Source organism: Pleurodeles waltl, chromosome 4_2 (assembly GCF_031143425.1).
Source record: "Pleurodeles waltl isolate 20211129_DDA chromosome 4_2, aPleWal1.hap1.20221129, whole genome shotgun sequence".
NCBI lineage: Eukaryota > Metazoa > Chordata > Amphibia > Caudata > Salamandridae > Pleurodeles > Pleurodeles waltl.
The window spans coordinates 1,039,796,322-1,039,939,568 of NC_090443.1; the positions used below are offsets into that span (position 1 = coordinate 1,039,796,322).

Consider the following 143,247-nt stretch of genomic DNA (forward strand, 5'->3'; position numbering starts at 1 on the left):
CCCCTAGCTGATTAGAACCCCGGGGACCCCATCCACTGGGACCAGGCCATGCCTCCTGGGTGCCCCCCCAGGGCACCCAGTGTGCAGTGGGACTGCGGGGAGCCTCAAGGCCCCGCGGTCCCAGCTTGCTCCCTGCCTCCTGCAGGAGCCAGCATTGCTATTGATCACAGGGAGCTGCTAAACATGCAGCTCCCTGTGTGCAAGAGCAATTGTTTCATCTCTTTCCCTGCCCGCATCACTGAGGGCAGGGAAAGAGATGAAACCTCTGCTTCCAGCGGGTGAAAGCACTTTGACAGCTCTCATCTGCTGGAAGAAGAGTGTTTGCTCTGGCTTGGTGGGAGCTGTCAAAGCTCCTGCCAAATGCCTGTTTTTTGTGTTTTTGTATTATTTTTGCTGCAAAATCGCAACTCACTGCAAAAATGTAAAAAAACAGGAAAAATATGTTTTGCTCTGCTGGGGTCCCTCTGGGACCCCAAGAACAAGACTTGGTGGTCAGGGTATTCCTACCATGCCCCCTTTTCTTTTTTTTCTCTTTTTTTTGTGGGACTCGGCTGCCAACACTTCCTGGTTGAAGTGTTGGCAGCCAATCAGAGCTCTGCATTTCCCTGCACAAGCTTGTTATCCTTTGCAAAGTCTTCGGGGAGGATCCGCGGTCCTAGATATGCAAATCTGGATTTCTTTAAAATGTCTCAACATCTACTGAACGAATTTACACCAAATAATAAAAAACAAAATCTAGTTGTCTGCCAAATTTAGTGTCATTCTGTCCAGCGGTTTGGGCTGTGGTCGTATTTAAAACAAAGATGCAGTGGTGTAACATAAGCCCCCACAGCACCCCACGGTGCGGAGGAGCCCCCGCTGACCTCCAGGGGGGTCCCTGAGCAAAAGTGGTAGGTGGCTGTGCTGGGGAGGGGTACCACCCCCTAAGTACGTTGCAGGGTGTGGGGAGGGCTCACGTTTCCTTATGCCACTGCAAAGATGCTTTGTACATCTAGCGAGTGCCCGGATCTAACTGCGCAGTGATGTCTCTATGTGTTGTGAAGGGCCCAAACTATGGCACAGACCCCCCTTCATCCTTTTGTAAGACAAAGCGATCTTAACATCAGCTCTCAAAGGATAACAACTGGAACATGCAAACATTGATTACCATAGTGAGCCAAGAAGGCAAAGTATTTTACAATTTGTACACTTTTAAAACAAACTAAAGATACCACAAAACGTCCTTTATGCAAATAACACTCAAGCCTAAAAAACTGTTTGCAGGAAAAATCTGACACAAAAAAAATTCAGCAGCAAGATTTGTACAAATGTGTTACATTTTACAAATGTTGTTAACTTTGTCACCAGTGCCAAACCTTGCTGGGTAATTTTACTTTCACACACGAGAACAAATCCCACTTTTCTAAAACAAGGAATTCAGAGTGATCAATAATTATACAATGCAGGGAGAATGGTGGGGGGGGGGGTGTCACTTAGACTTACACTGATTTGAGAAGTTCTGCATTCCTTTGGGGTGCTCCTGGTAAGCCGGTTCAACTCTCACCCCCAGGGAGGGAGCGCCGGGGGCCACTCCATGGGCCCCTGATCGGTGCAGTGGTCTGATGCCTGTGGAGACACTGAGCTCCAGGCAGCCCCCTCCCGGTGTGGGGGGCCCACCGGCCGCTTCTCCCCATCTCAGGACTCGGGGGTCACCCTTTCCTCTCCGTGACCTCTTGACCTCAGACATAGACCGTCACACGACAACAGAGATTACAAACGGAAGAGTCTATTGGTAGTTACAGAGCAGGTGCGACTGATGCACATATGAGTGAGATGTAGTTCCATCATTGACTCCAGAAGGATGAAAGGGCAAGTTAGCTTAGTTGGGATTTAACATGTTGCAGACTGTCTGAACACCCCCCTCCGGGCCTCCGGGGTTCAGGTTACCACCGATCACATTACAAATGTCCCCAGTGCGGCTGCTTGCCCTCTGACCCCTACCACCCTGTTCACAACAAACTTTACGTCCAAGTTCACACCAGGCGGCTGCGGGCCCCGCTCAACAAACACTTCTCTCGAGAAGGTGGGCAGGCCCCCTGCAGGAGTAGGCTCGTGATTGGAGTAAATGTCCGACCTCATAGGCAGGTACAACGCCCCCATGAATGTTCATGTGTGCAACCATTTCTGCATACAGGAATGCGCCTCGAAATCAAACAATCAGGGATTTGTAAAGCGCGACTCACCCATAGAGACTCAAGGCGCTGACATCAAATGTGACATTAAGGCGCATTCGGAAACGTATTTTGTGGTATTCCCTCCTAACTCCCACACTGAAAGTGCCTGGACTTTTGTTCTTGACAAAATTCATTTTGTAAAGTTCTTCAAGCAAGCAAACTTCCTGCCCCTGAGTGAGTGGGGAGAGCAGGGTGGGGTTACTACCGGCACTGCTCTCTGGGTGGGGGGGGGGTAAAGTTGCTTCTACTACTCCCTTTCTCAGTGGTGAAAGCAGTGTGGGGTGATTACCACCGCTCTTGTCTGGGTGGAGGGAGTAAGTTGGCTTTTCCTACTCCCTTTCTCAGTGGTGAAAGCAGTGTGGGGTCATTACCACCGCTCTTGTCTGGGTGGAGGGAGTAAGTTGGCTTTTCCTACTTCCTTTCACAGTGGTGAGAGCCGGGTGGGGTGACTACCACTGCTGTTGTCTGGGTGGAGGGAGTAAGTTGGCTTTTCCTACTTCCTTTCACAGTGGTGAGAGCCGGGTGGGGTGACTACCACTGCTGTTGTCTGGGTGGAGGGAGTAAGTTGGCTTTTCCTACTTCCTTTCTCAGTGGTGAGAGCAGGGTGGGGTGACTACCACTGCTGTTGTCTGGGTGGAGGGAGTAAGTTGGATTTTCCTACTTCCTTTCTCAGTGGTGAGAGCAGGGTGGGGTGACTACCACTGCTGTTGTCTGGGTGGAGGGAGTAAGTTGGCTTTTCCTACTTCCTTTCACAGTGGTGAGAGCCGGGTGGGGTGACTACCACTGCTGTTGTCTGGGTGGAGGGAGTAAGTTGGCTTTTCCTACTTCCTTTCACAGTGGTGAGAGCCGGGTGGGGTGACTACCACTGCTGTTGTCTGGGTGGAGGGAGTAAGTTGGCTTTTCCTACTTCCTTTCTCAGTGGTGAGAGCAGGGTGGGGTGACTACCACTGCTGTTGTCTGGGTGGAGGGAGTAAGTTGGCTTTTACTACTCCCTTTCTCAGTGGTGGGAGCAGGATGGTTTCATGGTGTCCGTTCCCCTTGTGTAAGTTAAGTATTACACCTGCATGTGTGTGAGGGACCAATGTCTCCTCTTTCATGACTCTTCCCCAAAAGGATGGAATTTGCTCCCTGAAAGTGTGTCCTTCTGTAAGTGCAGAGACAATGATTCCTCTGCTTTGCACACACTATGTGTGGACACTATGTGTGGACACGTCATAGGCCCAGAGTCTTTTTAAGCTATGGGCAAAGTGGGTTGTGGCCCAGGACCCCAGCTTTTCAGGGAGCCCCTAATAGAGCCAGCTCTGATGACCTTGAATAATTCTTAAACACATTTTTTTAAATACTGTTTTCCTTTCCTGTTTAATGTGTGTCCGTATGTCAATGCTGCTCAAACCTGTATTTATGTTTCATTAACACAAAGTCTTTATTATTAGGGTGAGCGCTTTTAAATACATGTTTTAAGCTCGGCCTGCTCTACTGACTGTGGTTCCAGTCATAAAATGTGTAGACACGTTTGCAAAGTTTAACAATATGAGACTAAATATAAAGCTCCCAGGATGTTCTCTGATAAGATGCAAATATTTGCAGAAGCTTGAAAGCAGGATTTGTGATTCTTTGCTTTCAAAATAAAATGTTCTCAAAAAGATGCAACAAGGAAATGTTTTTTTGCTAGATTACTGTGAAATGTAAGGTACCATTTCTGTGAAGCATCATTTACTAAAATGTTTTGATGCAAGCTATTATTTCCCAAGAATATTCATAATGTAAAATCAGTGTCACCAGTTTCAACGAAGTTAAGGGAAACATAAAAATAAACAAGCTTTGGCAAAGCCAATTGGTCCAACATTGGTGGTCAATCTTTTGTGTTTTTTCAATGTGCGTCTTGTTTTGATATGGGGTTTATTAACCGTTACTGTTGCTGGAGCTGCTTGGCCCTCACCATTGTAATAAACATTCGCAAAATGCAAACATATTTTTTGGTCTCAAAAAAGCACACATTGTCATTGTAGTTCCTGGCACTGAACACAACTACTTTGTATGCTGATATGTTGCGTGTGTAAGAGTAGACTGGTGTCACTCACAGTGAAGCCAGCGAACACATGGGTGGAGAGAGAAAAAGAGAGATAACATTTTAATAAAAAACAAAAGATATTGGTTAACGTGAGACCTAATTAGGGGCACAATTCTTAAAGAAAGTCACAAAAGTGCACCTGGGGTAGATGTCTTTGCATTAGTGTAGATTTACGTATTTCATGAATTCATAAGAATTTATACAAGTAGACCAGGAAATTGTACTCCTGCAAAATACTTGTGAACTGTATTTTAGCACGAGCAAATATACATGTGCAGATTTGCTCATGCGAAGATCTGTTAAGCGTTTAAAATTTCCATTCCCTCCAGCCACTTTTTTCCTAACCCTGGAAGAAGTTTTACTTCTGCTCTTGTCAGGAATACATTTCTATCCTTTCTCAGTATGGTAAAAGATTAGAGAAGAGATGGCGAAAACCTTTAAAACATGCGAGTTAGTGGGTTAGCACAGACTCAAAAGGGCATTCCACCCCTGTAACTATTGCTTACAGCTACTTCCAGTCCCAGTATGTGATCTGTGGAAAGGTGACAAAATAAGGGAATTGCTAGTATTCAAGCCCTACTATAGTATTCGACCCTGCCATAATCAGAGACTATTATCAGAGTCCTTACATAACGAGGTTGCTGCAATAATTTGTTGCAGTACTACATTGCACCAAAGGGACAGGTAGATTTTTTTTTTTACAGGACAAGTAGATTTATGAAGCAACTTGTCACATGGACTAGTAGATATTTTAAGTTCCACACCCCTGTTAGAACCTTTGTGAATGGATTTTTATGCTGCCCCAGATTTACAAAATCACGTAAACCTGGGATTTGTCAACAGCACTCCTTACTGTACAATAGTATCAACTGTCTTCTCCTTGCTTTTTCAGTACCTTGCGACTTTCACAGGTGATTTGCAGTTCTTTATAAATCCTTGATGGATTGCTTAAACTAGGTATGAATTGTCTCTTGGTCAGACTTGGACTTGAGCCTGGGTGCTTTTTTTAAACAGATGACTTGCTATCACACAGATAAGAATACAGTCCCAGACTCAGGAATGGCGGAATATTACTCTTGCAATGAAAAAAGCAAACAGGGAAATTGCTCCAAAAGTGTGGAATTTGAGTATTAACAGATTCAGGGGTGGGGGCAGGTTTGAGGGTGTTTTGGGTTCAGGGTGGTTTCACCTGAAAGAGCTGGTGCACTCCCATTAATGTGCACTGTTGTGGGTGTTCGAAAATTATCTGTAGGTGGTTTCAAACCTTGGATTGCACACAAACTTCCTCCTGAGCCATGCAGGGGTGTGTATGTTTCCCAGCCTGCAGGGGCATAGCTTCAGGGGGGGTGGGGGGGTGCGGTGGTACACCCCCCTAATAAATGAATTTTCTAATCAATAGTTGGGTACAGTTTCAGTCAGGTATGGTGAGATGTCTGCTGGATTTCACCTGGAATGTTTACATACATTCAGACAAAAAAACGCACACAGTCTCTCCCTCTCAGTTTTTAAAGTTGTCAAAACATATTGGTAATTTTACAAAATATTGTGCTGTCCCTCACTGAATACTGTACTAATCTGCATTCAGCCCCCTTTCCGCTGCCCCTTAGGCCCCTCCCATGCATCCTGCTTGTCTTATAATGTATTTAAACAAGTCATGCCAGCCTGGTTGTCGGAAAATCAGAAGCTCACCAGCCCCCAGCCCCTCCCTCCCCGCCCCCAACCAATCTTACTGACCGAGTGACGCCCCTGCCAGCCTGTCAGAAGGGGCAGGGGCAAATAAGGACACCAGTTCCCAAGCCCCATTCTTTTGCTAGTGAGGCAACCTCTATTTATAGCTAATGAAAGCAAAGCTGCACTATTTCTTCATGAAGAGACAACTAATACAGCTATTACCGCTAGATGGCGGCAGAGCACTGAGGAAAATTTGTAAAATAGCGGCAAAATGGTGCACTTTCCAATAGGATATTGAAAGAATGTGTCCAAAAAAGCTAAACATTTGCTAGCATTTACTTCTTTTTCTTTGATTCATGGGCCATTCTTTCCTTCCATTGTTCAATCCTTTTCTCAGCTAATCGTTCCTTTTTTTCTATCCCCCTTTCTTTTTCTTCGTAGTTTTCTTTTTATCATCTTCTTGTCATCCCTTCCCTTCTATTCCTTCTCTTCAATTCTGTCTTGTTCCTTTTACCATCCTTCTTCCATTCCTTGCTTCCTCCCCTTTTTACATCTTCCTTACCTTCTTTATAGGATTTAATTCTTTTCACCTATTTGTCTTTCTTCTATTTAACCTTTTTTAGGCCTTTGTTTGTTCTTTTCTTCTTTGCACCTTTCCTTTCATTATTCTTCATTATCTTTCTTTCCTTCTTATTTCTCTCTTTATTCCTTCTTTTGTTTCACCCTTCAGTGCTCACTCACTCTCTTTGACTCCCACTTATTTTTAATTTGCCATTGTCACCATTTCTCTTCCATTTATTTGGCCCCTTTGGTACTACTTGACACCTACCGCAAATTTGCATCATGGTATCTTCTTTTTTGCAGAATTTATTAGCTTCTGTTTCTGCCTTGTGACCTGCCAGTAATATATCAAAATTAGGAGACCTATAAGGATTAATTTCATCTGCCCCGGTGCACCCCTGCTGGAGTTGGTATTGAGTGTGCCACGCTACCACCTTGACATAGCCCCCAAAGCATGGGACTCCAGTTTACAATTGTGAATTAGTACATTTTACACAACTGTACTCTTGAAAATCTAGTAGCGACATAGATCCCTGGTGTACTCCAGGGAACCTTTAAACCCAGATTTTTCTAATTTTGCAGGACCCTGTATTGTTGTTGGCTTTAAAACACTGTGCACTTTATCCATGATACCCAGTAGTAAAGTGCATCTGCTCCCCCTTTAAACATGGCTGAATTGGTACACTCCTAATTGCTTATAAGCTGCAAGTATATGGTACAGAGTGTACTCAAGGCCTAGAGGTTAAATGCAATTAGCATGACTGCAACAATAACAACAAATTGAGGAGGGATTACTGCAATCAATCTCATCCACTGCCAATCACTCTGGGCCAGATTTCAGTCCATCATTTTTCACCCACCATGACACTCTAGGCGAAGGCCCCCTCAGAAGGGACCACAAGCAACCCAGACCGTTTTGACCTACTTAGGTCTCATCAGTATAGTACAACTGGAGTCCTCCTGTGACCATGTCTGGACATACCTGTCACACTTAGGCCCTGATATATACATTTTTAGCACCGCATTTGCGTTATTTTTTTACGCAAAAGCAGCACAAACTTACAAAATATAATTGTATTTGGTAAGTTTGCGCCACTTTTGCGTAAAAAAATGACGCAAATGTGTCACTACAAAAGTATAAATCAGGGCCTTAGAGCGTAAACTGCAACAACAACAAGGTGATGGATGGAATGCTTGGTTTAATCTCAACCCTTGGTAATGGCTCTGGGTTGCATTCTAGTGCATCATTCTTCACCCACCATGCCACTCTAAACAAAGGCCAAGCTTATGCAAACCAGTACTGACCTTGCTCCTCATGGGAACAGTCTGTCCGTAGCTGCCAGGCAAACCCCCTCCCCGGAGGGAATCGCAGTGATGGGTTGGAATGCTATCCCGAAGGATTGCCAGTGGTTATGTTTATTGCATGTGTTTCTCCCATCGATTTCTGTGTGCTTGATGTAAAGTTTTTTGAAGTACGTGGGTCCTGTGCACACTGTGCCATTGGAGCAAAGCTACACTTAACTGACGAGCCCCAATCTGGGCGAAAGAAGCCTTGGGTTGCTTGTGTTCTGGTTCAGGGAGGACCTGGACTTTGAACTGGACTGTTCTCATGTGGAGCAGGTTCACAACTGATTTGCATATGGGTGGGCCCAAACTGAGGGTGCATAGTGGGCACGAGAACATGGTCTGGAATCCTACACAGAGCGACTGCCAATAAGTAGACTTAATACAAGCATTCCTCCCATCACCTTTTGTGTGTTTGATGTACCGCTCTGATAAACAGGGGTTTCCCAGATGTGGCTCCCGTGCTCACTGGGCCACTGGATGCAAGCTACACCCAACTGAGGGGCCCCAATCATAGCAAAACCAGTCTTGGGTTGCTCATGTTCCAACCCAGTGAGGACTTGGCCTGGCAGTACAGTCTGGACTGTTCCTACTGGAGCTTGGTCAAGACTGATTTGCACATGGCTGGATCCAAACGGGGGTGGCATGGTGGATAAAAGAACAATGGATTGGAACGCAGCCCCAAGTGATTGACAGTGGTGAGACCTATTGCAAGCATTCCTCCCATCACCTTTTGTGTGTTTGATGTACTGCAACTAGTGGACTGACTGGCGCACCTATTATGGCATCCACTTCAGCAGCAAAGCAAACACTGCTTCGGGTCTACCGCTGTAGCCTACCTGCAGCAGTGTAAACATTGCAGTTCGACCTGTTAAAATTAAACTCTTTTGACAGGTTAAAAAAAACTCCTTTTAAGTGTTAATATGCCACCCTATGAAGCCCTTGTAGACCACAAGGCAGAGTGCATGGTATTTAAAAGCAGGACTTGTTGAAATTTAATATTTACCAGTTACTAGCATGTTAAAGCTATTTTCACTGTGGGAGGCCTAGCTGCCCTATGTAGAAAGCCAGAGTACAGACTGAAGTATTAATACTATATATCAGGAATGGAAACAGCTAGAAAAGTAATTAACCAACTAGTTAATAGTTATTAAAAATCCAACTCATTGGTGAAGTTTTCAGAAAAATTCCTTTTTCCTGCCTGAGGTTCCTGGAGGCTACTTTGCATTGGCTCTTTAGCTTCTCCCAGCAAGTAATTAGTCCTGAATAGGTGTCTCAGGTGCAAACAATTGGCTGACATAAATGGACAGAGAGGACTCATCTAAACTCCACAAAATATGGAGGCTGGGCCCTTTTTGAATCTACAGTGTCAAATCCTGCTGGACAGGTCTGCTATGTTTATACATAACCCTTGGGCGACACTTGGAAGGGGAGAGAACAGGATGCCAAAACAATTCTTGTGGATTCACTGTCTGTTTGCTGCAGGACTCTTTTGTGTGATTTCTGACTTTCATCAAACAATGTGCAGACTCTTCACAAAGAAGACCAGTCCACCTCATCCTTTGACACAAGTGATGAGGTGTCAGACAAAGTAGGAGTGATTTCATAGGAAGCGAAGGGTTTGAAATTATATGATTCCCATCCCATTTGCAAAGTGAAGGTTTGTGGGCTGAATGTAACAGCACTCATAGACATAGTTTTGCCCATCACCTCTACACTCAGAAAAACACTTAAGCAAGTTTGAGCAATACCACAGCTGCAGTCCACTCCAAAAGGAATCTATCACCCTGTTGAGGAGTCTTGGACACCGGACGAGTCTTGGACCCCAGATGTGTCACAGGGAGTCAGAAGTGACTAGAAAGTATTATTCATGAGGGTAGCAAAGCTATACTTCCGACATGCAGCACCAGTGAAATCTCAGAGTTCAAGAGTTCACACTGAACACAACATGCCGATGTCATACTGATACAACAGCCAGGGAGTTAGAGCCCTATGGCAGACACTAGCTTTTTTTTGCAGATCTGGAACAACAACCCTGCGTCCATCAGGACTAACCCAATGCTGATCCAATTTAGGAAAGAGGTGAACACGCACTTCTTTAAACAATACTGCATCACAATGCATTAACAGTCCACAAATAAGCTTTGTCTCCTCTCCTCGACTTTGTGTCTCTTTGTCCCCTGTGGAGAGCTCAGCTGCCTTTTAGCTGGGTTTACACTATACAAATAGATGGCATATGTACCGTTATACACTGGAGGCCTAATTCACAAGTCTAATGAATGACCTTCTACTGACCGACCAACCAGATACCTGCGATCTGATCTGCCTCCCTCTTCCTTGCAGCCACTCCACTGATCCAACAGCGGAGAGCGTTTCTTCTCTCACCTTCCGGCCAAAGCCTGGGAAGACCTTCACTTGCACTTCAGGAACACCACATCGTTCCAGGAATTCTCAAAAGGACTCAAGACATGTCTGTTCCAATGAACAGAGCACCGTGAAGCAGCTAGCAACTCCAGAGCCTTGAGACCCTCACAGGTGATTTGCTGCGCTTTATGAATTCTGATTGATTGAAGTCCAAGGGCTCAATTAAGAAAGGTAAACAAACCTGAAGTCTAAGTTTACCTTTGTGAACTGGGACCTCGGACTTCAGGTCTAAACTTCGACTTCAGGTCCAAGTTTACCTTTGTGAATCGGGCCCTCGGACTTCAGTTCTAAACTTTGACTTTAGGTCCAAGTTTACCTTTGGGTGTCTGTCATGGATTGTGCCATCTGAACCCCGGGTAATACTTCAAAGGCACTTCCATTCATCTATAGTTTTGTAAGCACAGAACTTGTGTTTGGTTGTTGCTCCATGCTGTATACCCCCTGGTTGTTGCTCCATGCTGTATACCCCCTGGTTGTTGCTCCATGCTGTATATCCACCGGTTGTTGCTCCATGCTGTATATCCACCGGTTGTTGCTCCATGCTGTATATTCACTGGTTGTTGTTCCACGCTGTATATCCACCGGTTGTTGCTCCATGCTGTATATCCACTGGTTATATTCTCTTGTTGTTGCTCCATGCTGTATATCCACTGGTTGTTGCTCCATGCCTCATATCCACTGGTTATATTCTCTGATTGTTGCTCCATGCTGCATATCAACTGATTGTTGCTCCATGCTGTATATCCACCGGTTGTTGCTCCATGCTGTACATCCACTGGATGTTGCTCCATGCTGTATATCCACTGAATGTTGCTCCATGCTGTATATCCACTGAATGTTGCTCCATGCTGTACATCCACTGAATGTTGCTCCATGCTGTACATCCACAGGTTGTTGCTCCATGCTGTACATCCACAGGTTATATTCTCTGGTTGTTGCTCCATGCTGTACATCCACCGGTTGTTGCTCCATGTTGTATATCCACTGGTTATATTCTCTGGTTGTCGCTCCATGTTGTACATCCACTGGTTGTCGCTCCATGTTGTACATCCACTGGTTGTCGCTCCATGCTGTACATCCACTGGTTGTCGCTCCATGCTGTACATCCACTGGTTGTCGCTCCATGCTGTACATCCACTGGTTGTCGCTCCATGCTGTACATCCACTGGTTGTCACTCCATGCTGTACATCCACTGGTTGTCACTCCATGCTGTACATCCACTGGTTATATTCTCTGGTTGTTGCTCCATGCTGTATATCCACTGGTTGTCGCACCATACTGTATATCCACTGGTTGTCGCTCCATGCTTTATATCCACTGGTTGTCGCTCCACGCTGTATATCCACCGGTTGTTGCTCCACGCTGTATATCCACCGGTTGTTGCTCCACGCTGTATATCCACCGGTTGTTGCTCCTCGCTCTATATCCACCAGTTGTTGCTCCTCGCTCTATATCCACCGGTTGTTGTTCCACGCTGTATATCTACCGGTTGTTGTTCCACGCTGTATATCTACCGGTTGTTGTTCCACGCTGTATATCTACTGGTTGTTGCTCCATGCTATATATTCACTGGTTGTTGCTCCATGCTGTATATCCACCGGTTGTTGATCCACACTGTATATCCACTGGTTGTTGCTCCACGCTGTTGTAGTGAAAATAATTATGTTTGACCACTGACTTTTTGTTTCACCACTGTGCATATTAAATGTTCAATGTTCACCAGTAGCACATTATTCAGTTTAGCTGCCTATTGGCTTTAACGTGGCATTAGACATTACATTTTGTATTCAGTTTAGCTGCCTATTGGCTTTAACGTGGCGTTAGACATTGCAGATGAGCTGTGTTTTTCCACATGGTAAACTAAGCTTGTGTTTTTGCTCTCACCGAACACTAGCATGATAAGAAAGCGCATATTTTGTGTTTTTCTCTAGTGCAGCCTTGGGAGAGACAGCCTTTAAAGCCTGGCCAACTTACGATGCTTTTTTCTTCCACCTCAGACCTACAGTAGCTAGGATGTTTTGACTATTAGAGGGAAGGGCCTGATTGCAGGCTTTTTCATTATAAAAGGTGTCCCTTGGCAGCAGCGTGGGGAAATTTTCCTAGACTTCAGTCAGGAGCGGACGTCAGCTGCCTGACCTGTCCGGTATAGGTGGAAAGTCTCTTTCTCGCAGTTGAACAGGAGTCATCAACTTGCCAGCATGAGAAAGATGATGAGCAGTGGTAGGCCCTACGGTGATGAATTTTGACTTTTATTCTTTGCTTTGAAGTTATGCCATAATATAATCACATATATTTGCTGTGTACATTGCAATTGAGAATCACTTTGATATATTTTCCTTTCATTGCTGTGACTATTTTTAAACGTGTGCCTCCAACCCACTAATCTCTTCTCTCAGGAACCTCGTGGTGAAGTAATAATAAATGTCTTCTTTAAACTAAGAAGTGCATTCCAGAGATTGCTTTCAGCTCGGTCATTAGTGAAAGCAAAACAGCTGTATATCCACCGGTTGTTGCTCCACGCTGTATATCCACCAGTTGTTGCTCCACGCTGTATACCCACCGGTTGTTGCTCCATGCTGTATATCCACCGGTTGTTGCTCCACGCTGTATATCCACCGGTTGTTGCTCCACGCTGTATATCCACCGGTTGTTGCTCCACGCTGTATACCCACCGGTTGTTGCTCCACGCTGTATATCCACCGGTTGTTGCTCCACGCTGTATACCCACCGGTTGTTGCTCCATGCTGTATATCCACCGGTTGTTGCTCCACGCTGTATACCCACCGGTTGTTGCTCCACGCTGTATACCCACCGGTTGTTGCTCCACGCTGTATACCCACCGGTTGTTGCTCCACGCTGTATATCCACCGGTTGTTGCTCCACGCTGTATACCCACCGGTTGTTGCTCCACGCTGTATACCCACCGGTTGTTGCTCCACGCTGTATATCCACCGGTTGTTGCTCCACGCTGTATACCCACCAGTTGTTGCTCCATGCTGTATATCCACCGGTTGTTGCTCCACGCTGTATACCCACCGGTTGTTGCTCCTCGCTCTATACCCACCAGTTGTTGCTCCATGCTGTATATCCACTCCGTCTCCAGCCACGCCCATGGTGATCCCCATTCTCTGCACTGCTCTCACACTTGCACTAGACTAGTTCCTGAGCTCCCGCTCTCCATCTAAGCAGTGGGACCCACTTTTGTACTGAAACAGCCAGTGCCCAGGTTGCTTTTCGAGTTTGTGTCAGGAATATGGGGTATGGTTTTCAGCACTTTTGGAAAAATACAATTTTAGGCGGAGGCATGGGTATTACAAGGTCCAGAAATTACCACGTCATTGTGTTACCACACCGATTCCTGCATGCAAACTGGGCATTTGACAAACGTGTGATATATGGCCCTAGAAAAAAATACAGGGTTAACACATCCAGGAACACGGGGTGCTGTAATATCTCCCCACTTCTTATCCCATTTTGGAAATGTTCAGAAAAAAAAAAAAGATAAGTGGGTCAGTCATAATAAGGACCTACGTTGTTTCCGTACTGTGATGTGAAATGACTACCCTATTCTAAATGAGTCACACGATACAGGTGCTCAAGCATCATAACATAATGCAGAGTTCACTTCCGGGTCACGGGAGTACTATACTCACGGTTCTGAGCAGCACATCACATGCTGAGTCTTGCTGGCTGGTCCATCGTGTGCCACCACCCGGCCGTCCTGTGAGTGTGGTACCCTGAATGAAGGAGGGGGATGCAGCAGCTGTTCTCACCTAGGGCGCGCCAAGTTCATCCCCAGACGCAGGGGCGCTCACAGCTTTTTTCCGTTTTACTGGTGTCGTCCCGTTAGAGCACTTATCGTAATTCACCTACAAAAAGTGTTGAGCTGTCAGGGCTTCCTTCAGCGGCTCCACTGCATGCTGCAGCCCAGGCCAGGCCTCTGGACTGGTGGGGGTGATGCTGTCAGGTCCTTCTGCTACAGCACCGCTGGCTGCTCTGTCCTGCATTGTTGCTGCTGAGTCACGCAGACCCTGGCTGCTGGAGGTGTGCAGCTCACAGCCAGATTCTCACAGCCCCTGCCCTGCTGGAAGTGGGGACCTCAGAGTCTGACTCACAGCTACTGCCCTGCAGGAGGTGGGCATCTCACAGCCTTCTTGCCCCATCCCCTGCTGGAGGTGGGCAGCTCAAAGCCTGATTCTCACAGCCCTGCCCTGCTGGAGGAGGGCATCTTAGAGCCTGATTCCCACAGCCCCTACCCTTCTAGAGGTGGGAATCTCAGAACCCGATTCCCACAGTCCTCACCCTGCTAGGGTGGGCATCTGAAAGCCTTATTGTCCCTGCCTCTGTTGGCAGTAGGCAGCACAAGCCTGATTCTCGCAGCCCCTGCCCTGCTGGAGGTGGGCATCTTAGAGCCTGATTCTCAGAGCCCAGCTTTGCTGGAGGTGGGCAACCACCAGATTCACTGGGAGAGCACACCAGAGTGAGCCCGGGGGTCAGATATGGCTTTCAGAGTCAAAGCATGAGAAGTCCATCTAAAGACACAGATGCCAGCATATACAATTAATATGTGTGTATCAGTTTAGTAAATTATACTCTATCAAACTTGAGATGAATGAAGAGTTTTGGATAGGGTCAACAACTTATCCTGCTCTACACCTGGTAGTTAAGGATAATGAAGTGCAGCAACATCAAGTCGCTTGCCCAGGATCACACAATTTAGCCTAATGCAGATGCCGGGGTTTCCGCCCTGGTTTTTAACTCACTTCACTTTAGAGTTTGCCAGAGAGGATACTCTCTTGCACAAGCAATGGAGTACTCCGTCTGCCAAAGTGAATGCACACACCTCATTTAGAGGTGGGCTGAACTTTAGTATGTGGGAAACAGGGACTGCTGCTAACATATTCCTCCAATGGCCTGACGGGGGTTTGGCCGGTTGACACTCCCTCCCCCCCCCCCCCCCCCCCCTCACGCTCCCAGATTTACAGTGGGCAGTTGAATGGCCAGTTTTTACCTATACATACTGCCATCCAACATGTGGAGCTGAGTAAAAGAAAAACTTTGATATTACCACCACACCACGTGAGAAAAGTTCTATGGTGAGGGGGGGAGGGGGGTCATCAGATTATTTCTTTAATATACTTTCAAAAAGAAAAATCCCGCTTTAGGATTTTATGAAAAAAAGAAGAAAAAAAAAAACTTATTGAAAGTGCTGGACAGCACCGTCATGTTGTAATTTACACTTTCAAAACATTGATAGGGACGGTCAGAGGTGTCAGCTGACCAGGTGGACATCTCTAAATTCAGAGTGCAGTTTCTCTGCCAGGGCGATGGGGTATTTTACTTCCTCACCCTCTGGAGTAAAATCTGTACTCTGGAATGTAAACCAGGCCCACAGTCTGGAATCAGACAAACGCGTCACTCCCTTCTGCACCTAGTGTGCAGTCAACACAAAGCTTTGTCCGTCGTTGCCTTATTAGAGCACTTGCTTCTGCATCTTCACTACAGCGGACTTGCAGAGTATGCAAATTATGTAAGTAATCTTTATTGCCGACTAGTTAAAATCATTGCAATGCACATCGGTGACATTTTATAAAACCAATTAATAAAATCCGTAACAAATGAGCTCAAGTCAGGTCAACCCTAAAGCCCCACTGTTGCCAAGGACTTGGCATTAGGATGAAAAGCCAGCAGCGCAGAGTGCTTGACAAATGGTGCAAACTGCACTTGCTAAATGTATAATTCTGATAAAGTGCACAAGCTTTAAACCACCTGCTGTAACAATGTTACCAACCTAATTATTAAAGGAATAAACTTAATGCTGTGACCCATCTCTCTCTTTCTCAGACTGGTTGTTACAATGCAGAAGTGCTCACTAGTGCACAATAACAGTGACTATTCTTTCAGCGAGGGGACCCCTGGTTCGGTCCCTTCTTGTTGTCCGGCTGGTCCATGCTCCAATGTGCAAACCGGGCCTCAGCCTCTGCGCCGGGCAGTCCGCGTCCCTGCGGATTCCGACGTCAGAACCTTCACGGCAATACAGAAGCTTATTTTGGCAGATAAGGCAAACCATGCAAGACATACAGCTGGCATTAAATGATAATTTGAGTTGATTAGATGGATATGATCCAATCACAAAAGGGTATCTTGGAAACAAGCACTGGGAAAGCCAAGAGGTCTGGAGTATGCAAGAGCTATTGGCTTTGGCAATGTTTTTAACCATGTTGTACGCCAGAGTGGCTGCTGCTCAGCGTGGTTAAAAGTTAGTGGAGTGGAGGAGAGTGGCGTGGACTGTCAGAGTGGAATGGCAAGGAGTAGAGTGGAGTGCTACAGAGTGTTATGTACTGGAGTGGCATAGAGTTGAGTGGCACAGAGCAGAATGGAGTGGTGTACAGTGCATTGGCATAGAGTTGCATAGAATAGTGGAATGGAGTGCAGCGACATAGATTAAAGTTTCATAGTAGAGCACAGTAGCATGGAATGCAGCGGTGCAGAGTAGAGTGGCATAGAGTACAGTGGCGTAGAGTGGTGCAGAGTATAATGCCATAGACTGCAGTGGCATAGTGTGCAGAGTACATTGGCAGAGAGTGCAGTGTTGCAGAATAGAGTATCATAAAGTGCAGTGGTGTAGAGTGGCATAGAGTGCAGTGGTGCAGAGTAAAGTGGCGTAGAGTGGTGCAGAGTATGATGCCATAGACAGCAGTGGCATAGTGTGCAGTGGTGCAAAGTCGACTGATGCAGAGTACATTGGTGTAGAGTAAGGTGGTGGAGTGCAGAGTAGAGGGCAGTGGTGTACAGTAGAGTGGTGCAGAGTAGAGTGCATTGGCGTAGAGTGTTGCAGAGTACAGTGGTGTAGAGTGCAGAAGCATAGAATTCAGGAGTGTACAATGCAGTGTCGAAGAATGCAGTGGTGTAGATGAGTGGTGCACGGTAGAGTGCATCAGTACAGGGTGGAGTAGTGCAAAGTAGGTTGGCTTACTGTACAGTGGTGTAGCGTGCAGAGTAGAGTTGAGTAGGGTGGCATAGTGCAATGGTGTAGAAAAGTGCAGAGTGGCGCAGAGTAGCAAAAGTAGAGTGGCGTAGAGCGCATTGGCACAGAGTGCTGTACTGCAGAGTAGAGTGGCGTATATTCAGTGGCAGAAGAGTGCAGTATTGCAGAATACAGTGTCAAAGTGCAGTGGAGTTGAGTGCCAGAGTGCAGTGCTGTAGAGTGGCACATAGTGCAGTGGTGTAGAGTGCCATACAGAGCAGTGGCACAAAGTACAATGGTACAGAGTGGAGTGAACTAGCGTGGAGTGTGTTGGCGTAGAGCGCACTGCATGGAGTGTACTGGCACAGAATGCAGCGTTGCAGAGTGGCGTGGAGTGGCTATTACCGCTCTTCGCTTGTGGTACAAACAACAATTTTCCATTTCATAACCTAGACTATCCAGACTTTTTAACCCCTTCTGTGCCGCGGACGTAGTGGTTACGTCCTGCGGCACAGTGCTGCTGTGCCGAGGACGTAACCACTACGTCCTCGGCACACAGCCCAGAGGGAGCGCTCTCGCTCCCTCTGTGGGGTTCCCCCCCCACCCCCCCAAGTCAGGGATGGAAGGGGAAGCCCTTCCCCTCCCACCCCCGACCCCCCCCAACCCCCCCTGTGACGTCAGCGCGCGCTGATTAGTCACAGGGTCTCCCCCATCGCGCTGGAAGCAGAGCTTCCAGCGCGATTGAAAAATAAATGCTTTTGCATTTCTTTTTCAATCCCATGGGGGAGGCCCCGAGAGGCTTCAAAGGGAAGGAAATGTATTTCCTTCCCTTTGAAGTCTCTCACAGGTTTCAAAAGCTGGATTGCTTGCAATCCGGCTTTTGAAACCCCACTAGACACCAGGGATTTTTTTTTTTCTTGAAATTGGCAAAAGGGAGCGACCCCTTGGGCAAGGGTCGCTCCCAGGGGGGCATTTTTTTAGGAAGGCCTTTTCTGCCCCCCCTGGGGGCAGATTGGCCTATTATTAGGCCGATCTGCCCCAGGGGGGGCAGAAACCTCTAGGCACCAGGGACCATTTTTTTTTTTTTTTTTTTTTTGTGATGAATTCTTTTTTTTTAGGTGGGGAGCGATCCCTTAGGCAAGGGTCGCTCCCCTACGGGGCAATATATATTTAGGCCATTTCTGCCCCCCTTGGGGGCAGATTGGCCTATTTTGATAAGGCCAATCTGCCCCCAAGGGGGGCAGAAACCATTAGACACCAGGGAGTTTGTTTTTGCGCGCGAATGTCACGCAACAAAGCGACCCCTTTGGCAAGGGTCGCTCCCAGGGGGGGCAATTTTTTGGGAAGGCCTTTTCTGCCCCCCCTGGGGGCAGATCGGCCTATTATTAGGCCGATCTGCCCCCAGGGGGGGAAGAAACCTCTAGGCGCCAGGGCAATTTTTTTTTTTGTGTTTTTTTTTTTTGTTCTTTTTTTTTTTTTTTAGAGATGGGGAGCGACCCATCAGGCAAGGGTCGCTCCCTGGGGGGCAAATTGTATTTAGACCATTTCTGCCCCCCTGGGGGCAGATTGGCCGATTTTAGGTCAATCTGCCCCCAAGGGGGCAGAAACCACTAGGCACCGGGGATTTGTTTTTTGGCGCCAATGTCACGCAGGGGGAGCGACCCCGTAGGCAAGGGTCGCTCCGGGGGGGGGGGGGGGGGTGGGGGGGCAAATTTATTTTAGGCCATTTCTGCCCCCCCGGGGGACAGATCGGCCTATTATTAGGCCGAACTGCCCCCGGGGGGGGGCAGAACACTCTAGGCGCCAGGGCAATTTTTTTTTTGTGTTTTTTTTTTTTTTTTGTTTCTTTTTTTAGAGATGGGGAGCGACCCATCAGGCAAGGGTCGCTCCCCTGGGGGGGCAAATTGTATTTAGACCATTTCTGCCCCCCTGGGGGCAGATTGGCCAATTTTAGGTCAATCTGCCCCCAAGGGGGCAGAAACCACAAGGCACCGGGGATTTGTTTTTTGGCGCCAATGTCACGCAGGGGGAGCGACCCCGTAGGCAAGGGTCGCTCCCGGGGGGGGGGTGTGGGGGTTGGGGGGGCAAATTTATTTTAGGCCATTTCTGCCCCCCCGGGGGACAGATCGGCCTATTTTTAGGCCGAACTGCCCCCAGGGGGGGGGGGGGGGGGGCAGAACACTCTAGGCGCCAGGGCAATTTTTTTTTTGTGTTTTTTTTTTGTTGTTTCTTTTTTTAGAGATGGGGAGCGACCCATCAGGCAAGGGTCGCTCCCCTGGGGGGGGCAAATTGTATTTAGACCATTTCTGCCCCCCTGGGGGCAGATTGGCCAATTTTAGGTCAATCTTCCCCCTAGGGGGCAGAAACCACTAGGCACCGGGGATTTGTTTTTTGGCGCCAATGTCACGCAGGGGGAGCGACCCCGTAGGCAAGGGTCGCTCCCGGGGGGGGGGTGGAGGTTGGGGGGGCAAATTTATTTTAGGCCATTTCTGCCCCCCCGGGGGACAGATCGGCCTATTATTAGGCCGAACTGCCCCCGGGGGGGGGGGCAGAACACTCTAGGCGCCAGGGCAATTTTTTTTTTGTGTTTTTTTTTTTTGTTTCTTTTTTTAGAGATGGGGAGCGACCCATCAGGCAAGGGTCGCTCCCCTGGGGGGGGCAAATTGTATTTAGACCATTTCTGCCCCCCTGGGGGCAGATTGGCCAATTTTAAGTCAATCTGCCCCCAAGGGGGCAGAAACCACTAGGCACCGGGGATTTGTTTTTTGGCGCCAATGTCACGCAGGGGGAGCGACCCCGTAGGCAAGGGTCGCTCCCGGGGGGGGGGGTGGAGGTTGGGGGGGCAAATTTATTTTAGGCCATTTCTGCCCCCCCGGGGGACAGATCGGCCTATTATTAGGCCGAACTGCCCCCGGGGGGGGGCAGAACACTCTAGGCGCCAGGGCAATTTTTTTTTTGTGTTTTTTTTTTTTGTTGTTTCTTTTTTTAGAGATGGGGAGCGACCCATCAGGCAAGGGTCGCTCCCCTGGGGGGGGGGCAAATTGTATTTAGACCATTTCTGCCCCCCTGGGGGCAGATTGGCCAATTTTAAGTCAATCTGCCCCCAAGGGGGCAGAAACCACTAGGCACCGGGGATTTGTTTTTTGGCGCCAATGTCACGCAGGGGGAGCGACCCCGTAGGCAAGGGTCGCTCCCGGGGGGGGGGGTGGGGGTTGGGGGGGCAAATTTATTTTAGGCCATTTCTGCCCCCCCGGGGGACAGATCGGCCTATTATTAGGCCGAACTGCCCCCGGGGGGGGGGGCAGAACACTCTAGGCGCCAGGGCAATTTATTTTTTGTGTTTTTTTTTTTTTGTTGTTTCTTTTTTTAGAGATGGGGAGCGACCCATCAGGCAAGGGTCACTCCCCTGGGGGGGGCAAATTGTATTTAGACCATTTCTGCCCCCCTGGGGGCAGATTGGCCAATTTTAGGTCAATCTGCCCCCAAGGGGGCAGAAACCACTAGGCACCGGGGATTTGTTTTTTAGCGCCAATGTCACGCAGGGGGAGCGACCCCGTAGGCAAGGGTCGCTCCCGGCGGGGGAAGGTGGGGGTTGGGGGGCAAATTTATTTTAGGGCATTTCTGCCCCCCCCCCCCCTGGGGCCGGCTGAGCTACAGGCCAAACACCACAGGTAGGCACCTTGCAAAAAACACCTCTGTTTTCTGTGAAAAAATATGTTGTGTCCACGTTGTGTTTTGGGCCATTTCCTTTTGTGGGCGCTAGGCCTACCCACAGAAGTGATGTACCATTTTTATCGAGAGACTTAGGGGAACGCTGGGTGGAAGGAAATTTGTGGCTCCTCTCAGATTCCAGAACTTTCTGTCACCGAAATGAGAGGAAAAAGTGTTTTTTGGGCCAAATTTTGATGTTTGCAAAGGATTCTGGGTAACATAACCTGGTCAGAGCCCCGCAAGTCACCCCATCTTGGATTCCCCTGGGTTTCTAGTTTTCAAAAATGCACTGGTTTGCTAGGTTTCCTCAGGTGTCGGCTGAGCTACAGGCCAAAATCCACAGGTAGGCACTGCTTTTTATAAAAAAATGTGATGTGTCCACGTTGTGTTTTGGGCCCTTTCCTTTCGTGGGCGCTAGTCCTACCCACACAAGTGAGGTATCATTTTTATCGGGAGACTTGGGGGAACGCTGGGTAGAAGGAAATTTGTGGCTCCTCTCAGATTCCAGAACTTTCTGCCACAGAAATGTGAGTAACATGTGTATTTTTAGCCAAATTTTGAGGTTTGCAAAGGATTCTGGGTAACAGAACCTGGTCCGAGCCACGCAAGTCACCCCTCCTTGGATTCCCCTAGGTCTCTAGTTTTCAGAAATGCACAGGTTTGGTAGGTTTCCCTAGGTGCCGGCTGAGCTAGAGGCCAAAATCTACAGGTAGGCACTTCGCAAAAAACACCTCTGTTTTTTCCAAAATTTAGGATGTGTCCACGTTGCGCTTTGGGGTGTTTCCTGTCGCCGGCGCTAGGCCTACCCACGCAAGTGAGGTATCATTTTTATCGGGAGACTTGGGGGAACGCTGGGTGGAAGGAAATTTGTAGCTCCTCTCAGATTCCAGAACTTTCTGCCACAGAAATGTGAGGGACATGTGTTTTTTTAGCCAAATTTTGAGGTTTGCAAAGGATTCTGGGTAACAGAACCTGGTCCGAGCCACACAAGTCACCCCTCCTTGGATTCCCCTAGGTCTCTAGTTTTCAGAAATGTACAGGTTTGGTAGGTTTCCCTAGGTGGCGGCTGAGCTAGAGGCCAAAATCTCCAGGTAGTCACTTTGCTAAAAACAGCTCTGTTTTCTGTGATGTGTCCACGTTGTGTTTTGGGGCATATCCTGTCGCGGGCGCTAGGCCTACCCACACAAGTGAGGTATCATTTTTATCGGGAGACGTGGGGGAACGCTGGGTGGAAGGAAATTTGTGGCTCCTCTCAGATTCCAGAACTTTCTGCCACAGAAATGTGAGGAACATGTGTTTTTTTAGCCAAATTTTGAGATTTGCAAAGGATTCTGGGTAACAGAACCTGGTCCGAGCCCCGCAAGTCACCCCTCCTTGGATTCCCCTAGGTCTCTAGTTTTCAGAAATGCACAGGTTTGGTAGGTTTCCCTAGGTGGCGGCTGAGCTAGAGGCCAAAATCTACAGGTAGTCACTTTGCTAAAAACAGCTCTGTTTTCTGTGATATGTCCACGTTGTGTTTTGGGGCATATCCTGTCGCGGGCGCTAGGCCTACCCACACAAGTGAGGTATCATTTTTATCGGGAGACTTGGGGGAACGCTGGGTAGAAGGAAATTTGTGGCTCCTCTCAGATTCCAGAACTTTCTGCCACAGAAATGTGAGTAACATGTGTATTTTTAGCCAAATTTTGAGGTTTGCAAAGGATTCTGGGTAACAGAACCTGGTCCGAGCCCCGCAAGTCACCCCTCCTTGGATTCCCCTAGGTCTCTAGTTTTCAGAAATGCACAGGTTTGGTAGGTTTCCCTAGGTGCCGGCTGAGCTAGAGGCCAAAATCTACAGGTAGGCACTTTGCAAAAAACACCTCTGTTTTCTGTGATATGTCCACGTTGTGTTTTGGGGCATATCCTGTCGCGGGCGCTAGGCCTACCCACACAAGTGAGGTATCATTTTTATCGGGAGACGTGGGGGAACGCTGGGTGGAAGGAAATTTGTGGCTCCTCTCAGATTCCAGAACTTTCTGCCACAGAAATGTGAGGAACATGTGTTTTTTTAGCCAAATTTTGAGGTTTGCAAAGGATTCTGGGTAACAGAACCTGGTCCGAGCCCCGCAAGTCACCCCTCCTTGGATTCCCCTAGGTCTCTAGTTTTCAGAAATGCACAGGTTTGGTAGGTTTCCCTAGGTGGCGGCTGAGCTAGAGGCCAAAATCTACAGGTAGTCACTTTGCTAAAAACAGCTCTGTTTTCTGTGATATGTCCACGTTGTGTTTTGGGGCATATCCTGTCGTGGGCGCTAGGCCTACCCACACAAGTGAGGTATCATTTTTATCGGGAGACATGGGGGAACGCTGGGTGGAAGGAAATTTGTGGCTCCTCTCAGATTCCAGAACTTTCTGCCACAGAAATGTGAGGAACATGTGTTTTTTTAGCCAAATTTTGAGGTTTGCAAAGGATTCTGGGTAACAGAACCTGGTCCGAGCCCCGCAAGTCACCCCTCCTTGGATTCCCCTAGGTCTCTAGTTTTCAGAAATGCACAGGTTTGGTAGGTTTCCCTAGGTGGCGGCTGAGCTAGAGGCCAAAATCTACAGGTAGTCACTTTGCTAAAAACAGCTCTGTTTTCTGTGATATGTCCACGTTGTGTTTTGGGGCATATCCTGTCGCGGGCGCTAGGCCTACCCACACAAGTGAGGTATCATTTTTATCGGGAGACGTGGGGGAACGCTGGGTGGAAGGAAATTTGTGGCTCCTCTCAGATTCCAGAACTTTCTGCCACAGAAATGTGAGGAACATGTGTTTTTTTAGCAAAATTTTGAGGTTTGCAAAGGATTCTGGGTAACAGAACCTGGTCCGAGCCCCGCAAGTCACCCCTCCTTGGATTCCCCTAGGTCTCTAGTTTTCAGAAATGCACAGGTTTGGTAGGTTTCCCTAGGTGGCGGCTGAGCTAGAGGCCAAAATCTACAGGTAGTCACTTTGCTAAAAACAGCTCTGTTTTCTGTGATATGTCCACGTTGTGTTTTGGGGTATATCCTGTCGCGGGCGCTAGGCCTACCCACACAAGTGAGGTATCATTTTTATCGGGAGACGTGGGGGAACGCTGGGTGGAAGGAAATTTGTGGCTCCTCTCAGATTCCATAACTTTCTGCCACAGAAATGTGAGGAACATGTGTTTTTTTAGCCAAATTTTGAGGTTTGCAAAGGATTCTGGGTAACAGAACCTGGTCCGAGCCACACAAGTCACCCCTCCTTGGATTCCCCTAGGTCTCTAGTTTTCAGAAATGCACAGGTTTGGTAGGTTTCCCTAGGTGGCGGCTGAGCTAGAGGCCAAAATCTACAGGTAGTCACTTTGCTAAAAACAGCTCTGTTTTCTGTGATGTGTCCATGTTGTGTTTTGGGGCATATCCTGTCGCGGGTGCTAGGCCTACCCACACAAGTGAGGTACCATTTTTAATCGGGAGACTTGGGGGAACATAGATTAGCAAAACAAGTACTATTGCCCCTTGTCTTTCTCTACATTTTTTCCTTCCAAATATAGGAGTGTGTGTAAAAAAGACATCTATTTGAGAAATTCCCTGTAATTCACGTGCTACTATGGTCACCCCGGAATTCAGAGATGTGCAAATAACCACTGCTCCTCAACACCTTATCTTGTGCCCTTTTTGGAAATGCAAAGGTTTTCTTGATAGCAATTTTTTACTCCTTATATTTCAGCAAATGAATTGCTGTATACCCGGTATAGAATGAAAACGCACTGCAGGGTGCAGCTCATTTATTGGCTCTGGGTTCCTCGGGTTCTTGATGAACCTACAAGCCCTATATATCCCCGCAACCAGAGGAGTCCAGCAGACGTAACGGTATATTGCTTTCGATAATCTGACATTGCAGGGAAAAGTTACAGAGTAAAACGTAGAGAAAAATTGATGTTTTTTTCACCTCAATTTCAATATTTTTCTTTTTCAGCTGTTATTTTCTGTAGGAAACCCTTGTAGGATCTACACAAATGACCCCTTGCTGAATTCAGAATTTTGTCTACTTTTCAGAAATGTTTAGGTTTCTGGGATCCAGCATTGGTTTCATGACCATTCCTGTCACTGACTGGAAGGAGGCTGAAAGCACAAAAAATTGCACAAATGGGGTATGCCCCAGTAAAATGCCAAAATTGTGTTGAAAAATTGGGTTTTCTGATTCAAGTCTGCCTGTTCCTGAAAGCTGGGAAGCTGCTGAGTTTAGCACCGCAAACCCTTTGTTGATGCCATTTTCAGGGGAAAAACCACAAGCCTTCTTCTGCAGCCACTTTTTCCAATTTTTTTGAAAAAAACGAAATTTTCACTGTATTTTGGCCAATTTCTTGGCCTCCTTCAAGGGAACCCACAAAGTCTGGGTACCTCTAGAATCCCTAGGATGTTGGAAAAAAAGGACGCAAATTTGGCTTGGTTAGCTTATGTGGACAAAAAGTTATGAGGGCCTAAGCGCGAACTGCCCCAAATAGGCAAAAAAAGGCCCGGCACAGGAGGGGGAAAAGGCCTGGCAGCGAAGGGGTTAAAGGTCACAGAGTTTGGCACGGAGTTGGCTCTCGGGTTACAGACTGGCAACTTGAAGAGATTTGCATTATTACAGTCTCAGGTGTGTTTTATTCCGCCTGCAAGAGCAGTGGAAGGAGAAAATGCAGATTTACAATCGTATTCATGCCAGTCTCTTATTTCGGCACCTCTCCTATGTTTTTAAGGATGTCTGTTGTTTTTTTTGCAGTGGAAAATGGAACGGCGGGGGAGAGGGCACTGGTCAGGCTGGTGTGGTCCTCACCCACCAGTAGAACCCCAGAGCAAGGCCTGTCCACCTGGATACCCTGCCCATAGTAAAGTGCAGAGATGGGTTCCCTGATTCGGGGTGGAGGGTGTCTAATTTTGTTAGCGAGGAACATCTGTTGGACTCTTTACGTTTTCTTGTCCACATGTTTAAATGGCCCCTAAAAAAACAAAATACAGCAAAAGTGGAAAGCTGGTGCTCCTCTTCAGAAAGTCTCTACAAATAGAGACAGACCTGCCTTCCTTACACCCCCACAGCAACGTTTTACTGTCCACATATTTACAAGAATAATGAAAAGAAACACAAAGATTCTGGAAAGCTCAACCTCGCCAGAAATTATCCAGGAAACTAGAGACAGGCCTGGCTTCCTTGCTCTCCTCATCCCCCAGGGATCCAATCCAATAACAGAGGAGGGGTGGGGCAGGGAGAGTCTATGCCTCCTGACATAATGGCTTCATGTCTCAAGATAGATGCTGCTTTGCAGCCATTACCTCGGCCCAATAGCCCTCAAATAATGTGCTTCATGCAGAGACACTGGACAGACTGCAGTAGAAGATAAACAAGCATTTGCAATGCACTAGGGCCTCGCATTTGTCGGAGTTACAGCGGTTCACAGTTTCAAACTCCCAACCAGATTTTTCTTGCATTAAAAAAAAATATATATATATATATATATCACGCTGCTCCAGTTCACACTATCGGCAAAAGTGCAATTAACCGAGTAACAAGGTCGATAGTATGCGAAGCGCTGGACTTCTGCCCAGCGAGATCGCGCTGCGAAAACAGAGAAAAAGTAGTCCACAAACCCAGCGAGCCTCGCATGTTTTCTGTACTTGGTCGCTGAGCTCGAGAAGGGCTCACCACCGGAAAAGGCATGAAGTATGCGTGCCTTCCACTAATCAAAAGAAGCGGATTCTAACAGGCAAGCCAATTTGCCAATGAAACACACTGACATGACGTCGACAGGGCTCCGAGCCCTTTTCTAATCCCTAAAGCGTCTCGCTAGCGATACGCATGCGACGCAGGCTCAACCCTAAAAAACCGGGAAGGTGTTCGGGTTTTCGCAGCACATGGGCTTAGAATTGTGGCCACTGCACTGCTCGGCTAATTTCGCTGAAAATACAGGATTCGTGAAATCGAGAAAAATCGGGGTGAGAGGGTATAAAAGCAATGCCAGACTGTTTTCCCCCCTACCTGCAATAGTTGTGCCAAGATGTGGTTCCTGCAATTAATGTGCAACAAGACTCAAGCTATTCCTTGCTGACGATGCCCAAGTAGGCCGAAACCTATCTGGGGCTGCTCCAGTTCCAGTCTCGGAGGGTCCTGGCCTAGCAGTTTGGGTTGCACTGTTAGTACTGGAGCAGGACCAAGACTGATTTGCATATAGCTGGTCTCTGTCTGAAGTGGCTGATGGACTAGAATGCAGTCTGAGTGATTTCCAGTGGCTTAGATTATTTCAATCATTCCTTCTATCACTAAATTGCTACAAATTAGGTTTAGACAAGTAGAAGCTAAACAGTGAAATCTGTGCATGTAGTGCATCGGAGTGAATGACTGCCTCGGGTTAGTTGAGGTTGTTCTAGGTTTAGTACCAGGTCTTCAATTTGGGTCTATAAAAGCCCTCTCCACTTAGGGAACACAATGAAGGCCAGACAGGTGAGGTAGGCAGATATTTCCTACTATGCTCAGTTGTGGGTAGGTAACCATCTACCTACAAGTCCAATCTATGGTGAGCAAGCTTCCTAAGGCTCTAACGAGTCTGCCATACTTCTTCCCCCACTCCCTGCTCCTTTGGGGCACCACAACACTGCCGGATGTGAAGTACCTCAGAGAGATTACGGAGTCATAACTTGTCTGGAAGACAGAGGAGACTCTTTTCAGTCTAACCTCTTATCTGGAGAGGGACGGAAGTGGTCTGCAACTTCTTGAAGCACCAGGCATGGCCTTTCCTGGAAATTCCCCAAGTGGTCCAAGAGGTAGGGCTGACTACATGTGGGCTGCAAATAATGCTTAACTTTGTACTCTCATGTATGCTTACTTTACTTAGTAAACTGTATTGTGTATCTTGTACTAGTTTTGGAGTTAGAAATATAAAGTATATTTTTCAAACAACCTATCTAAATGTTTATTTTCTCAGAGACCTGAACTTCCACCTGGAGGACCAGGCCGACCCAAACTCAAAAGCACTTATCGAAGAAGTTGGAAGCCTGGGCCTGTTTTTTGTTGCAGGCCTATGTATGTTTCCACCATGCGTTCTTATAGGTTTTACTCTTCATATACTGAAACATAAAACTTTTATAAATACACAGCGTTGAAACCAATTAAGGCTGATAACAGCTTCTAAGTAAACATACCCGTTCACCCTGGCCGTAAACGTACACTGTATAAGAGATAAACGTATTGTGTGCTCAGCCGCTGCGTAAAAACATATTTACTACAGATGACACTTTCAGGATGATGCAAGTATTCTGCACCATTGTTATTTGAAACAAGCAATAGTTGTATATAGTATGGAACTAGAGTAAAGAATACATGTGAACTTAGCACCTAACACACCAAACATACAGTCACTCAGCAGACAAACAATTGTTTAATGCGACAGGAACGTCCCTCAGTTGCTCAATGTATAGTACCAGTTAACTAAGCACCACCTAGTGGTAGTGGTGCATTAGCTTTTTCAAACAAGCTTTAGCAAAGTCAATAGATCTCACCTACAACATGCTGTCCAACATTGCTAAAACACTGATAAAGCCAATAGGTCATGTTGGTGAGACATACTGGCTTTGCCAATGCTAGTTTTTTTCTGGTGGGAGGTGGACGGAGCAACAACACTGCAGGAGGGGTGGGGTGGCAGTGAAAGGTATGGGACAAGCAACAATGCGGCAGGGGACTAGCAAAGCAGAGAAGGCTGTGGGGAGTGTCAGATGGCCTGCACACACATGCACTCCTTTGGAGTGTTGTAAATAAAAGAAAATATTAGCTCCAAAAGCACAAGCAGATGTAGGAGACGGGGCAAGGAAGCAATACTTGGGTCATGCTCCAGAGTAGGGACAAACGAAGAGTAAGTGAAGCTTGCACATGCTGATCAAAGAGAAGCAAGCAAATGGAATTGTGATGAAGCCGAACAATGGGAAGCTATGGGTCGGCTCTAAGTCCCCTGTAAGTAAACAAAATGTCTCACAAGCAGCAGCACTTGCACTGTCTCAGGCAAGACCTTAAAATGAACAGGTCAGACCGGATACGTACACGTTATAATTGTAATGCTGGGCCCCCAAAAAGCACAAGGCCTGTGGCAAAGAGCCCCCGCTGCCCTCCTTTTACATGTCGGCCCTACAAAAGCCTGAAGTAACCACATATTCTAAAAGTACTACACTAACATAGGAAACAGAAGCCAGCTGAGAAAGCAGACAAAACCCAGGTGCTCTTACAAGTCACAAAAAGTGTGTACTTATTCAAAAACTTTACTAAAAGACTACATAAACAAAAGGATATCAAGGCTTCCATAAACTAACACCTGCCCACATTCGAGCAGAGGTTTAACAGATAAGTTTCTCACAGCAATCTATGTAAGGAGTACAAAAAGCCTTGGGTAAGAAAAACACATTGTCATCAGCCAACCAGATCATACTAGTGTTTAAAGGAAAATACTCTCACAACCTTAATGAAACTAAAACTATCCAACATATTTACGGTTCAAAGCTGACAGACCAGGACTAACCACCCTCCAAACACCCCCAAACACATTCCAGCTAGATTTGAGGCCGAACCGGTTTTTAATTCATCGTCAACTTCACCAAGGGCAAAAGAAGGCTCCCCTGAAGCCCTTTTGATATGTTTCATCTTATTTTTCCAGAAAACAATATTTTATAATAAATAGCCTGGCAGACAGTGTAGGCTGTCCTAAGGCAAATACCAATAAAAAAAATTGAAGAGGGCAGGTGGTGAAACATACTTTTAGAAAGGGAGACTTACTATGAGGAAGTGATAAAGCAAACCAATCAATTTTTATAACAGTGGGCATGATTTATGGTTTATAAAATACTGCCACCCTGTGGTCAATTGGTACATGTCCTCGTTTTAAAACTTTTGGATCAAATTAGCACCTATATTCCTGAAACTTTGGGAGCCCTATTGGACTTCACTCTGGGCCACACACTTGTGTGATTATAGTGAACAAGGACTAGAAAGTAATGGTGAAATAAAGTCAAAACTGTGCTACCCTGACACTTTCATATTCGCGTAACCAATAGCCCATGCGTCCAATGAAAGTGCCCCCTAGTGTTTAATCAGTAATTTCTGATACACTAGCCTCAGAATGTGCATGGCCACCGTCGTGAAAACCACATTTTTATTCACATCTCTCATACTCTGCCTCCAGGCATTAAGGTTCCCATAAAAGAAACTCCATGCTAACACCAGTTCAAAGTCTGCAATTGTTTATTAACAAAAGACAAAAAATAATAATAATCTGTGAATTGCAGAACTGGGCAACAAGAGGGTCCGCTGCCAACACAGCGAGCAAAAAGCTATCTAAGCACAGAAAAGACACAAATTACTATGTTTTTATCCATATAGGTGTAGTGAAGATCATGAGGTGAGACAAACACGGGCGTTACACAGGTTCCGGGTTTGAAGCCATGGGAGAGTGTACAAACGGCCTTCAAGCAGACACAGAAATGTGAACTTTTACCACTGATCAAGTTACCCAAAAAAAAACTTGTGTACAATGCCAGATATGAGAGTGAGGGTTTACACATCAGAGACTGGCACACCATGAAAGCATCAATCAGCAGAAAGAAGGCAGCAGCAGTTACACTAAGACAATATTTAAATGTTGTAGTGGCCATCTACTTCAGAGCACCAATTATTTCTGCCTCAGTCAATGCTACAGAAAAAAATCCAAATCACACCTTTGCACACCTTGTCACTCAGCTCTGCCACCAGGTGAGACCAAAATGTTTCTGCATGTAACGCCTTATTTAGGTCGAGCGTAAGCGTTCAAACTTGTGTATTCTTTTAATATACTTCTTATGGCTTAAAGCAATTTCATTTGTTGGTTGCAGTGTCTAGTTATGAATCTACAATGCCAATAGCTCTAACTCAAGAAAATGCAAGACATATTGCATTGCAAATGCTCGTTTTAATGCTGGTATTGGCACCTTCCACCTGTATCCTTGCACCTGCTAGTTGCAGTATCTGTAGAACCGGCCCAAACTCTCGGGAGAAAGCTAATTACTATAAATGAGTTCTCTGGTAAACAAGGTTTAAACACCAGTTTTCCATGCCTGTCCCACCTCAGTCTACTCCAAAGCCCAGTGTCCTGAGCTACATGGGGAAAAAAAAAACACAGCTTGTGGAAGACTGGGTGAGCGGTAGGATAAGTAAAGAAAGGAGGAGAAAAAGGGAAAGACCTCTAGAAATAGAGAGCTTCTGACTAACCAATTAAAAGGGTAGGGAGAGAATGGAGGAGGTGAAAAGGAGAAAGGAGGCAGGAGAAGAAGGAAACTGGAGGGAGGCAAGAAGAAAGGGAAACCAGGACGATTAGTTGAGTCTGAAATATGGACAGAGGATGGCATTAGAAATGCTTCAAATGCAAATCAAGATAGTTGACTTTGCAAATGCTTTTTTCTGATCCTGTTCAACACCAGGAAAAGGAGAAAAAATGTTTGACGGTGGTGTGCAGCACCGAAAAAAACTAAAAAAATAAGCGTGTGTGTGTGTGTGAACGCTTATGTGTCATGACGGACCCGTGACGATGTACATACATGCACGCCAATATCATATGATGCGGCAGAAATTTTTTGGAAATGTATCAAGACACCAATCTTGGAGCAGTAAATAAAAAAAAAGTAAGTCAAAGGGACCATCCTGTGTAGACAAAACAAAAATGCTGTCTTTTCCGCACTCCTGCATCTCTAACAATCTCCAGCAATAGGCATTCTAGCATATTGGCTTGTTTAACGATGTCAGCTAGGTTTTGAGATCCATTTGAACATTATTCTACTCTATGCACCCTAAATGTGAGCAAGAGCGGGTTCTTCATAAAAAATAAAAAAGGAGCGGCCTGGAGGCTACAAATCCCTCCAAGTTGTTTTTTTTTTTTAAATATATTTTTAATGAACGCAAACACCACCCAATTCAGCCAGTAATGTCAATATGTATGTAGGAAGCAGACATGATAGGGAAAATAATATGTTACAAAAAAGAAATGCACAAAAGATATTATTGAAACTCTATGCAGCTTCTACATGCAGTTACTATTAACCTGTGCCTTTTAACTGGTGAAGCAGCTCTTCACAAGACACCCAAATAAATGAATGCATAATATGCAATAACGGCATCTACATGTTTCTACCACCCTACGCCTGCTTGGAAGGCTGGCAGATTAGCATGCCTCCATTCTACACCAACGTTTGACACGGACTGCAGTCAATGTTATTATAGTAAGATGTGTTTACTGTCTCTGCTGTTAATGGTTAACTCTCTAGTGGGGTGGGGATGAAGTGCCCTGGAGCCATGTTGAAGTCCTAAGAAGCTCCATTACAGCACAATTCAATCAGGTCAAGCTGAAGGACAGAGCTGAGAGCCATGCCACATCAGAGGGCAATGGGGCATTTTGCAGCACAGTGTACTGGAACATGTTAAAGTACATTACAGTGAAGCTGTGGCCAAGTAAAGTTCAATGGGCCCTGTACAAGAACAGTGCAGAGGAGCCATGTTGAAATATAGGGCTGCGAAACCATGCAAGGGCACAATGGAGTGAAGAGATTTTGGAGTGCAGTGGGCCATTTTGAAACGCAGTGCAATGAAATACAGTGAAGCACAACCATGTTCATGTAGCCAAATGAAGGTATTAGGAATTATTCAGAGGAGCAGCGATAAAGCGCGGCTTTCTGAAGCCATGTTAAAGGGCCTGGGACCAGGTTGAAAAGAGTGCAGCAGAACCCTGCTAGATACGGTACAGTGATGCTTTCGGAGGTATAGTGCAGCGAAGCCATGTTACATAGAGTACAGTGAGGCTCTCTGAGGTATAGTGCAGCGAAGCCACGCTGAAGGAAATATGAACGCACAGAAGGAGCAGCTAGTGGAGAATGATGCTCCTACGAAGACCACTGGATGGGAGCCAGTTTAAAGGAACTGTGATAAAAGATTGCCTAATGCAGCATGGCTGCCAAAATCAACTATCTTGTTTACTAAGCCCTAGTAGCAGTACGTATGCTGCACTTCCTGCTCTGTTCACAGCTGGATACGTGTCTGTTCTTGCTCTGATCACATGAGGGTATGAACCTGTTCCAGCTCTGGTCACAGCAGGTTACACGTAGTGCTTAATTTGAACCGGTGGTTGCAGATGGACATAGCTGCTAAGTTTGGTCATGCGTGACACCATCAGAGTTTAAGCGTGCTTATGTGTGACACTGCAAGTGAAACCTACTTAGGATTAAAAGCAAACAGTAAGAGAACTAGATCTATGCTTACATAGAGGTAATACTACTCAGAGCCATTAAATATAAAGTTACCCGTTTCTGCACACTGTAGAGAGCAGCAACCACCTGCCTAGTAAAGCATCTGCACCCCATGACAGCTGCCAACCTTTCTTCTACCCCTCATCACCCAGCCGGGATGCAGACACTGGCTGCAGGTAAATGCTCTTTGTGGGAACTTTTCTCATCCTACTGACATAACTTTATCACAGGGTGACTTACAAAGAACTGCTGGTAAGCTCACAGTAGCCCTCAATTGTTTGATATTGTTTGAGTGCAGGAATGTTTGAAAGATTAATGATTTGCATTCCTATGATGCGTGATGTGTGGCAATTGGCAGGGCTGTTATAATATACATGGAGCCGATCAGCTTACTGGCGCAAGTTAGCCCAACGCACGCATTTTACTGAAGAGTCCACACCAAGAACTATCATACGTTTTCAAGGCTCTCCATTCTTGAGATGCATTAATTTAACTATATACACCTATTTATATATTGTTACTGAACCTGTGTGTTTATCTATAACTTTGCAGCAGTGCTTAATTTGAGCCGGCACTTTGCTTCCAGTAAATGCCTGATGCAGAAAGCTAACAACACATAAGGGAAAGGCGGACAAAGAGAAAAACTGATAAGCGTTGCAAAGGGAGAAAGCTGCAAGAGTGAACTTAAGGGGCAGGGAGTGGCTGTAAATGGATTAAAGAGGCCCGAGATGGCTTTAGGATTATGCTGCCTCAATATTCTGTGCCCACACATTTAAACACAGTTGCTGGATTGGAGAGAGCAGGCACAGGTCCCCATTCACGCTGGGCGCTCCCCAACAATCCTAACGCTGCTTTGAGCAACGTCAGGATTGGTCGCAGGGCAGGCTGGGAGCCTGTGCCTGCAGTGCAGCCGAGGAGCAGTGCAGCGGCAGCAGAGACACAGGTGTTTTTATTTTTTATTAATTCGCCACCCCGCCCCAACAAAGCCCTGCGAACCGCTCCTGCAAACAAGTACTTCTTTAATCCTGTAGCAAAATGAATGAATCTTTTCATTTCTGAAATGTTTTGATGGCGGTGTGATATTGATAAACTAGGAAGGGGAGAAGGAGTTAGACTTTCGTACCTAAGGGCTTATAATATGGCCTCGTAGCTATAAAACAGGATGTACACTAAGAGCAATCAGTGCTCAGCTCTCCGTGGAGACTCAGATACACAGGGTCTTACTAGAGACATTGGCACATCCGGTGCTGGGCTGGGCTCTGCGTCTTGACAAATACTCATAAAGACTAATTAAAAGGGGGCCTATGGCCTTTCTATTTTTGAAAGTATCTGCTTGTTTTTTTCTTTACTAACATTACTTCCTTCCCATGTCTTGTTTTTTTACTCGTTGTTGAGTTTGTATGCCATCTTGCCTGGTCCTAGGGAAGTTGCAGCATGGTTACTTAGCAGGCAGAGGCTCTCTCAGGGCTCAGTGCTAAACGTCTGCTCATCTCCCGCTCTGGGGGGTCAATCAGACACTGCCTAGTCGCAGGAGCCAACCTATCCCTCCTTCCCCATCGGGCACTGCTGGGTCTAGAATTTATAATGTTTACCAACATGACCATGTGCTGTGCTCAGTGCTGAGCTTGGCTTAATTAGGAGTGATAATCACTCCTGCTGAGGTTGTCCCAATAGATATTGCATGAATAAAAGGAAACATGGTCGAGGCACGCCAGTGCATTCTGACACAGAGCGCTCACTGCCAGTACAGTTAACTATAGCTCCTTATAGAGTGCCAGTGTGCCTCAAGGGTGGTCCCGAAGCACTATAAGGTGTGTGTAATGCAGTGATGCGGACATCAGCACTAAAGTGTGTCTTATCCCTGATGCATGGTACTTGACAGATGGATGGGGCAGCTGGCGCTCATTTACATGCACTTATCTTTCTGCATCAATCATTTACGAGAGCAAAAGAGAAATAAACGCACAAAATGTAAAGAAAGAGGAAATTAAAGAAGGAAAAACTGTTACAAAGGGAGAAAGCAGGAACATGCAAATGAAATGGGCAGGGAGTACCTGGTAATGGATTAGAGAGTCGCGAGGCGGATTTAGGACTACAGCCTTGTTATTCAGTGCTCTGACATTCTTTTCCTTTGACTTTTGCTTCTGAGCAGAGCCCCGGGCACCAGCAGTCATTCTTTTACAAGCATTGGTTGAATGTATATTCCTGTTCCAAGAAGGAGACTGAAAAAAAAAAAAATAAGCCCGAAGTCCCAGCTGTTCAATTAGTAATGAACTGGGCAGTGGGAGGCAGGAGCAAACCAGAGTGCACTGGGATTAGTTAGCACTATTTAAAGGGGAAGCAGCGTATCAAATCAAATCATTAACATTTATAAAGCGCGCTACTCACCCGTGCGGGTCTCAAGGCGCTAGGGGAAAAAGGGGGGGTTATCGCTGCTCGAACAGCCAGGTCTTTAGGAGTCTCCGGAAAGCGGAGTGGTCCTGGGTGGTCCTGAGGCTGGTGGGGAGGGAGTTCCAGGTCTTGGCCGCCAGGAAGGAGAAAGATCTCCCACCCGCCGTGGAGCGGCGGATGCGAGGGACAGCAGCGAGTGCGAGGCCAGAGGAGTGGAGGAGGCGGGTGGGGACGTAGAAGCTGAGGCGTCTGTGGAGGTATTCCGGTCCCTTGTCGTGGAGGGCTTTGTGTGCGTGGGTGAGAAGTCTGAAGGTGATCCTTTTGCTGACTGGGAGCCAATGCAGGTGTCTCAGGTGTGCGGAGATGTGGCTGCTGCGGGGTATGTCGAGGATGAGGCGGGCCGAGGCGTTTTGAATGCGTTGCAGGCGATTTTGGAGTTTGGCTGTGGTCCCGGCGTAGAGGGTGTTGCCGTAGTCCAGGCGGCTCGTGACGAGGGCGTGGGTCACGGTTTTTCTGGTCTCGGTGGGGATCCAGCGGAAGATCTTGCGGAGGGTGAGGAAGCAGGCGGAGGACACGGCGTTGACTTGCTTGGTCATGGTGAGAAGAGTGTCCAAGATGAAGCCGAGGTTGCGGGCGTGGTCTGTGGGGGTCGGTGAGGTGCCGAGGGCCGTGGGCCACCAGGAGTCGTCCCAGGCAGACGGGGTGTTGCCGAGGATGAGGACTTCCGTTTTTTCAGAGTTCAGCTTTAGGCGGCTGAGCCTCATCCAATCTGCGACGTCCTTCATACCCTCTTGTAGGTTGGTCTTGGCGCTGGCGGGGTCCTTGGTGAGGGAGAGTATAAGTTGGGTGTCGTCGGCGTAGGAGGTGATGATGATGTCGTGCTTGAGTACGATGTTGGCGAGGGGGCTCATGTAGACATTGAAGAGTGTCGGGCTGAGTGATGAGCCTTGAGGTACGCCGCAGATGATCTCGGTGGGTTCTGAGCGAAACGGAGGGAGGTAAACTCTTTGGGAACGGTTTGCGAGGAAGGAGGCGATCCAGTCCAGGGCCTGGCCTTGGATCCCGGTGGAGCGGAGGCGGGTGATTAGGGTGCGGTGACAGACGGTGTCAAAGGCAGCCGAGAGGTCGAGCAGAATGAGGGCGACTGTTTCACCGTTGTCCATCAGGGTTCTGATGTCGTCAGTGACTGAGATGAGGGCGGTTTCAGTGCTGTGGTTGGTTCGGAATCCGGTTTGTGAGGGGTCGAGCAGGTTGTTGTCTTCCAGGAAGGTGGTCAGCTGTTTGTTGATGGTCTTCTCTATTACTTTGGCTGGGAAAGGCAGAAGAGAGATGGGGCGGAAGTTTTTCAGGTCGCTCGGGTCATCCGTAGGTTTCTTTAGTAGGGCGTTGACTTCGGCGTGTTTCCAGCATTCGGGGAAGGTAGCAGAAGAAAAAGAAGAGTTGATGACGGTCTGGAGGTGCGGGGCGATGATGTCGTCGGCTTTGTTAAAGATGAAGTGCGGGCAGGGGTCCGAAGGGGCGCCGGAGTGGATAGAGTTCATGATGGATTTGGTTTCTTCCGTGTTAATGTGGGTCCAGTTGTTGAGGGTGATGGCCGTGGATGCCGGTTCGGTGGTGTTTGGTTGGGTCTGGTGTCCGAAGCTGTAGTGGAGGTCGCTAATCTTGCGATGGAAGAAAGTGGCGAGGGATTCGCACAAATCCTGTGATGGCGTGACGGCGTTGGCGCTGGGGTTGGAGAACTCCTTGACGATGCTGAAGAGTTCTCTGCTGTTGTGGCTGTTTTTGTCCTGTCGGACGGTGAAAATGTTTCCTTTTGGCAGCGCGGATCAGGTGGTGGTGTTCGCGGGTAGCGTTCTTGAGGGCGGTCATGTTGTCAGCGGTGTGGTCCTTGCGCCAGGCTTTCTCAAGGGCACGACAAGTTTTCTTTGATTCTTTGAGGGTGTCAGAGAACCAGAGAGGTTTTTTGGTGTTGGTCTGTCGATGCGTGCGTTTGAGGGGAGCAAGGATGTCTGCGCAGTTGGAGATCCAGTTTGTGAGGTTGAGGGCTGCGTCGTTGGGGTCGGTGGTGAGGGTGGGTTGGTTGGCGGCGAGTGCGGAGAAGAGTTGCTCTTCGGGGATCTTGTTCCACTGTCGACGAGGGAAGGGTTGGGTGCGGAGGTGGCGGGTCTCGCGTCGGAATGTGAAGTGGACGCAGCTGTGGTCGGTCCAGTGTAGGGCGGAGGCGTGGCTAAAGAAGACGTGTTTGCTGGCGGAGAAGATAGGGTCGAGCGTGCGTGTGGCGGTGTTCACCAGTTGTTTGAGGCCGAGGTTGGCGAGGTTGTCGAGCAGGGTGGTGGTGTTGGGGTCGTTGTTCTGTTCCAGATGGAAGTTGAGGTCGCCTAGGAGGATGTAGTCCGGAGAGGCGAGGGCGTGCGGGGAGATGAAGTCGGCGATGGCGTCGCTGAAAGGGGCGCGTGGCCCGGGAGGACGGTAGACGAGGGATCCTCTGAGGGTGGTCCTCGGGTCGGTGCGAATCTGAAAATGCAGGTGTTCCGCGGCGAGAGGGGTGTCCTCGGTGGAGGTGGTGACGCTGATGGAGTCTTTGGAGACGATGGCGATACCTCCTCCTGCTTGGTTGGTGCGGTCTTTCCTGGAGATCTTGTAGCCTTCGGGGATGGCGGTGGCGATGTCTGGAGCAGAGGAGGTGTTCATCCAGGTCTCTGTGATGAAGGCGACGTCCGGTGCTATGGAGTCCAGGAGGTCCCAGAGTTTAACGGCGTGTTTGTGGACGGAGCGAGCGTTGACTAGGATGCACTTGAGGTGGTTGATGGCGCGTGGGCTTGTGGTCGTGGTTGTTGTGTGGTGGAAGATGCGTTTGCAGGAGTTGCAGGCGAAGGGTCCATGGGTGCGTTTGGGGTGAGCTTGGAAGCAGGTGTTGGAGCGCCCTGGGTTGAGGGCGTGGAGGGTGGTGGGGTCGTAGCGGATCAGCGGGCTTGGGAGAGCTGGGGACCAGGGGTCGTGGCGCTGGGCGCGGAACAGGCGTGGACGGGCGCAGACGGGCTTGCCTCTGGCGCGCCCGCTGCGCGCGCCCACTGCACAGTCGCGCAGCGGCCGCCATATGAGGTAGGAGGGGGGGGGGAGGGGTCAGCTGGGGGCGAATGGGAGCTGGGGGGCGGGGGCGTGCAGGAGGTCGCGGCGGGAAAGCGCGAGGGAGGGGGGACAGGTAGAGTGAGAAGAGCTGGGGGAGGGGGGTTTAAGGGTGGAGGGGGGTGAGTGTTAGGAGGTTTAGGAGATTAGGGAGAAAGATAGGAGTAGGGTTGTGAAGATAGGGGAGGGGGGTTGTAGAGGTGGGTGAGAGGTAGAGTGAGAGGATAGGAAGATAGGTAATAGAGGTGGTGGCGGGAGGGGGGGAGAGATAGAGAAAATAGATAGATAGGGAAATCGATAGATAGGGAAATCGATAGATAGGGAAATCGATAGATAGGGAAATCGATAGATAGGGAAATCGATAGAGAGATAGGAAGATAGGAGGAGGTGGAGAGTGAGGGAGTTAGATAGTGGGATAGAGAGATAGGTAGATAGGAGGAGTGAGGGAGGTAGATAGTGAACGGGTTAGATAGGGGAGATAGAGAGGGGGATGCGAGTGAGGGAGGGGGATGAGGCAGGAGCAGGAGGGCAGGCGCGGGGACAAGAGGACGGAGGAGGCAGAAGATAGAAGACCAGAAGAACACAGAAGAACACAGAAGAAGATACAGAAAACGAAGAACAGAGGGCAGAAGACCACAGAAGAAGATGAGGAAGAAGAGAAGAAGAGTGAAGACGGGGAAAAGAAGAGTACAGAAGAAGATTACAGACGAGGAGCGAGGAGGAAGAACAGAAGAACAGAGAAGAAGAAAAGAAGCAGGAGCAGGAGAGAGGGTGAGTAGCGCGGGGCAGAGCGAGGGGCTGGGAGGTGGGGGGTACTTACTGTAAGGTGGGTCTCAGGAACTCAGGAACCTGGAGGAGCTGCAGCGGCAGGGGGAGCGACCTACCCTTGGGTCAGGGTATGAGGGAGCCAGCAAGAAAACATGCACTACCGCGGTAGGGTGACCAGATGTTGATACGTTAAAAACTGGACAGGACAGACATAAAAGGAGGACAAAAGCATTTAGCCTTACTTTTATGTCTGGCCTGTATCAATTCCTGCGTGGGACAGGAGTGGGTGTGTGTGTACATATATATACACTATACCTAAGTAATGTCTTTCTTTCAGGTAGTGCCGGGGGAAGACGGCTGCAAACTGCCAGCAGAGGAGAGACAAAGTGGGGAGGGTGGTCTTAGGGCAGGGGTCCTGCCATAGCTAATGTAATGCCATTACCAGCCCTCCTCCACACCCTGTATCCCCTCTGCTGGGAGCATGCAGCAGACTTCTCCTTGGTTGCCTGAAAGAAATAGAGAACTACCTAATGACAGTGCACCTCTCAGTTGTCCTTTGCAGGCAGACTTGAAGTAAAGGAAAATGCCAGGACACAGGGACAGTCCTCAGAAAACAGGGACTGTCCAAGGAAATCTGGGACATCTGGTCACCCTAACTTGTAGCATGCGGAAAGAATATACAAGTAGTTCCCTGAATGTGAGAAATTAAAGAATATGCATCATCCAGTCAAAATGAGCTGTTAAGAAGCAAGAAAATGAAATGAGAACAAGAAAGTCAATCAGTGGAAAGCAATGTGTGGGCTCCAAAGCTCACTGCAAGTTTTGTTCACAATTGCTCATTGGACATTGGTCATTGACAATCTGTTGGGGGGGGACCTAAAAATGAGTGAGAACTAAGGGGGTCATTCTGACTCCCGCTGGGCGCGGTCACCACGCGCCCGGCGGGAGCCGCCAAAATACCGTACCGCGGTCGGAAGACCGCAGTGGGTATTTTGAGGTTTCCCCTGGGCTGGCGGGCGGCCTCCAAATGGCTGCCCGCCAGCCCAGGGGAAACCGTCCTTCCCACGATGAAGCCGGCTCGTAATCGAGCCGGCGGAGTGGGAAGGTGCGACGGGTGCTGTTGCACCCGTCGTGTATTTCACTGTCTGCCAAGCAGACAGTGAAATACTCGTAGGGGCCCTCTTACGGGGGCCCCTGCAGTGCCCATGCCAGTGGCATGGGCACTGCAGGGGCCCCCAGGGGCCCCGCGACCCCCCCTACCGCCATCCGGTTCCCGGCGGGCGGACCGCCGGGAACTGGATGGCGGTAGGGGGGGTCGGAATCCCCTCGGCGGCGCAGCGAGCTGCGCCGTCTTGGAGGATTCAAAGGGGCGGCGGTACACTGGCGGGAGACCGCCAGTGTTGCCGGTCTGACCGCGGCTTTACCGCCGCGGTCAGAATGCCCTGCGGGGCACCGCCGGTCTGTCGGCGGTGCTCCCGCCGACCCTGGCCCCGGCGGTCTAAGACCGCCGGGGTCAGAATCACCCCCTAAGACTGTGGTGGAGGATGAGGGAAGAGAGGGTGAGAATGAAAACTAGACTCAATAAGAATCAAAAGAAAGGGGAGGCAGAAAGAAAAAAACCTGCATTGGCAAAGCCAAAGGTTGAGTCTTTAAAAGGCTTCACAGAACCTTTTGGCTTTGACAATTATACCGATACGGAACAGCACTGGCAAAAAAAAAAAAAAAAAAAAAAAAACACACACCGTCACCAATCCTGAAGAGCATCAACAAAACAAAAACATCTGCCATGACGACACTGCATCATGATGTGTGCACACGCATGGTTCACCACACTAAGTGGGACAGTGGAGCTGGTGAAGCAAAGGATAACATGGGTGGGGAAGTGGGCAAGCAACATTGATTCGGCCGGTGTGAAGGGAAACTGCACTTTGGGAGAAAGCTAGAAAACACATGCTTTGTCATGAAGTGTCAAAAAAAAAACAAAAAAAAAAATGTTTCCTGAATGTCATCCATGGACGGATATAAGTCATTCAATAAAAAGAATGGTAAAGAAGCTATGCTTAAGATGAGGGACAAATGCACAAAAGTGAAGAAAAACCTCCAGGGGACTGACCTAAAGTGTTAATTTAAATCTTCCCTAGCCAGTTTTCGGTTATGTGTAACATTTTACTAGACGTTGGTTTGACCAAGTGTTTGTTCTACAGTGTAAGAAGATACTGCCCCTTAATAACGGAACAGTATATAGTGATTGCTCCTCTGAGAAGTATGTTTTCTCCGGTCTTTACTCACAAAAGATGACCTTATTAATTCCTCTTGTGGTCAACACAAACCTAATTTCCTGGTCCTTCAAAATACCCTATATGCCTACTCCATTTTTCCAGTTTTCTTCTCTCGGAAAGTCAGATAAAAAGTGGCATCATTTAGATAATACTGAATTTCGGAACTAAAAATGGCCCTTTATTTCCGTAAACCACCGCAGAGGAAAAAAAAACCTGACATATTACCGTTTAGTCTTCATTCTGAAACAGGAAACTATTTTCTGCTTACAAGAGTAGAAGGTGACAAATTGTTTTGAAGGAAAACAAGGCAGACAGATCCGAAATCTCCTCCTGTAAAGGAAATAAAAAGACCATTTTTAAATTTTGAAACCCAAGTGTGAAATACTTTGCCCGTCAGTCCTTTAAAAAGATGCATCTCCATCCATGAACAGCGAATCATTCAATGTGCAGTCAGCCACTAACGAAGCTGAGCAAAGCTTTCTGGTACGCTTGACCTAAAAGGGTTGCGTAGACAGGAAAGAAAACTAAAGCCAAGAACAAGCCAGCCAAAAAATGCACTCTCTAAACAGTGTTAAAGAGCAAGCAAATCAGTTAGATCAATTGCTTTATAATTATGGACTTAAGCTGAAATTATAGCTTTGCAAAACTATAACACAATCTGCCATGGAGGAGGCAGAATGCACAGGTGTTCGGATACTGTGCTGTCAAGACTACAAGCTGCCCCACTCTCTCACCAGTGTATCAAAGACTTAGCTGGGAACACTATTCTTACTCACTGAATTGCTTCCTCACACTCTCAGCTTAACACACTCCGTTTGTTCACTGCGTGCTTTTTGATACTAGTTTGGCCCACTCTGTGTGCCCTTAATGATCTACTTCCTGACACAGGCTGTGTCTGGAACACTCTACGACCATTCACTGAGTTTCTTCCTGACAGACTTGTCTTGGCATACTCTATCTAGGCCTGCTCACTAAAACGTGTGAGGTTTTAGCACCTGTGTGCATGCACAAGAGAGCAGTGAGCTGTGTGTAGTTCCTAGTGAGGCTATGTGCACTAGTCTTCTACATTCCGCCCTGAAAACAGAGTGGGGCATGCGTTGGCCCTGCTGAGGTCACATGATCCATGATGTTCCCTAGCCGGCTCCATTTTGTTGAGAGAACAGTGGTGTGCCCCTGGGTCCTGATGAGACAATGTGGCCTTCAAATGATGCTTTAGTCTTCCCTGTTTCCCAGACATAGCACTCTGGTTTATGCCTGGGTTCCAGTGTGTGGTGCACGCTAGTCTTCTCCATACCCCAGAGAAAGCACACTAATGTGCACAAAGACCCCGGGGAAATGAGGCATTCTCAGAAGCAGGACCTTCCCTCAGAAAGAGCCAAGGGCGTGACTAGATTTGGTGTTCCTTGTGAGATGACCTGCATGTGCGCCCCTCTAAATCTAGGAGCCACAGGCAGCTGGACCATACCAAATTAAGGCTTCACTCAGAAGATATTGGAGATTTCCTCATTTCTTGGTGTCTATCTGGCAAGGCAATGTGTTCCATGCTGTGCTCTAGCCTTCTCCATCTTCTGGTGCGTGATACATGCCTGCTTCCTTGTGAGGCAACATACTCACATATTATATGCTAGCTGTTTCCATCCTCCGGAGAGAGAGAGCAGTGTGGAGCATGCCTGGGTGCTGATGAGGCACTGTGCTCTCATGAGGTTCTAGCCTTCGCGTTCAACCTCCTCGCAATGAGCAATCTGCTCACATACGTACAAGGCCTCTAGTAGATTTATACAGCGTGATGCCACCAAACAGGGATTCTGGCGCTATACCACACGTTTTTTTTTTGGGGGGGGGGGGGGGAGCATATTATAGCTGAAAAGTGCAATAAGTACTAACAGAGGCTGAGCTTATTTAGGAAAAAGCCAGGGTTTTAAGGCCTTTCTAAACTGCAAACTCCATGATCATACCAACCTGAAAAACATTCTTCATACAATAGGCTGTCTCCTCCATCGTTATATGCCCTTTCCTTCACTTCTGTGCACCTTCAAATGCACACATGAACCAATCACTCTTGAGAAACTTACAAGAATCTTGAACTCCTTCCCTCCAAGGGATCCCATGTTGCACTACCTTCAAACAGTGGTGCAAAATGAGGAGCCTCCCATACAGAAGGCGAAGAGAGGCCCCCGAGTCGCTCATATCTCACAGATACTCATTGAAGTTGGGTGAATGGGGCTCCCCTAAATGGTTAGAGGGTCCCAGAGACTTTCATACCCCACAGATACTGAAGTTGAATGAATGGGGCTCCCTTAAACGTCTAGAGGGCCCCTGGAGAGGGCCCCTGGATATCTGTGGGGCCTCCTGCCCTGCAGGGGCCTCTGTTACACTCCACCCTTCTCTTTGTAAGCCACTTTGGCAAAGTCTGTGACCCCCCCGCACACTCTCCAAGGTCTGTTTAATGATTGCTGGGAACTGTACTCTTGGAAAAAACTCGGAAGTCCCTGGGCCATTTCTGTGCTACATAAAACTACAAAAATAAAATTAACTCTTCCCACTCCCAAAACCTCTGTGCCCTACCTATGACCCGTTGTGTGGACATTGCACCCCACCTACACCCCCAATTCTACGAAAAATCAACCCGTCTGGGGAAAGGGCCTACCCCCCACCCCTCAGTATTCAGTGACAGGTGCTCGCAAGCGGCCGTCGACTGAGCTGTCACCAGAAGCACGTGGAGAGCACGTGGGCTGACGTGTGAGTCACATGATCTGCGCCGTTGCTTGGAGCGTCGCCTGCGTCATTCCGCTACTGGGAACGCGATTGTATCACTAGATGACTCAGCTCCTAATAAACACCCTCGGGCGACCTTTTGGTACCCCTGGGGCACGCCTCTTCACCAATGTACCCCAGGGGGACCAATGACAGTAAATTACCTCCCATGTGGACCGCGGCCATCTTGAGAGCCGGCGTTCTGCGGGGCGGAAGCGGGTCCGTACTGAGTGCGGCGGAGAGCGCAGGCGGCGCCATGTCAGTGCGGGGCAGGATTAGCGCAGCACCCAGTTACGGTTAGAGGGCGGGTTACAGCGTCCCATTCGTGTCCCAAGGTGACCTGCTCCGGCGACAGCTGATCGTCTCGTGCTGAACGGCAGCCACCTCCGTGAGTCGTATAAAAAGGCGTAGGTGAGTAACGACAAAAATAACCACGCTTTTTAGGGGCAGCAGCCGTTGGAAAACGGACGGGCATTTTTTGGGTAGGGAGCGTCACGTGACTGTTAAGAAACGGATCCGGAGAACTGTCCCCTGAGCTCAACCCGTCTCCAATCTCATAGCTCAGAATTATTGCGTAAGCAGAGTCGTATCACAACCAATGGGGAGGCACGGGCAGTGTTTCGGTGTCTTACAGTCGATGCTTCGCCTGGACACTGGCCAATAGGAAGAGGAGTTGTATGTGACGCAACGTAGGCTGTTCCAATCGCCTGGTGTCACTGTGTAACCGCTACCAGATCTCAACCAATGGGAAGGGAGATAAACTGTTCTGTTGTCTAACCAGCTGCCCTTGCCTTGGACTGAGGCCAATAGGAAGGACCCTCCTCTACCACTGGATCGGATTGGAACGTCCCCGTGTTATTTCAAAAGTTTCAAAGTTTTTGTTCCCCCCCAAAAATGCTCAAAAATGGGTCATGCCACCTGATCACAGCAATCTTCCCCCAGAAGTTTCAAACAGTGGTGCAACCCATTATAACCCATTCCCCGTTTGATGGGACCCATTATAACCCATTCATATTTAGTAGATCTAATCAATTGCTATATAATGAATGACAACAAATTGTATTCAACCTGCATCTGACAAAACAGGTTAATCTCTGCTTTTCAAAGGGGCCTTAAAGAGCACTTCCTAGAAGGCCTGTCAGTCTACCCCACCTATTCATTTTAGTCTCTCAACCCCACACTCCAAACCTACTAATCTCTCTCTAAGGAAATAAAGCTTAAGTTGTTACATCATATTTTTTCCTTGGTTACTGCTCTGTGCCATCCTCCATAGTGTGCTCTGCCAACCCAGATAGATCAGTTGTTCCCAACCTGTGGTCCCGGGGCGCCTCCCGGGGTGACTGCTTGGAAAATTAAATAATATTAACATATTAGGTCCCCAGGTTTCAGTAATTACTTAATCGGAAGTCCCTGGATTCCAATAAAGATTCAGTGGGGATCCCCTGGCTCCAGTAATGATAAAGTGGGAGTCCACAGAAGTCAGAAGGTTGGGAACCACTGAAATAGATAATTTCAGATCATGAATGCATTTACAGAGATTCACTGTTTAAGCCTGGAAAGCTTTCTGAATGTGGGAGTGTCAGCTTGAACATAACTTGGTTTCTTAAAGTTCTGTTTAAGCCACAACTATAAAGTCTTTAAGATCCATATTCAGGTCCAACATCCTTTTATTATCCCACGTAGGGTGAGCCTGACTGCAGGGGTGTGGTGTCTATGTGACAGGACTTGATTATTGGCAGCACATTGGTAGGTAAAAGGCATGTTATGTTACTGGCGATTTTCACAACTGGGTAGACAACGGAAGATTGATGTTTGTCATATTTTGCACAGCACTAGACCTCATAATTTGTAAGATTTTTTTGTTTCTCCTGGTTTTTGAGGTGTTATCACCACTTCATCTTTTCTTTGCATATAACGGTACTTACAAGAGGCACGCCTCTGCCCTCTGATGCCCTTGTCTTTACACAAAGAAGCCACAGTTTTAGTTGTTTTAACCTCTGCGTTGATGGACTGTGTACTGGAAGAGCCACTCCTTCCCATTTGTTTTGATGCCTGTCTTCCAGGAAGATGCATGTTTAGGTATTTATTAAAGGCAAATGTAGTTGTGCATCAGTGACCTCATGATACTAGTACACTACTACATACGTGCAAAACACAGCTACAGTTCACAGAGAACGAGCTTTTGGTTAGCTCCCTCAGCAACTGTTTGTTGGCATTCTTAAAAGTTGTCATTGGTTGAGTGGCCTGCCCTTAAATCTACTGCATCTCTTGAAAGGTTACATGGCTATGTAATTATTTTCAATAGTCCCGTATGGACATTTCTTCCCTGTTCCTCCTGCCTCCCTTGTGGTTTCTGTAGGATGTGGCCCCACTACTGCCTACCACCACTTGTGTTTTGGCTTTGTCAGGGCTTGTTCAACTTTAAAGCCAGTAGTATCATCTGGTTACCTGGAACGAAGAAAAAACACCTCAAGATGGACGACATGCATGTGCACGCATTTTAGGGCTGTGGTGAGAGGTCTAGCGTAAATGAAGCATGAGAATCAGCCTGAGTCAAGGCTAGTGCCCATAATGTCTAACATAGCAAGGACTTTGCTGCTCTCAGTAAATATAAGAGAGGAACTTCTTTAATTTTCAAAGATAGAAGGTACACCTACAAACCACCAACAGGAATTGAGGGATGAGGGAAAATCTGCATCAAATTAAACTCTAAAATTATAAACAGTATTACCAGGGATAGGGCAGGGCCCCAGCTCAGAAGACCAGTAACAATGCAGCCAATGGTAGCATCTTTTACTTACAATTGTTACCTTAGGTTTATCTAAATTGAGATTGAGCCAGTAATCTCTCCATCGCGCACTGGTCTGCTTCATGCATTGTTGGAAGCAGCGCACAATGAGGCGCCCCATGTAAGTTAATGATGAGTTGAGTACCATCGGCATAAATGTAGATGTTAAGGCCATCGAAGGTGATGCATTTAGCTGATGGGCCATTGTAAATGTTGAAACAGTAAAGTAATAGTGAAGAACTTTGGGAACCACCACAGTCCGAAGGAGCGTGAATGCAAGGAAGAGAAGGCTACATACTCAGAAAGATTGTGGCGAGTTATAAATCCCAGTGATCTTTGGATGATCCAAAAGGGTAGAGAGATCAGTGGTGTCAATCACCCTTGATAGGTCCAAAGCATCAGCGTGCTGACACTATAATCTGCTTCCATCCCGAAGGCATCAAGACCCTCAAGGTTCACAAAGTCAGTGCCTTGACTTGGTCGAAACCCTGCTTAAGAAGGATTTAACAGATTGTTGGATTTCAAAAAGCCCTATGCATGCTTTGTCACTTAACTCTTCAAAATGTTTTCAGCCCCCTGGAGAAAAGAAATGTGCCTTAATTGCTTTTACTTTGAGTTCTTCTTCTGTTGTTTTTGAGATTGGGGTGACTTGAGCTGGTTTGAATTGGCCGGGCACCTGCCCTTCCTTGTAAGAGAGTTGAGAATGTGACTAAAAGGTTTCCGGACACTACATTGAAGAGTTTGTAATAATGAAGGTTCTTGGGTAAATCGGTGGGCCCAGAGTGAAGCTCAGATATTCTATGAAGTAAAGAATTGGGGGATAACAGAGGAAAGGAAGCAATATACACTAGAGAGAGATCGCCAGGCAAGGTGGGAGACAATACTATGTTTGCTAAATATTTTAGAATTTATCGGGAAAAAAAGGTACCAAGAGAGTCATACACTTAATGGCCTTACTAAGTCTGGCAAAACACTCCTTGTGTGTCTCCACTGAGCATTTTTATGTTCAGATTTGATACTTTTACAAGCCAGTGTGGTGACTGTCATTTTGCTAGCATGTCTCTTTGGTTTTGTTGATTGTGGCATCAGGTGACAAGTGTAGTTCCCAAACTCTACAGGAGTCTGGAACTTTATATACCCACTTGAGATGCTGCAGAAATCTTTGTTCCAGTATTAACATCCACTTGTCCTATTTAGTGTCATACATGGAAGTGAGAAATTATGGCAAAGTTGTCACTATGTCAGAGCTCTGATAATACCCTCTCTGATTATGCCAGGATTCATGATATGTCAGGTTTTGAATTCTAGCAAAGCTTTGATTATGCCACCTTAATGTTTCTGCTCTACTTTGAACCTACCAGAGCTCTATTTAAGTCAAGTATTTGAATAATTGCATGCTTCCCATGAAGAGTACCTGATTATGTATGAGTCGCTAAGAGCCCAGAACTTGAGAACTAAAGGGCTTCTCACCCAGTAGAGGTGAATGAGGTGAATGCATGTGAATAAAGGTCTCCACCACCAGTAGAGGTGAGTGTGTGAATAAAGGGCTCCTCCGCCGGTAGAGGTGAGTGTGTGAATAAAGGTCTCCACCACCAGTAGAGGTGAGTGTGTGAATAAAGGGCTCCACCACCAGTAGAGGTGAGTGTATGAATAAAGGGCTCCACCGCCAGTAGAGGTGAGTGTATGAATAAAGGGCTCCTCTGCCAGTAGAGGTGAGTGTATGAATAAAGGGCTCCTCTGCCAGTAGAGGTGAGTGTGTGAATAAAGGGCTCCTCCAGTAGAGGTGAGTGTATGACTAAAGGGCTCCTCCGCCAGTAGAGGTGAGTGTATGAATAAAGGGCTCCTCTGCCAGTAGAGGTGAGTGTATGAATAAAGGGCTCCTCTGCCAGTAGAGGTGAGTGTGTGAATAAAGGGCTCCTCCAGTAGAGGTGAGTGTATGAATAAAGGGCTCCTCCGCCAGTAGAGGTGAGTGTATGAATAAAGGGCTCCTCCGCCAGTAGAGGTGAGTGTATGAATATTGGACTCCTCCTCCAGTAGAGGTGAGTGTATGAATAAAGGACTCCTCCAGTAGAGGTGAGTGTATGAATAAAGGGCTCCTCCTCCAGTAGAGGTGAGTGTATGAATAAAGGACTCCTCCAGTAGAGGAGAGTGTATGAATAAAGGGCTCCTCGGCCAGTAGAGGTGAGTGTGTGAATAAAGGGCTCTTCCTCCAGTAGAGGTGAGTGTGTGAATAAAGGGCTCCTCCAGTAGAGGTGAGTGTATGAATAAAGGGCTCCTCCTCCAGTAGAGGTGAGTGTATGAATAAAGGGCTCCTCCGCCAGTAGAGGTGAGTGTATGAATAAAGGGCTCCTCCGCCAGTAGAGGTGAGTGTATGAATAAAGGGCTCCTCCGCCAGTAGAGGTGAGTGTATGAATAAAGGGCTCCTCCGCCGGTAGAGGTGAGTGTGTGAATAAAGGGCTCCACCGCCAGTAGAGGTGAGTGTGTGAATAAAGGGCTCCTCCTGTAGAGGTGAGTGTGTGAATAAAGGGCTCCTCCGCCAGTAGAGGTGAGTGTATGAATAAAGGGATCCTCCGCCAGTAGAGGTGAGTGTATGAATAAAGGGCTCCTCCTGTAGAGGTGAGTGTGTGAATAAAGGGCTCCTCCGCCAGTAGAGGTGAGTGTGTGAATAAAGGGCTCCTCCGCCAGTAGAGGTGAGTGTGTGAATAAAGGCCTCCTCCTCCAGTAGAGGTGAGTGTATGAATAAAGGGCTCCACCGCCAGTAGAGATCAGTGTGTGAATAAAGGGCTCCACCGCCAGTAGAGATGAGTGTGTGAATAAAGGGCTCCACCGCCAGTAGAGGTGAGTGTATGAATAAAGGTCTCCTCCTCCAGTAGAGGTGAGTGTATGAATAAAGGTCTCCTCCTCCAGTAGAGGTGAGTGTATGAATAAAGGGCTCCTTGGTCAGTAGAGGTGAGTGTATGAATAAAGGGCTCCTTGGTCAGTAGAGGTGAGCGTATGAATAAAGGACTCCACTGCCAGTAGCGGTGAGTGAGTATGAATAACACCTCCTCCACCAGTAGAGACTGAGTGCACGAACGAAGGGGTTCCTCGCCCAGCAGAATTTAATGTATGTGAATAAAGGGCTCCAGCAGTAAAGATTGCATGCAGTAATGAAGGGCATTTCTACCAGGAAACATGGTAGATGTTTGTCTCCAAATGTTCTGTTTCAGGTCTGCTTTCCTGTGAGTGCCCCATCACCCTCTTCTGTTGCTGTTTGCAGGATAGCCAGAGGGACATGCTGCCAGCCCTGTGCCGTGCCCACCAGAGACTTAAACCAGCTCTTCCTCGCTGGTGTGCCTCAGCAGCCTCCAGTCCAGTGACCACCGAGAGGACAGAAGGGACAAGACATGGGGACCCCACCTGGAGCTGCCTGTCCCCTGAGAATGAGAGGCGGTGCCGGGGTGTGCTCGAGGCGCCCACGAATCGTTATCGCGCCTCGAAGGCCACCGCGGCTGTGTTGGTGCCTCTGTGTACTGTGGCTGGCGAGCCGGCCTTCCTGTACACCCTTCGATCCACTGAGCTCCGTGGGAAGCACAAAGGAGATGTCAGGTATGCCTGGGCATTGCTGGCTCTGGGGTAGTCTTCCTTCCATGACTTACTTCTGTTTCCAGAAGGCGGGGTTGCAGGTAAGGCTCTTTCCTTCTGTATGTACTTGTATATTCTGCTCACAATCAAAGCAGCAAGAGACAGGACAGTGGGCAAACCAGTCGAAGGCTTCAGATGGTGCTGTTCTCTGAAACACCACCAGATGCTGCTACTTTGCCATTCTTTGCACCGCTGGAGAGCACAGACTGAGTTAAATAAGCCTGTGCATCAACACCCTTTTCCCAGTCTTAGAGACAGACATAAGTGAGCCTTTATTTCAGTGAGACACGCTGCAAGTCCTTTCCAGCACCACGGTCATTTTTGTCTTCTCATTAGGCATGTGGTGCCCCTGCTGCACCTTTGTCTGCTCCCTGATTTACTTGTTCTGCGGCCTCAAAGAGTTACAGTCACCGCTGCAGCCGTAATCCAGTGCCATCCTTAGTCCGCTAGGTGTCGCTGCGGGACCATTCTCTGCCCCTATTCTCTCTCCCCTTATTTACTGATCCTGTGGCCTCTTAAGTGTCACTGATGCAGCTGAGCCTACATGCTCCTGTCAGCCATCATCCAATACCATCCCTGCACCATTATCTGCTCCTTGGTTTACTGAACCTGTGGCCTCTAAGAGTCACCAATGTAGCTGAGTCTGTCTGCTCCTGCCTACTAAGATCCAATACCCCCCTTAGACCACTAGATGTCGCTGCTGCGCTATTGTCTACTCTTTGGTTTACTGAATCTGTGGCCTCTAGGAGTCACCAGTGCAGCTGAGCCCGCCTACTAACATCCAATGCCACCCGTAGACCACTAGATGTCGCTGCTGTGCTATTCCCTGCCCCCACGTTCACTGATCCTGGGCCTCCTAAGTGTCACTACTGCAGCTGAGCCTTCGTGCGTCTGCCGGCCAGCATCCAGTACCGCGTTTAGACCGCTAGATGTCGCTGCTGCACCATTCTCTGGCCCCTCACTCAGTATGTGCTCCAGGAGGCCTCTAGGTGGCACTGTTGCAGGTGACTCTGCTTGTGTCTGCCAGCCATTACCCGGTGCCATCCTTAGTCAGCTAGTGTCACTGCCGAATGACCCTCAAGACCTGGCTCTTAGAATAAGTCTCCGGGACCTGCAAGCGCCTGGACGCAGCCTAGAAACAGAAGATGTTCTTGTCTTGAACCACTAGGTGTCACTGTTACACTGTTACCTTCCCCTCTGGTTCTTAGCTGTTTACCATAGGGTCACCCCAACACCTGAGGTCTGCCACCCTGAACCTACCCCCATTCTGCCTCAACTCCAGTGAAGCCATCCCACGCGAGGGTCAAGGAAATCTTCAAATCTCACCCTGTGTGGTCTTCAATGGCCTCTGCCTGTGTCACCTTGACAGATTCTTGCATCTCTGCCTGATGGCTCGGACTCAACTACCCTGATTTCTGCCCACCAGTGCTAACACTGGCACCTTCTCTTCTTATCCTGGAGTAGTCAGTGTTTACTGGGCAGTGGGCGTGAAGCATTTTCTCTGTATCCTGGGGTAGTCAGAGTTTATTGGGCAGTATCCGTGTGTCCTTTTCTTGGTATCTTAGAATAGTCAAAGTTTATTGGACAGTATCTGTGTGAGTCCTTTTCTTGGTATCTTAGAATAGTCAAAGTTTATTGGACAGTATCTGTGTGAGTGCTTTTCTTGGTACCTTAGATAGTCAGTGTTTATTGGGCAGCATCCGTGTGGGTGTGAGGCCTTTTTAGTATTGTAGAATAGTCTGTGTTTATTGGGCAGTATCCGTGTAGGTGTGAGCACTTTTCTCTGCATCTTGGGGTAGTCAGTGTTTATTCCATAGTGTCCGTGTGGGCGTGAGGCCTTTTCTCTGTATCCTGGGCTAGTCAGTGTTTATTGGGCAGTATCCATGTGGGTGGGAGCACTTTTCTCTGTATCCTGGCGTAGTCCGTGTTTATTGGACAGTATCCGTGAGGGCGTGAGGCTTTTTCTCTCTATCTTGGTGTAATCGGTGTTTATTGAGCAGTATCCGTGTGGGTGTGAGTTCTCTTCTTGGTATCGTAGAATACTCGGTGTTTGTTGGGCAGTATCCGTGTGGGTGTGAGCACTTTTCTCTGTTTCCTGGGGTAGTCAGTGTTTATTCGGCAGTATCCATGTGGGTGGGAGCACTTTTCTCTGTATCCTGGGGTAGTCAGTGTTTATTGGGCAGTATCCATGTGGGTGGGAGCACTTTTCTATGTATCCTGGTGTAGTCACTGTTTATTGGGCAGTATCCGTGTGGGCGTGAGGCTTTTTCTCTCTATCTTGGGGAAATCAGTGTTTACTCAGAATTATCCGTGTGGGTGTGAGTTCTCTTCTTGGTATCGTAGAATAGTCGGTGTTTGTTGGGCAGTATCTGGGTGGGAGTTTCACCCTTTTTTGATATCCTGGAGTAGTCAGTGTTTATTGGGCAGTATTTGTGTAGACGTAAGTCCGTTTCTTAGTATGTTGGAGTGGTCAGTGTTTATTGGGCAGTATTTGTGTGGATGTGACACCTTTTCTTGATATCCTGGAGTAGTCAGTGTTTGTTTGGCAGTATCCGTGTGGGCGTGAGCCCTCTTCTTGGTATCGTAGAGTAGTCGGTGTTTGTTGGGCAGTATCTGGGTGGGACTTTCACCCTTTCTTGATATCCTGGAGTAGTCAGTGTTTATTGGGCAGTATTTGTGTGGATGTGACACCCTTTCTTGATATACTGCAGTAGCCAGTGTTCATTGGGCAGTATCCGTGTGGGCGTGAGGCCTTTTCTCTGTATCCTTGAGTAATCGGTGTTTATTGGGCAGTATTTGTGTGGATGTGACACCTTTTCTTTATCTCCTGGAGTAGTCCGAGTTTATTGGGCAGTATCAGTGTGGGCGTGAGGCCTTTTCTTGATATCCTGGAATAGCCCGTGATTACTGGGCAGTATCTGTGTGGGAGTGACACCCTTTCTTGATACTGCCCGTGATTACTGGGCAGTATCCGTGTGGGTGTGACACCCTTTCTTGCTATCCTGGAATAGTCTGTGTTTATTGGGCAGTATACTTACCTGTGAATGTAAGTCAGTTTCTTGGATTTCCTGGAATAGTCAGTGGTTATTGGGCAGTATCTGTGTGGGTCTGAAGCCTTTTCTTGATATCCTGGAGTAGCCAGTGTTCATTGGGCAGTATCCGTGTGGGCGTGAGGCCTTTTCTCTGTATCCTGGAGTAATCGGTGTTTATTGTGCAGTATTTGTGTGGATGTGACACCCTTTCTTGATATCCTGGGGTAGTCAGTGTTTACTTTGCAGTATCCGTGTGGGTGTGAATTCACTTCTTAGTATCGTAGACTAGTCGGTGTTTGTTGGGCAGTATCTGGGTGGGACTTTCACCCTTTCTTGATATCCTGGAGTAGTCAGTGTTTATTGGGCAGTATTTGTGTGGATGTGACACCCTTTCTTGATATCCTGGAGTAGCCAGTGTTTATTGGGCAGTATTTGTGTGGATGTGACACCTTTTCTTGATATCCTGGAGTAGTCCGTGTTTATTTGGCAGTATCCGTGTGGGCGTGAGCCCTCTTCTTGGTATCGTAGAGTAGTCGGTGTTTGTTGGGCAGTATCTGGGTGGGACTTTCACCCTTTCTTGATATCCTGGAGTAGTCAGTGTTTATTGGGCAGTATTTGTGTAGACGTAAGTCCGTTTCTTAGTATGTTGGAGTAGGCAGTGTTTATTGGGCAGTATTTGTGTGGATGTGACACCCTTTCTTGATATCCTGAAGTAGTCAGTGTTTATTGGGCAGTATTTGTGTGGATGTGACACCCTTTCTTGATATCCTGGAGTAGTCAGTGTTTATTGGGCGGTATTTGTGTGGATGTGACACCTTTTCTTGATATCCTGGAGTAGTCAGTGTTTATTTGGCAGTATCCGTGTGGGTGTGAGCCCTCTTCTTGGTATCGTAGAATAGTCGGTGTTTGTTGGGCAGTATCTGGGTGTGGGTTCACCCTTTCTTGATATCCTGGAGTAGTCAGTGTTTATTGGGCAGTATTTGTGTGGATGTGACACCCTTTCTTGATATACTGGAGTAGCCAGTGTTCATTGGGCAGTATCCGTGTGGGCGTGAGGCCTTTTCTCTGTATCCTTGAGTAATCAGTGTTTATTGGGCAGTGTTTGTGTGGATGTGACACCTTTTCTTGATCTCCTGGAGTAGTCAGAGTTTATTGTGCAGTATCAATGTGGGCGTGAGGCCTTTTCTTGATATCCTGGAATAGCCCGTGATTACTGGGCAGTATCTGTGTGAGAGTGACACCCTTTCTTGATACTGCCCGTGATTACTGGGCAGTATCCGTGTGGGTGTGACACCCTTTCTTGATATCCTGGAATAGTCTGTGTTTATTGGGCAGTATCTATGTGGGTCTGAAGCCTTTTCTTGATATCCTGGAGTAGCCAGTGTTCATTGGGCAGTATCCGTGTGGGCGTGAGGCGTTTTCTTGTTATCCTGGAATAGTCCGATATTACTCGGCAGTATCTGTGTGGGAGTGACACCCTTTCTTGATACTGCCCGTGATTACTGGGCAGTATCCGTGTGGGTGTGAGTCCTTTTCTTGGTATCGTAGAATAGTCGGTGTTTATTGGGCAGTATCTGTGTGGATGTGACACCGTTTCTTGATATCCTGGAGTAGTCAGTGTTTATTGGGCAGTATCCGTGTGAGGCCTTAACTTGACGTCGGAGCAGTCAGTCCCTCATTCCCTCTGGATAATCAGGACAGCGACGTCGAAGAATAAAGACCTTCTGCTGGCCTTGAAATAATTTACAAATTCAAATACATGACGATCGCATTTATTCAGAGGCAAATAAACATGTCAGTTTGAATGATGCTTCAATAAAAAGACCAGAGCATTCTACCAACTCCTGGGTACAAATGTTTTGATAGGGTTTCATTTCTAGGCGCTACATTTTCCATAACGCTTTCGCGTTGGTTGCTGTTCTTGCATCTGACGACTTCAGTGCTTTTCGGTGTTGAAATGATATTGAGAAATATTGCCCTAGTCGGTGGTGCTGAGGTACCAGGCAAAGGATGCGCAATGAGCGACCTGGCTTTGAGGCACCCGCCTCTCTGGTTCGCTGTTCTGTAGCTCTGGCTGTAAACCGCGGACCTCTGGGGTGCCTCAAGGCGCTTGCAGAGATCCTGTTTACGTCACGCATAAAGCCGGTGACCTCGTTTACTGTCCGAGGTCTCTGGAACTCTTCCAGAGGTCTGGTTTTTATGACTGACTTAAAATGAAGAAAAAGGAATCTCTTCATTATTATAAAATATAAGGACCAAATAAGGGTAACTTTTTATTTTTAATGAAACCCTGTAAAAGTATTTTAAAACTGACAAAAATTTCGAAAATTCGATTAAAATTGAATTTATCAAATTACTGCTCAGACCCTTTTCATTCTTCCCTTTAAAAGATAAAAAGTAAAGACACGATTTGTGCAGCCAAGCGGCGTACTTTGTACAGACTCAATACACCCAAAGAGCTTCCCGGTCTATAATGCAGCGCAGAGAAGCCAGTCCCTCCTCTCATGTTAGGGTGCTGCTGAGGAGTCCTTTTTTTTTTCTCAGTTGGCATAAATAAATCTGTAAAAAATGCATCGGTGTGCATGACGTCACAGACGTGAGGCTTGGATGCTGGGCCGAGAGCTCACCAGACCGCCATGATGCTGGGGGGGGGGGGGGGGGGGGGGGTGAGTGTGGTTGGCCATGACACCAAAAGGTACTTGGAGCATAGAACTCAGAGGGCCATGCCACCAGACTGCAATACCACCAGCAAGCCTGGCTGTATGAGAGCCATACTGCAGATGCCTAGGGCACTAGAGGGCCATGCCACCAGACTGTTATGCCACCAGCGAGCCTGCTGCTTGAGAGCCATAGCACAGATCTCCAGGGCACAAAAGGGCCATGCCACCACACTGTAATGCCACCAGCAAGCCTGGCTGTTTAAGAGCCATACTGCAGATGCCCAGGGCACACCAGGACCATGCCTGAATGCCTGCCAGACTGTAATGCCACCAGCAAGCCTGGCTGTTTAAGATCCACACTACAGATGCCAAGGGCGCTCGAGGACGATGCTGCCAGACTGTAATGCCACCAGCAACCCTGGCTGTATGAGATCCACGCTGTAGATCCCCAAGGCACTTGAAGGCCATGCCCCAGGTGGCCATGACACCGGATGTCCCCGACAGGGTGCTGCCATAATATCCAAGATTACATATCGACCTGCCCTTAAGTGTACTCCGCGGTATCGACCCCCAACATATTGTGTAGATGAGTAGATGTAAAGTTTAGGATAGCAAAACTACCCATACCCATGTGGTTACTTTGATGATATGTTGGTAACCAATATTGTGGAGGTGGTATCGGGACAGGTTGGTATTCGTGATCTCAGTATTGTGACATACTGTGGCATGCACCTGTTTATGATGCCAGACGAGCTCTACCAGCCACGGGCAGTGAAATCATGAGGCCTTTAAAGTTAGGATGGCGTAAGGCCTATGGGGTCCCTTCAGATTATAAATGCTCTCAAGGTCATGAGAAACCATGATGTCATGAGATGTCGCGATGTGCCAGGTTTCCAGGAGGGATCCTAGCAGGATAAGCAAGGGTCATGACTTCAAGCAGTACATGACATAGGGGAATATGTTGTGTTGTGACATTTCTCGACATTGAGAAAGTGATGACATAGGGACCTGTGGGTGGATGTGTGTGTGTGCCCTGACAGAATGCCATGTAGGGGTGATAATGAGGTAAAATGTTGGGGTGTCTTGGGATTCATCATGTGTTGCGACAAGGATATACCTTTCAAGAGCCTCTAAAACACATTAAAGACCATTTCACCCGTTGGTTGACTATAGTACCCGCCCTCTGAGGAACAGAGTGAGGTATCATACACGTGCATTACCAGGGGAAAATATCTGACCCCCTTTGCCGTACCTAGCGGTGACTGCTGTACTTGGGTGAACAGTATCCGCTCACATTGTGACAGCCTGTGTGGCAGGCTTTACCTGGGCAGAGGAGGATGTACCCGGTGGTGACTGCTGTACTTGGGTGAACGGTATCCGCTCACCTTGTGACAGTGCCTGTGTGCCAGGCTTTACCTGGGTATAGACGGATGTACCAGCAGTGACTGCTGTACTTGGGAGAATGGTACCTGCTCACATTGTGGCAACGCTTGTGTGCCAGGCTTTACCTGGGTATAGACGGATGTACCCGGCGGTGATTACTGTACTTGGGAGCATGGTAGCTGCTCACCTTGTAGTACCACCTGTGTGCCAGGCGTTACCTGGGCATATGAATGCTGCGATTGGGCAGTGCATGTGCATCTTTACATAAAGTTAGCCCTCTGCCCCCATTATCTCTTGCTTCCCCTCTCTTTCCTCGCCTCCCTCCCTGGCTGTCTCCAGCCCCCCCCCACCCTGGTGTGTCTCAGTTTAGCACACCTGTCCAGGAAGGGCGCCTCGCGCAGGTCTTGCACGAGGCACGCGCAGGGTGTTCACACTACGTCTTGTTTTACTGCAGCTCGTGACATGCTGCGGCTGATGAAGTTTCCTTTTTAGACCTAACCTGGTGACAGGAGGTGACAAATTCTTCAGCCAGTTGTGTGATTTCCCTGGGGAGGAGGGAGCAAGGTAGGGCGGGAAGAGAACGGAGGGAGGGAAAGAGGAAGCAGGGGGAGCTCTATTGAGAGGTTGGTGGGGCACATTGTCGAGAGTTAGGCTGGGGAGACAGAGGAGGCAGGAACGGTGAGATAAAAGGGCGAACAGAAAGCAAAAGGGAGACACAAGACAGAGAAAAAGAAGCAACAGAAAAGAACAAAAGGGGAGGGCGGGAGGAAGAAAGGTTAAAGAGAAATCAGAAGGCAGACACAGTGTAATACAGGGAGAGGTAGAAAGCAAAAGGGGAGACACAGGAGGGTTCAAGCAGAGGGATGGAAACACAGAACAGCAAATAAGCATTGGCAAAGCCAATAGGTCTCGCCTATAAAGAGCTGTTGGTTTGTCCATGTTTTACATCCTCTCTGCTGCTGTGCAGCATGGCTGAAAGTAAAAAAAGAAATGCGCTATGACGAGGCCAGGGCAAGTAACAACACGGACGACTTGAAAGGAGGGACAGTGGGTAGTGGCGAGTATCAGGGTCCCACTCACCTCAAGACCAGGTACCGCAGAAACAGAGCTCATCCATCCTCTCACCTCAGGACTCTCTTTGTTGAGGACCCTGCCCACCTTTGTGGGTGTCCCCCCAGATACATTTTTAGAAACTCTGGTGCTAGCTCAGAGGTCCGCCTCCTCGGCAAGCTTCCTGGGATCAGACAGCTTACTGTCAACTAGGTGCTGGTGTAACTCTATAAAACAAATGCTGAGCATACGCTCTCTCTGGCAATTAAAATGGCCTTTATAGAGGTATACTTGGTATGGTCCCCAACCTCTAATGTGAGAAGTATGTCCCTCCCAAGTATTGGCATGTGTTTCCACAAGCCCACCCCATTGCTATTCCGGCACCCCATGAGCCCTTAGTGCAACTTCATATGCAGAAAACCACTTATCAATGTCATCTCCACACCACATCCTTGGGTATATGAACCTTTTTGTCTCCAGCAGATCCTGCCACCATCACTGCTGGACTCAGGCTGCCTAGCCTTGATGTCCAGCTCTTTAATACTCAGTTTATGAGCTAGCAATAGTTTCTTTTCTGCCTAGACCCCCTCAGCCTTACTTTCCTCTGCCTCCATTTGCAATCTGGCCAACTGTAGCCTGAATTCTCTCTCCTCTCTCCTTTCTTCTGCGGTCATGCCGTGATTTGAGACACTGCTCCCTGCTTTCTCAGGGGGCACAAATTCAAGGGTGTCACCCCCCACTACTGTTGGCAAATCCTCTGGAGAGCCATCCACCTGCTCTCCCAATTCAACATGCTCTTGTGAATGGGCTTCAGCCCGGGCCCTCAGTGCCTCTTGGTACTCCTCCTTCGTGGAGACCCCCTGGGTAGGTACTCCCATCCCCTTGCAGAACCCTTTCAGCTGTCTGACAGTGTATGCCTCCAGCTTGGCTAGGTCAAACTCTCCAGCTCCACCTGTTGACCCAGCCAGAGACATGTATAGAATTAGATAAAAAAATGTCCAGTAGAAAAATTTGCAGAAAAAGAAACAATTCAGAAAATGATCTTTGACTGTGGGTGGGTAGTGTTCATGTAGCTATTGTATGGCATTGCACAAAAACAAGTCATATCCCACCGCTGCCACCAATGTTAGAAATGGGGTCTCTAGTTGGCAGAGGGATACACCCTTGTCCAGGTAAGGACCACAGTCCTAGTCAGGGTAAGTCACAGCACAATCCACAGTCTCTCACAGTTTGTCTTACTTTGAGTTAGTCTCTGGCACAGGGAGGGGTTCCATCTCACAGTTTCTTTTCTTCTTTTACATTTATAAAGTTGATCACTAACACAGGTATGGGTCTCTTACAGTTTATTTTATTAACTTTTATTATTGAAATGCTTAGGTTTATTGTATTCTTTGCCATACCCAAAGTTAGTCTCTCGCACATGTAAGGCTTTGTTCTCTCTCTTATTTTTTTTTTAATTCTCTCCCTTGCATAGAGTTAATCTCTGGCACATGTAAGGGTTTCGTCTCTGACATTATCTTTTCTTCTTTTCTAATCTTAGAGTTAGTCTGTGGCACAGGTAGGGGTTTATTCTATCTCTTAGTTTACTTTTTTGTCCCTCTTGTTTACAGTTAGTTTCTGGCACAGCTGAGGGTTTAGTCTCTTGCAGTTTATTTCATTCTTTGTCTTACTTAGAGTTTGTCTCTGGCACACAAAGGTGGTTTAGACTCACACACTGGGCCCGTTTCACAAAGGTAAAGTTAGGTCAAAAGTCTAACTTTACTGCTTTTTAGTATTCACAAAGGTAAAGTAAGACCACAAGTCTACCTTTACTAGTAGTAAAGTTGCTAGTAGTAACTTATGTTTGTGAAAAACAAAAAGTAGTGAAGTTAGACTTTTGGTCTAACTTTAACTTTGTGAAGGCCGAAGAGTAGTAAAGTTAGGCTTTTGGTCTAATTTACCCTTTTTGGATCGGGCCCACAGTTTTATATTCTCTGTTATACTGGCACAGGTAAGGTTCGTGTCCCTCTCACAATACCATTGAATCTTTTCAATAGGTAGGAATAATCTCTTGAACAGTTGTCCTTTACACTCACTTTTTAGTGCAGTTAAACATGTTTTGTATTTTTCTCACATCCTCAATAGATATCAGTGCACAGGGGTCTTTGTAGACACAGTGCCTTACTGCTCACCTTCCCAAACACAGGACTAGTCGAAGGCATGGCTGCATGGTCTTTAGGGCACAGTGTGTTAATCTGACAGTGCCTGGTTTTTTCAACATGTGTTCTCTTCTGTTTCAGTTTCCCCGGTGGAAAGTGTGACCCGTCCGACCGTGACCTCGTCCACACAGCTTTGAGGGAGGCCCATGAAGAACTGGGGGTCCAAGTAAAGGAGGCAACTGTCTGGGGTGTCATGAAGCCGTTCACTGCTTTGGTAATTCCGATGTGACTTCTGACACTGCATCTACATGCGTAAGCGAGATCTGGGCGCCTAGAGGCCAGCTTGGGCCCTATTTTGTGGGCTATGACCTTGCATAAGATTCTTTCGTGAGACCATTCTACTCATTAGTTTTGGATTTTGGGTTGGTAAACAGTGATGTTAGGCCGCTCAAAATACATCTTCTTCAATTTGAGCATTCTTGTTGTAACACATAGGGCCTGATTTCAAGTTTGGCGGAGGGGTATCTCCATCACAACGGTGACCGATATCCCGTCTGCCGAAATATAAATTCCATTGAATTTAGATTTCGGCAGACGAGATATCTGTCAAGGGTGTGACGGAGTAACCCCTCTGCTAAACTCTAAATCAGGTGCGTAGTTGCATAATACGTAATTTTCCAATGTTGTTTGCCAATACTGTGGGGAAAAAGGTGCAATGACACGACCCCACTTACCAGGTCACGTCATTCTGCAAGTGCAAACATGCGTCACCATGCATGCGTGCACCTGCATCATGACGTGGATGCTGTTTTTCTGTTTTTTTTTATTTCAAATCCAAGGTGGTAGATGGCACTTGAATCAGTAAATTAAAAAAATAGATTTTATTAATGCAAAAGGACAAAATAAAAATAAAAAATGTATGAAGGGTTGTGAGGACAACAGAAGAGCAGGTGGGAAGAGAAGGGGAAAAGCAGCACATGAGAGAGTCACTTACGGGCGGGGAGAAGCACATGATGAACGTAATGGCACAGAGCAGAGTGGTGAGTATTTTTGGGGGGAACCTTGCAATGTCATACTGTGGCGTAGGTTCTCATTATCCCAATGAGGCTTCTGGATTTGGGTGGCAGAATCACCTGAATTGTGGGGTACTGAGTACAATTCCACACCACATGACTCTTGTCGGCCTAATCCGGGTTTTCCAGCTAACTAGCAGCGCCTCATCTCCGCCCAAGAGCAGGGATGATTGAGGCAACCGGGCCATGACAAGAAAGACTCCTCAGGGGAATCGTGGTCGATCAGATCCCACACCTTTCCCTTGGGTGCATTAGTCTCACACAGGCAAAGACAAACAGAGGCAGAATATAGTTCAATAAGGATTTATTGAAGGAACTGCATCTTACATAAAATGGCATATATTGGAATAACTAGGATGCTAAAACACAATAGAAGCAAAATTGTGACAAGGAGAGTGAAACACAAAAACAGTCCCACCATATTGTCACTAGGAGTGATATCGTTGTTTCCTACCTAAGCTATGTTAGAGCACAGCTTGATAAACCCTAATCCACCCTTCAGATTTCCCCTCTGGGAAGACATCATCCCCCTTACCTGAGCAAGGAAGGCTGTTGTCTAAAAAGACGCCATCCCCATATGGGCCAGGGGTTTGGTAGTCTAAGCAAGCGGCTGTAGCGAAGGCAATCAGCAATCAGAATGCAGTCGTGGTCATCTGGCTGGAGTCTCTCTCTAATGTGTATGGGACAGAGAAGTGTTTTTATAATAAAACAATGGATGTTCTTGGAAAAATGTCCCCACGTAAGGATGTGTGTATTTCTGTGAATGTTGGAGACACAATTTACCACTTTTGCCGGCAATCCTATCTGATTGCAGCCTTTAGGAAAGCACAAAGTGAAATGAATGCAGTACTAAGAACGTGATGCTTTCCTAGGCAAAAGTACAATTAGATAAGGTAAATAAAACAACTCCGCAAATGTGGCTATTGCTAGAAAAATAAAGCAATGTTAAATAAAATGTAACTGGGCTAAAGTGCACAGCGGCAGGCCTAGTTTGCTAATATAACATGTCTAAAATATGGCTAAAATAGCCATACAACAATGCAGGCCTCCCAGCCAGGCTGGCAGGGCTCTCTGGGAGCCTGTCAGTGCAGCTCTGCTTGTCTGCTTTGGCTGAAAGCAAAACACAGAGGTGCAGGAGGGGTAAGGAAGGCAGGGGATGTTTGGGGTGATTTAATGGTGGCAGGTAAGGTATTTTTTAACCTTGAGACAGGGTTGGTGTTCTGAGTGACACCATAGACAACCCAAGCTTCGCTCTGTAATTGTATTTAGATAGCGCTTACTACTCCTGATGATGCGTCAAAGCGCTTTTTGGCAAGTAACACGCTACTCTGGAATCCAAAAGGATTAGTGGTGGATTAGTATAGGAAAATATGAGTTAATTTGAGCTGTGGACATGTGAGTCCGTTAGTTGGATTGAATAGAATAATGGAAGGATAGAAGAGGGAAGCATCTAGAAAGTGTTCATTGGGAGATCAAAGTAGTAAGATCAGGTTTGGGATGAGTAAAAGGAGTAATGGAGGAAGGAACAGTCTGTAGAAAGGGATTAGGGAGATCATAGTAGTGAAATGATGTTCGGGATGAGTTGTCTATCCAGTGTCACTCAGAACCCCTCAGTGAAAAATATCCCCGTAATTCACCCATCTATAATTCTATATTGAATCTTCATAAGTATTCTGGGGGGGCAAAAGGGCTCAGTGTTCAGTGTGCAGCATTGTAAGGTGTGTGCTGCAGCCCTTAATAAAGAGGAGGGCCAGACTGGGCTATGCTGCCTTTTACCCACACATTGATTACTGTACTTTGTAATGCAAATGCCACCAAAGTTCCGTCTCATCAATGACCGAGGCCCGACTATCCGGCCTGCACACCATTGCACTGCCATTGTGCCCCACAGCAGGCTGCGGGCTGGACGCCCAACCTATCAATTTTTTGCCTTATAGTAGCAAATATTAATTTTAATGGATTTATAAAGTACAAACATTATTTCTGACATGGGGGCTCCTGCGACAAGCTACTGTTCCAGCTGCCACCCAAGGGCTTTCTGTGGTGTGCTGTGAAACGTCTCTGTAGTCCGTGCTCTTTTCTGCCTCCTGCGTCTGTGTCCTGCAGTGGCAGAATGAACAGCAGTCAAGTCAGGCAGCCAAGAGTAGGGAAGGAGGTTTCTCATTGGTGCTGTGCTTGGGAGTTTGCATGACACACCAGAGTCACCCCCCACCAGCCCAGCCCTGTGTCACCTTGGCTAGACCCTGAGGTGCTTCCCTCCAGATCCAGAACACCAGGCACAAATCTAGTGGCACCCCACCTCTAAGGGCTGTAACATAAAACCATCTGTCATGGTTGAGAAATGTGGTCAACACCTTCCTTGCAGGGTCTTGTCCATGAATTCCTGGCACAGAAAACCATCTGTCAAGGTTAGGAAATGTGGTCTGCCACCTTCCTTGTGGGGTCTTTCCCATGAATCCCTGGGAAGGAATCAAACATTCAGAGATGGCTGTGAAGCTCCAGGAATTCCCACTCACACTACTGTGTTGGTGCAGACACTGGTCAGTGACCGGTCTGCCCCCATTTACTTGTTTCCCCAGAATCTATCCTAGGTTTTCAGGCTTTGAAGCAAATTTCAGAAATCCACCTCTGTAGCTTGTTTCAGACAGTTCCTGACAATTTATTAGTCCCATACAGTTGGGGAGAGATGTTGTGACTCAAACATGCTAAGACGAGGGGTGGAGGTGGGTGTGCCATCTACAGAGGGACCTGAGACAAATGCACAAAGAGAAAGAGACATTCCCATGCAGCTATTACACACAACTGTCTGCAGTAACACCTCTGGGGAAGAGTGAAGCAGGAAGGGGTAGAAACTGTCTCTACCCTTCAAAAGGGCCCCTCACCTAGCTTCGTTCCTTCCCAGGAACTGTTCTCTCAAAATGACCTCAGGAGTGTTCCTATGATGTACCTCACTCTCTCTTTACCCTCCATGTTGTCTACCATCCATGTCACGGAGGATCTAAATGGCATTCCTCTCCACATAGACACACCGCAGACACACTCCTTGCTCACTCTGACCAACAAATGCAACTTTAAGATGATTCTGCAGTACACATGCACTCTTACATCATGCCCCCTGAAGTCTCTAGAGAGCCCCTTACCCTAACTGGCCATGGGTAGCCCACCCTTATACTAGTGAGCGGCCTCTATAAGTTGTATCTCATTATCCAGTTTCATGAGAGATTACAGTGAGTGAGACTCCATTGAGGAGGCTCAACCACAGGACAAGTCAAAATATCAGACCAAAAAGTGCAAAACAAGACATTTTCATGGGCTAGAACCATTTTCTTCTTAACAAATTCATTTTCAGAGCAGTGCCTCATTGAGTAAGGTGTGTGTGTCCGTGTTACAACAAATCATGCTCTAATAATAGTGAAATCTCTGCAGGTGAGGCAGTGCTCCATTGGTCGGCTGGTATGTTTTTAGGGTGGTTCTGGGATAGATTGAACATCATGCAGAAGAGGCAGGCCTCAAAAGCATGTTGTTGAGCCCCAGGATAATTCAGTTTGTTGCGCTATATGTTTTCACTGCTTTTGTTTCTCCTTTCTCCCCAGGGAGGGATGGTCGTTGTTCCAGTGGTAGCAAACATTGGGCCTCTCGAGTCACTTTCTCTTACGCCAAACTCCAATGAGGTAAGACGGGTCGGACTAAAATCCAATCCAATCAAATCAAGACATTTGCAAAGCGCACAGCTACTCATTTGAGTGTCTTGGCGCTAGAGGTCAGTGAAAACGACTATACAATATATGCAGTAGTGCCATCCTTTGAGATGGTTCTCCTCGCTCATCTGTGGTGTAACATTCTGTACTGCTGAAGGTCTTACCTGTCTCACCATGCAGTGCCTCTGTCTCCTGCCTCTCAGCACCCCTTGCTGTTAGGTTTTGTGCTCCAAGAGTTCGAGCCATGTACATTTTGCACCAAGTGTGGTGTTCTTGGGTTCTGTACTGCTGTCTGTGCTTTGAATAGAGTGTTTCTTTGCTGTTGTTTGTGTAATGAGCACTGTGCTGCTGGAGGGGCTGTACATGGAGCTAAGGCCTGTTGTGCTTCTTGGGGTGCTAGGAGACACTGTGCTGCTGGAGGTTCTGTCCATTCTGCTAGGAGAGGCTGGGCTGCTGAAGGTTCTGTCCATGGTGCTACGCTGTGCTGCTGAAGGTTCTGTCCATGGTGCTACGCTGTGCTGCTGGAGGTTCTGTCCATGGTGCTAGGAGACGCAGTGCTGCTGGAGGTTCTGTCCATGGTGCTAGGAGGTGCTGTGCTCCTGGAGGTTCTGTTAATGGTGTTAGGACGCGCTGTGCTGCTGGAGGTTCTGTCCATGGGGCTAGGAGACATTGTGTTGCTGTAGGTTCTGATCATTGTGCTAGGAGGCGCCGTGCTGCTGTAGGTTCTGTACCTGGTGCTAGGAGGCGCTGTGCTGCTGTAGGTTCTGTCCATGGTGCTAGGAGATGCTGTGCTGCTGTAGGTTCTGTCCATGGTGCTAAGAGACGCTGTGCTGCTGGAGGTTCTGTACCTGGTGCTAGGAGAAGCTGTGCTGCTGGAGGTTCTGTACCTGGTTGTAAGGAAATGCCTCCTTGGCATGGTTGCCCCCTGACTTTTTGCCTTTGCTGATGCTATGTTTACAATTGAAAGTGTGCTGAGGCCTGCTAACCAGGCCCCAGCACCAGTGTTCTTTCCCTAACCTGTACTTTTGTATCCACAATTGGCAGACCCTGGCATCCAGATAAGTCCCTTGTAACTGGTACTTCTAGTACCAAGGGCCCTGATGCCAAGGAAGGTCTCTAAGGGCTGCAGCATGTCTTATGCCACCCTGGAGACCTCTCACTCAGCACAGACACACTGCTTGCCAGCTTGTGTGTGCTAGTGAGGACAAAACGAGTAAGTCGACATGGCACTCCCCTCAGGGTGCCATGCCAGCCTCTCACTGCCTATGCAGTATAGGTAAGACACCCCTCTAGCAGGCCTTACAGCCCTAAGGCAGGGTGCACTATACCATAGGTGAGGGTACCAGTGCATGAGCATGGTACCCCTACAGTGTCTAAACAAAACCTTAGACATTGTAAGTGCAGGGTAGCCATAAGAGTATATGGTCTGGGAGTTTGTCAAACACGAACTCCACAGCACCATAATGGCTACACTGAAAACTGGGAAGTTTGGTATCAAACTTCTCAGCACAATAAATGCACACTGATGCCAGTGTACATTTTATTGTAAAATACACCACAGAGGGCACCTTAGAGGTGCCCCCTGAAACTTAACCGACTATCTGTGTAGGCTGACTAGTTTTAGCAGCCTGCCACAAACCGAGACATGTTGCTGGCCCCATGGGGAGAGTGCCTTTGTCACTCTGAGGCCAGTAACAAAGCCTGCACTGGGTGGAGATGCTAACACCTCTCCCAGGCAGGAATTGTCACACCTGGCGGTGAGCCTCAAAGGCTCACCTCCTTTGTGCCAACCCAGCAGGACACTCCAGCTAGTGGAGTTGCCCGCCCCCTCCGGCCAGGCCCCACTTTTGGCGGCAAGGCCGGAGAAGATAATGAGAAAAACAAGGAGGAGTCACTGGCCAGTCAGGACAGCCCCTAAGGTGTCCTGAGCTGAAGTGACTCTAACTTTTAGAAATCCTCCATCTTGCAGATGGAGGATTCCCCCAATAGGGTTAGGATTGTGACCCCCTCCCCTTGGGAGGAGGCACAAAGAGGGTGTACCCACCCTCAGGGCTAGTAGCCATTGGCTACTAACCCCCCAGACCTAAACACGCCCTTAAACTTAGTATTTAAGGGCTACCCTGAACCCTAGAAAGTTAGATTCCTGCAACTACAAGAAGAAGGACTGCCCAGCTGAAAACCCCTGCAGCGGAAGACCAGAAGACGACAACTGCCTTGGCTCCAGAAACTCACCGGCCTGTCTCCTGCCTTCCAAAGATCCTGCTCCAGCGACGCCTTCCAAAGGGACCAGCGACCTCGACATCCTCTGAGGACTGCCCCTGCTTCGAAAAGACAAGAAACTCCCGAGGGCAGCGGACCTGCTCCAAGAAAAGCTGCAACTTTGTTTCCAGCAGCTTTAAAGAACCCTGCAAGCTCCCCGCAAGAAGCGTGAGACTTGCCACACTGCACCCGGCGACCCCGACTCGGCTGGTGGCGATCCAACACCTCAGGAGGGACCCCAGGACTACTCTGATACTGTGAGTACCAAAACCTGTCCCCCCTGAGCCCCCACAGCGCCGCCTGCAGAGGGAATCCCGAGGCTTCCCCTGACCGCGACTCTTTGAACCTAAAGTCCCGACGCCTGGGAGAGACCCTGCACCCGCAGCCCCCAGGACCTGAAGGACCGGACTTTCACTGGAGGAGTGACCCCCAGGAGTCCCTCTCCCTCGCCCAAGTGGAGGTTTCCCCGAGGAATCCCCCCCTTGCCTGCCTGCAGCGCTGAAGAGATCCCGAGATCTCTCATAGACTAACACTGAAAACCCGACGCTTGTTTCTACACGGCACCCGGCCGCCCCCGCGCTGCTGAGGGTGAAATCTCTGTGTGGACTTGTGTCCCCCCCGGTGCCCTACAAAACCCCCCTGGTCTGCCCTCCGAAGACGCGGGTACTTACCTGCAAGCAGACCGGAACCGGGGCACCCCCTTCTCTCCATTCTAGCCTATGTGTTTTGGGCACCACTTTGAACTCTGCACCTGACCGGCCCTGAGCTGCTGGTGTGGTGACTTTGGGGTTGCTCTGAACCCCCAACGGTGGGCTACCTTGGACCAAGAACTAAGCCCTGTAAGTGTCTTACTTACCTGGTTAACCTAACAAATACTTACCTCCCCTAGGAACTGTGAAAATTGCACTAAGTGTCCACTTTTAAAACAGCTATTTGTCAATAACTTGAAAAGTATACATGCAATTTTGATGATTTGAAGTTCCTAAAGTACTTACCTGCAATACCTTTCGAATGAGATATTACATGTAGAATTTGAACCTGTGGTTCTTAAAATAAACTAAGAAAAGATATTTTTCTATATAAAAACCTATTGGCTGGATTTGTCTCTGAGTGTGTGTACCTCATTTATTGTCTATGTGTAGGTACAACAAATGCTTAACACTACTCCTTGGATAAGTCTACTGCTCGACCACACTACCACAAAATAGAGCATTAGTATTATCTATTTTTTACCACTATTTTACCTCTAAGGGGAACCCTTGGACTCTGTGCATGCTATTCCTTACTTTGAAATAGCACATACAGAGCCAACTTCCTACATTGGTGGATCAGCGGTGGGGTACAAGACTTTGCATTTGCTGGACTACTCAGCCAATACCTGATCACACGACAAATTCCAAAATTGTCATTAGAAATTGATTTTTGCAATTTGAAAAGTTTTCTAAATTCTTAAAAGACCTGCTAGGGCCTTGTGTTAGATCCTGTTTAGCATTTCTTTTAGAGTTTAAAAGTTTGTAAAAGTTTGAATTAGATTCTAGAACCAGTTGTAGATTCTTAAAAAGTATTCCAACTTTTAGAAGCAAAATGTCTAGCACAGATGTGACTGTGGTGGAACTCGACACCACACCTTACCTCCATCTTAAGATGAGGGAGCTAAGGTCACTCTGTAAAATAAAGAAAATAACAATGGGCCCCAAACCTACCAAAATACAGCTCCAGGAGCTTTTGGCAGAGTTTGAAAAGGCCAACCCCTCTGAGGGTGGCAACTCAGAGGAAGAGGATAGTGACTTGGAGGAAAATTCCCCCCTACCAGTCCTATCTAGGGAGAACAGGGTCCCTCAAACCCTGACTCCAAAAATAATAGTCAGAGATGCTGGTTCCCTCACAGGAGAGACCAACACCTCTGAAATCACTGAGGATAGCCCCAGTGAAGAGGACATCCAGTTAGCCAGGATGGCCAAAAGATTGGCTTTGGAAAGACAGATCCTAGCCATAGAGAGGGAAAGACAAGAGATGGGCCTAGGACCCATCAATGGTGGCAGCAACATAAATAGGGTCAGAGATTCTCCTGACATGTTGAAAATCCCCAAAGGGATTGTAACTAAATATGAAGATGGTGATGACATCACCAAATGGTTCACAGCTTTTGAGAGGGCTTGTGTAACCAGAAAAGTGAACAGATCTTACTGGGGTGCTCTCCTTTGGGAAATGTTCACAGGAAAGTGTAGGGATAGACTCCTCACACTCTCTGGACAAGATGCAGAATCTTATGACCTCATGAAGGGTACCCTGATTGAGGGCTTTGGATTCTCCACTGAGGAGTACAGGATTAGGTTCAGGGGGGCTCAAAAATCCTCGAGCCAGACCTGGGTTGACTTTGTTGACTACTCAGTGAAAACACTAGATGGTTGGATTCAAGGCAGTGGTGTAAGTAATTATGATGGGCTGTACAATTTATTTGTGAAAGAACACCTGTTAAGTAATTGTTTCAATGATAAACTGCATCAGCATCTGGTAGACCTAGGACCAATTTCTCCCCAAGAATTGGGAAAGAAGGCGGACCATTGGGTCAAGACAAGGGTGTCCAAGACTTCAACAGGGGGTGACCAAAAGAAAGGGGTCACAAAGACTCCCCAGGGGAAGGATGATGAGACAACCAAAACTAAAAATAGTAAAGAGTCTTCTACAGGCCCCCAAAAACCTGCACAGGAGGGTGGGCCCAGAGCCTCTTCACAAAACAATGGGTACAAGGGTAAAAACTTTGATCCCAAAAAGGCCTGGTGTCATAGCTGTAAACAGCATGGACACCAAACTGGAGACAAGGCCTGTCCCAAGAAAGGTTCCACTCCAAACTCCCATCCAGGTAACACTGGTATGGCTAGTCTCCAAGTGGGATCAACAGTGTGCCCAGAGCAAATCAGGGTCCACACTGAAGCTACTCTAGTTTCTGAGGGTGGGGTGGATTTAGCCACACTAGCTGTCTGGCCGCCTAACATGCAAAAATACAGACAGCAACTCTTAATTAATGGGACTAGAATAGAGGGCCTGAGGGATACGGGTGCCAGTGTCACCATGGTGACAGAGAAACTGGTTTCCCCTGGCCAATACCTGACTGGAAAAACTTACACAGTCACCAACGCTGACAATCAGAGAAAAGTACATCCCATGGCAATGGTTACTTTAGAATGGGGAGGGGTCAATGGCCTGAAACAGGTGGTGGTCTCCTCAAATATCCCAGTGGACTGTCTGCTTGGAAATGACCTGGAGTCCTCAGCATGGGCTGAGGTAGAACTAAAAACCCATGCAGCAATGCTGGGTATCCCTGAACTGGTGTGTGTGAAAACAAGAGCACAGTGCAAGGCACAGGGTGAACAAGTAGAGCTGGAGTCTGGAAGAAGGGCCCAGCCTACCAAGAGAACAGGAAAGTCAGTTGGGAAACCAACTACAACACAGCAAAAGAAAGGGAACCTCTCTTCTCAGGAAGAAGTTCTGCCCTCTGAGGGAACTGAGCCTTTGGAGCTTGAACCTTATCAGGTTGAGCTCTTAGGCCCAGGGGGACCCTCAAGGGAGGAGCTGTGTAAGGGACAAGAAACCTGTCCCTCTCTTGAAGGCCTTAGGCAGCAAGCTGCTGAAGAGTCCAAAGGCAAGAAAAATGGAACGCATAGGGTCTATTGGGAAGATGGACTCCTGTACACTGAGGCCAGAGACCCCAAACCTGGTGCCACTAGGAGAGTGGTAGTGCCTCAGCTGTTCAGGAAGTTCATCCTAACATTGGCCCATGACATTCCCCTTGCTGGACATTTGGGACAAACCAAGACGTGGGAGAGGTTAGTCAACCACTTCTACTGGCCCAATATGTCCAACATGGTTAAGGAGTTTTGCCTCTCCTGCCCCACCTGTCAAGCCAGTGGTAAGACAGGTGGGCATCCAAAGGCCCCCCTCATTCCACTTCCAGTGGTGGGGGTTCCCTTTGAAAGAGTGGGTGTGGACATAGTTGGTCCACTAGAACCTCCCACAGCCTCAGGAAATATGTATATCCTGGTAGTAGTGGATCATGCTACCAGGTATCCTGAAGCTATTCCCCTTAGGTCGACTACTGCCCCTGCAGTAGCCAAGGCCCTCATTGGTATCTTTACCAGAGTGGGTTTCCCTAAGGAGGTGGTGTCTGACAGAGGTACCAACTTCATGTCAGCATACCTAAAGCACATGTGGAATGAGTGTGGAGTGACTTATAAATTCACTACCCCATACCATCCACAAACTAATGGCTTGGTTGAGAGATTCAACAAGACATTAAAAGGCATGATCATGGGGCTCCCAGAAAAACTCAAAAGGAGATGGGATGTCCTCTTGCCATGTCTGCTTTTCGCTTACAGAGAGGTGCCACAGAAGGGAGTAGGATTCTCACCCTTTGAACTTCTGTTTGGTCATCCTGTAAGGGGACCACTTGCCCTTGTTAAAGAAGGCTGGGAGAGACCTCTCCATGAGCCTAAACAGGACATAGTGGACTATGTACTTGGCCTTCGCTCTAGAATGGCAGAGTACATGGAAAAGGCAACCAAAAACCTTGAGGCCAGCCAACAGCTCCAGAAGTTTTGGTATGACCAAAAGGCTGCACTGGTTGAGTTCCAACCAGGGCAGAAAGTCTGGGTTCTGGAGCCTGTGGCTCCCAGGGCACTCCAGGACAAATGGAGTGGCCCTTACCCAGTACTAGAAAGGAAGAGTCAGGTCACCTACCTGGTGGACCTGGGCACAAGCAGGAGCCCCAAGAGGGTGATCCATGTGAACCGCCTTAAGCTCTTCCATGACAGGGCTGATGTGAATCTGTTGATGGTAACAGATGAGGATCAGGAGGCAGAGAGTGAGCCTCTCCCTGATCTTCTGTCATCAGACCCAAAAGATGGCACAGTAGATGGAGTGATCTACTCAGACACCCTCTCTGGCCAACAGCAAGCTGATTGTAGGAGAGTCCTACAACAGTTCCCTGAACTCTTCTCCTTAACCCCTGGTCAGACACACCTGTGTACCCATGATGTGGACACAGGAGACAGCATGCCTGTCAAGAACAAAATCTTTAGACAGTCTGACCATGTTAAGGAGAGCATCAAGGTGGAAGTCCACAAGATGCTGGAATTGGGAGTGATTGAGCGCTCTGACAGCCCCTGGGCTAGCCCAGTGGTCTTGGTCCCCAAACCTCACACCAAAGATGGAAAGAAAGAGATGAGGTTTTGTGTGGACTACAGAGGGCTCAATTCTGTCACCAAGACAGATGCTCATCCAATTCCAAGAGCTGATGAGCTCATAGACAAATTAGGTGCTGCCAAATTCCTAAGTACCTTTGACTTGACAGCAGGGTACTGGCAAATAAAAATGGCACCTGGAGCAAAAGAGAAAACAGCATTCTCCACACCTGATGGGCATTATCAGTTTACTGTTATGCCCTTTGGTTTAAAGAATGCCCCTGCCACCTTCCAAAGGTTGGTGAATCAAGTCCTTGCTGGCTTGGAGTCCTTTAGCACAGCTTATCTTGATGATATTGCTGTCTTTAGCTCCACCTGGCAGGATCACCTGGTCCACCTGAGGAAGGTTTTGAAGGCTCTGCAATCTGCAGGCCTCTCTATCAAGGCATCCAAATGCCAGATAGGGCAGGGAACTGTGGTTTACTTGGGACACCTTGTAGGTGGAGGCCAAGTTCAGCCACTCCAACCCAAGATCCAGACTATTCTGGACTGGGTAGCTCCAAAAACCCAGACTCAAGTCAGGGCATTCCTTGGCTTGACTGGGTATTACAGGAGGTTTGTGAAGGGATATGGATCCATTGTGACAGCCCTCACTGAACTCACCTCCAAGAAAATGCCCAAGAAAGTAAACTGGACTGTGGAATGCCAACAGGCCTTTGACACCCTGAAACAGGCAATGTGCTCAGCACCAGTTCTCAAAGCTCCAGATTATTCTAGGCAGTTCATTGTGCAGACTGATGCCTCTGAACATGGGATAGGGGCAGTTTTGTCCCAAACAAATGATGATGGCCTTGACCAGCCTGTTGCTTTCATTAGCAGGAGGTTACTCCCCAGGGAGCAGCGTTGGAGTGCCATTGAGAGGGAGGCCTTTGCTGTGGTTTGGTCCCTGAAGAAGCTGAGACCATACCTCTTTGGGACTCACTTCCTAGTTCAAACTGACCACAGACCTCTCAAATGGCTGATGCAAATGAAAGGTGAAAATCCTAAACTGTTGAGGTGGTCCATCTCCCTACAGGGAATGGACTTTATAGTGGAACACAGACCTGGGACTGCCCATGCCAATGCAGATGGCCTTTCCAGGTTCTTCCACTTAGAAAATGAAGACTCTCTTGGGAAAGGTTAGTCTCATCCTCTTTCGTTTGGGGGGGGGTTGTGTAAGGAAATGCCTCCTTGGCATGGTTGCCCCCTGACTTTTTGCCTTTGCTGATGCTATGTTTACAATTGAAAGTGTGCTGAGGCCTGCTAACCAGGCCCCAGCACCAGTGTTCTTTCCCTAACCTGTACTTTTGTATCCACAATTGGCAGACCCTGGCATCCAGATAAGTCCCTTGTAACTGGTACTTCTAGTACCAAGGGCCCTGATGCCAAGGAAGGTCTCTAAGGGCTGCAGCATGTCTTATGCCACCCTGGAGACCTCTCACTCAGCACAGACACACTGCTTGCCAGCTTGTGTGTGCTAGTGAGGACAAAACGAGTAAGTCGACATGGCACTCCCCTCAGGGTGCCATGCCAGCCTCTCACTGCCTATGCAGTATAGGTAAGACACCCCTCTAGCAGGCCTTACAGCCCTAAGGCAGGGTGCACTATACCATAGGTGAGGGTACCAGTGCATGAGCATGGTACCCCTACAGTGTCTAAACAAAACCTTAGACATTGTAAGTGCAGGGTAGCCATAAGAGTATATGGTCTGGGAGTTTGTCAAACACGAACTCCACAGCACCATAATGGCTACACTGAAAACTGGGAAGTTTGGTATCAAACTTCTCAGCACAATAAATGCACACTGATGCCAGTGTACATTTTATTGTAAAATACACCACAGAGGGCACCTTAGAGGTGCCCCCTGAAACTTAACCGACTATCTGTGTAGGCTGACTAGTTTTAGCAGCCTGCCACAAACCGAGACATGTTGCTGGCCCCATGGGGAGAGTGCCTTTGTCACTCTGAGGCCAGTAACAAAGCCTGCACTGGGTGGAGATGCTAACACCTCTCCCAGGCAGGAATTGTCACACCTGGCGGTGAGCCTCAAAGGCTCACCTCCTTTGTGCCAACCCAGCAGGACACTCCAGCTAGTGGAGTTGCCCGCCCCCTCCGGCCAGGCCCCACTTTTGGCGGCAAGGCCGGAGAAGATAATGAGAAAAACAAGGAGGAGTCACTGGCCAGTCAGGACAGCCCCTAAGGTGTCCTGAGCTGAAGTGACTCTAACTTTTAGAAATCCTCCATCTTGCAGATGGAGGATTCCCCCAATAGGGTTAGGATTGTGACCCCCTCCCCTTGGGAGGAGGCACAAAGAGGGTGTACCCACCCTCAGGGCTAGTAGCCATTGGCTACTAACCCCCCAGACCTAAACACGCCCTTAAACTTAGTATTTAAGGGCTACCCTGAACCCTAGAAAGTTAGATTCCTGCAACTACAAGAAGAAGGACTGCCCAGCTGAAAACCCCTGCAGCGGAAGACCAGAAGACGACAACTGCCTTGGCTCCAGAAACTCACCGGCCTGTCTCCTGCCTTCCAAAGATCCTGCTCCAGCGACGCCTTCCAAAGGGACCAGCGACCTCGACATCCTCTGAGGACTGCCCCTGCTTCGAAAAGACAAGAAACTCCCGAGGGCAGCGGACCTGCTCCAAGAAAAGCTGCAACTTTGTTTCCAGCAGCTTTAAAGAACCCTGCAAGCTCCCCGCAAGAAGCGTGAGACTTGCCACACTGCACCCGGCGACCCCGACTCGGCTGGTGGCGATCCAACACCTCAGGAGGGACCCCAGGACTACTCTGATACTGTGAGTACCAAAACCTGTCCCCCCTGAGCCCCCACAGCGCCGCCTGCAGAGGGAATCCCGAGGCTTCCCCTGACCGCGACTCTTTGAACCTAAAGTCCCGACGCCTGGGAGAGACCCTGCACCCGCAGCCCCCAGGACCTGAAGGACCGGACTTTCACTGGAGGAGTGACCCCCAGGAGTCCCTCTCCCTCGCCCAAGTGGAGGTTTCCCCGAGGAATCCCCCCCTTGCCTGCCTGCAGCGCTGAAGAGATCCCGAGATCTCTCATAGACTAACACTGAAAACCCGACGCTTGTTTCTACACGGCACCCGGCCGCCCCCGCGCTGCTGAGGGTGAAATCTCTGTGTGGACTTGTGTCCCCCCCGGTGCCCTACAAAACCCCCCTGGTCTGCCCTCCGAAGACGAGGGTACTTACCTGCAAGCAGACCGGAACCGGGGCACCCCCTTCTCTCCATTCTAGCCTATGTGTTTTGGGCACCACTTTGAACTCTGCACCTGACCGGCCCTGAGCTGCTGGTGTGGTGACTTTGGGGTTGCTCTGAACCCCCAACGGTGGGCTACCTTGGACCAAGAACTAAGCCCTGTAAGTGTCTTACTTACCTGGTTAACCTAACAAATACTTACCTCCCCTAGGAACTGTGAAAATTGCACTAAGTGTCCACTTTTAAAACAGCTATTTGTCAATAACTTGAAAAGTATACATGCAATTTTGATGATTTGAAGTTCCTAAAGTACTTACCTGCAATACCTTTCGAATGAGATATTACATGTAGAATTTGAACCTGTGGTTCTTAAAATAAACTAAGAAAAGATATTTTTCTATATAAAAACCTATTGGCTGGATTTGTCTCTGAGTGTGTGTACCTCATTTATTGTCTATGTGTAGGTACAACAAATGCTTAACACTACTCCTTGGATAAGTCTACTGCTCGACCACACTACCACAAAATAGAGCATTAGTATTATCTATTTTTTACCACTATTTTACCTCTAAGGGGAACCCTTGGACTCTGTACATGCTATTCCTTACTTTGAAATAGCACATACAGAGCCAACTTCCTACACTGGTGCTAGGAGATGCTGTGCTGCTGTAGGTTCTGTCCATGCTGCTACGAGACACAGTGCTGGTGGAGGTTCTGTACCTGGTGCTAGGAGGTGCTGTGCTGCTGGAGGTTCTGTACCTGGTGCTAGGAGAAGCTGTGCTGCTGTAGGTTCTGTCCATGGTGCTAGGAGACCTGTGCTGCTGGAGGTTCTGTCCATTCTGCTAGGAGACGCTGTGCTACTGGAGGTTGTTTACCTGGTGCTAGGAGACGCTGTGCTGCTGAAGGTTCTGTCCATGGTGCTACGCTGTGCTGCTGGAGGTTCTGTCCATGGTGCTAGGAGACGCAGTGCTGCTGGAGGTTCTGTCCATGGTGCTAGGAGGTGCTGTGCTCCTGGAGGTTCTGTTAATGGTGTTAGGACGCGCTGTGCTGCTGGAGGTTCTGTCCATGGGGCTAGGAGACATTGTGCTGCTGTAGGTTCTGATCATTGTGCTAGGAGGCGCGGTGCTGCTGTAGGTTCTGTACCTGGTGCTAGGAGGCGCTGTGCTGCTGTAGGTTCTGTCCATGGTGCTAGGAGGTGCTATGCAGCTGTAGTTTCTGTCCATGGTGCTAGGAGATGCTGTGCTGCTGTAGGTTCTGTCCATGGTGCTAAGAGACGCTGTGCTGCTGGTGGTTCTGTACCTGGTGCTAGGAGAAGCTGTGCTGCTGGAGGTTCTGTACCTGGTGCTAGGAGATGCTGTGCTGCTGTAGGTTCTGTCCATGCTGCTACGAGACACAGTGCTGGTGGAGGTTCTGTACCTGGTGCTAGGAGGTGCTGTGCTGCTGGAGGTTCCGTGCCTGGTACTAGGAGAAGCTGTGCTGCTGTAGGTTCTGTTCATGGTGTTACGAGGCGCTGTGCTGCTGGAGGTTCTGTACATGGGGCTAGGAGACATTGTGCTGCTGTAGGTTCTGTCCATGGTGCTAGGAGGTGCTGTGCTGCTGGAGGTTCTGTTCATCGTGCTAGGAGACGCTGTACTGCTTTAGGCTCTGTCCATGGCACTAGGACATGCTGTGCTGCTGGTGGTTCTGTCCATGGTGCTAGGAGGTGCTGTGCTGCTGGTGGTTCTCTTCATCGTGCTAGGAGACGCTGTACTGCTTTAGGCTCTGTCCATGGGACTAGGACATGCTGTGCTGCTGGTGGTTCTGTCCTGCTGGTGGTTCTGTTCATCGTGCTTGGAGACGCTGTACTGCTTTAGGCTCTGTCCATGGCACTAGGACATGCTGTGCTGCTGTAGGTTCTGTCCATGGTGCTAGGAGGTGCTGTGCTGCTATAGGTTCTGTTCATGGTGCTAGGAGGTGCTGTGCTGCTAGAGGTGCTGTCCATGGTGCTAGGAGAAGCTGTGCTGCTGTAGGTTCTGTACCTGGTGCTTGGAGGGGCTGTGCTTCTGAAGGTTCTGTTTATGTTTCTAGGAGGTGCTGTGCTGTAGGTTCTGGCCATGGTGCTATGAGGCGCCGTGCTGCTGTAGGTTCTGTCCATGGTGCTAGGAGGTGCTGTGCTGCTGTAGGTTCTGTCCATGGTGCTAGGAGGCGCTGTGCTGCTGTAGGTTCTGTCCATGGTGCTAGGAGGTGCTGTGCTGCTGTAGGTGCTGTCCATGGTGCTAGGAGGTGCTGTGCTGCTGTAGGTGCTGTCCATGGTGCTAGGAGGTGCTGTACTGCTTTAGGCTCTGTCCATGGCACTAGGACATGCTGTGCTGCTGGAGGTTATGTCCATGGTGATAGGAGGTGCTGTGCTGCTGTAGGTGCTGTCCATGGTGCTAGGAGGTGCTGTGCTACTAGAGGTGCTGTCCATGGTGCTAAGGGATGCTGTGCTGCTGCTGGTTCTGTACCTGGTGCTAGGAGGTGCTGTGCTGCTGTAGGTTCTCTCCATTGTGCTAGGAGATGCTGTGCTGCTCGAGGTTCTGTTTATTGTGCTAGGGGGTGCTGTAGGTCCTGGTCATGCTGGTAGGCGACGCTGTGCTGCTGGAGGTTCTTGCCATGGTGCTAGGAGACGCTCTGCTGCTAGAGGTGCTGTCCATGGTGCTAGGAGGTGCTGTGCTGGTGTAGGTGCTGTCCATGGTGCTAGGAGGTGCTGTGCTGCTGTAGGTGCTGTCCATGGTGCTAGGAGGTGCTGTGCAGCTAGAGGTGCTGTCCATGCTGCTAAGAGATGCTGTGCTGCTGCTGGTTCTGTACCTGGTGCTAGGAGGTGCTGTGCTGCTGTAGGTTCTCTCCATTGTGCTAGGAGATGCTGTGCTGCTCGAGGTTCTGTTTATTGTGCTAGGGGGTGCTGTAGGTCCTGGTCATGCGGGTAGGGGACGCTGCGCTGCTGGAGGTTCTTGCCATGGTGCTAGGAGACGCTCTGCTGCTAGAGGTGCTGTCCATGGTGCTAGGAGGTGCTGTGCAGCTAGAAGTGCTGTTCATGGTGCTAAGAGATGCTGTGCTGATGAAGGGTGTGTACATGGTGCTAAGGCGTGCTATGCTGCTAGTGGTGCTTTCCGTGCTGCTAGGAGGTTCTGTGCTGCTAGTGGTGCTGTCGATGGTGCTAGGAGGTGCTGTCCTGATGGAGACCCTCCATGGTGCTAGAAGGTGCTGTGCTGCTGTAGGTTCTCTCCATGGTGCTAGGAGATGCTGTGCTGATGATGGGTGTGTACATGGTGCTAAGGCGTGCTGTGCTGCTAGTGGTGCTGTCCGTGCTGCTAGGAGGTTCTGTGCTGCTAGTGGTGCTGTCGATGGTGCTAGAAGGTGCTGTCCTGATGGTGGCCCTCCATGGTGCTAGAAGGTGCTGTGCTGTTGTAGGTTCTCTCCATGGTGCTTGGAGGTTCTGTGCTTCTGGAGGTTCTTTCATGGTATTAGGAGGTGCTGTGTTGATGGAGGGGTTGTCCACAGTGATGAGGATATCTGTGATTCACCCGGTGCTGCCCATGTTTGTAGGATGTGCGGTGCTGCTAGAGGTTCTATCTATGGTGTTTGAATGTGCTGTGCTGCTTTCCATACTGTTTAGATTCTTGCTGCTATGTTGTCCAGGGTGCCAGGGGTGCTGTGGATGCTGCTGCTTGTGGTGTTAGTTCTGCTGTGTTGCTCAGTGTGCTGTCCACATTGCTGGGGTTGCTGAGCTGCTCTCCTTGTTACTAGGCAATGCTTTTATGCTGGAGAGGCTTCCCATACCTTTAGGCATGCTGTGCTATCAAAAGGTGCTGTTTGACATGGTACATGCTAGTGCTGTACTGCTAGAGAGGCTGCTTGGTGTTAAAAGTACTTTATTGCCTGAGTTGCCATCCCTCATGTTTGGTACTCCAGGGTCACTGTTGTGCCGGAGATGCTGTTTGTTGTATTAACAGGCGCTGTCCTGCGTGAGTTGCTTCCTTGATCTGTGAGTGATCCTGTGCTACGTCAGATGGGTGCTGGAACTGCTGTCCATGGCTTTGATGGTCCTCTTGGTGGTGCTCTGCAAGTGCTGCTGGAGGTGCTCTCCTTGTCAGGTGTTATTGTCCAAAGAGGTGGGTAGCTCAGGCCTCAGCATGGGACATCTGCTGTAGTCAGACCTGCCTTGGACACCTCTGCCTCTGGCCAGAAGCATTATCTGAGATTGCCCCTTCCTTTACGTCTGCGCTGGTGTGATCTATGCTCATGGGATCACAGCCACCACCAGGCCCCAGCTATAGCGTTGTTCACCAGCAAGCACTCCATGCTGAAGTACTCCTGTGACATATGGGTAAAGTGGGGGGAAGAAGGAGATTTTGGATGGTGCAAGGTACACTCTCCCACTGTGATACTAATGATATACAAGTACACTGTTCCGAAGGAACGAGTCCTCAGTGCCAGTGCCGAAGAGGAGTAGGGGTCACCCAAAGCATTTGTGCATTAAGAGGAAGAGCCTCACCCACCATTAGGTGGCATACTTCATCATCGGACCTGCTGCTCGTCGGGGTGGCGCTGCAGTGCCCAACAGGCCCCGCAAGATGGCTCTTAGCCGGAGGTCCTTTTGATGGAAGGTGCAGGAAAAGGTGCCAGGGGTGCTGAGTAATGCCTGTTCTGTGATTGGTGAAGCACTGGGAATTGGGCAGTTGGGTATTGCGGGCCAGCGCGACGAGGAGCTGGCCCGATGATGAGGCATGCCACCTAATGGTGGGTGAGGGCTCTTGCTCCTAATGCGCCAATGCTTTGGGTGGCCCTAATCCCCTTCTGAATTGGCAGTGAGGAGTCGTTTCTTTGTTACCGTGTGCCTGTTGTATGTCATTCCTGTGACGTAGCCAGGATCTCTCGGATTTCTCCGGCCTACCTGTGGCTTGTGGAGGTGCTACCCTTGTTATGGGCTATTGTGCCTCAGGGGGTGTGGTCTGGTCCTGTGTGTTACAGTGGTTTTTGAGGTATTCTCCTTGTCATGCTGTCCTTGTTATGGGCTATTGTGCCTCAGGGGGTGTGGTCTGGTCCTTCTCCTTGTCATGCTGTCCTTGTTATGGGCTATTGTGCCTCAGGGGGTGTGGTCTGGTCCTGTGTGTTACAGTGGTTTTTGAGGTATTCTCCTTGTCATGCTGTCCTTGTTATGGGCTATTGTGCCTCAGGGGGTGTGGTCTGGTCCTGTGTGTTACAGTGGTTTTTGAGGTATTCTCCTTGTCATGCTGTCCTTGTTATGGGCTATTGTGCCTCAGGGGGTGTGGTCTGGTCCTGTGTGTTACAGTTGTTTTTGAGGTATTCTCCTTGTCATGCTGTCCTTGTTATGGGCTATTGTGCCTCAGGGGGTGTGGTCTGGTCCTGTGTGTTACAGTGGTTTTTGAGGTATTCTCCTTGTCATGCTGTCCTTGTTATGGGCTATTGTGCCTCAGGGGGTGTGGTCTGGTCCTGTGTGTTACAGTGGTTTTTGAGGTATTCTCCTTGTCATGCTGTCCTTGTTATGGGCTATTGTGCCTCAGGGGGTGTGGTCTGGTCCTGCTGTGTTACAGTGGTTTTTGAGGTATTCTCCTTGTCATGCTGTCCTTGTTATGGGCTATTGTGCCTCAGGGGTGTGGTCTGGTCATGGTGTTACCAGGGTGCTGTGTTGCAGTGGTTTATGAGGTATTGTTCTCCTTGTCATGCTGTCCTTGTTATGGGTTATTGTGCTTCAGGATGTGTGGTCTGGTCCTGCTGTGTTACAGTGGTTTTTGAGGTATTCTCCTTGTCATGCTGTCCTTGTTATGGGCTATTGTGCCTCAGGGGGTGTGGTCTGGTCCTGTGTGTTACAGTGGTTTTTGAGGTATTCTCCTTGTCATGCTGTCCTTGTTATGGGCTATTGTGCCTCAGGGGGTGTGGTCTGGTCCTGTGTGTTACAGTGGTTTTTGAGGTATTCTCCTTGTCATGCTGTCCTTGTTATGGGCTATTGTGCCTCAGGGGGTGTGGTCTGGTCCTGCTGTGTTACAGTGTTTTTTGAGGTATTCTCCTTGTCATGCTGTCCTTGTTACGGGCTATTGTGCTTCAGGGTGTGTGGCCATGGTGTTACCAGAGTGCTGTGTTGCAGTGTTTTCTTCAGGTATTGTTCTCCTTGTCATGCTGTCCTTGTTATGGATCATTGTGCTTCAGGGTGTGTGGCCATGGTGTTACCAGAGAGCTGTGTTGCAGTGTTTTCTTCAGGTATTGTTCTCCTTGTCATGCTGTCCTTGTTATGGGTTATTGTGCTTCAGGGTGTGTGGCCATGGTTTTACCAGGGTGCTGTGTTGCAGTGGTTTTTGAGTGACTGTTGTCCTTGACATGCTGCTGTTGACACAGATACCCCATTTCCCCTCCCCAAATATTGGTGTTGGGACAGGTGTGCTGCATGGTTTGTAGGAGTTGCTGCCCATGTTGTATTGCGGTTACATTTAAAGACCTGCAAGCGTATGGCTTTCACTGGAACACTGTGAGAACGTTACTGTAGTAAACAGGAATGGCTTTAAAATGTGTCACTGTGTGTTGTAAAACTATGGATGATCTTAAGACATTCAAATAAGTCAAACTGCAGCCCTGATTTATAGATGGCTGTTAGTGTGTGAAACACTTCATTTCTGTCATAGCAGAACTGCGTGGGACCCATGCGATGAGTTTGCACAATTTTCCTGATTTGTGCTGTAATACATCACATGCACTGAGGTTGTGTGTATGTGTTGGAAGAGAGTATGTGTGAAACTCATCCCTCAGGTCCAGGAGGGAATGGAGAGTGTGGAAGTCAACTAGCTGCCCACCCTAGGTGTCCCATGTGGCCACAATACTGCCACATGTCCTGTACTCCCAGGAACTGCTCAATCACTGTATTCCAGAGGCAATGCAGAGATGACATGATTCAGCCTCACGCACCTCCCCTCGCACTGCCACGCAGGCATGCATGGCAGTACAAGCTGTACCTCGCGAAGGCTCTCGTGCCATTAATACGTCCTGCCATTCAGTGGCAGTAAAATAAGACATCCACTGAGCGTGAGCTCCAGTTGTTGTGTCGTGTGGTTGTGCAGAATTGGCTTGCTTTGTGCCGGTAGCCCATCTCAGGCACATGCAGATCTCAGGGAAGCACATGCTAACAATCTAATCCAGTTAATCTGACCAAGCAGCTTGCAAACAACCACAAAACAGGTGGATATGCCACATAAGGCATGAGAGGGGACTCATGGGCAAGACCAATATATGCCGCATAAGGCTTGAGATGAGACTCATGGGCAAGACCAATATATGCCGCATAAGGCATGAGAAGAGACTCATGGGCAAGACCAGTGTAAACACATTGCTGTCCACCCTGCTGTACTGTGCAGACATGCAAGTGAGGTGAAGTAGTGAGCAGATGTTTTGTGTATTCGCCTTTATCTTGCACAGTGCACATGCAATGGTGGTACACTCCAGGGCATGTCTGGTGCATTAAATGTACATCAAGAGTCAGTGCCATTGTTATCTCCTCATGTGGTCAGGATGGGAGATGTTATCAGTTCCATTGAGTTGTGTGATGGTCTGGGAGTACTTGGCACTGACACAGGTGAAGATCAGTTTTTACACATCTACAAATTCATAGACAGTTGGCTCTCCTTGTTGTCAAAGACTCACTCTCTTGCCTTTAGTGGCACTAGCTGGATGTGAATGCATGTGCGTACAGTCAATTACAAGCACAACACCCGGGGAAGGGGTGTGGAGTAGATGTACCCCCTAAAGGTGAATCAATAGTCTTCCTGTCAGTGGGGCGTTTCATTCAGTATCCCACTTGCCCTAACCATGGATTCACAAGACGGCGTGAAAGCCAATGCATGTGCGAATCCCACGCTATATTTACTGCTACAAGTAGCACGGTCGGGCAGCGCTCTCCGCAGCTTCTGGAGAGAAGGTGTTTCAGTTCTGAACCTCATGTTCAGCTGCGGCTCATCCTTCCTGAGCTCCATGGTGGACAGTATATTGTCTTTGTTGGGCTAGTGTGTTTTTAGGAAATGATGGGCCTCATAATTATTCATATGAGTCAATCATAGCCTTCTCCATAAATATCCTCCATAGCTGCTTCCTCTCCTCAAAGTCTTCCGGAGAGTAGGTAACGGCATCAGGTGTGTCCCGGTGACCACAAGCATGCTGCATCCATGGTCATCCGCGTGAGGGTATTTGCTACGCTTTCATACGGCTGAGAATCAGGTTAAGGTATTCCTTCAGGTGGCGTCCAGCAGGTTTCCTCTTGCTGTCAGTTGTAATACCAGTGCAGTTCCCTCTGATCTCACTCTGTTGTGTTGTATTTGAACGTGTTTCTGCTGCATTATCTGAGCTATGGTGGCCTCTAGGGGGAATATAGATCTCTGCATTTCCGCCTCACTGGAGGAAGTTTTAGTTGCTTCAGATGTTGTTGATAAGCTACTAAATATAGACCGCTGTTGGGGCTGTGGTCATTTCAACCTTGTTTATTACTTCTTGGAATTCAAGGTATTCAGTGGAGTATTTGTGATTCCATAATTCTCCATAACATTATAGTGTGAACCAGTAAGCCTGGATATTCTCCTATTTGGGTCTGAGCGTTGAGAACCTTCCAGGTTATCACAGTTTAGACACTGGACCCTAAAGTTGGATCTTACGCCATCACGTTGATGCCCAGGGTAAACCATCCGGTCCAGGTTGATATACTTCTTGCTTACTTTCATAGTCGTCTTCGCCCTCCGCTGGGCCTGAGGATCTTCCTCAGGTGGTTTAGATGATCCTTTAAGCTGGATCTGAGGGCTACTATGTTGTCCACAGAAACAACAGAGAAAACCTCCAACACAGGGAGGACGTCATTCACCAACCTCTACAATGTGGAAGGGGCGTTTGTCATGGCTGCGGCCACGTGTCCCTTCCTGTTTCGAACAACAGAGCCTGTGCTGGCTTTCTTAGAAAAATGTGCGACCAACAGCTAGCTAACATTGGGCTGTCAGTCGGATCGCCCACCCAGCTGATGGCAGACATTCTGCTATCGTTCTTGTCCCTCCGCGAGACTGCCAGTGACAGCCTGGTGGTCCCAGGCAGGAAAAAGGATTACCACCCCACTCCCAGGGAAAAATACTCTCAGTGCACTAGGGCCAGTTTTGTTTTCAGTTTTCAACAACAAACTCCTACTTTGGAAGTTTGTTGTTAAAAAGCAAACAAAACTTTGTTGTGTGGGTGCAGTGAAGATGGTGCCTGTACAGCAAAGTTCAGTGTTTTCAGGGGAGCCACCATTGTAAGGTGAGCTTCACTGCGCCAGGGCAGCGGAGTACATCCTTCTCCTCACCTGGCAGAACAGAGTACACCCTGCACTGCTTAAAATAAGGCAGTATCTCCCTTCACTGAGTCATTTGTATCATCTGTGCACAGGAAGCCCAAGAGAGACTTTCCTCCTTTTACACCACCAGAATCCCTGCCTTCTCCACACAATGTTGGTATAGCTTGAAACTATTCATGTAAATTCCCCAGTGCAGTTGAGATATTTCTGAGATCGTTTTGAGAACAGTGAAGGGTCAGGTCTATGTGTGCTTAAGTACCATGGGAGAAGTACGCTTCATTAGCAGAACCTCTTGCTCCGGCTTGTGTTCAGGGATCATGGTTTTATAATCAGACCATTCTTTTGGGAGTTCTTGACTAGTTGGAAGATGCCGGACCCAAGTTTAGCGCTGTTCAGCAATAGCTAATTTTCTGCACCCACACTGATGGTGTGAGGATGCGGGGATATGCTCTAGGACATCCGGCAGTAGAGAAATCCACCCTCCCTAAGGAGCCAACTCTAAGCTTTGCAAACGATCTGAGGCTCCGACTGCAGACATCCAGTACTGAGTTGTGCAGCCACCTCCACAACTGTGCAGTTGCAGTTCTATTTCACTGGCACTCCGGGTACAGGTTGGTTGGGTCCTACAGGCAGCGCTACAACTGAAAGGAAAGTACAGAACGTTTTGGCAGCGCATATCACAAATGTGATACCCTGTGGAGATGCCGGTGCTTGGGATGTGCTGTTCAGCCCTCAGGGTCTCTGTGCGGCGGACGTGAAGGCCAGGAGAACCACAACAGTGCCTGCAATGAGGCATGCATCATAGCTAAAGTATGCCAAAAACAGACCGAGAGTGAAACTGTGCTTTACCCGGCACATCAGTCCCTCGCTGAAGGCCCTCAAATGATCCACTGCTGTCTACGAGGGGAGCACCACACCTATTATGGTGGTATTGCCTGATCTTTGATCATTTTGTCTATTGTGGGAAATGTTCATGGTTCAGAAAAGCCACAAAGAGTGGTAAGGTGGACTTTTTCAGGTCCTGCTCTTCGGCACAGTATAAGGGACCCCGGCAGGAAGAGGGGCGCACAGAAGGTGGGGCGGGGAGAGAAGTACTGATGAAGTCCACGAAGGAAATTGAAGCACTGTCTTAGCTAAGTTAAAGTCTCTCCATGAACTAGTGAAAGGGGTGCAACATTCACTAGTCACCAGTGTGCCATCTGCTCACCTCCACCTGACACTCCAACTAGGTCAGGAGAGGTCTCCATGTTCTAACTAAAAGCAGAAGCACTTAAAGCTGCAGAGAGGAATAATTATCTTGCAATACACAAGCCACCATCCCAGGCACTGTACAAAGGTCCTACTCTTGGGCCATTTGGTTCATGGGTGGAGCTGGTAACCGGGCACAATTACTTGAGTTTGTTTAGTGGGTCAGCAATACCAGTCCAGCTTTAAAATTTCATTACAGCCATAGTAATAAAATAATGTACTATCTTGATTTGTCTGTAAATGTTAATGATGGTTCTGTATCTACCTCTATTTTCTGAAAACCTGCTGGTGGAACATTCTACTGCAGTACACAAGGTGCCATTCCTAAGCACTTAGGGATGTTTTATCCTTTGGCTGGCTTTTATGTATACACGTAATCAAAAGTTCAAAAACTATCAATGAAATTTTGAGTGCCAGATTCTGATTAAGAACCTAGCCCAAATAATACGCCAATCCATAAAACGGACATGATTCTGCCTTCGGATAACGCTTGTCACCACTAAACCAAAGAACAGAAGATGCCAAGATTGTTTCATGATATTCAGCCCTGTCTGTAACAAGGTAACTATAACTACATGTAGTAGACCCCATTGGAATGTTTGTAAGCAGAGCTCCTCACTTTGATCTCACATTATTCTCTTAGATAACCCGAAAGATTACTTTGCCTGCACTCGTAAGAAGAGACTGACATAATCTTCATTACTTGTAATTTGTTTACAGTACTTCCTTTTGGCTTGACATGGCCAACTGTCTCACACAATGGCTGAGAGTCTCAGACAGTGTCATTTTGCCGACTGCGAGTGGCGTTTCCAAGAGGTCCATGTGAGGTGTGCCCAAAGGGGCCAGAACTCGTTGCCCTTTGTGTCACACCTCACATGGACCCCTTTGTCTCTCAGGAAGTTCAGAACCCTCCAGCATCCGTTGCAGGGAGCCTTGGGGGATGTGTTTCAGTTGGAGTGAAAGTTTCCACTCCTCAGTGCATTCCCTCCCACCCCGTGGCATTGAGTCCTCGGGTTCTGAAGAAGATTTGCCATGATTGGACACAAGTCATTCTTATTGCCCTGGATTAACCACAAATGGTGTGCTAATTGTGTCCCCTCTTCATCTTTCACTCAGAGTGGACCTGCTGTCCCAGGCAGGGAGAGTGGTCCTGTACCCTGATCTTCACAGTTCTTACTTACAAGTGTGGAGATTAAACAGGCACATATGAGAGTTCTCAACTACCACCTGAAGTGGAGGACATGGGCATTTTGGTGTCACCCTTCTAAAAATCTGTTTCCTCTGGACACAGATGTGCAGAGAGGAGGACTGCTCCTTTAAAAGCATCTCTTGTCAGCATAGGAAATCTGCCTTTTTCTTCGTCCCCACCCTATTTTCTTTACTTTTTTCTGAACCCTAATTTTCCCGGACATAGAACTCTTTGCACTTTATCTGTGCTGTGCTGTACCCCAAGTATCTTCCATCCATTCTTCAATTGTGTTACTTTGTTGTGCACTGAGTTGTATTGCTCTATTGCCAAAGCAGCTGAATGGATTTATTGTGAGGCCTGTTTGTGCAGCATGAAGTAGACAGTCTACTCCACAGCCCACCCCCCTCTTAAGGAGTGAGCCTTGACGCTTCAGTTCCAAAGGAGGCCATGGGTATTTCAGTGATCCTGCACCAAACTGCAAATCGAACCATAAGTAGTAGCTTTAGGAATATGTATTGACCTTATGGCCACATCTCTGAATCCCAGATGTTCCACCCAGCCTTGCATCTTTCTGAGGTTGATAAATAAGTACTGTTGCTTTGGGTAACCTTAACAATCTGTTGCCCAACACCAAGAAGCCCAGTGTGTCGTGCATTACTAATACATATGTCTATGTTATGCTATGCTAAGCTATGCTATGCTATGTTAGGGTCACTGAGGCTGGAAGGGCCACAAGAAACCTCACAGTTCAGAGGAAAGAATCAGGCGTCGCCTGTCACACCCACTCTGACAGAACGGTGTTGAACCATTCAATATTAGGGTCTAAAGCAAGCGTCCCAGTGCAGGGCGTGATGGATAATTGTGCAGATAGGTTGAGAAGGACCCAAGTGTTTTAGGGTGTAATAGTCTCCAGTTGCCAGCAAGTGTCTTGACTGAAAGGCTGAGTTTTTGTACTTATATTTAATATATTTATATCTTTAATTGAATATGTACAATATATTGAATGCTTCTGTCCTTTGAGTTGGGACTTTGGACGTGGTGTAGAGGTTGGCAGAACAATTACTCCATCACAGGTATGATGGATGTCCCGCCCGTATTATAACAACTACAGTAGAACACAATATGCTGAAATACAGGAAATAGACATCCACCACATTTGTGAAGGAGTAAGCTGTCCTCCAAAGTCTAATTCATGCCTTTTATCAACCTATTTCTAAACGTGATTAAATGTGCACTGAAAATGCCCACGTTCCTGCTATTCATGTCGTATCTTCTCTTCTCCCCAGGTGGAAGACGTCTTTACTCTTTCTATCCCACAACTTTGCTCAGAGCGTAACCAGGGCTACACCCATTTCCGCATGCAGGGGCGCTACGCCTACACCGTACCTGTCTTCTTTGGAGGGACGCACAAAGTCTGGGGGCTGACTGCTGTTCTCACTGACTTGGCCCTCAAGCTGCTGGTTCCCAACGCCTATCGGAGCAGGTTGAGTGGACCTCAGAAGCCATAGTCACAAATACTGTATGGTTCCCAAAACCTGTTAAGCGGATGTCGGAAGCTATATCACTCACCCCATCTGGTGATCCAGGCATAATGGTAGATTGATGTCTAGTCTTCCCCAAGGCCAAGGGAACGACTGAGAATCTAATGCTCTCAGAATCTTCAAATTAGGAATCCTTGGAGGTGATGAGCATTCGGGTCACAGAGTGTCTTTCCTTTGCTCCGCTGGCTGCATATGTAGCACATGTCATACGCCTGTTCTCAGAAGCAGGGGGAAGGAGATGGGAGACGAATCTGTTTAACCTCATCATCAGGGGCTGTGCCCTCCTGTCCATCCACACCAATCGTGGAGGCGAGACTTATCTGACCAAAGAGCACATTCTAAACACACTTCACTGAATTGCTCTCCATGACTACCAGACGTCAAAAGAAAATGGGTTTAAGGCAAATAAAGGGAGCAGATTGATCTTCAGTCAGCCTCCTCTCTCTGTTTGTTCCACTGGATCTTTCTCAGAATTTAGGGAGATACTTAAAGCCTGGGTGTTCTAATTAACTTAGTTCTGAACCTCTAGGCAATAAGTTTCTAGTCCACGTCAGGACCCCCTTGCGCGCGAGATGCATGTGCTACAAATACAAATATATACCATAATGTGTAAGTGCAGGTGATGTGGGTAGTTCTTTCCTGGGCGGAGCTTTGGTTGGTTCCTTCGTTACATTAGACTTAGCACAAATTACCACCACACAAAGCTTCAAACCATATGTTTCTTTGGTGTAGTGTTTTGACTGAACCACTCCCTTAGCTGTGAATACACAAGGATTTGATTGAATATCGATTTCATGCAGTGACTGATTGGGCAGACGAGTAAAGCGAGACACATTGGACATGAGCGCCTATCATCAGGAGCTTAAGAAGAGGAGAACGTAGGGAGGAACGGGTCTTTCAAGCAGGAAAGCGAATGGAGAAGCGCACTGGTGTCTGTTTACCAAAACAGTAACTGGCCCTTTGGTCACTTTTAAAGCAGCAACTGCTACTATGTGGCTGATTTGTGGGATGCAGGGCTTCTAGGAGCTGGGTTTGCTATATTGATTATGGTGTGAGCCCTAAAGCAAATGCTAGGCTGGTACTACTTAAATGCTCCGTAATCTGTTAATCTAGAAAGGCCTGACCCAGGCATGTAAACTGCATCTTTTAGGATTTACACTCTGTAAGGTTACTCTTTTTGGGTATTTCCAAACATTCCCTTAAGACTTGTGCATAAAGTGTGAACGTCAAAATGTGCGAATGTATATGAATGGTATTCATATGTATTGATGACATGCACCTGTTCACTTTACCCTGGGGTTGTGTCCTCCAGTTTTGCTCCACTTATCACACAGGCTTTTCACACACTGCTGTACTTTTTGGGACCAGTCTTTGCAATGCATACTGGTGTGTGCAGCGAAACAAAAACATTTCACTCACTATTTGAACGTTTTTGTAGTCCATTATTTGCACAGCCAGTAATGGAATAGCTCTTTACGCATGTTTTGCAGTATCTGCCTCTTGGAAATTTGTTGTTTGTGCTGGGTCACCCCAATTTTTGTGTTTCCTTGCTGAACCCTTTTTCCTAAACTTGTTTTTTGCTGGCTTTATAACTTTGTACACTTTACTCCTGCTAATCAGTGGTAGCGTGTCTGTGGTCTCTCTTCCATTATGATGAACTTTGCATACCCCAATTGGCATATTTAACTTACCTAGAAGTCCATATTATATGGTATCCTAAGTGTTCCCAGAGCCTGTAAGTTAAATGTCACCAGTGGGCTGCAGCACCCATCATGCCACCTACTGCAGTGACAGGGCAAACATGACTGCAGGCCTGCTATGTGTAGCATAGTGGTGCAGGGTGTTTTAACTGCAAATTTGATCTGTCAAGATAACCCCTTTTGAGAGGTCTAAACCCTCCTTTTAAATATTAATAAGACATCTGTGTTAGCCCTATTCCACGAGGCAGGGTGCATGGTATTTAAAAGTAAGACACACACAAATTTAATGTTAAATGAGTCCTTACAGTGAAAATACCCAAATGGCTATTTTCATTGAAACAAAGGAAATTATCGGGAAACAATATCACATTTACAAATTGCTGTCTCTGCTCAGGAAACAGCAACAGAGTTAATTTTTCAACTTTTTAAAATATTTATTACAGACCAAGTTCATTGGTAAAGTTGGATTTCCAATAAGTATTTTTAGAACTGGTACTTTTAGAAAGTGTCTGGTTACTTGCCTAAAGCGTCTACAGCAGGGATCTCAACCTTGTTTCTAATAAGATCTACTTATGATCAATGAAATCCTGCTGAGTTACTGATATTATTAGAAATTGAATGGTGACTACATAAGACAGGATTACAATATTGCTTGCCATATGCAAGATTACCAGCAGAGATCACCTCAGTGCATCTGGCATGGTTGTCAACATTAATGTTAACAATGTTTTGTCAATGTGGAATGCCTCTACAAGAATAACAAATAACAGTCACAGCTGCAATGCCCTGAGCACCAAGCTAATGATATTAGTAATAAATCTCTCCGGCATCATTTGACTGTTTTTTCACTCAAATATCAGCTTTAAATATATTTTGGAAAGTCAACTATTTTCCCCAGACATAAACTTATGAGTTCTGAAAATACACACATTTCAGTCTCATATAATATGCTTTTCAGTTTTGGAATGCATTCAGCCAAACAAAAGCTTCTAATTTAGTCCATTGAGCTGCACACAAGAGAACTATTTACAGGTAGCTGGAGAGCTATCAGTAGCTTATGAGCTACCCATTAGAGAGGTCTACTCTGGAGGCCCTTTTGCACAAGCTTCCAGCCGTCACGCATGAGCTGAATTGTCCCTTTGATGATGTGTGAACTTGCTCCCAGATCTGATAAAAGACCATTGTTGTGTGGATGTGTTCTGTTTCTCTGGCATGTTCAGCATCTGGGCAATTTCCAGGAACCTAAATAACTGCAAAAAGGCCTACCCTGTCACAGTTAGATGTAGCTAGCACCTGGGCCTGCCCCCTTTCTTTGTCCCCCTACCTAGTCAGGCACTGTTAGAAATTGGGTCTCTAGTTGACAAAAGTATGCACCCTGTCCAAGTAGGGACCACAGTCCTAGTCAGCGTAAGTCAGTTACACTTCCTAAGTTAACCCATGCTCACCTTCTAGTAGTGTGTCACAGAGCGGTCAGGCTTCACCTGTGAGGTAATGTATAAAGTTTTTCTGCAATGCTTGGATTACAGTAACACAGTAAAAACACCACAGAAATACTCCACACCAGTTTAGAAAACAGGGAATATGTATCTGATTAAACTTAGACCCAAACTACAAAAATCCAATTACATTTGCATAGGTTATCACGGTTCAAGCGTATTATTGAAAACCACAGTGCTTCAAAAGATGTGGTGCTCCCTTTCAGGTATTTATGGTAAGTTCTCTTTAGAGTACTACTAGGAAAGCACTTGCAATTATAGTTCCAATGCAGTCTCCTTACTGGGATGGTTTGCAGGGTATCTCGGCTCCCCCAACCTCTCAAGATTAGAAATGAGTGCGGGGCAGAAACACAAAACAGGCAGCCCAGAGCTGCGGCATGGGGACTCGATCGGTATTCACGCACGGAGACTGAGCAGTTAGCCCGCTCCCCTTCATCAGTGTACATTGTCGTGTCTGGACTGCCGTGTGGAGATATCCTCAGTCGCGGCAGCTGGCCCAGCCACAAAGCGACATTGTAGAATGCTGGGAAGTGCTCGACAAACACTGGGCTGGTAAACGAAGAAGCGCTAGACACGCGCTGACTTGGTACACGTAGGTGTCCTTTGAGGTTGTAGAGCAGGAGTAGTCCTTCTCCCTGCAAGAGACAGCAAGCCAACACAGTAGATCAAGCAGCGAAGTGGCAGTCCCTTCCAACACCACAGCAATCTGTAGGCCAACACAACAGAGCAGTTAGCAAAGTGACAGTCCCTTTTGGCAGCACAGCTCCTCTTCTTGGCAGAGCCTCCTCAGGCCCCAAAAATGAACTGATTTGGTGGGATTTGGGGTCCAATTCTTATACCAAAAAGTGTCTGTGAAGTGGGGAAGCCTTGAAAAGAGGCCTTTGAAGATCACAAGGTCCCTTCCCTTCCTTCACTGAATCCAGACTCTCTACAGGGTGGTATGCAGCCCTGTGTGCGAGGACATGGAAAGCTCTATTCAGGTGTAGGTGTCAGCCCCTTTCTCCCACCTTAGCCCAGGAGGGCCCATTAGCCAGGTGATGGGACATCAGATGCAAATGTCACACCAAAGCTTCCTTTGTGCATGACTGTCTAGAGGGAATGCACAATGTCCAGGTTTCAACTATCCCTGACGTGTATTCAGGGACAGGCAGAGGCACAGAGGCCCTCATTCTGATTCTGGCGGGCGGCGGAGGCCGCCCGCCAGAATTCAGCCCTCCATAATACCGCTCCGCGGTCAAAAGACCGCGGAGGGTATTATGAGTTTTTCCCTGGGCTGGCGGGCGGTCTCCAAAAGACCGCCCGCCAGCCCAGGGAAAAACTCCCTTCCCACGAGGATGCCGGCTCGTAATCGAGCCGGCGGAGTGGGAAGGTGCGACGGGTGCTGTTGCACCCGTCGCGTATTTCACTGTCTGCAAGGCAGACAGTGAAATACATTTTGGGGCCCTCTTACGGGGGACCCGCGACTCCCCCTCCCGCCATCCGGTTCCCGGCGGGAGAACCGCCAGGAACTGGATGGCGGGAGGGGGAGTCGGAATCCCCAAGCCGGTGCAGCAAGCTGCGCCGGCTTGGAGGATTCCTTGGGGGCATCGGGAAACCGGCGGGAGACCGCCGGTTTCCCTTCTCTGACCGCGGCTAAGCCGCCGCGGTCAGAATGCCCCGCGGGGCACCGCCGGCCTGTCGGCGGTGCTCCCGCGTGCCGCGGCCCTGGCGGTTCTATACCGCCAGGGTCGTAATGAGGGCCAGAATGTTTAAAGTAAGAAAATGGCAACATTATAAAAGTGCCATATTCAGATTTACAATTTAAAATCTGACTTCACCATCAATTGTGATTTTAAATTGTGAGTCCAGAGACACCAAACTCCATATTTCTATCTTTTCCCAATTGGAAATTACACCTAAAATATATTTTTAGATAATCCCAATGTTATCCTATGGGAGAGGTAGGCATTGCCATAGTGAAAAATGAATTTAAGAGTTTTTCACCACCTGGATATTCCAAACTTAAAAGTACTTCTCCAACTCTTTAAATACACTGCAGCATGCCCTTGGGGCTAATTACAACCTACCTTAGGGATGACGTACAAGTAATAAAAAGGACGGTTTGGGCCAGGGAAGCGGGTACACTTGCCAGGTCGAAATGGCAGTTTAAAACTATACACGCAGGCTCTGAGGTAGAAAGATCTCCAGGTAGAAAAGGTAGGAGAGGCTGGGGCTTGTGAATAGCATCTTGTAGTACATGACTCCGACACACTGAGATGAAAAGAGCTGGTCTGTAGTGGTGGAGTTTGAATATCTTAGTCAAGAGTAGATAAGCTGTGGCGGTTTATCACTCAGAGCCATGGAGTTTGTTACTTATTTGTTTTTGTATCTGAAAAGAAGTGTTCCAGGTCATTGCATCATAAAACGTACATAGAATGACATTAGTTAAGTTGTCCAAATTACTCAAAGTGGCCGTAAGTGTTTATTTATTATGTAGGTAATTAAAACCCATTACAGTTTTAACAGAGGCACAAGCATAATAAAAACTTCAAGTCAAAGCAAAAAACACACACGGTTTTTAAGGCAAGGCGTAAAACAGTTTGGGGCATATTTAAGAGCCCCTAGCGTCACCTTAGCACTGCCATTGTATCATTTTTTTCTACACTAAGGTGGCACTAAAGTGGGCTTTGTCCCGCGCCATATTTACAAAGTGGCGCAACACATTAATTGCGCCACTTTGTAAACCATTGCGCCCCATTATGCCTGTGCCAGGCATAATGTATGGAAGTGGAGGCGTTTCCCCGTTAGCGGGGCTGAAAAAATGACGCAACAAAATCTAAGAGATTTTCTTGTGCTTTTTTTTTAGCACTTTTAACGCCTCTCAGAGCAGGCGTTAAAAGGGGGATACCATTATTTGTAATAGGCCCCTAGGTACTCTGCAGGAGTAGCACCAAAAGTTTGGGTGCTGAGTACATCAATAGCATCAAAATAAATGATGCAATTGCCCCTACCCTGCACCATGGTGCGTCGTATTATAAATATGATGCACACCTGGTGGCAGAAGGGGGGCGCTAAGGGGTGCAAGGAAAGTGGCGCTGCACTAGGTGCGGCGCCACTTTCCTTAAATCTGCCCCTATACATTTTTTAAAGAGTACTCCTATGTGTTTTGTTCTCTTACGACAGTAGGGTAAGCTGCGAGCCTATCCATAGTTGCAAGTTGCAGCAAATATTACCACTTTTGCCAACAACTAAAAAGCACAGAGAGACTATTATACACTTCTAGGGGGAAGAACATTGTTACTAGTTGCAAAAGGAGTTAAAACGCTCATCAAGATAGAAAAAAGCCTTATTGATTCCAACAAATTGGAAAGTGCAAAGAATGAGCACTTTTGTCAACAGCGAGAAGGCAGAAGAGAGGCAAAGTACGTACCTAGCAGCAAAGGCGTTGTTACAAGTAACAAGCATGTTAAAACGAACTTCAAGGTAAAGACGAAAATGGAAAAAGCTTATTGGTTCATTTAAAGTGCAATACCAGAATATTAGCAGCAGCTCTTCATGGATTGAGTCTGCGAGCACTTAGCCCTAGAGGACGCCCTAGAATATGCACCCAAGTTCGATGTTTGAGCTAGAGTCAATCAGAAAGGAAGGAGTCCACGATAAGGTGTAAAGCGCCAGGTACGGGGGATCCAGGGAGCACCAGCTGAACTTGGCAAGAGGCAGTAAGGGCTGAGTGCAAAGACCAGTGGCTAAAGTGTCATGAAGGATGCAGTAAGGTTTCTTAGATGGGTTCAAGAAGTGATCAGATGAGAGGCTAAGCCTCGCAGCACCCCAGTGACAAATCTCATGAGTACACACAGTGGAAGTTGACGATCACTCCACTCAAGCCGTAGTGGTCTTCAAACCTTATACTGCTGCACCCACCCCAGTGGGGAAAAAAGTCATTGAGGCCCCCCTCCGAATGTTTCACAATTATTCTAATAAATTGGCAATCTTTAAATATGCCTACACTTATTTAAACATTGCAGTTAAGTTCTGTTTCTGTTTAAAAATGCAATCAAATACATGATGCCAAACATACTATTCTGGTCAGGCAGGGGTGGCATAACAAGGGCCCCCTCAGCACAGTATAGTGGCCTGAGACCTCCTGCGTGAGTCTGGAGAGGGGGCTCATCCATGTACTGGGCAGGGGAACCCCACTGAGGCACGCCTTACTAACATGTAAACGTATCCATAGCGTGATTCTTGGAAGCGGGGGTGGGCCATTGAAGAGTGTTTGGAGTCCCTTCCCTTTTGACACATACTCTCAGCTTGATGGTAATGGCCCATTACAGAGCTGTTTACTGCTGCTCACTTTTGTTTTACTTTAAAACATGTTATCAGCATGTCACTTGAGGCGCCCCAAGACCCGCTACCTCAAGGGCCTTGCACTGCGCTTCCTTGAACCATCCCATGATTTGAAAGTATGAGTGGGTTTTGACAGAATAAAAATCAGCCTGGGGGCAAGTGATGTAGGGCTTTGAGAGGGACTAGTAAGGCTGGTTAGCTGGTTGCCCTCCTCTGTGCATGACCTTATCAGGGGCTATGTGTCAGACTTCAAGGCCTGTTTGAGGGGCGAGGGGTCTGATGTTACAGAGCAGGTTCTGTTCAGGACTTGGACACCTTGTGCTTTCCTTAATCTGAAAGCCCAGATTAAGGGATTTGTATTATCTGAAGGTTTGGGATCTAAGGCAGTATAGTCCTTGGGTAAGAGTGTCAGTGCTTCCAGAGCTGTCACTCATGGGGTCAGAGATGTTGTAAGTCTCCGACCTAGGGCCCCAGCCTTTCAGGGGGCCCTGACAGAGCCAGCTGTGTTGTGTAGAGTCTTGCCCTGATGACCTTAAATCATTCTTAAACAAATTGTTTTAAATACCAATTTCCTTTAAATGTATTTTTAATGTGGGTGATGTGTGAGATTCTATTACAGACATTTTGAGGGAAAATGTTGTGTTTATGTTTCATACAACATCCCTATAAACAGTTCTTTTAGATCAAAACAGGACCTCACATATGAGAAATAAGAGGGTGTCACAGAGATTATTTGCAGTAACATTACTGAGCTGCTGCTGCTGTTACAATATTGAAACCACAGACACCATCCCTGAATATTAGATGTAAACACGTTTAGAATTGGGACCAGTGACCTGGGCACAGAGGGCATGAAAGAGCTGAAACTGGGTCATGAATTCAAAGCTGTTCAGAACAGGGCCCCCCAAAATATTTTTCGACGAGGGCCCCCATAATCCCTAAGATGTCCTTGCAGGGGCTGTAGCCGTGACTCTTCTACATACTGGCGGAGGGCTGCACCTGCTTGGAGAAGTTCTCACTCAGGGGCTCAGCTTGAAGTTTGAGGAGTAGCAGGCACAGAGGGATTCTAGTGATACTCCAAAAGTTACAGAAGTGAAAGTTGCAAGGAAGATACCAGGTTTATGCATTTGGTTCTGTGAGAAAAGTACGCTGTTGTCAAAAGCCAGCTGAAATAGAGTTATCTTAAAATAGTGCAAAAATCTGGGGAAACCGAGAACAAAACAAGGGTAAATATGAAGGCAAACTCTGAAGCAGGACAGGAGATGTTGTTACTGGAGCAGTTAAGGGAACTGAGCAGTGTTCTAACTTAAGATAGCTCTTATCACCCAATGATGGAGATCACCCTCAGCATAAGAGCAGAAGCCTGGCACTGGAAGATGGAGACCAGGGGTGGCTCATTTGCTATGGCGAAGGAGCGTCGCCCCACTGGCTGTGCCAGAAGCAAAAAAATAAAATAGTTTTTTATTGTTTTATTTTTCTGCTTCTGACACAGCCAGCAGTGCAGGGAGGGGTGGGGCTGGGCCTCGTGAGGTGGGAGGGGAGAGGAGGAGAGAGTGCACCTTAGTGTGCCTGTGCATTTGGCCGGCCAAACACACATGTGCACTTAGGTTTCTCCAGCCCGGCCGTGTCTAACAGCCGGCTGGAGAAACTGCACAGACCCCAGAGCTGTGTCTGAGCATCAGTCACTGCTGCTCAGACCAATCCTCGCGCTGCTTTCTTGCTAGGTTTTGCATGAAAGCAGTGCCAGGGTTGCTGGGGAACCTGTGCTGGTGTCCCAGCAGTGAATGCTGGGAAACCAGAAGAAGAGGAGCGTGAGGAGGCACAAGGCGGAAGGGACGGAGGCGAGGTAAGTGTTTTTTATTTTTTGCTCATCGCTGTCCCAACCTTCCACCCCCCTCCCCGTTCCCTTTCTCTTGAGTTATGCGGCAGCCACCACTGATGGAGACGCAGTTCATAAAGATCTAAGCCGTAACAATAATGAACCAACCAGGGAGGGGAAGAGCACAGAAACAACTGCAGAAGGTCACCCGGAAGAAGGGAGCTGAGGAAGTGAACATAGCAAAAGTATATTACAAAGGGAGGTCGCCTGGCAAACTGTGCGAAAAGTGAAGAACCCACTAACTCGCGGTTGTTCTAGGAGATTTAAATACTGATGCCCCTCACAATGCCCAAGAAGTGAAACAAGCAACAAAAAGTGCTCATGCCCCAAACCATGATGGCTGGCACCTTAGCACTGAACAAAACCCCTACTGAAGGAAGAAAGGCCTCTTTCAATATGTCAAGCTGGCCCCAAACCCATGTATGATGACATTGTTAATATCTACCAGGCGCAGGACACATTTCCATATTACACAAGGTGCCATATTTGCCAGCAACCTGACCATCTTTGTGTCAGGTTTCAGATCTGTAGACCTGCGGAAAGCCCCTGCTCTCCCTGAATACCTGTGTTGTTGGGTGAAATGTAATACACAGCAGACATAAGACCGAGGAAAAATCAGGGAAAGGTGAGAGCGAAATCCTGGCCTAACTAGGGAAACCGAGGGAAATAAAAACGATTGAAAAACAACCCATGTGAAGGATGCACTAACAGGCGTGAACTAGTATGTGAGAGAAAGACTAATATAACAAACTAGCACTGTGCCTTCCTGCTTGGAAGAAGCCCCTCTTAAGCCCCACACTGGTAAGTTGGAGATTGCCAACAGATGCAAGTTGAAGACTAGGCCCAGGTGGAGTTATAACTCCGCTTGCGGAATTGGTGGAATTTGGGTAACTTCGTAATGCTTGTTATGTGGAGTTATCATCAAAGTCTGTCAGTCGGCTCGGGTGGAATTATTCTGCCATTCGCACCTCGCAGGAACGAGGTTCCACAATGCATGCTTGTGAGCGCTGACAAGATTTCCTGACCCCTTGCGTGATTTCCAGTCATCACGGAGCTTTCCGGGGTCACTTTATAATGCCGGTGAATGCGACCGGTCAGAGAGGGCTGCCACTCGAGTAGATTTGCTGCCGCTGAAGTAGATTTTATTCTCGAGCAGCAGCAAAATCAATTCAGTTGGCTGCACGGTCTTGCGGTCATTTTCAGTGCTGCTTGCACTGCTGGTGCTAAATTGCAGTGCAAGCAGCATATTTTCTGCCCGCTGGTGGAATTCCGCAGAACCTTGCAGAATTTTTCCATAACTCAACAGAGTGAAGCTCCAGGAATTCCGCCCACCCCTATTGGAGAGTGAACCGTAATAGCGACCCGCCTTATTTTGCTTTTCCTGAGTCACAGCTGTAAACAGTTTCAGTTTAGGCCACATAAAGTATGCAAAAATATGTTGTTTGATGGTTCTAAAGGAGCATGAGTAGGAAGTATGGTCCCTCAACAAAAACCTCTGCGTTGTCATCTACACTCTTGAGCTTGGAGGCTTCTGTGCCGTGGCAACTCTGAACCCTGATCGATGCAATCCCAAAAGGTGATTCTCTCCGGTCAAGTGTCTAGCTTAATGGCCAGTAATAGACCCGGAGCTTTTTGTTTGTCGCAGTTAGATGCTCAGTTTACACCGGAAAGGTACAAAGTTTAGAGGCAGAGGAAGGACTGAGTTAACAGCTTCTATTTTGGATAGTCGCCACCTCGTTTAGCCAAGCTGAGGCAATGAGAGATCCTTGGATTCTGAAAACACAGTAAGGAAGGCCCAGGATGATGAAATTGATGACCTTCGCTCGTGGCTAAACTGAAAGACATGGATAAATGATAGAGCATTAGATGGGTGACCTATGTGCTAAGAAGGCAAGCACTGGAATGCCTTTCTCTGTGAAATGTGAGGGCTCACTAGCAATTTGCCCCGCTCGGCTGTGACACTCATGTCCATGCAGCAGACAAAGCAGAGCAAGCTCCACAAGGAAGCAGCTACCTCTCTGGCAGTGGAAGAGGTGGTGGTGACAGTAATATGGCCAATAAAGGAGGCATCTCACTGACAGAAGAAGACCTGCAGTCTTAAAACAAGCATTTTCAAAGCCAATAGGTCTTGCTACTGATATTGTAGTTCAAACCTACTAGCTTTGCCAATGCTTTTTTATGCTTTAATTGATTTAAGCAAAATCTATCGCAAGAAGGCCACACGTGCATGCAAATAAGAGCCATTGTGGAATGTGTTCTCTTGTAGTAAAAGACCGAGCATTCCAAGATGGTGCTCGTGCACGCACAATGTATACACACATGATCATCTAGTAATACTTCTTTTTTTTTTTTTGCTTTATGAAAAACTATTCCAAGATGGCTGCCATGTGCGCACATATGGTGGCCATCTTCAAATGCTCTTTCTTTTGGGTTAGGAAATACATTCTAAGATCCTGAAATAGTATTTCATAAAGCAAAAGAATACAATTCCAAGATAGCTGTCATGCTTGCTTGCATACATGCAGGCAGGGGCATGTATGGGTGGCCATCTTTCAATGGTTTAAGAACTATTCAAAGATGTCTCTATCAATACAGTAGCTGGTCTCTGGCAGAGCAGGATACAATGTATCCCATCAAAGCAGGGAAACCATAAGGCACCTTATGGCCTAAACATACAAATACGAGGGAAGCCATTAAATCAGTGGTTCCCAACCTGTGGTCCGGGGCCCCCTGGGGATCTGCAAAGCCTTCTCAGGGGCTCCGCGACTGCTTAGAAAATTTAAATAATATTAGCAGATTAGGTCCCCAACTTTCGGTAATGACTCAGTGAGGGGTCCCCGCTTTCCAATATTGACTCAGTGGGGGTCCCTGAGTTCTAATAATGATAAAGTGGGGGTCCACAGAAGGCAAAAGGTTGGGAACCACTGCATTAAATCATGAACTAGGAACGGAGTTAAAAAAGAAAGGCAATGAACCATCAGCAAAGGCCTGACCCAAAGCTCACTCTGTGGCTATATTGGATATAAGAGCTCTGTAGACCGCACATGGGAGACCTAACATTGGATTTGTCAATACTTCTGAGCTATGCTAGCCTTCCTGTGGCATTTCAAAGATGTTTGGCTGCCCACTAAAACAGTCTGAGGCTCTTACACCGGGATAGTTTTGCACGTGAACGTGTTCTAACACTTCAGAGGGGACTGGGAGGCAGGTGAGTGTGGTCTGATCACTTTTTAATCCCTATTGAATTAGCCACAGGCACAGTGGTGAGTGGGAGTTAGCCTGTTGTTCAGGTCAGGAGATCGTGGAGTAAATTGAATAAAGAAAATTTCTTAGTTACTCTGGAATCTCTTAAGTCCAGTGTCATGAGCAAGAGGGGATTTGAAGTTTAGACTTTCAGTGACTGGATCACTGAAAGTCTGGACATAGTTCTCCCCCTGAGGAAAAAGTCTGGTCCGGGTAGGACAACTAGTGCCCCTTGGTTTACCCCCCTATTACTTATCCTAAAAAAGGAATGTAAAAAGTTAGAAAGAACTTGGAGAAAGTCGTAGGGTCCAGCAGATAGGGAAGCTTACAAAGGGGCTATTAGAAGGTATCACGCTGAAATTAAGGAGGCACAGAGGGGTTTTAACCAGCAGAAAATTGAGGGAGCGGCAGGTTCCCCTAAAGTAGTTTGGGTCTAGTAGTGCTTGGCAACCCGAGGGTAGCCACACGCTCTATAAATTGTGTAACATTCTTGTGGGTATAAATACGGGGAGAGTATGGAGGGGATGCTGGACCCTTTAGAATACCAGCTTGACCCCCAAATGGACTGGGTGCAGGATTTGGGTGATGCCAGTAGTCTAGACACCTCCCGTGACACTGGTATTCTCTCTGCTCCTAGCGTGGCTACGGAGAAGACTGCTTCTTATTCTATCGTGGTGAGAAGAGCGGCTGAGGTCCTGGACCTCGAGCTACCTTCTGTGGAGGTTAGGCCTAACATCCTAACTGACGTGCTTCAGCGTGGGTCTTCCTCTTATGAGCCCCTTCTACCCTTTAATGAAGCACTGACAGGCGTCCTTTTGGGTACTTGGTCCAAACCCAGCACCGGGGCTCCTGTGAATAGGACGATTGCCCGCCGTCATCAGCCTGCTCCATCAGACCTGAAATTCCTCACCCAACACCCCACACCTGAGAGCCTTGTCATCCAGGCTTCTTCTTCATCTGGAGCATTCCCTGCCGCACCCCCATATAGGGAATCAAAAAGACTGGATAGTTTGGGGAAGAAGTTGTTTTCTTCCAACAGTCTAGCGCTGCGGTCTGTGAACACTGCATGCCTTTTGGGCCGCTATTCCCATACTCTCTGGGATACGGTCACGCAAGTGCTGCATGCAGTTCCGGAGGATGCCCGGACTGTCCTTTCCCAAGCCATAACAGATGGAAGGGATGCAGTGAAGTTCATGATTCATTGTGGACTGGATACAACCAACTCTCTGGGCAGATCGATTGCATCGACAGTGGCATTGAAAAGCCTCACCTGGCTGAGAACATCTGGCTTTTCAGGGGATGTCCAGCAATCCTTGATGAACATGCCCTTTGATGGCACATGTCTCTTCGGATACAAGGCGGACTCGGAGCTCGAGCGCATTAAGGATTCCCGAGCCACAGCCCGTTCCCTTGGCCTCGCGCCCGCACCTAGACCCTAGCTTTCGTGGCTGCGGAAGGGGCACCCAAACGCGTTCTTTCCCCCCTGACAACAGACCCACACATGCTGTAAAGCCTCTGCGCAGCTGCGGACATGGAATCCCATGCCCCTGGGGATCAGAGAGCCAGTGGGTCGCCCAGTCCCAGCCTCCAAGCCTTCCTAGTCTACAGGTACATCAGGAGCCAGTGGGTGTCAGGATACGCCATCACCTGCCCCAATGGCAAGCCATTACCTCGGACAGATGGGTCCTCCAAATTGTCAAAAGGGGCTACTCCCTCCCCTTCGAGACATCTCCTCCAGCCATGCCACCTTCATACAATCAGACATCGGAGGATCATATGGCGCTTCTTCGCGAGGAAGTCCAAGCCCTTTTGGCCGAAGGAGCTATAGAGAGGGTTCCGTTGCCAGAAGTAGGTTGTGGTTGCTATTCCTGCTACTTTCTGGGTCCGAAAAAGGACAAAGGTCTTCGGCCTATATTAGATCTTCGGTCCCTCAATCTCTTCCTCAAAAAGGAGAAGTTCAAAATGTTCCCATCTTGGAAATGTTCCCAAATGTTCTACATTCCCATCTTGCCGGCCCACAGACGTTATCTACGATTCGTGGTAGGTCATGAGCACTTTCAGTTTACCGTTCCCCCTTTGGCCTTACCAGTGCCCCTAGGGTGTTCACGAAAGTGATGGTGTGGTGGCAGCTCATCTTTGAGGTTTGTGGTCCCCTACCTCGACGATTGACTCTGCCTTTGTGCCCATTTCTGTAATACGGTGCATGCCACCTCCTCTTTATAGCACACAGTCAGTGCGCCTCCTGATGGACTCTTTGCCTTTGTGCCCACGTCCGTAATATGGTGCAAGCCACCTCCTCTATATAACGCACAGTCAGTGGGCCTCCTGATGGGCTATTTGCCTTTTTGCCCACGTCCGTAATACAGTGCACGTCACCTCCTCTATATAACACACAATCACTGCGCCTCCTGATGGACTCTTTGCCTTTTTGCCCACTTCCGTAATACAGTGCAAGCCACCTCCTCTATATAACGCACAGTCAGTGCGCCTCCTGATGGATTCTTTGCCTTGGCGCCCATGTCTCTAATACGGTGCACATCACCTCCTCTATATAACACACAATCAGTGCGCCTCCTGATGGACTCTTTACCTTTGTGCCCACATCCGTAATACGGTGCAAACCACCTCCTCTATATAACGCACAGTCAGTGGGCCTCCTGATGGACTATTTGTCTTTGTGCCCATGTCCGTAATACGGTGCACGTCAACTCCTCTATATAACACACTGTCAGTGCGCCTCCCGATGGACAATTTGCCTTGGCCCCATGTCCGTAATACGGTGCACGTCACCTCCTCTATATAACACACAATCAGTCGGCCTCCTGATGGACTCTTTGCCTTGGCGCCCATGTCCGTTATACGGTGCACGCCACCTCCTCTACATAACACACAATCACTGCACCTCCTGATGGACTCTTTGCCTTGGCGCCCAGGTCTCTAATACGGTGCATGTCACCTCCTCTATATAACACACAATCAGTGGGCCTCCTGATTGACTCTTTGCCTTGGCGCCCATGTCCGTAATACGGTGCACGTCACCTCCTCTACATAACGAACACTCTGTTCGCCTCCTAATGGACTCTTTGCCTTGGCGTCCATGTCTCTAATACGGTGCACGTCACCTCCTCTATATAACACACAATCAGTGCGCCTCCTGATGGACTCTTTGCCTTTGTGCCCACATCCGTAATACGGTGCAAGCCACCTCCTCTATATAACGCACAGTCAGTGGGCTTCCTGATGGACTCTTTGTCTTTGTGCCCATGTCCATAATACGGTGCATGTCACCTCCTCTATATAACACACAGTCAGTGCGCCTCCTGATGGACTCTTTGCCTTTGTGCCCACGTCCGTAATACGGTGCAAGCCACAGTCCTCTATATAACGCACAGTCAGTGCGCCTCCTGATGGATTCTTTGCCTTGGCGCCCATGTCCGTAATACGATGCACGTCACCTCCTCTATATAACTCACAATCAGTGCGCATCCTGATGGACTCTTTGCCTTGGCGCCCATGTCTCTAATACGGTGCACGTCACCTCCTCCATATAACACACAATCAGTGCGCCTCCTGATGGACTCTTTGCCTTTGCGCCCATGTCTCTAATACGGTGCACGTCACCTCCTCTATATAACACACAATCAGTGCGCCTCCTGATGGACTCTTTGCCTTGGCACCCATGTCCGTAATACGGTGCACGTCACCTCCTCTACATAACGCACAGTGAGTGCGCCTCCTGATGGACTGTTTGCCTTTGTGCTCACGTCGGTAATATATATATATATATATTTTCACCAAAATAAAATAAAAATAGCACGCTCAGGATTCAGGAAAAGTGAAAGCCATATTTAATCGAAGAACAACGCGTTTCGGCTGACACTGCAGCCTTGGTCACGTGATATTCACCACCAATCAACCACTACTAAATACTATTCATTCATCGACATAAAAATAAGACACACAGCAGATGCAAGGTACAAGATAGAAAACCCAAAAGCACAATCTTATAATACATTGACTTACATCTAGATTGTAATAACTGATAAGATCTGTACCACATTTGTCACAATTATAAATAAGTGCGAATATATAAATATATAAATATATAAATAAGTATACAAATGCAAATAACCATATAAAAGCAGGTAACCATATAAAATAGATATGTAATGGGGTAAATTGCCCTGCAGAGGCGGAAGGTAAAAACATTATATCATAAATAGTTCACCGGGCAAATATGTTATTATAATAAATTATTATCACTTATAGGCCAAACGGTGAACTAAAATCACACAATGTGAAGGATAATTCAAATAAATAAACCTAAACCACATTTACTGCAATAGTAAAACCCCTATATCACTGCTTGCATGGTTAATACTAATACGACAGACCACTAGTACAACAGAGATTCATTAAACATTTTCTTATCTTGTAACCTGCACCGACAACACGCAATAACGTGTACTATGGAGAGAGCAGTGGCAAGTAGACATCAGCATTAATTTCATCCGACCCAATAAATCTGAAAAGATATATAAATAAGTAAATAAATACATATAGTAAGTGAGCATATCACCAATCTAATCGACTACTAAAAAACATTATTATAAAGAATTATACTAATTAATATAGATAGACAAAATGCTATAAAAGTAGAAAAAATAGAAAAAGTATAAGAGATATATTAGTATTTAGTAGTGGTTGATTGGTGGTGAATATCACGTGACCAAGGCTGCAGTGTCAGCCGAAACGCGTTGTTCTTCGATTAAATATGGCTTTCACTTTTCCTGAATCCTGAGTGTGCTATTTTTATTTTATTTTGGTGAAATTATAATTACCAGCTTGCTCGTGCCGGCTTTTTGCACCACCCCTCTCGGGCCACATGAGTTTACTTCGAGCGCTTGTTGCTTTGTATATATATATATATATATATATGTATAGAAATCCTAAGCAACTAATAAACCATAAAAAAACAAAAAGAAAACCTTACCTTGAAATTAGTTGTTCAGGCAATTGATATTCAGGCACAATTGTTGTTTAGACAGTAGTTGTTCAGTACTTAGTTGTAGAGACTTTTCAGTTGTTTAGCAGTAGGGGATTAGGCGATAGTTGTTTAGGACCTAGTTGTTCTGTCACATCTTCAGCCACAGGTCCACCCAGCGTAGGCCACAGGGAGCCGAATAGCATCAAGTTCGAGACAACAGCCCCTTCCCCCTCCCGGGCAGTGGTTATGATGTCCTGTCAACATTTAAAAGTCCAGGTACAGCGGTGAGTTGACTGCTAGCCTCGGGTGTTATCATTCAAATCATTGGTCTTCTTTATTCGTTTTATTTTGATTTATTTATATAGCCCACATTGTAAAATAAATTGCCTCTTGGCGCTAGACCAGTAATGAAAGAAGAGAGAGGACCAATACGTTAGAGCAACAGTGAGAGAGAACATGTCTCTTGCAGGAATGAAGGTTTTAACAAGTTTTCTGCCCTCCTCTCCACCCTAGTGAGTCGTCTCTATTGTCAAGAGGCAGAAAGAGGCTTGAGGGGCGAGGACCGTGGAATATAGAGAGATGGGTGAGGAATGATGGATGAGGAGCGAGGGATGAGAAATAAAGTGTGATGGATGAGCACCTTTCGCCTGCCCCTTCTCATTATGTCTCATTCACTTCTGATCCAGGGACGCTGCCCTTGGTTGGGGGGAGGGGTCGCTGACTAACTCCACTGACCTTGTACTGTCAGGTTTTTATCATTCTGCAGACTGATCACCTGATCTGTAGTTCATGCTGAAGATTCAGATTATCAGCTGCAGTGCATTCTGGATCAGGTAGTTCACTTGGGACATCTGGATGGGGGGCTAATGAGCTGAAATATTTCGAACATAGACCCATTGTACAAGGCAACAAGAGTTTTTTTGATGAATGTTAGGTTACTTAAAACACTCACACATCAGAGCTGCATGATTTCATTCATGACAATCAACTTGCCTGTTTGTTAATCACTGAATCTTGTACCACAACGCCTCTGTGCCTGATTTAGCCCTTGTCACCCCTATAAACTAGGAAGCTTATTTATGAGAGGTTTGCATCCCTCTTGTACCACACAACGTGGTACATGCATGATGCAAACCTCTAAGATAGATTTTTGAAGCCACGCCAGGCCACCTTCCATGGCTTTGAATGACTTAAAAAAATCTGGAATAATGCAACGCTGTGCAAATTGCTCCATTGCATTACAAGGGAGGCGTTCCATGGGCATTCTGTTGTTGTTCCCATTCAACTCCAATGCTTTTTGATGTATTTCCAGATTTACCAAACCTGGTAAATGTGGGTATGCGCCGAAAAGATATGGCTCCCCAGGAGAGACGTAACAAGGAGTTATATCTTCATTTCTCCTCGTTTTTCCTCTTTCTATGCGTGATGCATCCTGCAGCACACATAGAAAGAGGAAAGCTCCTCCATGGATTGTTTTTGTGCAGGAAGGTGTCTCTTCCTGCACAAAAACAATCCTGCATGCAACATAGACACTCTTGCACCACGGTGCAAGGGTGCGTGCATTGTCGCTAGGTAGCCCGTTATGTGCCAGGGCAGAAGGAAAAGTCAGGAATGCACCATACGGCTTAAATACGCATTCCTGCCCTTTCCCAGTGACGCAGTGGAGCGCAGCAGGGTGACTCGCTGTGCTGCACTGCACCAATAATCCCATAAATATGCGCCTTGAAGTCTCCTCTTCCATGTCCTAACAGAAAGGGCCAAGGTCTCACAATAATATCTAAATGTTCTTTGTCAGTATCACAATTAACCCTTGTCACGATTCCATACGCTTAGTTATCTTAAATCAATTTTTTTGCCCTAATTCATTCTTAAAAATTCTGGCTTAGTGACTGCCTGCGTTGACGCCCTGTTTTGTTTCTTCCTTTCCAGGCTTTCTAGCTCGTCATCTTGTGGGCTTTTCGCACTGTGTTATAATTAGTGATGTTATCATCTGGATCCATTATTGCGCTTGCATCTGCATGGAAAACCTTCATTTCCTTGGTTTCCGTTCCAGATTAGACCTTTGTCAATCCGTGGAGTCAGCCCCTGTTACAAAGCCAAACACGATTTGGATTTAATTCTATGCCCCACCTCATCATGTTGCATCCTGCGTTCCTTTCCCTTGGAATGGCCTCATAACCCACTGCCGACGGTTATATTGGTTGTTAAAGGCCCTGAACCCGAGGGCGAGAGCCTATAATGACGGAGAGAGCATTTAACAACCGGTATAGCCTGAGGCAGCTGGGCTGTAAGACTATTAGAACATTCCATCCACTAAGGGTAGAATGTTTTCAATTAAATAGAGAGAAACATCCAGACAAACATTGGAATGTTGGAGCTCTAGGCTTCTAGCAGCCATTATAAGTCCGGAACTACTCCACTGTCTCTAAAGGAGCTCCCAACCTTCCAGTGGTCTAACAATACTTAATGGGATCCTTCATTGTAGGAAACTGGCCCCTGTTGCAGTTACCCCCCCCCCCCCCCCCCACACTTTTTGCCTGATACTGATGCTGACTTGACTGAGTGTGCTGGGACCCTGCTAACCATGCCCCAGCACCAGTGTTCTTTCCCTAAAACTGTACCATTATTTCCACAATTGGCACACCTCTGGCACACATATAAGTCCCCTGTAAAAGGTACCAGTGGTACCAAGGGCCCTGTGACCAGGGAAGGTCCCTAAGGGCTGCAGCATGTGTTGTGCCACCCTAAGGGACCCCTCACCTAACACATGCACACTGCCATTGCCGATTGTGTGTGTTGGTGTGGAGAAAAAGACAAAGTCGACATGGCATCCCCCTCAGGGTGCCATACCCACAAAACAATGTCTGTGACATAGGTAAGTCACCGCTCTAGCAGGCCTTACAGCCCTAAGGCAGGGTGCACTATACCACAGGTGAGGGCATAGCTGCGTGAGCAATATGCCCCTCCAGTGTCTAAGTCTATTCTTAGACATTGTAAGTACAGTGTGGCCATGTTAAGTACATTGGCTGGGAGTCTGTCATTACGAACTCCACAGCTCCATGATGGCTTCACTGAAGGGTGGGAAGTTTTGTGTCAAACTTCTCACTACAATTACCCACACTAATGCCAGTGTTGGATTTATTGTAAAAAGCACACAGAGGGCCTCTTAGAGATGCCCCCTGTATTTTACCCAACCCTCTAATGTAGGGCTGACTGGTCTGTGCCAGCCTGGCACCAGCAGACACGTTTTTGACCCCATAGGGTGAGAGTCTTTGTGCTCTGTGGGGACAGGAACAAAGTCTGCACTGGGTGGAGGTGCTTCACACCTCTCCCTGCAGGAACTTGGTGGTGAGCCTCAAAGGCCCAGGCCTCCTGTTACAGTGCCCCAGGGCACTCCAGCTAGTGGAGATGCCCGCCCTCTGGACCAAGCTCCATTTCTTACTGCAGGTCCGACTGGAAAATTAGGTAAAACAGGAAGGAGTGACCACTCCAGCTAGAACCACCCCTAAAGTGTCCAGAGCTGAAGTGACTCCCTCCCTGCAGAATCCTCCCTCTTGGTTTGGAGGACAGGGACCAATAGGGTTAGGAATGTGCCCCATCCCCAACGGGAGTGGGCACAAGGAGGGTGTAGCAACCCTCAGAGACAGTAGCCATTGGCTACTGCCCCCTGACCTGTGTAACGCAACTTATTCTAGTATTTAGGGGCACCCCTGAACCTAGCTTACCAGATTCCCAGCGACCTCAAGACAAGAAGGAAGAAGAAGGTCTGCTAAGCCAAATCCCCAGCATTGAAGACCTTAGATGACAACTGACTTGGCCCCAGTCCTTCTGGCCTGTCTGAAGCGTCAAGGACTCTGCTACCAAAATGCGACTCATCCAGCAAGACCAGCGACCTCTCCAAACCCCCACAGGACTGCCTGCCCACCAGAGGACCAAGAACACCAGAGGATAGTGACCCTGTCCAGAAGAAACCCTTCAAAAGAACCCCAGAACTGCCCCGGATCTGCAAGTCCTGCCTACTCTGCACCCGACTGCCTCAGCCCAAGTCCAGGTGGACCACTGATCGAGTGCAGGTTCCCCAGCGATTCCGATCTTGTCTCCACCCTGGGTTGACCCCTCCTGCCCATCTGCAGGCTAAATCCAGAGGACCCCCTCACTACCGCAAGAGAACTGGATGAAGATTCCCGATACCTAAAGGTACCTCTGCACCCGCAGCCCCCTGGCCTTGGGGAATCCGACCATCCAGCAATGTTCAGCAGGCAACCCTCCTCCTTGTCCAGCCTTTGGTTTTCCGAAAACTGACCCCCTGGACCCAGCCTGCAGCATCTTTGTGATCCCTGGGGTCCCCCCCTTGAAAAGCATTGGGAACCCAATGCTGTGTTGACACCCTGCACCCGACCACCCCTGTGCTGCTGAGGGTGCATGTTTGGTGCTGACCTGTGGCCCCCTGGTGCTCACCTAAACCCCCAAGTTCTGCCCTCCGAAGTCGCCGGTACTTACCTGCTAGAAGGTCTGTTTCCGAATGCCCCCCGTCTCCGTAGGAGCCCATTCTAAATCTAACTTCAAATTTGACCTCTGCACCCGGCCGGCCCCGTGTTGCTGGTGGTGTAAGTTTGGGGTCATCCTGAACCCCGACCATTGGACATCCTAGCCCCCGGAGACTGGAACTGGAACTGTAAGTTGAGTACTTACCTCAAAACTGCACTAACACTTTTCCTACCTAGGTCTGTTCTGAAAATTGCAGTGTGTCAAGTTTTAAAAGTGAAAAGCGTTACTTGCCTGTAAACCGTTTTCTTTGCCAAATCTAGACAAAGGGGGTCATTCCAACCCTGGTGGTCGGTGTTAAAGCGGCGGCCAACCCGCCAACAGGCAGGCAGTAAAAAAAATGGAATTCTGACCCTGGCGGGAACCGCCAACACAGCCCGCCACTTTAACACTCCGAACGCCTCGGCGGGACAAACAAACAGCGCGGCGGTCACCGCCAACAGACAGACGGCAGACAATGTACCGCCCACACTATCACGACCCACCAATCTGCCACCTTTTCCGGGGCAGGAGCCCCGCCGATAAAAACACGGCGGAAACAGACTACGAACGGGAAAACGCTCACCTATACACACTCCACGAGGAATCTGGACAGCATGGAACCCGAATTAAACATCCTACCAGCCATTGTCTTCCTGCTCCTCTACCAGGAGCACGAACGCCGGCGCAGAAGACACCGGTGAGTACTGCACCTACGACACAGGGGAGGGGGGAGGAGAAAAGGTTACGGGCACACACACACGCGACACACCCACCCCCCCACCCCCCCAAATCCCTACACACCAATGCAGAGCAACAAGTCAGAGTGACACCCCCCAAATCCCACGGAATAATGCAAAGACAAAATAAAATGTTCATTAAAATTGAGGTATATTAAAGCATATTTGAACTGAAGTGAAAAATGAGATTTATCAAATAAATATATTACCACATTAACAATATATCCATAGTCCAAAAGTCCGGCACATATTGCCTACATTCCATTGTTCGTGGGCCAATGTGCATAAACACATGGCAAAGCCCACACACGAGACCCGTTTCCATTGGAGAGAACACTGCTGGGGCATCAGATGATAAAACCACAGGCACCTCAGGGGGAAGGGAAGGGAGGGCACCTCAGCCACAGGAGTCTACGACGCCAGATCCACGAGGGGCCTCCATGCCCACTGTACCATCCTGGGGAGTGCAAAGCCACAGTCTCTCAAGTCTCTACAGTGGGTGGATTGCCCACTGTACCATCCTGGGGAGTGCAAAGCCACAGTCTCTCAAGTCTCTACAGTGGGTGGATTGCCCACTGTACCATCCGGGGGAGTGCAAAGCCAGAGTCCATCAGGTGGATTACAGACTCCGCTGGTTATGGAGGAGGCATGTTGGCCAGAGTGCTTCGTGAAGCCCTGCCCGACACAGATCCGGCCCTGCCAATGGTCCAGCGGTGCAGAGACGGCGGTGCCCAGCGGAGCGGTGCTTGAGATGAAGGGCCCAGCGGAGCGGTGCTTGAGATGAAGGGCCCAGCGGAGCGGTGCTTGACATGAAGGGCCCAACGGAGCGGTGCTTGACAGGAAGGGCCCAGCGGAGCGGTGCTTGAGACGGCGGTGCCCAGCGGAGCGGTGCTAGACAGGAAGGGCCCAGCGGAGCGGTGCTTGAGACGGCGCTGCCCAGCGGAGCGGTGCTTGACAGGAAGGGCCCAGCGGAGCGGTGCTTGAGATGAAGGGCCCAGCGGAGCGGTGCTTGAGACGGCGGTGCCCAGCAGAGCGGTGCTTGACAGGAAGGGCCCAGCGGAGCGGTGCTTGAGAGGAAGGGCCCAGCGGAGCGGTGCTTGAGACGGCGGTGCCCAGCGGAGCGGTGCTTGACAGGAAGGGCCCAGCCGAGCGGTGCTTGAGACGGCGGTGCCCAGCGGAGCGGTGCTTGACAGGAAGGGCCCAGCGGAGCGGTGCTTGAGACGGCGGGGCCCAGCGGAGCGGTGCTTGAGACGGCGGGGCCCAGCGGAGCGGTGCTTGAGATGAAGGGCCCAGCGGAGCGGTGCTTGAGATGAAGGGCCAGCGGAGCGGTGCTTGAGATGAAGGGCCCAGCGGAGCGGTGCTTGACAGGAAGGGCCCAGCGGAGCGGTGCTTGAGATGAAGGGCCCTGCGGAGCGGTGCTTGAGATGAAGGGCCCAGTGGAGCGGTGCTTGACAGGAAGGGCCCAGCGGAGCGGTGCTTGAGATGAAGGGCCCAGCGGAGCGGTGCTTGAGATGAAGGGCCCAGCGGAGCTGTGCTTGACAGGAAGGGCCCAGCGGAGCGGTACTTGACAGGAAGGGCCCAGCGGAGCAGTGCTTGAGATGAAGGGCCCAGCGGATCGGTGCTTGACAGGAAGGGCCCAGCGGAGCAGTGCTTGAGATGAAGGGCTCAGCGGAGCGGTGCTTGACAGGAAGGGCCCAGCGGAGCGGTGCTTGAGACGGCGGTGCCCAGCGGAGCGGTGCTTGACAGGAAGGGCCCAGCGGAGCGGTGCTTGAGACGGCGGGGCCCAGCGGAGCGGTGCTTGAGATGAAGGGCCCAGCGGAGCGGTGCTTGAGATGAAGGGCCCAGCGGAGCGGTGCTTGTCTTGGCGGGGCCCTATTCAGCGGTGCTTCTCACGGCGGGGCCCTGTTCAGCGGTGCTTCTCACGGCGGGGCCCTGTTCAGCGGTGCTTCTCACGGCGGGGCCCTGTTCAGCGGTGCTTCTCACGGCGGGGCCCTGTTCAGCGGTGCTTCTCACGGCGGGGCCCTGTTCCGCTGTGCTTGTCTTGGCGGGGCCCTGTTCAGCGGTGCTTCTCACGGCGGGGCCCTGTTCAGCGGTGCTTCTCACGGCGGGGCCCTGTTCAGCGGTGCTTCTCACGGCGGGGCCCTGTACAGCGGTGCTTGTCTTGTGTTCCCAGGGAACCAGATCTGGCCAATAATTCCCGCTCAGTCGCCATCCGACCTTTCGCTTGCGGGGCCCTCCTGTGCTGGAGTCCTGGGCCCGTGGGTGTCCTCTGTCACACAGCAAATGGGGCTGGTGGGACCCTCCTGGGCAGCTCGACCGCTGCCGGACTTGTCCGCCCTCCTGCCCTTGCCCTCCTTGGCAGAAACTCTGGGGCCCTTGCCTCCCTTTCTGGATGGGCCAGGTGACGTTGCAAGGGTGGTGTCCTTGGGGGCAGCCGTCTCAGGCCTGTCGCGCCGGCCCTTCCCTTTTTTTTGTCCTCTTCCCAGGGGGTGGGCTGGCTGTCCCCTTGCTGCTGGCCGATGTTCCTGCCCTAGGAGCTGGTGGACTCCAATAGCCCTGAACGATGGTCCTAGTAGGTGCAGGGCTGGTGGTGGCTGAGGTGCTGATTGGAGTCTTCTTAGATGGAGGGGGTGGGTCAGTTGTTGGAAAGAGGTCAAGGTTGGAAAGGAAAATCAATTTAGACAGACAGGGACGGGTAGTTGTAGTGGGTATGGGAGTGGAGGAAGAGGATGTGGTTGTAGGAGTGTGAAGTCTGGTGTCTTTAGGTGCAGGTGCTTGTGCTGGAGGCTGTCGTGAGGTGGATGGCTGTTGGGTGGGTGACTGCCTGCGTTTGTGTGGTTTGGAAGAGGGGGTGACAGACACAGTGGGAGAGGACACAGGGGACGTGTAAATGGCAGTGGGGGTGGTGACTGCACGTGTGCGGACTGTTCTGGTGGGTGTGGTGGTGATGGACGTACTGGCTGATGGTGGTGTGCATGCCGGTGTGAGTGGAGACGTCACAGGGAGGGAGGAGGGAGACGAGGAGGAGGGGGACACAGTGGAGGCAGTGGCTGTTGGTATGTCTGCATGTGGATGTTGCTTGGGTGAATGCTTGTGTGATCTGTGGTGCTTATGTCTGGATGAGCTGCCCTTGGGTGTTGAGGTGTGTGCAGGCTGGTCTGTAGGTGTGGCTGGGATAGGCAGAGGAACAGGGGAGTGGGACTGGGTTGAGGAAGTTGGAGGGGGGAGGCTAGACACAGGGACAATTGCTGCCGTCAGTGCTGAGGCCAGAGCGTTGAACGATCGCTGATGGGCAGCCTGACCCGAATGAATGCCCTCCAGGTATGCATTGCTCCGATGCACCTCCCTTTCTACCCCCTGGATGGCATTCAAAAGGGTAGACTGCCCAACAATGAGCGTCCTCAGGAGGTCAATGATCTCCGCACTGAGGGCAGCAGGGGTAACTGGGGCAGGACCTGAGGTGCCAGGGGCGAAGGAGATGCCCGGCTTCCTGGCCGAGCGGGCACGGGGCGAACACTGAGGGGCTGCTGGGAGGGCAGGGCTGGTGCGCTGGGTGGCGGCTGTACCTGTTGTTGCGGTGGGCACGGATGTTGCCGCCACCACAAGGGAGCTCCCTTCCGAGGACGTGTCGGTGTCGCTGACGTCTCCACGGGTCCCCGTGGTGGAGCTCCCCTCGCCCTCCGTTTCACTGGTGTACTCTGAGTCGGTTGCATGGCCCTCCGGGGCCATGTGAGATGCAGCTCCCTCGTGCGCCGATGCCACTTCTCCTCCGCCTGATGATGCTAATGCACACATGAACAGGAAAACCAAAAAAAAGGGGGGGGAGAAGAAAGAAAGACATGTTGAGTGCATGCATTGGCGGCACCGTTGGCGGAGAGGACAGACACAGAAGCCCCCTGCACTACGCCGCGCACTCGGGGTACACTACTCAATTATTGTGACTTGGCCTACAAGTCTATGGACGACAAATGCACACATAGGTGAGCCCGGACCATGGATAGCTGTACTTAGCACCCTACAGAGGTGGGGGGCGGGGGCACAGGGCCATGCCTAACGTAGGGGCCTAGCCTACAGAAACCACCCTGGCCTAGAGATAGCCACAGCCCTCCTCCCCCACCCAGACACCTCCACTGTGCGCGAATATAGCAGAATGTGCTGATACTCACCCCCTTGTGTCTGCTGTGATGTCCTCACACGCCCATCCAAATCGGGGTAGGCCACCGCCAGGATCCAGGACATCAGGGGGGTCAATTGCCGTGTGGCACCCCTCCTAGGTTGGGAGGCCATCCCCAGCAGAGCCTCGGCGGTCTTTCTGCTCCCGTGGCGGATGTCCTCCCACCTCTTGCGGCAGTGGGTGCCCCGTCTGTTGTGGACCCCCCAGGGCCCGGACGTCCTTGGCGATGGCACGCCAAATGTCGATCTTCTGATGGGCACTGACCTATGTGACATGGACAGGGTGGAACAAGAAATATCATCACTTTCCTGCATGGTCGATGTGAGTGGCCCCCCCTCCCCAACCTTGCCATGTCGTGCGTTGCACTCCTCATTCGCTCCCCTCCCCACCATCTTACATCCATCCCACTCAACACAGGCATAGCCCATACTACGTGCTCCCTGTGTACTTACCTGTTGGTCTGGAGGACCGTAGAGTAGCGCATACTGGGGGAGGACCCCATCCACAAGTTTCTCCAATTCCTCAGATGTGAAGGCAGGGGCCCTTTCCCCAGTCGCAGCAGCCATTGTATCTCCCAGACCGAGGTCACAGCAGCACTTGCAGTATAGGTCCTCTCCTGTGGATGATCAGGTCTCGAGTGATTAAGCAGTTAGAAAATGGCGGTCACGCCCGCGGCAGTGCGTACCACGACCGCCGGCGCACATCGTCATTGGCTCCTGAGACCCAATAGGGTTCAATGTTAACCAATGCTGCTTTGCGCCGCGGTCTTCGACCGCCTACAGCCACGGTGTGCCACGCCAGCGCATTGACCTCACATCCCATTGTCACACTTCACAGGTCAGGCAGCCGCCATTTCAAGGGCCCACATGGCTTAATTTCTACTGCGTCACACAGGCCTAGGCCTTGCATTGCCACTCATACAAGCCATTCAATGCATAGCGAATCGTGTTTTGTGCAATCTGTGGTTACGTACCTGTGGGTTGCTTGACTCTGTGCTCCATGTTGTCCTTCCTAGGCACCGTCCGCTGGGACTTGCGAGGAGATGGAGGAATCCTCCCGTGTACAGACCGCTGGTGGACCTGTCGACAATGGAAGAACGATATGTCATACTGACATACAGACTTGACCGAGCCACTATACATGAACTGTATGCCCAGCTGGAGCCAGACCTGATGTCCCCCATTCGCCAACCCACAGGGATTCCCCCTCTGGTGCAGGTTCTGTCAGTACTCCATTTTTTGGCAAGTGGATCATTCCAAACAACAGTGGCCATATCATCAGGGATGTCTCAGCCTATGTTTTCTAAGGTTTTGTCCAGAGTGTTGTCTGCCCTGATGAAATACATGCGGAGCTACATTGTTTTCCCTGAGGTGGGCGATTTGGCTACAGTGAAGGGTGATTTCTATACCCTTGGACATATCCCCAACATCATTGGTGCCATTGATGGGACCCATGTGGCTTTGGTTCCCCCCAGTGGAAGTGAGCAGGTGTACAGGAACAGAAAAAGTTATCATTCAATGAATGTCCTGGTGGTCTGTTTGGCTGACCAGTACATCTCCCATGTAAATGCCAAGTTCCCTGGGTCTGTGCATGACGCGTACATCATGCGAAATAGCAGCATCCCTTAAGTGATGGAACAGCTACAGAGACACTGTGTGTGGCTAATAGGTGACTCTGGTTACCCCAACCTGTCGTGGCTACTTACCCCAGTGAGGAATCCCAGGGCAAGGGCAGAGGAACGCTACAATGAAGCCCATGGGCGAACTAGGAGGGTTATAGAAAGAACCTTCGGCCTCCTGAAGGCCAGGTTTAGGTGTCTGCATATGACAGGGGGATCCCTAATGTACTCACCAAAGAAGGTGTGCCATATCATCGTGGCCTGCTGTATGCTTCACAACCTGGCTTTGCGACGCCAGGTGCCTTTCCTGCAGGAGGATGGTCCAGATGGTGGTGTTGTAGCAGCTGTGGAGCCTGTGGAGAGTGAAGAGTAGGAAGACAACGGGGACGACACAGACAACAGGGACACATTGATACAACAGTATTTTCAGTAGCACACAGGTACGAATCAACCACGCCATTTTACATTTCCTTAAAGTCTCCTGCCTCTCTACTGTGTAAGTTCCCCCCCAGTTCCTGTTAACTGAGTTGTGACTTTCCCTTCCGTTTTCAGAGCTGTGGGCCCCACTGCGTGACCTCTGCTTTGTTTGCCCATGGACTACAGCTGTGTGACAGTGGTATTTTGTCATCACAATGTAACTGAACATTTTTGCACCGTTATGTCTAATACATTTGTTGAAAATACAAGCAGACTCCAGATTTATTAAGTGCAATAAGTGAATTTATTAAAGTGCTAAAATTAGGTACATGATTGTAAAACGGTGATGGGTGATGGTGGAGTAATGTCCATGGCAGAGTCCAGTTCTCAGTCTCACAGGTGCATTGTCCATATGCCTGTGGAAGGATGGAGCAGGGGCAGTTCAAAGTTGGACAGGGTGACAATGTGGGACAGTGGGATGACATCAGGGGGTATCGTTTGCTGGTGGGGGTCTTGGCATCCTACTCTGTCTTCTTGTGAGATCTCAGGTTCCGCTTGCGGGGTGGTTCTTCTTCTGCAGGAGGTGGGGTTCTGGTGGCCCGTCGTTGTGTGGGGGCCTCCTGTCCACTAGCGCCGGCGGAGGTGGTAGGCTGTTCCTGGTCCAGGCTAGTGACAGGGGCCCTTTGTGGTGCCACATGGTCCCGCAATGTGGTGACTATCTGGTTTAGGGCCACGACGATGGTCCCCATTGCGGAACTAATGCTCCTCAGTTCCTCTCTGAACCCCATGTACTGTTGCTCCTGCATGACCTGGATCTCCTGGAACCTGGCCAGTACCGTAGCCATCGTCTCCTGGAAGTGGTGGTATGCTCCCATGATGGAGGAGAGGGCCTCTTGGAGAGTCGGTTCCCTGGGCCTGTCCCCCCCTGTCGCACAGCTGCCCTCCCAGTTCCCCTGTTTCCCTGGGCCTCTGTCCCCTGGACGGTGTGCCCACTACCACTGCCCCCAGGTCCCTGTTGTTGTTGGGGTGGTGGGTCAACCTGGGTGCCCTGTAGTGGTGGACACACCGCTGATTGACGTGTCCTGGAGACAGAGGCATGGGCCCGCTGGGTGGGAGCTGTGCTGGTGTTCCCAGAGGGGGTTAGGTCTGGTGTAGCCTGTGGCTGTCTGGGGGGAACCGACTGTCCCGAGGTCCCCGATGGGCCGGGCTGGTCATCTGGGTCCAGGGAGACAGAGCTGCTGTCATCACTGGGGGTCTCTTCTGGGGGTGGGATGGACATCTCTGGACCCTCCGCGGTGGTGTGGTGGCGTTCGGGTCCTGCAGGGGTATAAGAGTATGGTTATTGCTTCTGTGTGTGCCATTTCGTGTAATGGGTGGGTGGCCGTGGACCTCAGTGCTGGCATTCCCTTGTGGGGGCTTTTGTGACGGTGGCTTGTGGGGGTGATGGGTATGTGCAGTGGGCATGCTTTGGTGATGGGTGTCCATGCTTTGGGGACGCATGCAGGGGTAGGTTTTGGGATGGGTGGGTTGTGATGGTGAGCCATTTGCAAGGAGTTGGTGTGATGGGGGTGGGGGTGAGGGTGGGGGTATGATTTGGCATGCAGGTGGGGTGGGGGGAATGAAGTAGTGGAGATTTGACTTACCAGAGTCCATTCCTCCGCCTACTCCTGCGAGGCCCTCAGGATGCAGGATGTGCAAGACTTCCTCCTCCCATGCTGTGAATTCTGGGGGAGTATGTGGGGGTACGCCGCCAGTCTTCTGCACCGCAATGTTGTGCCTTGATACCATGGAACGCACCTTCCCCCGTAGGTCGCTCCACCGCTTCCTGATGTCGTCCCGATTGCGTGGATGCTGTCCCACAGCGTTGACCCTGTCCACTATTCTTTGCCATAGCTCCATCTTCCTGGCAATGGTGGTGTGCTGCACCTGTGCCCCGAAGAGCTGGGGCTCTACACGAACTATTTCCTCCACCATGACCCTGAGTTCTGCGTCAGAGAACCTGGGGTGTCTTTGGGGTGCCATGGGGTGGTGTGGATGAGGTGAGGGGTGGTGTATGTGTTGTAGAGTGTGGTGGTGTATGGTGTTTTGTGCGTGGAAATTGTGTTGGTGATGTTGTGATTTGCCTCTGTGTGATGGTCTACTCTATGCTGTGCTGTCTCTCTCTGTCCTTCAGTCGCAATGGTGGTCGTAAGGGTTTGTGGGTGATGTGTGTGTGTGTTTTATACTTAATTGGGTGTGTGGGAGTGGTGTGTGTATGTGTCTCAGGTGTGTATATTTTGATTTGTCCAATGTGGCTGTGTTTTGCAAAGGTGTGCGTATTTTGACCGCGGCGGTGTGTACCGCCAATGGAATACCGCGGTTGAAAGACCGCTGCGGGGATTTGTGGGTCGGAATGGTATGGGCGTATTTCTGTTGGCGTGACGGTGGAGGTTTGGTCATTGTCAGTTTCCCGCTGACCTTTGGTGTGGCGGACTTTTGTTGTTGTCGGGTTTTTGGCGGTTTGCCAGTTGCAGGTCAGAATGACCGTGGCGGTTTACCGTGACCGCGGCGGTGTTATGGCGGTCTTCTGACCGGCGGTAAGCGACTTTTACCGCCGAGGTCAGAATGACCCCCAAAGTGCTATTGATACATATGTTCAAAAGTACTTACCCGCAACAAGATCTTTTTGGTTCTAGAAATAAAGTAACAAAATATATTTTTGAAATACAAGTACATTGGTGTGGAGTTAGTCATTCAGTGTGTGCTTCATTTATTAACTATGTGTGTACAACAAATGCTTTGCACTACCCTCTGATAAGCCTGTGCACACTAGATCTCATTTTGATACAGTATATACAGAGCCAGCTTCCTACTCTCATGTTCTCCCTTCTCGCCCTCTGGCCCAATACTAAAAAGACTTGACATAAACTTAGCTCCTCTGATCTTGAGGCCTCAGTCGCCAGTGATTGACCTCCCCCCTGCTTGCTTCCATCGGAGGCTATAGGGAAGGCTCACTCCTAGATTGCTAGTTCCCTTGAATCACTTATCCCCTTTAAGCCCACAGTGACCGCCATCTTCCTTCGGCTCTTGGTTTACTCCAGAGCTCGGAAACTCTAAACGCCTGTAAACAAGCAGGAAATGTCTGGAGAAAATACCACTCTTGCTCCTAGACCACCCTGGACCACTCCACGCTGGAAGATAATAGGAAATAAATTAGATCAACTCACGTCGATCAATCAATCAAGGACTTATAAAGTGCAGCAAATCACCCGTGAGGGTCTCAAGTAACTGAAAAAGCAAGAAGACAGGAGCGAGAGCGATGCAGCAGCGGGGGAGAGCTAGAATGGGGCGTGCTGAGGTCTTCATTAAGTAGGTCCTGGGAGGGGTGCTGGGAGGCGGTGGGCGGGGCTAGGTGGGAAATTACGGGTGGCAGGCGGGAGCGGCAATGAGGGAAAAAGCAAGGAAAAAGCAGTGAAAATGATAGGAAAGCAAGGAGAAGGCATGCAACGTGGGAACAAGCACTTTCCCACTCTATGCCACGGCCTTTTCTTTAGGTTCCAGCCATCCAAAACATGTTTACACTTGTGAGGTCCCTCAGTAACATTCCTGCTGTAGCACCTTTGGTCTCTCACAACCTCTTTGTGTTACTCTCTCCTAATATTTTTAAGATAAAGTAACAAGTAGCTGATGTCTCCTCTTTTGCCAGACTCCTCGATTATCTTCTTTTTCCTCTCTTTCGTTGGAGACTACTCTGCACCCAGCTCTGGCCCTCCTCTCATCCCCTGTCCCACTAGTATACTCCATCTTGGGCCTGATTGTGTCAGTCCTCTCTTATAAAAGGTCTGTAGTTTCCCCTACCCAGCTCTACAGTGCTGTCTTCATGGAAACAAGAGTCCCATTGTTAACAAAAGTCCCTCTACCTATCCCACTATTCTTAGCACCTTCTGCCCTATATCTTTCCTTCGCCTACACCAACCTGTGGTCCAGGGATCGCTGGGGGTCCACGAAGCCCCCTCAGGGGGTCCACGACCGCTTACAAAATTAAATAACATTAACAGATTAGGTCCCCAGCTTTCAGTAATGATTCAGTGGGGGTCCCCGGGTTCCAGTAATGATAAAGTGGGGGGCCACAGAAGATAAAAGGTTGGGAACCACTGCCCTACACATCAAGGTCTTGTGGGAAAAAAACAATAAACAGTCACATTTCTTGGAAACGTATAACATCTTGGGTCCGCATCAGTCAGGCTTCAGTCCCTTACACTGGACAGGATCTGCTTTGGTTGCTTTTCTGGACGATCTTGGATTCATGCCACAGCCCCTCTGATCCTCCTCCAAACAGGGCACAAGTCGGGGATACACGCAGGTGGGCGGTGTCTACCCACTATTTTCACAGGGTGGACATCGTCCGCCCTGCAAAGAAGTTGGGCCCCACTTTAAAATACGCTGAACTCATCCTGGCGTAATTTTCAAACAGCAGGACACGTTGAGCAGCGCCTGAACAGTGTCAACTTTTTATCCACATAACAAATGCCGAACTTAGGGGCCATCAGCCCTCCTTTTGTCCGAGTACCCTGGCTGGGAGCTAAGTGGAGCTCACACGTAGGTGTCCATGCAGTGGAAGGGGAACAAAAACACACAGCTTGTTACCACTTCAAAGTTACTAAAGAGAGACACAGTTTTGCCACTTTGTTTAGTCCCTGCATACAAGAGATATGCATGAACTGTAAGAATGTCAGATATGTTCTCTGTCCCAATATGTACACCAAAAAACAATTTAAATACGAATATGTTTTTTAATATCTTTTATAATTCTATTCATCCCAGTGCAGGGTGTCAGGGTGCTTCACATCACACATTACATTGAGAACAAATCATACATGTTTGTAATGCAGTGTACAGGATATGTTCCATACAGCAGTGAAGGTTACAAGGGGTGGGAGTTACATATCATCCTTCTTAGCTCACTGAGCGATAATAGAGGTCTTAGAAAGAAACTGCAAGTAACAAAAGATCTCGGTGTTAAAAGCAGTGGCCACTTACCCGTTTACACAAAATAAAAATCTGTGCTCTGCTTGTTACAGGATGTGCTCTGCAGCAGACGCATGAACCCTCTGTGCTGCTTTGAGTCCCTCAGGATGCCTGCCTCAGCCCAGCTGTGTATGTCACTTCCTTGGCCACATTGGTCCGTTTTGTCCACTCTTTCAATTATTCTTCCTAGGCCAACAAAGGTATATTGACATCCCTCTCTTACACAATAACATATACATGAAGCAAACAAAAACATGAAAAATAATATTATCACACATTAGTAATGTTTATTTATAATGAACACAATTGTATTATCCTTTATGTCGAAAAAAATAAATTATTACAATCATTACTATATACACAACCCCCTCTAGACAGAAAAAGCATATACAAAGAATACAAAAACAAAGGAGAACACACCATGCACAGACAACGAATACTACACAAATAGACGTTGACGTAAGTCAAACAAACAGAAAAATACACACAACAGATAAACCCCTACATTGCAAAACATAATTAATAAAAAATCTAAATATTTACAAAAAGTAACAACAAAGATATATAGACTTGTAACACTATTACTACAACTTTTGATGAGAGGACGTAAAGATCTCTCTCTATGCCATCATAATATATAAAGCAATGTGTTACAAAATATGTTTTCTTCTGTCCAATATCCAATGGAATAATCAAAGAAATACATTTCCAATAATCATCTTTCTGATCAAAAATTCTTTCATCCACTTTGGCATATCACAAAACCCTTTGACCTAGGCCAACAACATGTAGTTTTTCATTTGTCTTGATTCAAGGATGGCCATTAGTTGAGGTAGATTAACCTCCTTCCTCTCAGCTACGGTCAGGTTCATGCCACACAGTGCCTTTAATTTAACAGAGACAAAACCAAGCTTCTTCTCAGGCCCATCAGGTCCACCCACCTGTAGCCTTCTTGGAACCTGCCCAAGCACCTGTGACCTCAGTCAGGAGCTTCGGTGTCCTTCAGTCACTGCACAAACTCTCCCACTCAGATCCTCATTGAAACAGATTCTTGGCGCCCCGGGTTCGTCTCAGCCGCGCTGGCGGTCTCGGACGCTCTTTTTTGGCTGCAAAAGTTTTAAACTCTTTCCCCCTCTACCTTCCATTGATCGACGACCACCTCGTCTTCCGCGAGGCTTTAAAGATGTTCTTTTTGCCTCTAAAGCTTCCGCTCATCATCTGGGTGCTGCCCTTAGTGGGGCACAGAGCGCTCTGGAAGTGCAACAGCTTAACAAGAGCCTCCATGGGGCGCCTTGTTACTGCCCTTGTCTGATTTCAGGCCCCTCAGCATCACTGCTGCCTCTTTCCCCACTCCTGGGGGGCTCCTTGCTGTCCAGTCTGGTATACTAGTGAGTGGTGGTCCATTAAGGGGGTACGGGGCGCCTCCATAGATCCCCTCTTGAGGGGACACCTCTCTCCGGCTCTCAGACCCTGAGACTCTTTCTCTCTCTCTGGCACATTCACTGCTCGTCTCCCCACGCCTCTTTTTCAATGTCCCCTCCCTTTCCCCATTGGCCTATCATTCTTGCTGCTTTGTTTCCACCCCTTCTTCTCTTTTTCACTGTTCCATTTCCCTCTTTTCATCTTTGTGCGCCTTCCTCACCTTGTTTCTTCACTTTTCCATTACTCCTGTCTGACTTTCTCTCTTCAGTCTTCTCTCCCTGACTCTCTCCTTCTTTCTGTCTTTAACTCCTCATTTCATCTTTCCACCTCCATCTCTCATTTCTATTTCTCTCTCGATCGCACGATTGTGCCTTCCTGTATTCTATTCTCCCTCTCGCTGCTGGTCTTTGCCCCTCATGTTAGTCTCTGTTGCTCATTCATCCTCATTCCTCTCCTTTCCACTTTCATCCCCCGCTTTACAAGGTTTACGTCTTTCTCTCCTGTCCCTCACGATCTTTCTCTTTCTTTTTTTCTGTTATCCCCTTCTGCCTTTCTTTCCTCATTCTTTCTTGGCCTCTTTCCCTTGACTCTATTTTTCCCACTTCTTTCCCTCTCCCTTTCCCTTCCGTGTTCCTTCATCTCCACCTCCTCTCTCTCCTCCCCCTCTGTTGCCCTCCACTCTCCGCCTCCCCTCTGCAACAACACCACAAAATAGACACCGGTGAAAAAGCTGACCTAACAAAGCCGAGAATGGAAATAAATGAAAGGAAAGGTAGAAAATGGGTATTCGGTAGGAGTGTTTGGGGAGGGAGGGACGCGGCGCGTGCAGCTCTGACAGCTAAGGACAGAGTGAGCGATGGCTCCTGCACGCGCGGCCACGTGCTTCCCTAGAGAGCCCGCCAAAAGGAAGTGTCAGCAGAAGGCGGGAATCCTCCTGAGGGGCTTGGCGAGGGATGCTGGGACAAGGGAGGGGTGCATGGGGTGTCTCTTCTCCAGGACCTCTGTAGGGGGCGACAGGTGCCTCCCCAGAGAGCCCCCTGTAAGGAAGTGTCAGCAGAAGGCGGGAATCCTCCTGAGGGGCTGGGCGTGGGATGCTGGGACAAGGGAGGGGAATCACGTGGTGTGTCTCCTCCAGGACCTCCTGTAGGGGGCGACAGGTGCCTCCCCAGAGAGCCCCCCAAAAGCAAGTGTCAGCAGAAGGCGGGAATCCTCCTGAGGGGCTTGCCGAGGGATGCTGTGACAAGGGAGTGGTGCATGGGGTGTGCCTTCTCCAGGACCTTTGTAGGGGGCGACAGGTGCCTCCCCAGAGAACCCACCAAAAGGAAGTGTCAGCAGAAGGCGTAAATCCTCCTGAGGCGCCCGGGCGTGGGATCCTGGGACCAGGGAGGGGATCACAAGGTGTCTCTCCTCCAGGACCTCTGCAGGGGGCGACAGGTGCCTCCCCAGAGAGCCCCCCAATAGGAAGTGTCAGCAGAAGGCGGGAGTACTCCTGAGGGGCTGGGCGTGGGATGCTGGGACATGGGAGGGGTGCATGGGGTGTCTCTCCTCCAGAACCTCCTGCACGCGCCACGACATGCCTCCAGAGTGAGCCCGCCTAAAGGAAGTGTCAGCAGAAGGCGTAAACCCTCCTGAGGCGCTCGGGCGTGGGATGCTGGGACAAGGGAGGGGATCACAAGGTGTCTCTTCTCCAGGCCCTCTGCAGGGGGCTCCAACCGGTGGGGTGAGCAGAAGAGGCTTCAGCAAGGAGCAAAATCACCACTCTGTCTTCCTCACCCCTCACAGTGGGTGTTGAAGGAAGGGACAGGAGGTGGGGCTTCCTCTGACAGCCCCACCCCTGACACTGTGCTCAGGAGTCTGGTGGGGAAGACAAGAGGTTGCGGAATCATGATGCATCAGCAAGAAGGGTTGTGGTCGTGGTTTTGGGGTACCTGCAGAATCAGCGTGCATCAGCAGGAAGGGTTGTCACCGTGGTTTAGGGGTTCCTGCAGGATCAGTATGCATCAGTAGGTGGAGCTGCCACCGCAGAGTAGGGGCTCCTGCAGACTTGGCATACATCAGTAGGTGAAGCTTTGATCATAGTACAGGGGTTCTTGCACAATCAGCATGCATACGCAGCACGGGTTGTGTTTGTGGTTTAGGGGTTCCTGCAGAATCAGCATTCGTCGTAGGTGTGACTTTGGCCACAGTGTAGAGGATCCTGAAGAATCTGTACGCATCAGCAGGAAGGGTTGTTACGTTGGTTAGGGGTTCCTGCAGGCTCAGCATGCATCAGTAGGTGGAGTGAGGCCTCAGTGCAGAGGTTCCTGCAGGCTCAGCATGCATCTGTAGGTGGAGTGAGGCCTCAGTGCAGAGGTTCCTGCAGGCTCAGCATGCATCTGTAGGTGGAGTGAGGCCTCAGTGCAGAGGTTCCTGCAGGCTCAGCATGCATCTGTAGGTGGGACTTTGCCACAGTGTAGGGGCTCCTACAGAATCAGCATTCATCAGTAGGTGGTGCTGCGGCCTCAGTAAAGGGGTTCCTGCAGATGCAGTATGTATCAATAGGTGGGTCTGTGGCCACAGTGTAGGGGCTCCTGCAGAATCAGCATTCATCAGTAGGTAGAGGGCTGCGGCTGAAGTGTAGGAGCTCCTGCAGAATCAGCATTCATCAGTAGGTGGAGCTTAAGACGCAGTGTAGGGGCTCCTGCAGAATCAGCATACATCAGTAGGAGGAGTGCAGCTGCAGTGTAGGGGCTCCTGCAGACTCGGCATTCGTCAGTAGGTGGAGTGCGGCTGCAGTGCAGGGGCTCCTGCAGAATCAAAATTCGTCAGTAGGTGGGGTTACTGACACACTCCTGCAGAATCAACATTCGTCAGTAGGCGGAGGGCTAATGCAGTGTAGGGGCTCCTGCAGAATCAGCATTCATCACTTGGTGTGGGCAGTAGGGTAGAGACTCCTGCAGAATCAGCCTTCGTCAGTAAGTGGAACTGAGGCTGCAGTGTAGGGTCTTCGGGAGAATCAGCATTCGTCAATAGGTGGAGCTGAGGCTTCAGTGTAGGGGCTCCTGCAGAATCAGCATTCATCACTTGGTGTGGGCAGTAGGGTAGAGACTCCTGCAGAATCAGCCTTCGTCAGTAAGTGGAACTGAGGCTGCAGTGTAGGGTCTTCGGGAGAATCAGCATTCGTCAATAGGTGGAGCTGAGGCTTCAGTGTAGGGGCTCCTGCAGAATCAGCATGCATCAGAAGGTGGAGCTGCAGATGCAATGTAGGGGCTCTTGCAGACTCAGCATGTATCAGTAGGTGGGGCTGGGGCCACAGTGTAGGGCTGCTGCCGAATCAGCAGTTGTCAGTCGGTGTGTCAGTAGTGGAAGGGCTTCAGCAGAATCAGCATTCGTGACTAGCTGGGACTGTGGGGGTGGTGTAGGGGCTCCAGCAGGATCAGCATTAATCAATAGGTGGGGCTGTGGCTGCAGTATAGGGGCTCCTGCAGAATCAGCATTAATCATTAGATGGAGTGCCACTGCAATGAAGGGGCTGCTTCAGAATCAGCATTCGTCAGTATGTGGGGGTGTGGCTGTATTAGAGGAGCTCCTGCAGAATCAGCATGCATCAGTAGGTGGGGCTGTGGGTGCGGTGTGTAGGGGATCCTGCAGAATCAGCATGCATCAGTAGGTGGGGCTGTGGGTGCGGTGTAGGGGATCCTGCAGAATCGGTATGCATCCGTAGGTGGGGCTGTGGGTGCGGTGTAGGGGCTCCTGCAGAATCAGCATGCATCAGTAGGTGGGGCTGTGGGTGCGGTGTAAGGGCTCCTGCAGAATCAGCATGAATCAGTAGGAGGGGCTGTGGGTGCGGTGTAGGGGCTACTGCAGAATCAGCATTCATCAGTAGGTGGGGCTGTGGGTGCAGTGTAGGGGCTCCTGCAGAATCAGCATGCATCAGTAGGTGGGGCTGTGGGTGCGGTGTAGGGGATCCTGCAGACTCAGCATGCATCAGTAGGTGGGGCTGTGGGTGCAGTGTAGGGGCTCCTGCAGAATCAGCATGCATCAGTAGGTGGGGCTGTGGGTGCGGTGTAGGGGCTCATGCAGAATCATCAGCATGAATCAGTAGGAGGGGCTGTGGGTGTAGTGTAGGGGCTCCAGCAGAATCAGCATGCATCAATAGGTGGGGCTGTGGGTGCGGTGTAGGGGCGCCTGCAGAATCAGTATGCATCCGTAGGAGGGGCTGTGGGTGCAGTGTAGGGGCTCATGCAGAATCAGCATGCATCAGTAGGTGGGGCTGTGGGTGCGGTGTAGGGGATCCTGCAGAATCAGCATGCATCAGTAGGTGGGGCTGTGGGTGCGGTGTACGGGATCCTGCAGAATCGGTATGCATCCGTAGGTGGGGCTGTGGGTGCGGTGTAGGGGCTCCTGCAGAATCAGCATGCATCAGTAGGTGGGGCTGTGGGTGCAGTGTAGGGGCTCCTGCAGAATCAGCATGAATCAGTAGGAGGGGCTGTGGGTGCAGTGTAGGGGCTCCTGCAGAATCAGCATTCATCAGTAGGTGGGGCTGTGGGTGCGGTGTAGGGGCTCCTGCAGAATCAGAATGCATCAGTAGGTGGGGCTGTGGGTGCGGTGTAGGGGATCCTGCAGACTCAGCATGCATCAGTAGGTGGGGCTGTGGGTGCGGTGTTGGGGCTCCTGCAGAATCAGCATGCATCAGTAGGTGGGGCTGTGGGTGCGGTGTTGGACGCTTATGCAGAATCAGCATGCATCAGTTGGTGGGGCTGTGTGTGCAGTGTAGGGGATCCTACAGAATCAGTATGCATCCGTAGGTGGGGCTGTGAGTGCGGTGTAGAGGCTCCTGCAGAATCAGCATGCATCCGTAGGTGGGGCTGTGGGTGCGGTGTAGGGGCTCCTTCAGAATCAGCTTGCAGCAGTAGGTGGGGCTGTGGGGGCGGTGGATGGGCTCCTGCAGAATCAATATGCATCAGTAGGTGGGGCTGTGGGTGCGGTGTAGGGGCTCATGCAGAATCAGCATGCATCAGTAGGTGGGGCTGTGGGTGCGGTGTAGAGGCTCCAGGAGATTCGGCATGCATCAGTAGGTGGGGCTGTGGGTGCGGTGTAGGGGATCCTACAGAATCAGCATGCATCAGTAGGTGGGGCTGTGGGTGCGGTGTAGGGGCTCCAGCAGAATCAGCATGCATCAGTAGGTGGGGCTGTGGGTGCGGTGTAGGGGATCCTGCAGAATCGGTATGCATCCGTAGGTGGGGCTGTGGGTGTGGTGTAGGGGCTCATACGGAATCAGCATGAATCAGTAGGAGGGGCTGTGGGTGCAGCATAGGGGCTCCAGCGGAATCAGCATGCATCAGTAGGTGGGGCTGTGGGTGCGGTGTAGGGGCTCATGCAGAATCAGCATGCATCAGTAGGTGGGGCTGTGGGTGCGGTGTAGAGGCTCCAGGAGATTCGGCATGCATCCGTAGGTGGGGCCGTGGGTGCAGTGTAGGGGCTCATGCAGAATCAGCATGCATCAGTAGGTGGGTCTGTGGGTGCGGTGTAGGGGCTCCTGCAAAATCAGTATGCATCAGTAGGTGGGGCTGCGGGTGCAGCGTAGGGGCTCCTGCAGAATAAGCATGCATCAGTAGGTGGGGCTGTGGGTGCGGTGTAGGGGATCCTACAGAATCAGTATGCATCCATAGGTGGGGCTGTGGATGCGGTGTAGAGGCTCCTGCAGAATCAGCATGCATCAGTAGGTGGGGCTGTGGGTGCGGTGAAGGGGCTCCTGCAGAATCAGCATGCATCAGTAGGTGGGGCTGTGGGTGCGGTGTAGGGGCTCCTGCAGAATCAATATGCATCAGTAGGTGGGGCTGTGGGTGCGGTGTAGGGGCTCCTGCAGAATCAATATGCATCAGTAGGTGGGGCTGTGGGTGCGGTGTAGGGGCTCCAGCAGAATCAGCATCCATCAGTAGGTGGGGCTGTGGGTGCGGTGTAGGGGATCCTGCAGAATCGGTATGCATCCGTAGGTGGGGCTGTGGGTGCGGTGTAGGGGCTCCTGTAGAATCAGCATGAATCAGTAGGGGGGCTGTGGGTGCGGTGTAGGGGATCCTGCAGAATTGGTATGCATCCAGTAGGTGGGGCTGTGGGTGCGGTGTAGGGGCTCATGCAGAATCAGCTTGAATCAGTAGGAGGGGCTGTGGGTGCGGTGTGGGCGCTCCAGCAGAATCAGCATGCATCAGTAGGAGGGGCTGTGGGTGCGGTGTAGGGGCTCCTGCAGAATCAGTATGCATCCGTAGGTGGGGCTGTGGGTGCGGTGTAGGGGCTCCTGCAGAATCGGCATGCATCAGTAGGTGGGGCTGTGGGTGCGGTGTAGGGGCTCCTGCAGAATCGGCATGCATCAGTAGGTGGGGCTGTGGGTGCGGTGTAGGGGCTCCTGCAGAATCAGCATGCATCAGTAGGTGGGGCTGTGGGTGCGGTGTAGGGGATCCTGCAGAATCGGCATGCATCAGTAGGTGGGGCTGTGGGTGCGGTGTAGGGGATCCTGCAGAATCTGTATGCATCCGTAGGTGGGGCTGTGGGTGCGGTGTATGGGCTCCTGCAGAATCGGCATGCATCAGTAGGTGGGGCTATGGGTGCGGTGTAGGGGCTCCTGCAGAATCAGCATGAATCAGTAGGAGGGGCTGTGGGTGTGGTGTAGGGGCTCCTGCAGAATCAGCATTCATCAGTAGATGGGGCTGTGGGTTCAGTGTAGGGGCTCCTGCAGAATCAGCATGCATCAGTAGGTGGGGCTGTGGGTGCGGTGTAGGGGCTCCTGCAGAATCAGCATGCATCAGTAGGTGGGGCTGTGGGTGTGATGTAGGGGCTCCTGCAGAATCAGCATGAATCAGTAGGAGGGGCTGTGGGTGCGGTGTAGGGGCTCCTGCAGAATCAGCATTCGTCAGTAGGTGGAGTGCGGCTGCAGTGCAGAGGCTCCTGCAGAATCAAAATTCGTCAGTAAGTGGGGTTACTGACACACTCCTGCAGAATCAGCATTCGTCAGTAGGCGGAGGGCTAATGCAGTGTAGGGGTTCCTGCACAATCAGCATTTGCCAGTAGGTGTGGCAGTAGGGTGATGGCTCCTGCAGAATCAGCATTTGTTAACAGGTGGAGTGCGGCTGCAGTGTGGGGCTCCTGCAGAATCAACATTTGTCAATAGGTGGAGATAGGCTGCAGTGCATTCATCAGTTGGTTTGGGCAGTAGGGTAGATGCTCCTGCAGAATCAGCCTTTGTCAGTAGGTGGAACTGAGGCTGCAGTGTAGGGTCTTCAGCAGAATCAGCATTTGTCAATAGGTGGAGCTGAGGCTTCAGTGTAGGGGCTCCTGCAGAATCAGCATTCATCACTTGGTGTGGGCAGTAGGGTAGAGACTCCTGCAGAATCAGCCTTCGTCAGTAAGTGGAACTGAGGCTGCAGTGTAGGGTCTTCAGGAGAATCAGCATTCGTCAATAGGTGGAGCTGAGGCTTCAGTGTAGGGGCTCCTGCAGAATCAGCATTCATCACTTGGTGTGGGCAGTAGGGTAGAGACTCCTGCAGAATCAGCCTTCGTCAGTAAGTGGAACTGAGGCTGCAGTGTAGGGTCTTCGGGAGAATCAGCATTCGTCAATAGGTGGAGCTGAGGCTTCAGTGTAGGGGCTCCTGCAGAATCAGCATGCATCAGAAGGTGGAGCTGCAGATGCAATGTAGGGGCTCTTGCACACTCAGCATGTATCAGTAGGTGGGGCTGGCGCCACAGTGTAGGGCTGCTGCCGAATCAGCAGTTGTCAGTCGGTGTGTCAGTAGTGGAAGGGCTTCAGCAGAATCAGCATTCGTGACTAGCTGGGGCTGTGGGGGTGGTGTAGGGGCTCCAGCAGGATCAGCATTAATCAATAGGTGGGGCTGTGGCTGCAGTATAGGGGCTCCTGCAGAATCAGCATTAATCATTAGATGGAGTGCCACTGCAATGAAGGGGCTGCTTCAGAATCAGCATTCGTCAGTATGTGGGGGTGTGGCTGTATTAGAGGAGCTCCTGCAGAATCAGCATGCATCAGTAGGTGGGGCTGTGGGTGCGGTGTGTAGGGGATCCTGCAGAATCAGCATGCATCAGTAGGTGGGGCTGTGGGTGCGGTGTAGGGGATCCTGCAGAATCGGTATGCATCCGTAGGTGGGGCTGTGGGTGCGGTGTAGGGGCTCCTGCAGAATCAGCATGCATCAGTAGGTGGGGCTGTGGGTGCGGTGTAAGGGCTCCTGCAGAATCAGCATGAATCAGTAGGAGGGGCTGTGGGTGCGGTGTAGGGGATCCTGCAGAATCAGCATTCATCAGTAGGTGGGGCTGTGGGTGCAGTGTAGGGGCTCGTGCAGAATCAGCATGCATCAGTAGGTGGGGCTGTGGGTGCGGTGTAGGGGATCCTGCAGACTCAGCATGCATCAGTAGGTGGGGCTGTGGGTGCGGTGTAGGGGCTCCTGCAGAATCAGCATGCATCAGTAGGTGGGGCTGTGGGTGTGGTGTAGGGGCTCATGCAGAATCAGCATGCATCAGTTGGAGGGGCCGTGGGTGCGGTGTAGGGGCTCCAGCAGAATCAGCATGCATCAGTAGGAAGGGCTGTGGGTGCGGTGTAGGGGCTCCAGCAGAATCAGCATGCATCAGTAGGTGGGGCTGTGGGTGCGGTGTAGGGGCTCCTGCAGAATCAGCATGCATCAGCAGGTGGAGCTATGGGTGCGGTGTAGGGGATCCTGCAGAATCAGTATGCATCCGTAGTTGGGGCTGTGGGTGCGGTGTAGGGGCTCCTGCAGAATCAGCATGCATCAGTAGGTGGGGCTGTGGGTGCGGTGTAGGGGCTCATGCAGAATCATCAGCATGAATCAGTAGGAGGGGCTGTGGGTGTAGTGTAGGGTCTCCAGCAGAATCAGCATGCATCAGTAGGTGGGGCTGTGGGTGCGGTGTAGGGGCGCCTGCAGAATCAGTATGCATCCGTAGGAGGGGCTGTGGGTGCAGTGTAGGGGCTCATGCAGAATCAGCATGCATCAGTAGGTGGGGCTGTGGGTGCGGTGTAGGGGATCCTGCAGAATCAGCATGCATCAGTAGGTGGGGCTGTGGGTGCGGTGTACGGGATCCTGCAGAATCGGTATGCATCCGTAGGTGGGGCTGTGGGTGCGGTGTAGGGGCTCCTGCAGAATCAGCATGCATCAGTAGGTGGGGCTGTGGGTGCGGTGTAGGGGCTCCTGCAGAATCAGCATGAATCAGTAGGAGGGGCTGTGGGTGCGGTGTAGGGGCTCCTGCAGAATCAGCATTCATCATTAGGTGGGGCTGTGGGTGCGGTGTAGGGGCTCCTGCAGAATCAGCATGCATCAGTAGGTGGGGCTGTGGGTGCGGTGTAGGGGATCCTGCAGACTCAGCATGCATCAGTAGGTGGGGCTGTGGGTGCGGTGTTGGGGCTCCTGCAGAATCAGCATGCATCAGTAGGTGGGGCTGTGGGTGCGGTGTAGGGGCTTATGCAGAATCAGCATGCATCAGTTGGAGGGGCTGTGGGTGCGGTGTAGGGGCACCAGCAGAATCAGCATGCATCAGTAGGAGGGGCTGTGGGTGCGGTGTAAGGGCTCCAGCAGAATCAGCATGCATCAGTAGGTGGGGCTATGGGTGCGGTGTAGGGGATCCTGCAGAATCAGTATGCATCCGTAGGTGGGGCTGTGGGTGCGGTGTAGGGGCTCCGGCAGAATCAGCATGCATCAGTAGGTGGGGCTGTGGGTGCGGTGTAGGGGCTCATGCAGAATCAGCATGAATCAGTAGGAGGGGCTGTGGGTGTAGTGTAGGGGCTCCAGCAGAATCGGCATGCATCAGTAGGTGGGGCTGTGTGTGCGTTGTAGGGGCTCCTGCGGAATCAGTATGCATCCGTAGGTGGGGCTGTGGGTGCGGTGTTGGGGCTCATGCAGAATCAGCATGCATCAGTAGGTGGGGCTGTGGGTGTAGTGTAGGGGCCCCTGCAGAATCAGTATGCATCAGTAGGTGGGGCTGTGGGTGTGGTATAGGGGATCATGCAGAATCAGCATGCATCAGTAGGTGGGGCTGTGGGTTCAGTGTAGGGGATCCTGCAGAATCAGCATGCATCAGTAGGTGGGGCTCAGTAGGTGGGGCTGTGGGTGCGGTGTAGGGGCTCCTGCAGAATCAGCATGCATCAGTAGGTGGCGCTGTGGGTGCAGTGTAGGGGATCCTACAGAATCAGTATGCATCCGTAGGTGGGGCTGTGGGTACAGTGTAATGGCTCATGCAGAATCAGCATGCATCAGTAGGTGGGGCTGTGGGTGTAGTGTAGGGGCTCCTGCAGAATCAGTATGCATCAGTAGGTGGGGCTGTGGGTGTGGTATAGGGGATCATGCAGAATCAGTATGCATCAGTAGGTGGCACTGTGGGTGCAGTGTAGGGGATCCTACAGAATCAGTATGCATCCGTAGGTGGGGCTGTGAGTGCGGTGTAGAGGCTCCTGCAGAATCAGCATGCATCCGTAGGTGGGGCTGTGGGTGCGGTGTAGGGGCTCCTGCAGAATCAGCTTGCAGCAGTAGGTGGGGCTGTGGGGGCGGTGGATGGGCTCCTGCAGAATCAATATGCATCAGTAGGTGGGGCTGTGGGTGCGGTGTAGGGGCTCATGCAGAATCAGCATGCATCAGTAGGTGGGGCTGTGGGTGCGGTGTAGAGGCTCCAGGAGATTCGGCATGCATCAGTAGGTGGGGCTGTGGGTGCGGTGTAGGGGATCCTACAGAATCAGCATGCATCAGTAGGTGGGGCTGTGGGTGCGGTGTAGGGGCTCCAGCAGAATCAGCATGCATCAGTAGGTGGGGCTGTGGGTGCGGTGTAGGGGATCCTGCAGAATCGGTATGCATCCGTAGGTGGGGCTGTGGGTGTGGTGTAGGGGCTCATACAGAATCAGCATGAATCAGTAGGAGGGGCTGTGGGTGCAGCGTAGGGGCTCCAGAGGAATCAGCATGCATCAGTAGGTGGGGCTGTGGGTGCGGTGTAGGGGCTCATGCAGAATCAGCATGCATCAGTAGGTGGGGCTGTGGGTGCGGTGTAGGGGCTCCTGCAAAATCAGTATGCATCAGTAGGTGGGGCTGTGGGTGCGGTGTAGGGGATCCTACAGAATCAGCATGCATCAGTAGGTGGGGCTGTGGGTGCGGTGTAGGGGCTCCAGCAGAATCAGCATGCATCAGTAGGTGGGGCTGTGGGTGCGGTGTAGGGGATCCTGCAGAATCGGTATGCATCCGTAGGTGGGGCTGTGGGTGTGGTGTAGGGGCTCATACAGAATCAGCATGAATCAGTAGGAGGGGCTGTGGGTGCAGCGTAGGGGCTCCAGAGGAATCAGCATGCATCAGTAGGTGGGGCTGTGGGTGCGGTGTAGGGGCTCATGCAGAATCAGCATGCATCAGTAGGTGGGGCTGTGGGTGCGGTGTAGATGCTCCAGGAGATTCGGCATGCATCCGTAGGTGGGGCCGTGGGTGCAGTGTAGGGGCTCATGCAGAATCAGCATGCATCAGTAGGTGGGGCTGTGGGTGCGGTGTAGGGGCTCCTGCAAAATCAGTATGCATCAGTAGGTGGGGCTGTGGGTGCAGTGTAGGGGCTCCAGCAGAATAAGCATGCATCAGTAGGTGGGGCTGTGGGTGCGGTGTAGGGGATCCTGCAGAATCAGTATGCAACCATAGGTGGGGCTGTGGATGCGGTGTAGAGGCTCCTGCAGAATCAGCATGCATCAGTAGGTGGGGCTGTGGGTGCGGTGAAGGGGCTCCTGCAGAATCAGCATGCATCAGTAGGTGGGGCTGTGGGTGCGGTGTAGGGGCTCCTGCAGAATCAATATGCATCAGTAGGTGGGGCTGTGGGTGCGGTGTAGGGGCTCCTGCAGAATCAATATGCATCAGTAGGTGGGGCTGTGGGTGCGGTGTAGGGGCTCCAGCAGAATCAGCATCCATCAGTAGGTGGGGCTGTGGGTGCGGTGTAGGGGATCCTGCAGAATCGGTATGCATCCGTAGGTGGGGCTGTGGGTGCGGTGTAGGGGCTCCTGTAGAATCAGCATGAATCAGTAGGGGGGCTGTGGGTGCGGTGTAGGGGATCCTGCAGAATTGGTATGCATCCAGTAGGTGGGGCTGTGGGTGCGGTGTAGGGGCTCATGCAGAATCAGCATGAATCAGTAGGAGGGGCTGTGGGTGCGGTGTAGGCGCTCCAGCAGAATCAGCATGCATCAGTAGGAGGGGCTGTGGGTGCGGTGTAGGGGCTCCTGCAGAATCAGTATGCATCCGTAGGTGGGGCTGTGGGTGCGGTGTAGGGGCTCCTGCAGAATCGGCATGCATCAGTAGGTGGGGCTGTGGGTGCGGTGTAGGGGCTCCTGCAGAATCGGCATGCATCAGTAGGTGGGGCTGTGGGTGCGGTGTAGGGGCTCCTGCAGAATCAGCATGCATCAGTAGGTGGGGCTGTGGGTGCGGTGTAGGGGATCCTGCAGAATCGGCATGCATCAGAAGGTGGGGCTGTGGGTGCGGTGTAGGGGATCCTGCAGAATTTGTATGCATCCGTAGGTGGGGCTGTGGGTGCGGTGTAGGGGCTCCTGCAGAATCGGCATGCATCAGTAGGTGGGGCTATGGGTGCGGTGTAGGGGCTCCTGCAGAATCAGCATGAATCAGTAGGAGGGGCTGTGGGTGTGGTGTAGGGGCTCCTGCAGAATCAGCATTCATCAGTAGATGGGGCTGTGGGTTCAGTGTAGGGGATCCTGCAGAATCAGCATGCATCAGTAGGTGGGGCTGTGGGTGCGGTGTAGGGGCTCCTGCAGAATCAGCATGAATCAGTAGGAGGGGCTGTGGGTGTAGTGTAGGGGCTCCTGCAGAATCAGCATTCATCAGTAGATGGGGCTGTAGGTGCGGTGTAGGGGACCCTGCAGAATCAGCATGCATCAGTAGGTGGGGCTGTGGGTGCAGTGTAAGGGCTCCTGCAGAATCAGCATTCATCAGTAGATGGGGCTGTGGGTGCGGTGTAGGGGATCCTGCAGAATCAGCATGCATCAGTAGGTGGGGCTGTGGGTGCAGTGTAAGGGCTCCTGCAGAATCAGCATTCATCAGTAGATGGGGCTGTGGGTGCGGTGTAGGGGATCCTTCAGAATCAGTATGCATCAGTAGGTGGGGCTGTGGGTGCGGTGTAGGGGCTGCTGCAGAATCAGTATGCATCAGTAGGTGGGGCTGTGGGTGCGGTGTAGGCGCTCCAGCAGAATCAGCATGCATCAGTAGGAGGGGCTGTGGGTGCGGTGTAGGGGCTCCTGCAGAATCAGTATGCATCCGTAGGTGGGGCTGTGGGTGCGGTGTAGGGGCTCCTGCAGAATCGGCATGCATCAGTAGGTGGGGCTGTGGGTGCGGTGTAGGGCCTCCTGCAGAATCGGCATGCATCAGTAGGTGGGGCTATGGGTGTGGTATAGGGGCTCCTGCAGAATCAGCATGAATCAGTAGGAGGGGCTGTGGGTGTGGTGTAGGGGCTCCTGCAGAATCAGCATTCATCAGTAGATGGGGCTGTGGGTGCAGTGTAGGGGATCCTGCAGAATCAGCATGCATCAGTAGGTGGGGCTGTGGGTGCGGTGTAGGGGCTCCTGCAGAATCAGCATGAATCAGTAGGAGGGGCTGTGGGTGCGGTGTAGGCGCTCCAGCAGAATCAGCATGCATCAGTAGGAGGGGCTGTGGGTGCGGTGTAGGGGCTCCTGCAGAATCAGTATGCATCCTTAGGTGGGGCTGTGGGTGCGGTGTAGGAGCTCCTGCAGAATCGGCATGCATCAGTAGGTGGGGCTGTGGGTGCGGTGTAGGGGCTCCTGCAGAATCGGCATGCATCAGTAGGTGGGGCTGTGGGTGCGGTGTAGGGGCTCCTGCAGAATCAGCATGCATCAGTAGGTGGGGCTGTGGGTGCGGTGTAGGGGATCCTGCAGAATCGGCATGCATCAGTAGGTGGGGCTGTGGGGTGCGGTGTAGGGGATCCTGCAAAATCAGTATGCATCAGTAGGTGGGGCTGTGGGTGCAGTGTAGGGGCTCCAGCAGAATAAGCATGCATCAGTAGGTGGGGCTGTGGGTGCGGTGTAGGGGATCCTGCAGAATCAGTATGCAACCATAGGTGGGGCTGTGGATGCGGTGTAGAGGCTCCTGCAGAATCAGCATGCATCAGTAGGTGGGGCTGTGGGTGCGGTGAAGGGGCTCCTGCAGAATCAGCATGCATCAGTAGGTGGGGCTGTGGGTGCGGTGTAGGGGCTCCTGCAGAATCAATATGCATCAGTAGGTGGGGCTGTGGGTGCCGTGTAGGGGCTCCTGCAGAATCAATATGCATCAGTAGGTGGGGCTGTGGGTGCGGTGTAGGGGCTCCAGCAGAATCAGCATCCATCAGTAGGTGGGGCTGTGGGTGCGGTGTAGGGGATCCTGCAGAATCGGTATGCATCCGTAGGTGGGGCTGTGGGTGCGGTGTAGGGGCTCCTGTAGAATCAGCATGAATCAGTAGGGGGGCTGTGGGTGCGGTGTAGGGGATCCTGCAGAATTGGTATGCATCCAGTAGGTGGGGCTGTGGGTGCGGTGTAGGGGCTCATGCAGAATCAGCATGAATCAGTAGGAGGGGCTGTGGGTGCGGTGTAGGCGCTCCAGCAGAATCAGCATGCATCAGTAGGAGGGGCTGTGGGTGCGGTGTAGGGGCTCCTGCAGAATCAGTATGCATCCGTAGGTGGGGCTGTGGGTGCGGTGTAGGGGCTCCTGCAGAATCGGCATGCATCAGTAGGTGGGGCTGTGGGTGCGGTGTAGGGGCTCCTGCAGAATCGGCATGCATCAGTAGGTGGGGCTGTGGGTGCGGTGTAGGGGCTCCTGCAGAATCAGCATGCATCAGTAGGTGGGGCTGTGGGTGCGGTGTAGGGGATCCTGCAGAATCGGCATGCATCAGAAGGTGGGGCTGTGGGTGCGGTGTAGGGGATCCTGCAGAATTTGTATGCATCCGTAGGTGGGGCTGTGGGTGCGGTGTAGGGGCTCCTGCAGAATCGGCATGCATCAGTAGGTGGGGCTATGGGTGCGGTGTAGGGGCTCCTGCAGAATCAGCATGAATCAGTAGGAGGGGCTGTGGGTGTGGTGTAGGGGCTCCTGCAGAATCAGCATTCATCAGTAGATGGGGCTGTGGGTTCAGTGTAGGGGATCCTGCAGAATCAGCATGCATCAGTAGGTGGGGCTGTGGGTGCGGTGTAGGGGCTCCTGCAGAATCAGCATGAATCAGTAGGAGGGGCTGTGGGTGTAGTGTAGGGGCTCCTGCAGAATCAGCATTCATCAGTAGATGGGGCTGTGGGTGCGGTGTAGGGGACCCTGCAGAATCAGCATGCATCAGTAGGTGGGGCTGTGGGTGCAGTGTAAGGGCTCCTGCAGAATCAGCATTCATCAGTAGATGGGGCTGTGGGTGCGGTGTAGGGGATCCTGCAGAATCAGCATGCATCAGTAGGTGGGGCTGTGGGTGCAGTGTAAGGGCTCCTGCAGAATCAGCATTCATCAGTAGATGGGGCTGTGGGTGCGGTGTAGGGGATCCTTCAGAATCAGTATGCATCAGTAGGCGGGGCTGTGGGTGCGGTGTAGGGGCTGCTGCAGAATCAGTATGCATCAGTAGGTGGGGCTGTGGGTGCGGTGTAGGCGCTCCAGCAGAATCAGCATGCATCAGTAGGAGGGGCTGTGGGTGCGGTGTAGGGGCTCCTGCAGAATCAGTATGCATCCGTAGGTGGGGCTGTGGGTGCGGTGTAGGGGCTCCTGCAGAATCGGCATGCATCAGTAGGTGGGGCTGTGGGTGCGGTGTAGGGCCTCCTGCAGAATCGGCATGCATCAGTAGGTGGGGCTATGGGTGTGGTATAGGGGCTCCTGCAGAATCAGCATGAATCAGTAGGAGGGGCTGTGGGTGTGGTGTAGGGGCTCCTGCAGAATCAGCATTCATCAGTAGATGGGGCTGTGGGTGCAGTGTAGGGGATCCTGCAGAATCAGCATGCATCAGTAGGTGGGGCTGTGGGTGCGGTGTAGGGGCTCCTGCAGAATCAGCATGAATCAGTAGGAGGGGCTGTGGGTGCGGTGTAGGCGCTCCAGCAGAATCAGCATGCATCAGTAGGAGGGGCTGTGGGTGCGGTGTAGGGGCTCCTGCAGAATCAGTATGCATCCTTAGGTGGGGCTGTGGGTGCGGTGTAGGAGCTCCTGCAGAATCGGCATGCATCAGTAGGTGGGGCTGTGGGTGCGGTGTAGGGGCTCCTGCAGAATCGGCATGCATCAGTAGGTGGGGCTGTGGGTGCGGTGTAGGGGCTCCTGCAGAATCAGCATGCATCAGTAGGTGGGGCTGTGGGTGCGGTGTAGGGGATCCTGCAGAATCGGCATGCATCAGTAGGTGGGGCTGTGGGGTGCGGTGTAGGGGATCCTGCAGAATCTGTATGCATCCGTAGGTGGGGCTGTGGGTGCGGTGTAGGGGCTCCTGCAGAATCGGCATGCATCAGTAGGTGGGGCTATGGGTGCGGTGTAGGGGCTCCTGCAGAATCAGCATGAATCAGTAGGAGGGGCTGTGGGTGTGGTGTAGGGGCTCCTGCAGAATCAGCATTCATCAGTAGATGGGGCTGTGGGTTCAGTGTAGGGGATCCTGCAGAATCAGCATGCATCAGTAGGTGGGGCTGTGGGTGCGGTGTAGGGGCTCCTGCAGAATCAGCATGAATCAGTAGGAGGGGCTGTGGGTGTAGTGTAGGGGCTCCTGCAGAATCAGCATTCATCAGTAGATGGGGCTGTGGGTGCGGTGTAGGGGACCCTGCAGAATCAGCATGCATCAGTAGGTGGGGCTGTGGGTGCAGTGTAAGGGCTCCTGCAGAATCAGCATTCATCAGTAGATGGGGCTGTGGGTGCGGTGTAGGGGATCCTGCAGAATCAGCATGCATCAGTAGGTGGGGCTGTGGGTGCAGTGTAAGGGCTCCTGCAGAATCAGCATTCATCAGTAGATGGGGCTGTGGGTGCGGTGTAGGGGATCCTTCAGAATCAGTATGCATCAGTAGGTGGGGCTGTGGGTGCGGTGTAGGGGCTGCTGCAGAATCAGTATGCATCAGTAGGTGGGGCTGTGGGTGCAGTGTAAGGGCTCCTGCAGAATCAGCATTCATCAGTAGATGGGGCTGTGGGTGCGGTGTAGGGGATCCTGCAGAATCAGCATGCATCAGTAGGTGGGGCTGTGGGTGCAGTGTAGGGACTCCTGCAGAATCAGTATGCATCAGTAGGTGGGGCTGTGGGTGCGGTGTAGGGGCTCCTGCAGAATAAGCATGCATCAGTAGGTGGGGCTATGGGTGTGGTATAGGGGCTCCTGCAGAATCAGCATGAATCAGTAGGAGGGGCTGTGGGTGTGGTGTAGGGGCTCCTGCAGAATCAGCATTCATCAGTAGATGGGGCTGTGGGTGCAGTGTAGGGGATCCTGCAGAATCAGCATGCATCAGTAGGAGGGGCTGTGGGTGCGGTGTAGGGGCTCCTGCAGAATCAGCATGAATCAGTAGGAGGGGCTGTGGGTGTAGTGTAGGGGCTCCTGCAGAATCAGCATTCATCAGTAGATGGGGCTGTGGGTGCGGTGTAGGGGACCCTGCAGAATCAGCATGCATCAGTAGGTGGGGCTGTGGGTGCAGTGTAAGGGCTCCTGCAGAATCAGCATTCATCAGTAGATGGGGCTGTGGGTGCGGTGTAGGGGATCCTGCAGAATCAGCATGCATCAGTAGGTGGGGCTGTGGGTGCAGT

At 49.6% G+C, this 143,247-nt stretch overlaps 1 protein-coding gene across 1 annotated transcript; it reads left to right on the forward strand.

Moving 5' to 3' along the window:
* The first annotated feature begins 44,600 nt into the window (after window positions 1–44,600).
* NUDT8 (nudix hydrolase 8) lies at window positions 44,601–90,423 on the forward strand. The gene is made up of 5 exons (XM_069232986.1): window positions 44,601–44,953; window positions 50,590–50,918; window positions 61,359–61,491; window positions 65,884–65,961; window positions 89,740–90,423. The coding sequence occupies exons 2-5, from the start codon at window positions 50,605–50,607 to the stop codon at window positions 89,959–89,961; spliced, it is 747 nt and encodes a 248-aa protein (XP_069089087.1). The 5' UTR covers window positions 44,601–44,953; window positions 50,590–50,604; the 3' UTR covers window positions 89,962–90,423.
* The last annotated feature ends 52,824 nt before the right edge of the window (window positions 90,424–143,247 follow it).

Excerpts from the sequence above, each read along its gene's own strand:
- NUDT8 (XM_069232986.1), top strand. The coding sequence starts at position 50,605 with ATGCTGCCAGCCCTGTGCCGTGCCCACCAGAGACTTAAACCAGCTCTT. Across the intron at positions 61,492-65,883 it reads TGAAGCCGTTCACTGCTTTG|GGAGGGATGGTCGTTGTTCC; the intron begins GTAATTCCGATG and ends CTTTCTCCCCAG. Across the intron at positions 65,962-89,739 it reads TTACGCCAAACTCCAATGAG|GTGGAAGACGTCTTTACTCT; the intron begins GTAAGACGGGTC and ends TCTTCTCCCCAG.